Source organism: Cyanistes caeruleus, chromosome 4 (assembly GCF_971803275.1).
Source record: "Cyanistes caeruleus chromosome 4, bCyaCae1.hap1.1, whole genome shotgun sequence".
Lineage (NCBI taxonomy): Eukaryota > Metazoa > Chordata > Aves > Passeriformes > Paridae > Cyanistes > Cyanistes caeruleus.
In genome coordinates this window covers 56,612,436-56,756,614 of record NC_141704.1, presented here as the reverse complement: position 1 = coordinate 56,756,614, position 144,179 = coordinate 56,612,436, and the positions used below count along the sequence as shown (strand labels likewise).

The 144,179-nt window shown below is 39.7% G+C and overlaps 1 protein-coding gene and 1 long non-coding RNA gene across 2 annotated transcripts; both read left to right on the top strand.

Moving 5' to 3' along the window:
• The first annotated feature begins 55,490 nt into the window (after positions 1–55,490).
• On the top strand, positions 55,491–86,401 carry MTPN (myotrophin). The gene is made up of 4 exons (XM_086884895.1): positions 55,491–55,614; positions 77,281–77,394; positions 78,481–78,564; positions 83,137–86,401. Exons 1-4 carry the CDS (start codon positions 55,543–55,545, stop codon positions 83,221–83,223), a joined length of 357 nt encoding a protein of 118 aa, XP_086741021.1. The 5' UTR covers positions 55,491–55,542; the 3' UTR covers positions 83,224–86,401.
• Positions 86,402–97,242: 10,841 nt separating this feature from the next.
• On the top strand, positions 97,243–114,317 carry LOC111937472 (uncharacterized). The gene is made up of 4 exons (XR_002868647.2): positions 97,243–97,439; positions 113,334–113,427; positions 113,525–113,703; positions 114,178–114,317. It is a non-coding gene; the product is annotated as an uncharacterized LOC111937472 (long non-coding RNA).
• The last annotated feature ends 29,862 nt before the right edge of the window (positions 114,318–144,179 follow it).

The window sequence follows — 144,179 nt, the reverse complement described above, 5'->3', positions numbered from 1 at the left end:
AATGAAGAACAGTTGGGAGGGAAAATGCAACTATGCAATCTTTTTCCAGCTCCATCAAACAACCTTCCTCCAAAGCCTCTGAAGGAATAAGGACGTGGAGTGGCTATATTGAAAAAGAACAAGATGTTGGTATGGAGCAGAACTCCTGGCAACAGGAGCCTGTTCTCTCAGGAAGGGCTTGCTTTTCAAAACAAGTTCAAAAGTTAGCACACTTGCTTCCAGAGTAAGTACTTCCAGAATTTCTTTAATTTAAACGTGACAGGAGACATTTATCCTAGTCATTGCCAGTAAGAGGCAATGTGAAGTAAGCTGTATGGAATCTGCAGAGTCCAGCTCTGTACACAAGAGGTCCAGGGGCTTTTGTAAAAGGTGAGACCTTCCCAGCAAACACTCTCCCTGGAGGAGATGATCCTGGTACTGCCTACAGAACTACAGAATAGGGAAAAGACACCATTTCCAGCCTTTGCACAGAGAAAGTGGAAGATAGAAGCACATTTAAATCCATATGGGGACTATTCAGCCTTGCTAATTCCATCTGCTTATTGACTTAAATATGCCTGGTTTAATATGCATCTCTTGGGGAACTTTCATTACGTGAGTAGTTTTAGAAACCAGTGCAGCAATAACACAGGTGAGAGTGAAAAAAGTTTGTCATGACATCAGGGTGATAGGCAGAAATCTTGTGCAGTGCCCACATATGCTCAGGTCAGACTTAGCTACTACCATGAAACCTTCCTTTCATAACTTGTTTTAGAAATCCAGAGAGGGTAAAATTAATTAGGAAAACAGAGCTATTCAGAAGATGAAGGTCCCACCTATCAAAATAATGTGCATGTGTTCAGGACTTCCATGCCTAATTTCCCCCAAACAGCTGGAGAATACTCAACTGTTATTTTTAGATTTTGTGGATAGCCAAGGGAAAAATAGAAATGTACAGCTGGAACTCTGCATGTGTATCATTAACTAGAAAAGCTTGTTTTCAAACAATATTTGTGTGTCTTTCCCAGCTTCTCCTTCCATCATCTGTAATATCCTCCTTGGTCTTTTCTGTCTGCTGAAGAACTGGGTATTCTCCAGGAGCATTATCCCAGCAGGAACTAGTGCTCCTCGAGCAGTGTGAGTAGTTATCACAGGTGGTTGATTCTCTCTGGAGCCATGGTCAGCCAGGAATGCTATCCATCTTCCAGGGATTCTCAGCACTTCACAGGATGAGCTCTGAGCTGGAGAATTATAAAAGCCAATGCTGACTGCTAATGTCTTTCCTCATGAACAACACAGGGAGTAAAATGAAAGGTACAGCACCACACTGCAGTGAACACAGCATGTGTTTGCATCCAGATCTGAAGATATGGGGCAACCTTGAAATTGAAATAATCAAAAGAAAAAGGGAAAAAAAAAAAAGAAAAACATTTCCTTAAAATAGTCCCCAGTAAAGGCAAAGTACTTTTGTGCTAAAGCTGACCTTTGATACTGGGGAAAGACAGAGAAAGTGAGAAACAAGCCGGTATTGCCTTTTTGTGCAGAAATTATAGTACACAGATTGTCCCTGCCAGCATCACAGAAGGTGGGAGCATGGGGAAATGCTGGGAGAGCTGGCACTGGGGATTTCTTCTGCCTATTCATCTGGTCCTGCTCCCTCCAACCCTCTCTCTCCACATCTTGTCCACGCTGGGTAAATGAAGCCCATTTTTGCTTGTGGCAGGTGACACACTGAACATCAGTTCTCAATGATGTTTGTTGTGTCCAACCAAGTTCACAGACCACCAGAGAAATGCCTGGGGATGAGGCAGGTCCAGGAAGTCAGTTTGCAAGCTGTGGCCTGGGTCAAGAGAATCAGTGGACAGCAAGAGGCATGGCTGAGCCGGAGAGCAGGAATGTCCCCAGCATGGCTTGGACAGAAGCTAAAGGACCAGTCCCTGGGCCCATGGGCAGGTATGGAAGAGATCCCATGTGAGACTGATTAGGGCCATTAAGGCTTATTGTGCCCTCAAAGCTCCAACAGCCCAGAGGAAACACATGATTGATGAAGGAAAACCTGTTATCAAATTATTTTTGTCTACCTTGAAGAAATTCCAAAATAGCACCCAGCTATACTGTTGCCATCTAATCATGGAAAAGGTGCTAATTGTCAGCAGATAACGAGAAGGTAACACAAAGGCATTGTAGCAGATCTCTGAAGTGGCTGGGCAGTCAGCCTCTATCTGTGGTGAAAGATGTAAATTCAATATTCACGTCAAAGGATGCAGCCATGCACGCAGAGAGCTAAACAAGCATTGAGTACCTACTGACCACTCACATATTTCATGTCATGGGAAATTCCAGGATGGAGAGGAACGGTGGGAAGTGAGAGGGCTACATGCAAATGTAACCTGGGTCTTGTCTGAACCTGAATTCACAGCTGGCTTTGGCCATAAACATAATTATAAACATAATTTATAAAAGCATTCTAATTTATAATTATAAACTTAATTTATAAAAGCATTTCATCATCTAAGTATGCATGAATAAAATTTGCAGTGAGGCTTAATCATCTCCTTAAAAGTTAGAGATTATATTTGAGTGCCTTCATGTATTGAGATAGATTTAGAAGCCTCATGCATCTTCTCTGGGGCTTGGGTCACAGAGGCTGTAAAGCAGAGCTGATGATGATGTTTATCCTCTTCCTGACACACACCTCCCAGAGTCTCACTGCCTGCTTTCCATCATCAGGACCATCACTCACTGTATGTGTCTGTATATATACACTGTCATATATATATATATACACATATATATATAAAGGGGGTGGAGCTGATGTTGTAATTTGGCTGCTCTGGCAATAGAAACTGTAATATCATTACTCTTGCTTTTGGTACTTATATATGTATGTATATAATAATGTACTTATATATGTATAAAAATAATAACAATAAAAAATGCATTCTGCCACTTAATCTTACAGTGCCTTACATCTTCATTATACATATATGTGGGGAAGGAAAACAAACACTTCCACAAAGCGATGGCAGAAAGGATTTTGGGCAAGACATGCAGGGCAGATTCCTCCTGCTGCAATACAAATTGGGAAACCCTTGTTCCTTTGTTCTCTTGCAAACCAGAACAGGAGTCAGTTTAGAAGTGATGTCTTTGTTTCTGTTTCTGTTTTTTGCTTGAGGAGAAGGAAATACTGAGTTTCTCTGCAAGTCTGCTAGCATCTGGGGCCACCACAAGACCACAGGCGTGTTTAACCTGGTTTGAGCTGACCAGCCGTGCTCCAACCTGTCACACTCTAACAAGGATAAAGCAAAACTTGTAGCCTCAGCAGGAGATAACTTCAAGTTTTGTAGGTGTGGGCACTGCAGCCTAACAACACTTTGTTATAGATAACTCCCACAGAGGGAAGTGTCATATAAGGCGAATATTTTTGCAGCTTGTAGCAAGTGTATGTGATGGCTGTCACTTATATTGTACCAAAATTCCTCACCTGATATATTTCATATGAAATTTTTATGAAACATTTATTACTCAAAAACACCTCTCTGCAGCTGAACATAGGAACTGCAGGACTCCCACCAGAGTGTGCATCACAGAAAATGTGATGATACTTGGCAAGTCTCTCTTCCTTGGCCTGGAAAAGGCAGAGTCTGAAGTCTGGGAATAGTCTTGTACTGAAGTCCAGCAAGAGGCATCAGAACTCAGCACATAACCAAACCAAGATTCCTTAAAAAGCAATGAAAATACAGTTATATTAGGGGTCAGTAAACTTATTTGGAGGACTGCTAAATCCAAACCACAGCACACTGCTGCACAACCACTAAAAGCACCCGAGGCAGAGGGTCTGCAAGGGTGGTGTTTCACATTTGTATTTCAATTTACCCTTCACTGTACCCAAGGAAAAATAGAGGTCCTTTTGTGACCAGCTGAGCACAGCTCTTGCCAGCTGATGGGAAATGCACATGGAGGGATTTATGTGGCGGGGCTCTGGCCTGTGAATCATGAAAACCCAAGAGGATTAGTGCTTCAGACTGAGAAATGTGCACAGCAGTAGGTCTTGGCCCTGGATGGAAGAGTCCAGCAATTACTCACTCTTGCTGTTTTCTGGACACCACAAAAAGTAGGCAAAGCAGCAAACAAAAACCAAACAAATGAAACAAAATCAGAGACTCTTTATAAGAAAGTAGACGTGGCATAGAATTAATGTACTGCACTATAATACTCCTAGATCATAAATCTAAATGCCAGCTAAAGGGTACTGTTGTTCTGGATCAAAACAAAGTATATTTATCTAAAAGACACCAAGGCAGACTGATCCACTGTATTTGTGGTTGAGAAGCACATTTCCAGCCTCCAATTTAAATGGAATTGGAACCATTTAATCTGCTCTTTATACTGCTATCAGCCTGGGTTTCCAGGGGTATTTTCAGCAAACATTAGTTTTCAGACACAGACATATTTATGATTTATTTATATGGGACTGCATCAGAAAATATTTCGTTCAAAACAAGCCCTGGTGTCCATGGAAATTTTGTTTTCAGAATAATTACAAGATTTCAAGAGCCAGTTCATTTAAATGGCTAATTTGTATTAGACAAATCCAGCTTTGCATAATGTTAAGAGAACCATCTGAGTGGAAGTAAAATTACTCTTCATAGTAAAGAGCCATCAAGCTATCATTTCCATTTGCTAAAAAGTCATTTAAGTATTTTTTACACTGTTATGACCAGACAACATATCACATCTGGATTTTAGGAGATTTCACTGCATATAGGCCAAAAAAAATCAAAGTGGAAGAGTATTTTTTACATCATAAAAATATATCTACTTCTAGATATATTTCAGATAGAAATGTATTCTAGATAAGAGTAGTACACTCAGTACAGTCTCAGACATGGGGCACAAGCTGGATGCAGGATGGGTTTTAAAGTAATTTTTGTTTCCCTACAATAGCAGGCTTTGCACAGCGCTCAGCGTGGAAAGTGAGGGGTTGTGTCTTCTTTTGAGGAATGAGATACTGCACAGCATCTTTTTCTTCTTTTTCAATTCACACAGGTGAGAATGTGCTCTAATTTAGTGACTTAGGTGGAGATAGAAGAGCAGAAAACAATCATTGTAAACCTCATTAAGCAGGTCTGGTAGTCATGAAATATAAAACAAATGAAGAGGAAAATGTTGTTAAAATTGAAGAAATCAGAATCTTGTAGCTTCCTGTTTTTCCACCATTTTGCAAGGATCATCCCCCATCTGACTCAGATTCCACCTATTTATAATAACTACCACAGCCATAAAAACAAATTTTCAAACTCTTCTTTGTGTCTCCTTCACCACTCTAAGGTAATCCCTTTTAAAATCTTCTCAGTGTTCATCAGTTCTGATCAGAGAGGACAATGCTCAGGGATTGTGGAGGCCTCTTGCTCCATCCTCTTAGGAAAACCATCTTTTATAATGCCTAAATCTTCAGAAGTTTCAAAATACAGCAGAGCTCTGTAAATAGCAATAATAACCAGAATGGACTTAACTGTGGCTGAAAATGAGGTAATTTAATCAAATTTACAGAAAAGTATTTGGGTTGTGATTACATTTTTGATCTATTTGATGTAAATAAAACAACTGCTGAGGCCATACCAATTTTCCTAGACAGCTTTCTGCTGAGGGCACAAAGATTTTTCTCCAAAATTCTCCACACTACATGTATGTCCCTGAGCCTGGAGCATACATAAATTATAACAATAATCTATACTTATTTCACATTTTATTTAAAATATCTTATAATTAAATTATTTTTGAAGTCAATGTAATCTTAGTGGGAGAGAATAAAAATCTCTTATTAATTTTATTAGGAGGTGATTAAATATTTACCAAAATGCACTTCTGACAAAGCTAATTAGAAATGCTATTAAAAAAAACCTCAGATAGATACTTATGAAATATTAAAATGTCTGGAATAAAAGATTTAAAAACTGCATTTAAAAATTACTTTGATAAAAACAAGTGAAATTTTAAAATCAAAGTAAAAACCCCTGAATAATAAATGCATTTCTCATGATCCCTATACATTTGTGACCATTTTTCTGCCATAGCTTTACAATATTTTGCCTTTCATGATGCAGAAATTAGATATTTTCTGTGGAAAGTTTATAGCAGTTTTGTGTAGCCAGAATTTTCATAACTGATTCGAGCTGCATTTGCTCACGTGAAAGTTAAATTCAGATCACAGAAGTGCTCTCATGAAGCCACATCACTTTATTTACTATCACAGACATCTAACCATGGACTAAAGACATTTACTGAGCCAAAATCAAATTTTCTCATGTTTGCTGCCTCTCAAACATCTCTATGAGCATGAGTAGCTCCGTTTCAAAGCTGGATTGCTTGGGAAAAAAGCTCAAACACGAGCATCATCCCCACGCTCCTTCCTCTCCTTCCTCTCCCAGCAGCATCAGAGAAATATGATTGGTACTGAGGCTTCTGCATTCCCCAGCAGCAGGACCAAGTCAGTTTTGGGGTGGAAGCTGTTGATCTGTTGTGTTGTTTTAAGAACATTTAACTTACTATTTTCCTACACTGTTGAGAAATGACCCTTCTATGGGAACGACGTGTGCTCCAGGGTAGGGGAGTGGTGGAGCGCCATTCCCTGCTCCCCTTCCAGAGTGATACATCTTCATTCAAACATTTCCTGGTACTTTGCAAGAAGAGATGAAATTTTAATTGTCTCTGCTCCTGTTCAGTGCATTGTGCAGCTGAAGTCTCTTGCCTACAGGTGGTTGCATGAAGTCAACCTCATCATTCAGCAGTAAGGAAATGTGTCACACATCACATAAAAATTAGTCACTGAGATAAGAATGGGATGATTCTCTCAGATTCCTGGGTTATGAGTTAAAACAATCTTGTTTTGCAGCAATCTCAGAGTCCCTTCTACAGATGACTCCTTTTTGATGAGTGAGGAGCAGTCATGAAATTCCCTGATGTCACTTCAGACAAAATGGATTACTTTGCCTTTAGGCATTGTTGCGATATCTTTAAACAAGTGGTGTTTCATCTAAAGTCTTTGAAGAACAATGCTATCTAACCAAACTTTATAAAGTGCATGGAGGTGTCAGACATACCAGCAATCCTACGTGCACCCTTTCCTAAAGCTCAACTAACTCCAGGGAAGTGGGGAGAAAAGGTGAATAGTTTTGGAAAACAGCACAAAACATAGCCTGGCTACTTCAGACAACAAGAAGGGGAAAATATATTTGGTTTGTCCATTTGAAATCTGCCCTAACAACCATTTCATAGGGAGTTCCTTTGAAGATGACACTTGAAATTCAGCAAAGCTGCTTCCCTTTTTTCCCTTGCTCTCTTATGCATATGGCAGTGATATGCATCTTACAGCTCCCAGGAAATTTCTTCCACATTTGGTTAGAGACCTTGAAAAATCTCTCTATGCACAGATACGACCAAAACCTGTTAAAAGCACAGAGAGCCTGTCTGTTGCTACCTGGGTCGGCAGGGACAGAGCAGGGCTTTCTCTTCAGCATCTTCTCTTTCACAAGGGAGGGAGCTCCGTGGCAGTGTCTCAGGGAGACTGCAGGACCCAGAGCTGTTCTGAACTGTGGTTCAGCCCTCACTCCCTTTGCTTTACTTTTGTTTTCCTTGCCAAAGGTGCAGGAAGATGTGGGAAGTTGAGCCTCTGTGCCCAGGCTCCAGTCCTCCTGAGTGCAGGATGAATTCCTGTCTGGTCCTGTGTTTGACCTGGTGCTGGTCTGAGCACAGACTGGAGAGCAGAAATCCCTCCTTGGTGGTGCCCAGGTCTTACACAGCAGCAGGAGCACAGCAGAGAGGAAGCTTGAGGGGCAGAACAGGGCAGGGATGCAGAGAAACTGGGAAGAGATTGGGGCTGTAAACAGGAGGCAGCAGAAGAGGAGGAAGAATTGAACAGTGGGATGTGGAACTGCAGAAGAAAACTATAAACAGGAGATGAAAGAGAGGAGCAAGGGAGCAGCAGAGGTAGATGAGAGCAGAGTGGGAGTGGAGGAAGGCTGTAGATGGGTGGACTGAAGAATTTGCAGCCACTGGTGAATCCCATCCTGCACAACCTGGAGCTGAACTCCAATAGCTGTGAGAAAAAAGAAAATTTCACATATCATTTTTAATATCCTCTATTTTATAACTAAACAAGCATGGTACCTGGTTAATCCAAGAATGGTTCCTTACAGAAAATGAGTTACACAAGTGAACAGAGTGAAGATACTGCTTATGTGACAATTCTCAGCTGTGAGTATTGCAAAATCAGAGCCGATAAGAGAAAGAGGGGTATAAGTAAAGGAAAAAAAGGAATAAAAAGAAGATAGAAAACAATAGACTTAGTGGAACAGAAATGCTGTGAAGATAAGAAGTCAGAATGAAATTGGGAGATGAAAGAATAGAAGATAACAATGAAGGAAGGTGATAGAATAGCATTTCCCAAAATTTCTGAAAGCATCAGTGTGTTTTGTCTCATCTGTCTCTGTATGACTTCCAGTGGGTCCAGACACCTGGTAAAACATTTTTGGTGTTGTAATAGCAACAAGGATTTTCACTAATGAGTTTATTATTCATACAGGTATGTAACTGTACAAAAACAGTAGTAATGAGAGTAAAAATAATACAAATAAATAAATAAAATCTCAGGCATGGAAGACTCAAGCTGCTTGCCTGAAGGCCTGAAGAATGCACCTAGTTCAGCCCCAGAGTACTAAATCTGGTAATGTAAAATGAATTAATTACAGCAAGGGCTCCCAAGCCCTAATTTTGTCTCTAATGTCCAAGGCCACTGCCTAATCCTGCTCTGGGAGAGCAAACCCAATTCTCATTTCGTCCATATTCATACAGTGAGATGATTTCTGATGCAGAGCATTTGGCTTTAAAATAAGCCTTCAACATGCCTGGAAATCCCCTGTGAATATGAAACATGACCTCTTTGTGCCACAGTTGCCTTTCTTGAGCTTAAAGACCCACGATTTCTGAGCTGAGAAACATCATTTACACACTTGTGTGCTGCTGTCTTTAGCTTGAGCTGTGATGTGGTTTGCTCAGTAATAGAAAAAAACAGAAGCCAGGACCTTGGAGTGGTGATCAATAAGTGGATATCACCCTTTACTTCATGGTAGGGCACCCTGAAGGAATGGAAAGGTTTGGACTTGAATTTGTGCTCCTGGTCAAAACTATGCATGCAAATTCTTGAACTTCATTGAAATTGTAAAACAAACACTTGATTTTTTCCTAATGACAAAAACTCAGAACTTCAGTCTCACAACCAATTAAAATAACACAAGCAATGAAACAGAAATATGCTAATTGCACATCATAAAAGTGCCTGTCTCTAGATGAATTTTATGTTGCCTATTTCCTCTCTATAAAAATGTACATGCTTATCTCTTTTCACTAAGCACCAAATGAAAAATAAAATTTATGCTTATCTGGAAATAATAATATTAAAACTTGATGTCAGCTTTATTGGATGAAGATTTATTTATCTTTTTCATCTCAAGGGACATTTAAAGGAAAGGACATTCAAACAAGAATCAGTGAAGGCAAAAGGATCATTGATCAGCTAAGCTTGTCATGGGTCTCCAACCTTGATCCTAATATCTGTGTACCCTCCAGGCATTTGTATGTCTGGCAGCATAACAATATGACAAAGAATTGTCAAAGAATTTTGGTTTATTTTCACATTAGAAAAAATAGAGCAAATGCTTTCCTTTGAATTTTTTCAACATTTTTCAGCTGTTGAGGAGAGAGACATTATGAAAAAGGTGTCTGTACAAACATTATGCAAAAAGGAAAAGGAAACTCCCACCCTGTGTTTCACAGTCAATTCCAATTACTAAAATTAAAACCTAGACTATTGGTTTTGGCACTTTGTTTTTCCCTCTCCTCATAACTCTTTAATTTTGGTGAGCAGAACAACAACATTGTATATTAAGAACAGGCTCAAGGCCAAAGTTCCTGACTTTCCATATGTCTGAAACGCTGCTGGAGCTGGCTGTGGGTGATCTGTCAGGAACATCTGGGGGATGTCCTGGGGGACTTCCACGTACCTGTGACTCAGAACTGCCATGTAGCCATGAGTGAAACACACACCTTTCTTTTAGAAGTATTAGAACAGGGCTAGAATCATAATGCATTGACTGATACCTGCTGCTGTCTCTGCAACTGCGGTGAAAGATGACGACTCAAGGGAAAAAAAAATAAAAATAAAAAGCATAAACTTGTATTTTATACATATCATGGCATCAATACTTTAGAAGTACTGAATAAATTGCTCAGATGTATTGCTCCCGGGCTGAGTCAGGCTTTTAGCTAACTTGTTATAATTAAATCCTTTATTCCAAATGTTCAGCAAACCAATCCACTCTTGCTGAGGAGGGAAAGGCAGGGGTCTGTACTCACTCTCATTGTTGCAGCACCTAAGCCTAGGGGTATATCTTGCACTATTATTTACAGGTCTGTTTCTTTTGCCACTGTGATCTCCCAGTTCCAAACCAGCTGAATTTGGGAAACCCCACAACATGACTTCCTCACATTACTTACCAGAAACCCAGATATTTGGTGTAGAAATTCAAACTGATCAGTTGAGGAGTCTCCAGAACAGAGGATGACAGGAAAGCCAGGACAGAAAGGGCTCTGGAGAGCCCAAAGATGATGGAGGAATTCTTCAGATGAAGGTTAGGAATAAGGAGAAGGTAGGTAGGTGCTAGGTGAAGCTACACACCCAGCAATTTCCATCCAACATCCTTTCTACCTTCTCTTCTTGTAGAAGTTTCTTGCTCCTCCATACCTGAGATAAGCTTGCTTGCTGCTGCACACACCACTGAGGCCATGGCAGAAAATTAACAGTCTCTGATGCCAGCACAGGAACTAATTTAACTGTTATCACTGAGCATCTCAGCCCATTCTTCCCCCAATTTAAATCAGAGTGTTGCAGTCAGTTTGCTGAAATACAGATTATCAAAAGGCCTTTGTATGACTGAATCACACAGAAATACAGAGCAGCTGCCGTTGCCACTGCTGTAGGAACAGCACTTGCTAAAGCTCCCTGGAAAAGGCAAAAAATCAGAAATCTTTTTGTCCCCTCCATCCGTAAAATGGGGACAAAATTATATTGCACAAGAGATGGTGACAGGGAGGAAATCTCTACAAGAGCCCATATTAGTCTAATTCTGTCATTTTATCCATCAGAAGAATCTCCTCATAGAAGCTGCCAACTGGAAAGCTGTCACATGAGCCACAGCAGGCAACTGGCTGCCCAGAAGTGGCTTCTGTCCCTGCATGCAGGAATCCTCCTCTTCTGTGGCAGAGAAGGTCACACTTTGGGTTGGTTTCTGCACAGTTTCTGCACTTTCTACACAGTGCTGGTAAGCAGGTCATGTAAATAAGTGTTGTTTTTGTAGCATTTATTTCCTAGAAGTCCTGAAAAGGATGTGGTTATTTTCTGAAAACAGCCTAAAGGGGAGAGAACTGAATCCCTGGTCAACCTGCATAGTTTGCATTTCTAAGCCCTTGGGACAGACTGTGCAACCAGAGATGTGGAAACCCCAGCAATTCCTGGTGTCAGTCATCCCTGGCAGAGAGATCCAGCCAGTCAAGACAGTGACCTGCTGTTTTGGCTTCAGGACAAAACTGAGAGACAAAATGAAGTGTTTTAACTCTTATCTATTATGAAACCTGAAAAAAAAGGTACTATGAGTGAAACACTCAGTGCAGAAGATTACAGCTCTGTTTCTTTGAAAATCCAGCACAGCCTGCTCCTAAAACATCTGACCCTACAGTGCTTAAGAGGTGCTGGAATGTGTTTGTGAAACAGGAGGAAATCAGAAGGTCAAGACCAAAGTCAGACAGGTGGCACTGATGCGTTAACAAAAACATATATTGGCTATAATTCAAAATTTTATATTCAGTCATATTGGCCCTTAAATGACAACTTTAATTTCTTTAGCATGACAATATTATTTTCATAGATTTTTCAGTCAACTTTTTTTTAAAAAAATTTTTTACAAGTTATTAAGTACAGGGCTTTAAAAATAGCAAGAAGTATAAATTTTTAATAGCACTAAGCTGAATTTAAACTAATAAATCTGTTATTACTTATTGCCTTACTTTTATTTCCATGCAAAGGCCCCAATCCTGGATACCACCAGAGGTGTATTAAGGTAATCTGAGGTCTTAGATACAGCATCAGGCTGGATGTGATCCCACCTAACTCTGACCTCTCTGAGTTCAGCTGAGCCCATAGTCTTCTTTTCTAGATAGGTATTAAGTCATTGCCTTGAATTTAGAATCAAAACAACATCATCAATAAAAACAGGAGACAAAAAAAATCAATATTCACAATTATTAATATTAATTTAAAAATGAAACTTCTGACTGGACTTAACTGTGGACATTTATTTGATAGGTCTCCTTCAAAGGGATATCTCTGTGAACTAAAGAACTGGTAAAAGAGCCACAAGGAGGAGTAGGTAATTCATAAAAGCAGACAGGACTTGGGGCTTTTTAACAAGAACATGCATGACAGAAAACTCTATCCAAACCCAAAATATCTAACTTCACAGGCAAGAGTGATGTCAAACATTAACTTCTCACTGATGGGTCCTAATTTTGGAAATTAATTGCTGTCTTCAGTACAGGTATAAAATATGTAGATAAATGGTCCAGTGTCCCCCATTATTAGTCTCTCCAGTTTTTTTATTGTGAGTCTTCCAGTCAGCCAGCTGGTTTCTTTGCTCTTCAATGAATCCAGCAGGAATTTTACTTGCACCAGAAATTAAGAAACTAAACAGAAAGGAAGAAATCCATTGCCATAGGAAATAGCAAATACACTTGCTAAAACTTAAGACTGTAGCAAATACTTGACAGCTTAAAGAAATATTAAGGAAATTGTATCCTCCCTAGACAAGTGACTATTTTTAAACTAATACCAGTGTTCAGAACTGAACTAATATTCTCAAAAGTCAGACATACGTGGCACCTTGCCACTAATACACAGAGTGATCCTGCTGGTTTATACCTGTCTTCTCAAACAGTTCCTGAGATAATCTCCTGGTTATTTCACAATGCCAGGACGTGGAATGGCCAGTCCCAGAGCTGTGCTAAGCTGTCACTGTTGGACATGAAATGGTTCACACAGACACAGCTCAGTGTGTGATAGGAAAAAGAGAGAGATTTATTTTGTGGTTTCAGTATTTATAGATTCTCAACAATCACCAGGGACTGGATAGTCAGGTCACCACCTTCCCAACCACACTGGTTGTGAGAAATGTCCATCAAAAGACATTTCTTTAATGGAATATATAAACATCTATGTTTTTAGTTACTTTCCTGGGAAAGTGTTTAGAAACTATGAAAACAAGATCAGAAGGTTTAATTCTCAGGGTGACACTAAGCCACTGTTGCATCCATAGGTGCTCAGTTCCCCTCCTCTTCCCACTAATTCACAAATGACAAAAAACCCAGTGCAAGCAGCACTTATCTTATTTCATGCTTTAGTTTGTGTGAGAGGGGATTATTTTTCATTCTTGACCACTTAGCTGTTGATTCCACAACCCAGGACACGTGATCAGGACAAAGATTGCCATATAGGCATCTACACAAAAATCTTGAGTGATGAAAAAATACATGCTAAACACCCTAATGTGCATTAAAGGTAGTTATTTCAGGCCATCTGGAAAACACTCCCCTCATAACCCATCACAAATAGCCCCAGTCAATTAACCCATTCAATGTATTAAAGTGAACAAATACTGCCTATTGAATAGGAAGCATTATTCGGTCTGAATTCAGACTTTTGTTTTGTTTTGTTTGTGATTGGTTCTCAAGCTTCATTTTACTTGGGGGAATGTCATTAATATTTCAATGCCAGACTTAAGAATTTCTGCAAAGGGGTCTTTATCCCCACTTTTCTCCTTGCACTTTGTTGTGACTCCTCAGCATGTTAACCTGTCCTAAGATCAGAAGTACTTTTTTTTTTCCCTTTCTGTGTCCCAAAGACTTGAGTTTAATTTCTAGGTTCAGGTTTATGGAGCAATACCTATTCAATTCTGCTTGAGTTCTCATTCTGTACAGGCAAGTCCTTTTGTGCTTAAAATTCACACTTATTATGAAGAAATATTTCTGGAAAGCAAAAATAAAAAAGAACAATAAATGCACAGACAACTTTTATAGAGCTCTTCACAATGTGAATCTCCTGCTCTGGCTTTGCTCACAGGCTCTGAGAAATCTGGGTATTTTATTCCTTTATTCTTTCCCTTAACCTGCAATAAGTTAAAAAAGAAAATCACACTTTTCCTAAGGCATTGGTTAACAGGGCACACACCAGCAAAAGCAGGACTGAAATTTACTGCCTCTTTTAAGCCACCAGGAAATGTCAATACGTTTGGAGTCCCATAAAATTAAGGAAGTCTGTACACAGTGAGCCCACTTCTATACATAGCTCATTCACTCATCATCCACAGATGGCACATTTGAGATGACGAACACAGTAAAAACACTGAGCCACTGTGTTTATCTAAAACATGTATTTTTAATTACATACTACATTCCAGGTTTCTTCACAGCTTTCACAGTCAGGAAGGAATAATTTGTTTACACTTGACTAGAGCAAGTATTTCATTTGCCTGCTAATATGGGGCACACATTCCAAGATGGAGCTGAGGAATACAGCAGCAAAGATAAACAAATAGTAAAAAAAAACGTGCCAAAGCCTGCCAAGTATAATCATTGGGGCACATTTAACACAAACTACACTTGTGTGATAAAATCTATTTTCTTCATGAATATCAGAAGGGCCCTACATAAAAAGAAGAGTTTTTCCTTGTTAGATTTATAAGGCTGCTCTGCAATGATGTTTAGCTAAAGAGTATGGCCACTTGTCTCCTTGCCTCACAGCTATGCACTTTCCACTGTTTGCTTTTCTGTCACCACAATGGTGTCATAGACAGCAGAGGTTCTTCGAGTGTCAGCAGCAGATTGGCCCCACAGATAAATCACAACAGTCTTCCTGTGGCCTCTTAATCTACTAATGTCCCTCTTTTCTCTCTTTGAACTAGAACTCCAAATGCCACGTTTTCTACACATCCAGACACAAAAAGCTATAACCTTACAAAGCACCAACTGGAATACATTCAAACACTAAATGTGGAGAGGCAGCATTTCATGAGCAGTGGGACAGATAAAAACACGAATACATGCAGTCAGCCCCCACGTCTTTTGCAGCACTCCCATGTTCCCAAGCACAGCTTTCTTTTATAGCCTCTACTAGTCCTCTCCTGACTGGGAACTCTGTGTTTAAGGCTTGGCAAGCCAAAGATGCCCCAGTGAGTGGGCAAGGGGCAGAGTTCCTGCCTTTCTACTTATTACTACTGCTACATTATTACTGCTTGTAGCTGCCCCCTCAACCTGCTATCACAAGGATACTGGGAATCCGAGATCTTTCAGCTTCCTGAATTATAAAAAGAATGCAATAGCTTCAAAAACGACTGGGAGGAATGAAAGGTATGTGGGCAAGCAGGCTAGAAACCAACAAAATGTACATCCTTTGTAGACAATTGGTATTCAGATTTAAAAACCAACAATAAGACTAAGCACATACAATAACTCTCATCACAAACTGTTTTACAAATGAATAGGAGAGATCATTTCATACTCTTCCAAAGTGAAGCCTTTGGAACAAAGCTGCTATTCAATAAAGCACAGCAACATCACTAAATAGTCTTGGGGCAGGGAATGAAAAGGGATTTTGCAGGCAGCCCGATTCCCAGCAAGACACAAATTCGAATTCTGTACCAAACAGAATTTTATTTTTATTTTTTTTTAATGTAATGCAATGCAACAATACCACAAGGGCAGCTGACACTGGAGCTGGAGAGATGCACAGCCTCAGAGCCTGTCTTAAGACGTCCTTCCTTACATAAGTGATGATATCTTTTACTGACACTCCAGATGAAGATGTTGGGAATATCCACATGACCAACTATCAGCACTTTCAGTACAGAAGTATCTAAATTGGAAATGGATAATCTGTCCTGCTGATGCCAGTCCTTGGGCATAGATTGCTCCTTTCTCCCTGGCTTGACCTTCTCATGACACTGCAGGGTTTTTCCATACTCATTCACGCAGATTTCTTCTTTGTCCAAGTTGTCTGCCCAAATTGGCCATTTTCCTGTGAGAAAGCCTGTTTTCCTTTGTTTTATTTAAATAAATAAACATGAGGTGGTGGAAGCATACCAAGATGTGGGGGAGTGCACAGATATGAAAGAATGTGAGAGACTGCAAGGACTACTCGATTATACATTATGTGATGTGAAATAATGGGTGAGGAAAAGAAGAGAGGTTAAAAAAAAACAAACAAAAAAACCCCCTAAAATTAAAAAGTGCATGGGTTTGAAAGCTAGGAGAAATAATATACTTTGAGGATGAAAGTGCTAAATTTATTCATTAGTTTATGTCTTTAAGAATTTTTATAAAGTAGCATTTATGAAGGCACCATAAATTCCTCTCCTGGCCACAGAGGAACAGGACCGGGGAGTGATGTGGTGCTCAAAACCAGAGTTCCCTGCATTCCCAGGTGCCACACACTGGATTCACTGATCCTGAAAAAGGAGCTGAATTGATAATGGACACTTCTTGGAAGTGCCTACCCGAGCACTGACACAGTCCATGACTGCTCAAGCTGTTAGATCTGATGGATTATCAGCACAGGATGAGACAACTTACAGGACATCTTCTATTCTTCGGTGTTTTTTCAATGTGCTGCTACAAAAGTCTCTGCTGCTGGAGTTAAATACAATTTGTTTAAGAAATCCTGTCTTTAAACTGACAAAGTTTTACAAGTTGCACAGGCTCAGGGAGCCTGGAGATGTCATCACTCTGGTTTTAAAGTGTTTAGGTGACTGGTGCAAAAACGAGCCATTCAAAACCATAAAAAAAAAATTGGGTCCAGTTTGTGAGTTACATTCCCAGCCTTCTCAGATCCCAAAGACACTATGTGTGAATAATATTTGCTGCAAACAGAGATTCCAGGAAAGCATTCTCAGCCTTCCAAAGCAATTTTCCAGCCTCTGATTTCTGGTATAAAATCATTACATGTTTCTTCTTCTCAGCTAGGCAGTAATTTGAATGGAGTGTGCTTGCTGCAGGGAATTAATCAGAGGAGGTGGCTGAACGTCACCTCCAAGTCAACAGTCAAGACAGAGAGAATCAGTGGCATGGGTCAGTGAAGTGAGTAAGCCACAGCTGTGAGCCACAAGGACAGGAAAACATCTTCAAAGTTCTATAGTTACTTTTTAAAGGCCCAAAAAGAGATTTGGAAGGTCTCAAAATCCTGGCTTGTAGCCTAATGCCTACAGGCTCGTCATTCTCTGTGTTCAATCTCTGATTACTTTGCAGATGCTCTCAGGAGCAGAGATCTCTTCATCCCCTGTCTGGAGTAGCCTGGTGGCCTGAAATCTATTTCCTTTGACTTTTAATATTCACAGAAAAGATATTTAAGCACTTTATTCACAGTATACATGAAGACCTACATTATGGAAAATAATGAAAACAAACTATAAGTACTGGAAAAGCTTCTCTTTTGAGGAATTATACAAAAAATCATATAATTATTCTTTAGCTGCAGCCAAAGGAGCTAAACTGAAATTTCAAGAGTGCACATGAAATGGGCATTGCTTAAAATTATCTAACCTGTCAAACCAAAGCCATCAATGTGCCACACTCCCTACCCCAGGGATTGTGCCATATAACAAATCAAAGAGGATTTTGTTACAAATTTTCACCAGTCCCTTTAAAGTTTCTGTATTGAAATCAGTATAGATAGGCCAATGACATCAGTGGGACTGTCAGACCAACATCAATGCTTTGGAAAATCTTGCTGATGAGATGCACTTTAGGTAATTGAACTTCCTCATTTATAAATGTAATAAAAGAGTCTACATTTGCAGTTTCATCTGTAGAGAATTGTTTTTTACCACACTAAAAAGATTTTTTACAACCTTTCTCTCTCTGTTGAACTATTCATTTACTGTCCTTACAAAACATTATGTCATATATACACAGACTGCCTTTTCTTTCTGAAGTCTCCCATCTCTTGGTTGCTTAGTTTTGGATACATTTCTGAGATTACTAAACTGGATTTCCAATTCCATTGCCTTTAAACTAAAAGAAACACATGACAGCCTTGATCTCTTCTCTAATATAGGGGTGTCTTCACATGTTAACCACCAGTGCATTCAATTCCTATACTAAATGGCCCATTTCAAAAACTCCCTATCTTTGACTTTTCCTGTTTTATTTTCTGCTGCAATATAATCTATAGAGAGCTGGTAATACTGGCAAGATCTGTGAAATTGTTCCTTTGCAAATAACATAAACATCAAAAGGATTTGTAGTTCTGCTTAGCTAAACTATATTAAATTGCCATACAGTATGTCAAAACTATGCTCATGCCCTGGATTTGTTATGTCTCCTGTACATATTGGAAAGAATAATTTTTTCCTCTTTTTGTTTTACTTTTTGGAAGAACAGGGGAAGAATTTGTGTTATTTTCATAACACAGCCCAGAAAAGACACTGCCACTGCAGTTTAGTATAATCTTTCTGCCATCTGAGGATTTTTTTTAATCATTATGGGAGACTGAAGTTCACATATTGCTAGTAAAATCAATGTTAACATTCTTTTCAAACCACTGCACAGTGACTGATTCAGTCTCACATCCAATCTGGCTTTTTCTTCCAGCCCAATCTCTTGAAAACAGACTTTATATACTAGAATTATAACATATAATATTGTAATAAATATGCTAGAATTGTGTAACGTAAATTTGATCTAGAACATTTAGCTGGAAAAAAGAATAAGGGGAAACAAAATCATACCATAATCAGCATGGTGTTCAACAGATAGTTTTGATTTAAAAAGGAAGAAAAAAAATTACTTTTTTTTGAACATATTTCATTTCCCAAAGAAAATTCTCATTTTGATGAAGTTATTTTAAAATTTAAAAAAAAATCCCAAACAAACAAAAAATCTCAAACAACTTCACCTAGCCAAATAAGTAGTGGGGGAAAAAGGCTTAGAATTAAAATATTTTGGTTAACCAAAGTGATGTACAGCTTAATCCAAGAGAAATGATTTCAGAGACATTTTCACGATTTTCCAGGCAGTAGAGAGGGCAGTCATTAATCACACATCTCTCAGTGCTGGAGTCAAAGGCAAAGAAATTCTTTCAAGCCCAGGTTTAACACACACACCAGGGAGCACAGAGCAGCAGGAGCTCAGGCAGGACTGCAGAATCTGCTGGAATGGGGAGATGGATTCTGCAGCACACACTGAGCATCCTGGCAGTGCAGAGATCTCGTGGCTCTCAGAGCTGTGCTCCAAGGGAGCTGAACGAAACTTGAGTACAGGGGGATGATTTCCTCACCCTGCAGCAGTGCCTTGACAGCTACACAACAGCCTAAAGCCAGCCTAGGTACCCAGACTTGCCTGGATGTTCTTCCTCTGCTTGGGCTCTGAAGAGTCTTTCCTTCTTCCAGATAGCCTTTTATACCAAATTTCTTCCCTAGCTTCCCAACTTCCAGACTATTTTGTGTGGGTGTGGTTTTGGGTTTTTTTGGGTATTTTTTTCATGATTCCATTCACCACTATCTCATAAATTAGCAACAAACTACTTGTGTGAGAGACATAGCATATTTAGAGGGAGGGTCACAGCTTTGGGCACCTAAATTATTAAATTAGGGCACCAGGTGCCATCAGGGTGCTCTCTTACAGGTGCAGAGAGCAAGTGTTTTCTAGGAGATAATTCAGCACCTCTAGGTGAGGATCCCACCCCCAGGTACAGTGAGAGTTCAGAAAATGAAGCTGGGTGCTGAAAATGTAGTTTTTACTTCTTTGGGTATCTTAATAATTTTACTGCTTTGTTTTTTGGGTTTTTTGTGGTTTGTGGTGCTTTTTTTGTCTGTTTGGTTTGTTTTTTTGGGGTTTTTTTTTAATTTTTTTTGTTCCCTTTTTAAGGGTTTTGGTTTTCTGGGGTTTTTTGAGGTTTTTTATACCTAATAAAAGAGGACATCATAGTTTTATAGTTTTTACTTTGGGGAGGTTAATCTTGATGTACAACAGAGTGATTCTTATAGGAAAAGGACTATGGCTGCAAGCCTGATACAGCTCTCTGACACCACTACGACATGATCAGGTGCTGTTTCTGCAGAGGTGAAAAGGTGTAACTGAGGCAGTCAAACCACAGAATTCTACAGCATATTCCTAAATAATGAAATAAATCCAAGTTAAAGGGGCATTACTCTAGGAGCATTAGCCTGCAACATGTGGAATAAAACTTTGGTTAGAAATTTGGTGAGGAATAAAGTAGCATAAGATAGCAAATATTGTGTGACACTAAGATAAAGTAGGAAAATACATGCTCATGAGGTCCTTTGAATCTTTTTCCTCACAATCCTTATGAAAAAAAAACCATGAATCTTTTTTCTCACAATCCTTATGAAAAAAAAACATGACATTTTCTCAGATTGATTGCTGAACTTTTATGTCCTTGACTTAGTTATAATTAAACTATTTCAAAGCAATAGGGAGGGTTTTATCACTGTTGTGTCTTGTTTGAGTTCATTCTAATTATTACTAGAACATCTAACACCTAATTTTAATATTTTTGTAGTTGATATGATTGTCAGGTACATGTTGACATCTGTGTAATATAAACACACAATATGACTTTGATATGCTTCAGTGTAAACCTTGTCCTTTTCCTTACCTGTAAATCTTCCCAGAAAACTCTGAAAGAACATTCTTTTTGCTAGGATTAGTAAGAGCAGATCGCCAAAGCAGTCCAAAATTAAAACTGGCACAGATTATAGTGAATAATAGTGTGTGCCTGCCACTTGTACCTGTCAGGAATAAAAATGTGAGACTCCCATCACCAGTCTCTCCTAGGACATGCAAAGGCAGTGTTAGCTGCAGAGGAAGAGGCTGCAGTACAGGAGAACACTTTGGTGCTCTTCTTGTGACCACCCACTCACAGGTACCTTTGTTGATATGATAAATAAACACTGAACTCAAGAAACCAGATCCTCACAAGGGAAGCAAAAGCCTTTTTTAGTTCAGTTTGGTTTTTCAATTTTTGTTTTTTTAATTAAATTTTAATGCCCAGTTAAAATTGTATACACTTCTAGGAATCCTGGAGCCAATTACAAATTCATTGTCCTAAAATTTTGAAGCAGAAGAGGTGAATGAGCTTCAAACAGTTGTGAGTTATTCAGTTGTTTGCTCAAAGAACTCTAATATATGCACTTTATTAACTAGACGTAACACAACTTCATTTTTTTGGGTCATACTACCTTTCCTTCCTAGGTGCACCTGTTTGATAATGGAAGGTTCTCTGACATTCCAGTCCTCAGGTATGCAAACACTTTTTTGTATTGTGGGGTGGAAGCACCAATATACAGCAAATAATCAAACTACTGAAGCCCTGATGTTGCTGTGGAGTCATCAGGGTTTTATAGAAACCAGATCAAGCCACCAGCTGAAGAAGATATCAGACCTCTTTGAAGATTAAGACTATGGGGCTGTGGTGGGTTTTTTTTTTTTGTTTGTTGGTTTGGTTTTCTGTTTGGTTGGGGTTTTAATTGTTTTCTCCTAACTAATGAAAGCCCCGGAAGAAGCGTAGAATTGGTTTTCCTTCCCACTTAAATGTGTGCTCTCATTAAAGCCAAGAGTGATGCTGGGAAGTGGGGAATCCATTGGAGAATGGGATTTGCTTTGCAGATCCAAATACAGAACTGCATTCTCATTGCAAGGGATAACATTTAATGCCTCAAAATAAGCCACTTTGGTAACACAGGGAAATATTTCCAGGGAGACAGAGCTTTCTCTTGTGCCATTTTGCTCAATACCCAGTGATGCCAGTTTATACCAGAGCACAGCAGCAGTTTGTGGTCAATATCTGACAGTTAAATTTCTGTACAACAGTTGTTCACCATTTTGCTGCACTTTGTGCTGGGAAAAATCAGTGCAAAATATTTTCTCAAACCTCATTTTTCTCTTTTTATCTAAATCTTTAATTTGGCTTCCTGATAACTAGTAAGTTATGACAAATAAGTTACAGCATCATGATCTTCATGTACAGTATGACTGAAAAAGGCACTCACAATCTCTTGGGTTGTATATTTTAGAAGATCAATTTAAATGCAGATTTTTAAGTCTCCAGTTAAGCATCCATGAGGGATGTCTCTCACTTGATTAAAATACCAGTGGTGAAAATATTTTGGATTTAACATATTCTTCCACACACTGAACATAGTTAATAAGGACCCCCAGAGAGGATAAAGTTTAATGGATTAATTTTTTTTCAGGGAATTTTCAGGTAATGAAGTAATTCTCCAAGCAGGCTTATTTCAGTATAGAATAATCACAATGTACTTTCAAAGGAATTAACACATTACAGAGAATGCCTAAGTAATTTTTCCTTCTGTCATCCAAATTGATATTTACCTGCACAATAAATCTTGACCAAAAAGAGTTCCTGCTGATGGTGAAAAGCCAAAAATTGTAATTTACCACATTGCATTTTGACTGTGTTTCAGGCAGCCCTGAAACTGAAGTCTTTGCACGGATTAAGTGGAGATGTATTATTTGGCTGTATAAGTACAAATCCTCCTCTTTGACACTCTGTTCTGCAAACTGATTTGGAATAGTATTCTCTTTCACAAAATAATTTTATGAAGTTTAGACTCATAAAAGACCTAGGCCAGCCAGGTAACTCAACTGGATGAGATGGATCCTCCTGAAACTTAGGACAGCATCTTCCAGTCATGCCCTTGCTGCATTGAATGCATGCCTAAAACCCAAATTATATCAAACAATCCCAATAAGGCAAGTGCATGCTTAACTACTTCCAGATTTAAATGACAACGAATACCCACCCCCCAAAATAAAAAAAAAAAATAAAAATTTAAAAGAAGCTGGAGCCACATACAGCTTCATTTCAGGAAGCTGTATATCAATTACGAGATCCCAAGAAAAAACTCTTCAGCAAGACTGAAAATTTATCACTGCTGATTCTTGTTTTAGCCACTGCATTACTCTCTAAAATAACCTTGAAGCCAAATGCCTTTTATAGAGTGGGTTGTCTGATCTGATCTACAAAGCATGGAAAGAAGTTGAGCTAATGCGAGTTATATTTGTTTTGTTTTTAACCTAGTGAAGGGACACTGAAAATAACAATAGTCTCTCATAAGTGGGCTGACAGTGGGATTTTGCATGACAACTTGGGCATGTCAGAAGCTATACAGCTGTGTTTCACCGTAGGAAGGCTTCCTTCCCTTTCCATTTGGCCGTGCAGTCTCAGCCTTGCCCACTGAAGGACTACTGCCCTTGTACGCTGCAGGAACAAGGAGCAGCAGTGATGGATCCAGATCACCATGCAGAGCTAATTATTCAATCTGCTCCTCGCTTCAGAGAAATGAACTTAAGGCATTAAGATATGAGACAGATATCTCTTGACAGATATGGATGCATAACAATGTATGAGGAAGTATCACTCAGCATGATGATCAAAAGGGAAGGCATGTCAGCAGCCAAACATTCCTCCAGTCTTCCTGAGGCCAGAGGCAGTTCAGTGCAGACGGTGAGGGACATAATGAGACACTCTGAGAGGCTTACAGAGCTCCTCTTGATCTTTGGCTCCTTGAGTCCCTTTAAACACATTGTGTTTGCTCAGTCCAGCTCCCCAGTTCTTTATTTCTTTTTGCGCTGCAGATTTTGTTACAGTGCTACAGGTCTAGAATTAACACAAACCCTCCAGAATCATTAATGTTTCTTCAAACAAAGTTCCAGCAACCTCTGGACCACAGCAATGACTCTACCAGGCAGCCTCATCTTAGTCCTTCTGGGAATGAGTCATGTATCCAGCCTGGACTCTGTCTCCAGTGACTCAACAACAAGAGAATTCCTCCCTGACATTAATCATAGGACACCCAGCCCTCCCTTCCTCTATCTCTCTCTCTCTCTCTCTCTCTCTTATCTCTGCCCATCTGAGGCAGCTACCTAATACACTTAACCTCCTGCAGCTGTGGTAGAGAATATTCTGTTGGTTTATTTCTTTTTAAGTCCACTGAGTTACATCAGTCACTGAGGTTGATGATGACCAGAAATGTCATAAATACCACAAGAGTCAGGGCCACACTCAGCCATCTTTGTTCACATTTTACTACTTAAATATTTCTCTTTTCCAATCTCATCTGAATCATCTAATGATTTTAACTGAAATCACCAGGTACAGTGGATTTAGACCATTAGAAAGCCTTCAAGATGCAGTTACTATTCTTTGAAAACAGCAATGAGGGCTCCATGCAAGTATGAAATTGTGAAAACCAAAAAGAGGCAGTAGTTGTTTAATTGCACCACAAAGAATTATTTCACAGGGCAGCACGTTGTGTTTAAACTGTAATAATAGAAAAGTGTAAAAGTAAAGATTTTTTTTTTCCCCTCAGTTGCATCAATTCTAGCAGGTTTTCTTTATCAGTGATTGTGGGTGGGTGTGGTGGTTATTATTCTGAAACAAACAAGAGTCTCCACTTTATTCCCAGCCCAGAAATTCCTTAGTAACCCGTCAATATCAATGCTGTGTGTCTGTAGACAGCAGAATAATCCATAAACTCCATAATCAGAAAGAATAAATCTGACCAGATCACACTCCAAACTCTGTTTGAAAGTCTTTTTTGTATTGCCTGCAAGGTGGGAGACTGGATAGCAGAATGAATTATCCAGATGTTGGGAAAAAAAAAAATCATCAACACTCCTTACAGGAGAATCTGAATGCTACCCAATCTGCAGTGGTAAAAAAGACCAGGTAAGCAATCAGCCTTAGTTATAGAAAAAGTAACTTGCAACACCTCAACACCTTTTTCCAAACAGTCCCTGAACCACAGGAGACTTTTGAGTAATTTTTGAACAGTTCAAATTCTCAATTCTTTTGAAATTCAGGAATGATTTTATTGAGACCAACCACTTTTACAAGCAACATCCTCCTCTGAACTACAAGCATCCAAACTCTCCTCTCTGACCAAGGACTGAAGTCCTGCTGACTGAAATGAGTTCTACATGGCTTAAAGGATGAGCTGAAAAGGAGACACCCATTCTCCTTTTCTTTATTGTGTCTTTTTAATATTTTCTATTTCTGTAGGACTCGAGTTCTTAAATCAGGAGATATGCATGTATCTTGTATGTGTGGTTTCTGGGATTTCAAAGTTACTTTGTCACAGGAGCTTGCTGCCAAGGGCAAAGATGAAATGTGTGGCAAACACCGCGTTCCCAGCAGCCTTCTGGATTTTCCAGACAATGTGCCAAGTGCAGCAGCTCGTGAAAACTGACTTCTTAATGGTTTGAACTGCAATGAAGTCTTCAAGTTTCAAAACTCCCTGGAAAGGGGGATTGTAATACTTCTCTGAGATGCTCTTTTCCAACAGTTTTTAAAAGAAAGGCCTTTATAAAATCGCAAAAGTTATCTTCATTTTCATTGCCATTAACCAGCCATTTGTCCTTTCCTCAGAAAATGCTGAAAGTGCAGCTCCCAACAGTGCCAAAAAGGGGACCACAAATTAATTCAAGAAATATTTACTTTTCTAGGAAAATTCCAACAGTATGGATACCTTGGCTTCTTTAATCTTCTGCAATTTCTGATCATTCAGGCTGCAAACACAAGATTTGTTTCCCTGTGACATCAGTCACAATGATGAGGTGACCCAGCTGGAATTTAGATCTCGTACTATTTTTCCCCTGATATATTCATGAGCTCTGAACAACACATTTAGTTTCACATGTAGTAAGATGTAGGCATCTGGATTTGGCATAACTACTCCTTTCCAACATAATAATTTTTAAAAGCCCCTTCAACAGCCACTTAACTCAAGAATTACCTAAACTTTTATGCCTTTTACCTGAGGTGTCTGAAGAGCTTTTTATATCCTGCTTGCTTATTGCTCTTCCCTTGCACTTCAACTGTTTTTGAAGTGTTCCAGTGCCCCAGATCCTAGCAGTGCCCAGGGCCCATGTAATGGTTTAGCCCACAACAGAAGCAAAACGCCTCCCTTCCACCTTCCTTGGAATGAGAGGGATTTCTCTGCTGCTCCTAGTGTGACTAGTCCACATGTTCCTGGCTATCAAAGATGAGGTGACCTGATCCTATTGGTCCTTATCGCTTTTGAAAGTGTTCCAGACAGAATACTTGGGATTTGCTGGCATTTGAGAGCAAGCCAGTGACCCTGTGGCCTGTTAAGAGATCCTCAAGTGGAGCGATGAGAAAGAAGTACAAAGCAATCCTTTGAAAGCATTGGGGCATTACTCACCTTAATGATCTAATGGTCAAAAAGGCAGGCATCACAACTTTGAATTGACTTGGATTTCATTTATGGTAAGAAACAAGAATCACTGAAGCTGCTTGGATGGCTGTGGAATTTAGCAGAAATTCCAGCCAGAATCTCTGCCCTGGCTTCAGTCAATTTTCCACTATGTCCCTGATTAAATATTGTTACATCATGAAATAAGGCCACTTCAGAAATGCTAGACCATTTTGACTCTCTTCCACACACTTGCCTCGTTTTGTTTCCCAAAACCTGAAGAAGATTTAGAGTTTCCATGGACATCAAAAGCTTTCCTGCATTGCAACACATGCTATGATCTTGAGTGTCTACTCAAAGAGAACAATTGAGATAGGATGAGATCTCTGGAGATCATCCAGTCAAATCCTGATGCTCACCTACAGCATGCAGCCTGGACTCATGTCCAGACAGATTTTTAACAGCTCCACTGATGAGATTCTGAATCCTCTCTGGGAAGCTGAGTTTGACCATCCTCATGGTAAAAACACAGTTTCTTGCATTCAGATTGAATTTTCTGGATTTAAATTTCTGCTCATTGCCTGTTGTCCTTTCAAAGGGTGTTCCAGAGAAGAGTCTGGGGGCCTCCTCTTCTTCCCCTCCCATTAGATATTTATAGGCACTGAAAAGATCCTCCTGTGAACCTTCTTATCTCTGGGTTACTGACAGGTTAATGCATGTTCTGCTGACATACCAGGGAAAAATCTGTTTCTGGTTCATTTTCTGAGGACTTCAGACACTTCTCTGAACCCCAGGAAAGCTTTTTATGTGTTTGATAAGTAGGCTTAAAGAAAGCAACTGGCCTCAGTGGTATTTGTTAGTCTAGGAAACTCTCCAAGACCTTTGCTGGCACTTTGAATCTTGTTCTTGGTCAGCTCTTCTTTGAGACAAAGCTGAAACTGAAATGGCATATGGAGTCTGATAAACCTCTGTGTGTGTGTACTCTTATTTATATCCTCACAGTAAAAGTCTTCTAAGTTCATTAAAAAAAAAAAAAAATCCAAGTATTCCGTGAAATAAATGAAAAATAAAAGATGTCTTCTAGAAATATTTCACATGTCTCTCAACATGGTTAAGATGCTAGAATCACTAAGAAGCACTGAAAGAAGGGTATTCTGCTTTATTTTAACCATCAAGATCTGCTGGAGTGCTACAGAACAGATTGCAGATATCTAGAAAGGAAGTAAAGAAAATCTAACACATAGTTTTCTGAATTTGTGGCAAAATCAGTCACAGCAAGCACAGAATTTGATCCCACAGTTAAAGTGTTGCCCCAACATACAGTGTCATGGATCACTAGATCCACAAAAAATAAAATCTTCTCACTGACTTCATTTAGGATTGGGAATTATTAATTTTGTTGGGAAGTCCAGAACTGAAACAATAAAAAATATCATCTGCAACTGTTGAAAGAGAGAACAGAAAAACTCGTTCCAAAAGTCAAAAGGGAACTCATTACCTTTGTCCATACTGGGTACATTTGCTACTCAGAAGTTGGAAAATAGGTTCTTCAACTACAGTAAATTGCCTTCCACTCAGTTACAGAATATAATTTCAAAGTAATTGGACTGGAGCCCTGCTTTTGTTACCCACATGTGTGAGTCTCACCAGTTTTCTGCAATTGTCCTGTCTGTAGGGATGTGGTGTGGTCTCTCCTATTGCCCAAGGAGTCTGTAAACAACACAGGTTAATGATTTTACTCTTCAGGTAACTGAACACTTAGTTAAAGCCAAGGTTGTTCCTTACATTCCTATAAACAAACACTCAGTGAAAGCCAGGGCTAAATTTATTCCTCAGCAAAACTGCAAATGAGTTTCATTACAATTATAGCCTCAGCATCAGCATAGGTGGAAATCATGAGAGACCTTCATTGTGTTCCAGGGCATAGCCTCTGGGAACTGACATGGGAAAGGTTAAGTGACTAAGAACTGAGTGAATGGCAGGGCAGGTAGCAGATAGAAAAGGTTTCATTGAATGGCACTGTATTTTATTTTTTAACCAGCAGGGAGAACTACAAACGAAACAGCTGTGCTGTGAAATAAACACAAGCTGGTGAGCAGCAGAGTAGTAAAATAATGGCCATGGATCAAAATATTTTGTTTTCATAAAGGAGAAGCTTTTGTTGTTTTTATCCTTGTGTCAAGCCTTTTATGTAGAACATCTACTCATTAATTTCCAAACTTTTTTTGATTGAAAAGTCCCAAATATTCCAACACCATCAAAAAATTGAAACATTACGATAATATATAATTTGAGGGAAAAAAGTTCCAACTTAAACATCAGCAAAGCTGACAGCTTTTAAACATGTTTCAACAACAAAGAGAAAAGAAAATCAGTTCCAGTATACCCACTAGCTACAGAAGATAAACACAAAACAATCATGCCAATCAACAGTTCAGTCTGTTTTCATCATGTAAAGGATAATTATGAACACTGGAGAGTTTAGAACAAGAGCAAATAAACTCAAAACATCTGAAGTTTTTCTACTCTGTGAAAGTGAAAGAAGAGTATATAGAAGTGCCCTTGAGTTTTGGTTTGGTTTTTTTTTACTTAAATTCTTACAACACTCTCACTCCCCTGCTCCTCTATTTCTTTTTTTTTTCCCATTTAATTTTTTTGCATCCTATGCCCATCCCCAGGTACCACACACTAACTGCTCTGTTGCTGTCCTCTGATCACACTCGTCTTTTCTGGAGTATGTCCAAGAAACTGCTTCCACTGACTAATACAGGAGTGACTCACTCACTGCTCCTCTTCACAAGAGCTGTCAGGGTGAAAATATGTATATACAAGGCAAACAGAGAGAGCAGTGATGCTTCTCCTAACTCATCAAGAAAATAATCCATCAGTTTCCTTTAATTATGGAAAAACATGGATTATTTCAGCCCCTGTTCTCAGCAAGGTCCAGATCTGTGGCAGGGGATGGAATTGTGAGAAAACCCAGCATCAGGAAGGGACAAGAAGCATCCAGAGTTCTGACTTTAATTAAAGCAAAGCTCAAGCTGAACATGTCTTTAAGGGCTTTTGTATAATTTGGGACTGAAAGATGATGATAGATGCATTAAATATGTGCTTTGATAGAAACTCTTCATAGAGATAAGATCATCTTTTAATTAAGTGTAGCTAATTAAAGCAAACAGCAGGGTTTACCTCATTTGCTGCACTGAGGGAAAAACAACCAAAGCACTGTCACACTAAGGCTGTACAACAATATACAGATCTCAGGTCAGCTGCTCCAACATTTTTCCAGACATATTCATAATTTGATGTCTGTGTGTAACTCGTGGGGATGAGGTTTGGAGGGAAGGGGGGGAAGGCAGTCAGCATTAAACAAAGAGGAAATCGGTTGTGCCACAAAATCACTTGTGACATGTCCTTTTCCTGTGGGAAAAGAAAAAGTGACAAATGCTGCAGTACTGGTCAACACTGTTTCATCTACTAAACCACAGATCATTTTATCATCTCCTCAGAGAATCAGACATTTGTATCAATCTGATGTTACCACAAAAAAAAATTGGAAACATGTAGAAAGAAAAAGAAATGTATTGGCAGAAAGTAAGCACAAAAAGCTCCAAAATTAAATACTGAGGGGCTTAATCCCTCTGCCTCCATTGCAGTTGTGTCAGATGTGCATGATAAACACTCCTCAGCTCACTGAGATATGTTGACATCCATGGAGGAATGTCAAGTCCTAAGTTAATAGAATGGCTGTGTCATGAAAACACCCCAAAACAAAATGAAAATGGAAATGAATCATTCTGTTTACATCAAAGGAAGGCAGGGAAGAACTCAAAGTATCCCACCAGACAACAAACTAGAAAAAAAGTGAAAACTGAATTAGTATTAGGTCCAGTGATTGAATAAGCAATTTTTTTCTTCCTTAGGATTTCCCATGGAAACAAATCTTATTGCAAGGACAAAAATTGATAAAGTCTTGTTTCTACTGGATTTATGCCTCTTTGTTGATTGACTTTTTAACTGAATTATAGCAACATTTCCTTTTATCTCCATATATAACTGGATTATGAGGCTGAGGTAACATGTTTTGCCTTCTCTTCCTGCTCCAACTGTCCTCCAGCAAAGTAGGGACAAAAACCTCAATTTCTTTGTCTACTTAAACATCTCAAGTATTAAGCTAAAGTAATCCCTTTCCCCTACAGTATCACCCACTACCTGCATACATATGAGCAGTTACAGCCAAGGGAATAGAAATTTATCTGGGACAATGTTACAAGTGTTTATAAATAAATGTTTCTTTTCTTTACAGGCCATTCTTCAGCAGATCTAGCAGAACAGAATGGCTTTTGAAACCTCTTTTTCTGGAAAACTTTTAGGAGGTGATATCACACTCTGCTTGAGTGATTCCCTAAGCTTTGTTTCCACCAAAACTAGTATAAAAATACTGACTGCATAAAAAGATGTGATGGAATAATGCAAGTGCACAAAGGAAAAAGAAAAAAAAGCTAAACCAGGTTTTCTTTGGCTTTTGAATCTTAGAAGTTTTCACAGCCTTAACATTTAGTTTAAGTAATTATGAATACTTAGAATGTATATAATCATATATTTTTAACAGAATATAATCATATTTTTAAGTGTATATACTTATGTATACACATCCATACATATATATATATGTATACAAGGCAATGCAGTTTATGTATTTATACACATTCAGTTATACACCACTGAATGATAATATCTGGCTTTATTATTATTTATGCAGCTGGAAAAATTGTTATTCAAGCATATTAATTTCCAGCTATGATCTATAACGTTTCTTCAGGAAAAACAACGGTGAAAAAAAAAAAAATCAACTTCATCTTTGCTCCTGTCACCTGCTCTGACAGAAGTACTGTTAATTGCAAACTGGGATTCCACTATTAAGATTTCAATAATTGTCATTTCACTCTGGAAGTAATAAATCTTCTTTGTAAAAGCAGCTTAAATGACAATTGTTCATCTTTACATATAGCAAAGATAATCTGCATGACATGAAGTGGTGTTTTAGTGTAGTCAAAAAGCCTTCTGCAGACATCTTTTCTTCTTTAACCTAGTGAGGAAAACACCAGTAGGTGACTTTAAGGATGAACATTCATTATTGAAGTGGTTTAGGTGCAAGCTGCACTGCTCAGACATTTACAAAGATAAAACCATCTTTGCTCTGGAGAATATGCAATTATCAGTCTTAAATGGAATTGATGAAAAGGCCCTGATGGATATTGGACCAGGATGCATAAGCAGGAAAGGGCAGATCTGGGCTTGAAGTTTCATGCGTCTATCAGAATACACAGCAGCTAATTAATATTGTGAAAGAAAACTGGAAAAAGCAGGATTTTTCACTGCTTACTAACCTGGACTATCTTCTTTTGTGCTTAACTGGCTGGTAATTTTTTTCTTCCCATGTTGAAATGGTCAGATAAAATACAGTTTCCAAGCATCTGAAAGAAAAGCCAAGCAAATAAAATCACTGAACTGCCTGGGGAGTTTACATGAAGATATCTAAATTTAGACAGTTTTTACTGCTTTACCTAACAAAACAGGTAGAATCCCATGTACCACTGTTCAAGATCATTTTTCAGGGCTTCAGTGCAAGTAACATACACAAAGTTTCACTTTCTCCCAGGTAAATTTTCTCAGTAGTGCTGTGAGTGAATGTCTTCAGCTCAGAAATTCAATTCTACCTCTGTGAGGTGTTTTTAGTCCTTTCAGGGGTCAGAGGTAGGAAAGTGGAGAAAGGCAAATAAAATCAATAAATTGGATCAAATTTCTGCAGACTACCTATGCAATGCAAGGCAGAATTTGTCCTGATTACTTGTAGTGACTTCTAGTATTTCCCATAAGAAAGCAAATTCCAAACTTTAGATTTTATTTTAATCTCAGTACAGCATAAAGAAAATACCCTATAAATCAGATAACTGTTTATTGTTATAAATGACAACTTTTATAATCTTATAGTGGATCTGTGAGTATTAAAGTATTAATTTTTTTCTTAATTTGAAGGAGATATCTTGTTCTATTTTTGATGAGGTGCATTCAAATGAACATAAAACAAGGTTATGTAGTTGAAGTGACAAGACTAATAAATTTTAAGAGCCATTTCCTTCAGCACAATGCAATTCTGACTGTACTGTAGGTTCTGGAGAAAAAAAATAAAAACAAATCTGTAAAGCAGACCAGCTCTGAGTAGGATGAATAGGCAGGTGTCTCAAAATCTCTTTTATCCATTTTATACTTCTAAGTAAAAAATGCTGACAAATGTCATCAGTAGAATTTCTTACAGCCTTAATCCAGGAGAAACATCTTTAGTTTCAGGCTCCAGTTAAACTCATCTTTTCAATTAACCACAGGTGCAGTGAGATTCAGGCTTGCATTTAAAGTAATCCATATGCTTGTTTTGTCCAAATGTATTAAGACTATAATTTCACAGGAAAATGGAAAGACCCTTATTAATTCAATGGAGCTTAGATTAAGAGACTGGAGACCCAGAGGGCATTTAGGCACCAAAACAGGAAATTATATTAGAATAGAATAGAATGGAATAGAATGGAATGGAATGGAATTAGAATAGAATAGAATGGAATGGAATGGAATGGAATGGAATGGAATGGAATGGAATGGAATTAGAACAGAACAGAACAGAACAGAACAGAACAGAACAGAACAGAATAGAATAGAATAGAATAGAATAGAATAGAATAGAATAGAATAGAATAGAATAGAATAGAATAGAATAGAATAGGTTGAGCACCTGTAATATTTCACTGGTCTAGGTCTTTAAAATCTAAGTAATATCTGCCCAAAAAAATTAAATTCCCCAAAATTAGTACCCCATAATTCCCCACAATTAGCACCCCAAACCATTGTTAAATCAATCTTGGGGGTATCTGTTATGCATTTTAAGATACCATGTAGACAAACCAAAGCTGATAAGGCTGAATGTTTAACTCATTAATTTTTATATTTTTTTATTGTTTGTTTCTAAGTATATGTAACAAATCAGACACATCCATCATTAATTACTGTGTTCAAAGCTTTTCCCTGAATGATAAAGAGTTAAAATTAGTTTCTAGTTGCCCTTTTCCATTACATTTTTATTAGAAATTACCACCATGTGCACAATGATTTATACACGTCTGTCTTTCCTGCAAATGAAGTAATACTCAAGAACATATTGTCCCTGAGAAAGGAGAAAAATAAAACAAAAATTCTGCAGATTAATATACAGCAGCATTTCTGATGCTGAAGCTAAAGGGATGCTGTTCAGTTGATTAGGCCACAAAATTGATTTACCTTTAAAGATGTTTCATATTATAGCTCTTTACTTCCAGACTCCCAAATGTGATTCTTTTGAAAATCAGTCTTCATTGACAAATGTTTTTGACAAAGCAATAACAAATGAGGCAGAGAATGGCTCCAAGGGGTGTGCTTACTGCTGCCTTCTCAGGACACCCAAAGGCACTCTTAAGACCTGCCTCATTGTCTTTGCTGACAGTAAATGTGCAGCCCAACTCCCTACTGCAGCATGGAAAGCATCTTCCAGAGCACTCAGGATCCATATTTAAAGCCATGATTGTTGCTTTAGTGCAGCTTGTGGAAACATAAAATCCTGCCAAGCATTTCTGCTCAGGCCAACAACGAGGTACCCGTTTGCATGGCAAGGTCCACGTGCTTCCTGGGACCTCTTTTTAAATATACAGCAGATTTAACCAAGCAATTTATGAGGACTAATAAAAGTGAAAAAAAAAAATATTCAAGGGCATGAATGACAACTGTATATCTCATTCCCATTTAATTTCTGTAGAAATTAGGCATTTAAATGACATCTGAGGCTCTGAAAAGTTCCACCTGCTAATTTTAAAGCACAGGATGGTAGAATGTTACAATAAATTAGAAAGCATGTCATTCTGAACAAAAGACATCTTTGGACTACGAATCTGCTGCAGGCTCATCAAAGACAAATGTCACTGGAAATGCATTCATTAAGTTAGTGTATATATATTAATTCCTTTGTGGTTTAAAAGCTGTGGCTTCTGCTGATTGTTAAAAAAGTTAAGAAATTTATCCCCTAAAGCCATAGAGAAAAAACATTAGACAGTGACTTCATGTGCATTAAGGCATAAAGGGGCATAATTTCAGCTTCTAGCTAAGACATCTGGACCTTTTAAGAGTTTCTACAGTAGGCAGTTGCATTTTGGGACACAGCAAAGATTTTCCCCATGATCACAGGCTTTCTTACCTCACCTCATTTTCCTCATAAAGCAGGGCCAACTTAGCCCTCTATGAGGGTTAGCATGTTACACCTAAATGTACTCTCTTTGCATCATCTGATGTGTTTTGCTAAAATCACAGGACAGCATGTTGAATTTTATCCACTTGTTGTAAGAACTGGAATATTTGTACACATGGAAACCTCGGTGGAAGCTAAAATGGCAGCTGGGATCCAGTTCATCTCAGCACTTACAAACCTGCACTTTGCTTGCTTTAAAAATGAAATCAATTGTAAAAGTTGAAGTTTTATACATAATAATATTGCAGGCAAAAACTAAGCTCCAGAGAATAATAGAGCTGAAATAGAATAGAGCAAAATCTGGAACATGACTTTTAAACTCAAAGGTGCTGTGCTTAGTTTTCAGGATATAATATTTTAGAAGAATTAGTGTGACATTACACAGACATGATCTGATTTTCTCTGGCTCCATGGAAAGAAGAGAGGATAAGTGCAGTTGCTTTTGTGCTGAATTTTCTAGCAGCTGTGTTAAGTCAAACTGCTGAGGCCATGTGTTTTAAACCCTACACAAAATCATGGTCCTGAAAAGGTATGGCAGGAGTGGCTTCCCATCCAGCCTTGCACTTCTGCAGGCAGTAAGAAAAATGCAGGCTTTGTACACAACCTGGGGACATGATTCTTTCTGGTGGAAAGCTGGCTCCTGATCTGAAAGATTTGCAAGTGATCAAATGGTCAATAGTGCAGAACTCGGACTTCACAAATTAGTGACAGAAAAAGGTTTTGTAGGAGTACATGTATGTTTTGCTACAAATGCAAGGCAATGAATATAGGGAAAGAATAACCTGAACCACGGCTGCAGGATACCAAAATCCAAACTGACACACAACTCTCTAAAAAAATCCCAGAAACAATTGAGACCATCAGTTCATTATGAAACTTTAAAAAAAAAAAAAAAAAGTTTGACATCATTTGGAAAAGTACTGAGAACAAGACAAAGGACATTAGTTTGTTACTGTTAGAACCTTTCTTTGTCCATATCTTGAGTCCTGTGATAGGTTCTGATCTCTGTGACTCAAGAAGGATGTAGTAGAGTTAGAGAAGATATAGAGGAAGGTAGCTAAGATGATCATAGTGATGGAGAAGCTGCTTCATGAGAAGATGCTAAAAAGGACAGGAGTCCTCAACAGGGTGCTGGAAGGTGAGATAAAGATTTACAAAATAATTAAAGCAGTGGATAAAGTGAATAAAGAACTGTTATTCACTGTACCATGATACAGGAACTAGAGGTTACCTATCAAAACTATCCAGAAATCAATTTAAAAGCCCTCCAAGAGTGGTGATTCAAACACTTCCCTGCACAAACTTTTCCACTGCTTGATAAGCTACACTGAAGGAACTGAAAAGAACTCCTTATACACAGTCATAGCAGCAATATTGCAGGTTACCATGGGAATATTGTCCACATGTTAGTTACTGCAGACAGAGTGAAGTATCACTGTGCCTTATAGGAACTGACTGATTAAAACTGATTTGGGGCTTTTGGAATGCATGCAGAAAAGCTACACAACCTCTCAAGAGGAGACAGGAGGTACTCTGCCAAGAATGTGGCAGACAAGCTGTTAGTTTCAAGCATCCCAGCTCCAGCAGATAGCAATCAGCTTCCTAACTAAATCAGCTGTAATGTGTTTTAAAGCACTTCAGAAGAAGGAATGGAAGGTCAATTACCAGAATTGATGCCAAGCTGACAGGCAGAGTCAGTGGAGGGAATGTAAGGATAATCAGCCTTCTTGGATCCAGGAAACACTAAGACATGGGGAAAAGGGCACACGCATTTTGGGTTTACTGATTTTGTGATATACCTTTCTTGAAAACATTTTATTCTAAGAAAATACTAGATGGCTTTTAGAAGATAAATTGATCACTTTATGAGTTACTGTGGCAGGATCCTTCATTGCTGAGAAACTCTCAGGAGAGGAAAGGATAGACCAGATTTGAGGGTAGGAGATGAACCAGGTCCTGTGCAGAAAGAGGTGATGGTGAGAAGCCAAAAGCAGTAGAATGGGGAAGGCTGAACTCTCCCTGAATTGAAGGTGGCTAAGTGTGCCTTTCAGCTGGCACAGCTGACAGGCAGGCTTGGAATATAAGGTGTGTTGCTAATTAATTAACTTTACCCACAACTCTGACTGTTAAAATGAGTGGTTTGTGTTCCTACCCATGAGGACTGCAGAGAACACAGGCATGGCAGCTGGTAAGAAAAAGGGATAGACACCCATCTTACACATGGAGAATGCAAACATGGGATGATAAAAGACTTGTCTGAAATAGCAAAAGTGTCTCAGACACAACTAAAGGCTGATCCCTCTATTTGTGAATGCTCATCTGAATCCTCAAGTCCAGGACCTCTTTCCCACTTGCAGTAATACTGTCTTATTAGGCAGGTGCATACCCAGCTGGAAAAGTTAATACATTGCATTAGAATGACTCCATATAATCAATCAGCTGCAAGGGAGCATCTGGCAAAATAATCTCCTTGCTTTCCCCTCCTTCTGCTCCTCTTCTTGTTTCTCTAGCTGGTAATTTCCTCCTTTGGATGAAATATCTTACAGAAAAAGTTTCCAAAAGGCCTTCCATGCTTTGCTCAGCCATGACATGCACACATGTCATGTTACCACAAGTACTAAACAAAAGAGTGGAAGAAAAATATACCAATGTTCATTGATAGTTGTAATGAAATTCACCTCAGTAATATATGTGCCTGTTCTTGTTTTTGTGTTACAGGAGGATTTTAGCCAGACTTTACTGACATGGAGGAGAGTGTGTGTGTGTGTGTGTGTGTGTGTGTGTGTGTGTGTGTGTGTGTGTAAAGCAGGGAGAAAAGAGTGGGACTGACAGACAGAAAAGATATCTTCAAAGCAGGAAAATGAAATATAACCTACCAGGTAGATGGATGGGATACCCAGAAGCTCAAATCAGCCTTCTCTCAACAATTGTGCCAATCATCTCTCTGCTAGATTTCCCATGGTTTCCCTTCAGTTTTCTTCATATACATACAACATTCATATTTAGTCTATTTAGCATAAAAAAGCAAGTGATGGAGGAGAATTTTTGGGGAAAATCCCAAAGTTCAAGGCCCAGTAAGTGTCCCCATCACATTTCGAATGAGAAAATGGAGGCAAAAGAGCATCTTGAAGAATCTAAAAAAGATTCATAAAGCATAAATTGTCAACTTTGAATGACCAATTACAAGACAGTCTGTATTTAAAGCACTGCTGTTAATCACAAGCTTGAAAGATAGAACTTTAAAAATGCACTTATCTAAAAATGAATACTAAGAAGCTGCAATTTGCTCATAGATATTTCATGATCTAAGAAAAACTCATCAGATAAATTTTTTGCTGTGAATTATTCACTTGGGTTTCAAATTGCTACATGTCCAAGTAAATACAATGAAAACCTATGACTCCTTGTCATTGGATTTGTTCTTTGGGAGCTGCATTACACTCACTCCTCAGCAAAACAGGCTTTGTGTGACAGCAACATAACATTAACAAAAGGATTCTCTTGCCTTTTCCTCCAGATTTTAAATTAGCTTCCAACATATTCATATTATAACTCTACCTTTCCCATACAGACCCTGATGAAGCAGAAGATTTCAACTTCCTTGCCTGCAGTTAAGCACGGCTAAAGAAAGATCTTTAAAACCAGGAGAAAGAATGTTTGGTGAAGGGTACACTTCTCTTCCCTGCTGAATTGGCACACTAACATGTTTTGTAGCTGATCTGAACTTTACATTCCAAAGGCAAATATTTCTGTCAGTTAACCTGATCACAGCTGAGGTCTGACAAAGGCCATGTTATTGCTGCCCTTTAAGCTGCAGCAGCTTAAGAGCCCACCAAAGTGCAGTCCTTTCTCCTCACAGAAAAACCACTGGGCATTGCATAAAGAAATGGTTGAGTAAGGAGCTTTCAAAAAAGTATCACAGGCAATCAAAACAAAAGACTATAGAAAATAACCTTTTGCTACTGCAAAATAGTTGTAGAGAATCAGTTACCAAAAAAATAAAAAATAAAAAAAATACTACAATATATTTACTCAAAAAACTTATGTCAACAATTTGAATCTTTTTTCCTATTAGAGCCATCCAGAAACACATAGCTTATTGCTTGCAGTGTAAGAAACCTGGCTTCCCCTCCTGCCTGTTATATATGAATACATCCACACAAGGCAGTATTTTTCCCCTCCCAGCTCTGTCTATTACAATCAATAATGAACCTATATTTCATTGCCATATCCTTGCCAATCTCCTTCAGCATCTTTGAAAAGGGATTATTTCAGTTGCAGAGTGCTTATAATAGTACTTATATTTTTGTTTTGTCCTGCTTCAGTCAGTAGTCTTGAGATGGATGACTCAAACATAAAGCAGCTACCATAAAAGTCCAGCTGATGCACTGTAAATCTGCACACCTAACTGTGATTAATAGAGAGAGGTGTTTCAGACAGTGATCATATGAGGGATGTTGGTGTGGAGGAAGAAAAAGAGATCCAAAAAACCATAGTGAAGAATAAATTGTCCTGACAAAAATGGCAATATATATATATATAAAAATGTTAACTATCTGCATAAGATAAATGGTGGGCCAACAGCAGAGAATGTCATTTGCCATAGTGAAAAACAATCCTTTCCTACCAGGGAGCAAAACAACAGTGTCTTTGGCTGAAACAAAAGTGCCTGAAAGCATTACTTTTTTGGACTGTTTCCCCAGTTAAGTACCTTATTTACTTTTCATGCCCCTCTACCTCCTGACAGGGAGGCTGAGGGAATAACAGCACTTAGGGAGTGCTCTCTTAAACTGTCAGGTGCAAGTCTCTGGATGCATCAAGAAGTATGAAGGGCCTGCATATGGAATCTTCTCATGTTCTTTGATCCCCAGCTGCAGAAAAGACTCCCATAGGTACATGAGCCTTTGGTTCAGGTCATACAGACATTTTCAGAAGCCCTGAGATAGATCATTCAATAAGCAAAGCAGCAAGCATGTAAGTTTGTCTTCTGTTTGAGAAATTCAGCCCCAGATGAAACCAAATGTCATGGATCAATTCAAGTTTAAGAAAAAAGTGACTTAGGGTGGTTTCTAAAGGTCTGAAGAAGAGGTTGAATGAGTGACCTCCACATGCCAACGAAAAGAGTGCTGGACTATTTTAATGGTTGTCTGCCCAGAGGAAAGTGACACAGTGCTTACGTCTCACATGTCTTCTCATGTATATCCATACAATGAAAAAAAGAAAGTTATAACTACTCCAGAGCACGCAGATATCCTTTCAGAAAGTTACCAAATAGCACTTCAGCAAAATATGTAATGGTAAGTTAGAGAAGCTACCATGAAACTAGATAACTTTTCAAATCCATTTATCGAAGTAGTTACATTTCTCATTTCAGGGCAAGTGACAGATAATAAATATAGATCAAAGGAAGCCTGTCAGTACATAAAAAGTTGTATTAAATGAAAAATTGATTCACAAAATAGCATTATATATTTTATAGCCTCTTCAAAGCTCTTATTTTAAAACTGAGCTTTTTTTTCTACACTGAACTTTAACAGCTATCATATCACATAGCCATAACCCTTGGGGGAAAAATCATGGATTAAAGATCTATAGTGACTAGAGACGGTTCCAATCACAGTCCAGAAGTAGGATGTGAATCCTTTTAGATTCCAAGGACATCTAAAATGAGATTTCAGTTGGAAAACACAAACAAATGCTTTAGTTAAGAAAATTCATGCTGGAAATCAGATTCAGAAAATGCCTTCAGCCATTCTGCTGGGCACACACAGACATTTTAGATTTATTTTTCTGAGGTACAAAACAACAATGCATCTTCCCATCAGATGAGGCATTCCTGGAGCTTCAGATCATGTGGCTGGGAAAAGCCACGGCCCTGGGCTTTGGATGCAGATTGTGCCACTTGGCAGGGCCATCTTTTACTCCAGGTCTGACTGGTAACCAGTTCTTTGGCAGCAACCAGGTGTCCCTGTTTCTTCTCCATTTTGTGATCTCAGCCCATGGGCACAGAGGTGATCTCCTTCACAGCTGCCCTTGGCAGGTTTAGCAGGAGAAAATGCCAGAGACAAGCCCTGTCAAAGAGAGAAAAAATCCCTTGCTGTGGGGAGGAGTGAAGTGTAGGACCATATTTACAGGAAAATGGGCATGTACTAAATGAACCAGCCTAATCTTCTGGAACTAAAGAATGAGGTCATCTTTGTAGATAAAAGAGCTGATGTTGCAAGAAGAAAGAAGAAGCAGAAAAGTTGCTGACAAAGAGGTGTCAAACCAAGTAAAATGACACTTATAGCATCTACCAATTAAATTAAAAAAAGAAGTGTGTGCTTGCCTCATGGACAAAGCAGAGCAACCAACCAAGAGATACGTGGACAAAGCAGAACAACCAACTAAACAATGCATGACTGCATAGACCAAGATAAGAAGTAAATACAAACAAATGTTTAAAACCACAATAAATGGCTTTTGCTTGATGCACATTGAATTGTGCAGAATCCTTTATCTTCTCTCCTCAGTGAAGGAGAAGCTGGATGGACAAAGCTCACGCTGAGTGGCCAAGACTTGACAGATGTGTGGATGCAGCCACCACTGCTGATCTTGGGACAAAATAAACACTGGTGCCAATGACCTTCACACACAGCCTGCTTGTCTGTCCTCTGCAATCCACCAGAAGTGACAGTGACAGCACAAGTCATTTTCACCTTCCCCAGCTGGTTCTAGCCAACCTGGCTCCCTCCTGCACAACAGTTTTCTTTTTGAACCTGACAGCAAATATGGATTTTCTAGAGAGTTGAAGTCTAAAATGTAGCCATCATTGCAGACTTTATAATGTACCTTGTCATTTCTGGCTATTTGATCCCTTCCATTCCTATAGTAAGAATGAAATGTTACCTTGAAATCTCAGAAGCTGAAGGAGGTATGTTGCATCCCCTAATGTCTTAGGGATGTTCTACTGTAAAATTTGTACACAGTTTGATTGAAAGATAACACTATTTTAATAGAATTTTTTAAATGGCAAGTGTCACTTTTTCACTTAATTTTTCAGGAGAATTCAATCCTTGGACATATTACTGAGAAAATTTTAAATGTTCCATCCATTCCAAACCATATGCTTAAAGTTTTGTTAGAGTTTGTTTGCAATGTAATTCTAGCTTCTGATCTGGAAACAACAAATATTAAAACTGTTGAAAACAGCATGAAAATTCTATAGGTTGCCAGATCTAAAGTGTTTTACAAAAAAACATCATTTCTACAGATTCTCCTGCATCTGAAAGACCTAGTCAGGAAAATATGTTTTAGACATATAGATGAATTAAGCAAAGCCAAGAAACAGGAGAAAATGTGCATGTATAGGTAAGGAAAATCACAATTTGCTTCCTGTAATGTAATGCCATGAGAAAAACAGGGAAAGAAATGCCAGTCCTTTGGGGTTAGTTACTCAGTCAAAAGTAGTAGTGCTGGCAAAACACTGCATAAAACAATGTTAATTTGTCTGTGGTCTCTGCTGAGGTTTGCAGGTTTGAAGAGAAGCTACAGCAATGAGAGTTTTTAATATACCTTTTTCTCTCTTCTAATATCTCATCTAAACCTGCCCTCTTTCACTTTAAAGCCACTACATGCCCTTGTAAAAAGGGCCTCTCCAGCTCTCTCGTAAGCTCCCTTTGGGCACTGGAAGGTGCTCTAAGGTCTCCCTGAAGCCTTCTCTTCTCCAGGCTGAACAATCCCAGCTCTCTCAGTCTGTTTTCACAGCAGAGGCACTCCAGCCCTCTGAGCACCTCCATGGTCTCCTTCCACTGGAACAAGCAGGCAGGTCCCATGTGGTGTCATCACTGCTATCACCTGCCTTCCTGGCCTTGCCTTTAACTAAAAGTGCAGCAAGAAGTCCTCATGAGAGCATCCTGTAGGAACAGAGGGGCTTTTTTTCTTGTAAGGAAATTATATAAGAGCTTGAATGACCAAAAGGGAGAGCTTCTCTCTCTCCTGTTCTGCTCTGTGCAGCGCTGTGGGAAAATCTAGCCAGGTTCCATCAGATGCTCCACAAACACAGAGTGACCAGAATCTGAAGGGACATTAGATTCACTGGCCATCTATACTCTTATTACTATTCTGTCTTATTAAAGCAGTTCTCTTATGAAGACATTTGTTTTTCCTGTTGAGGTTCAGACAAGATCCTGCACCATCCCTCTCCTCTCTCACCTCTCCACCCCCATGCAGAACAGCTTCCAGATGAACACAGTCTGATATCATCTCATTTAAAAGGGCACAAAAGCACTATGCCACTCCCCAAAAATATCTCCAAGCATTTCTCACAGTGACGACTCCTCCAAAATTAACACTCTAACATTGCATTGAGGATGGGAGCTTGAGCTAACTGCCACCTCCATCCACTCTGACAGGGAGGCGATGCAGAATCTGTCTATTTGAAGAAGGCACAGGCAGTTTACTGACAGGATAACAGAACAAAGCTTCCACCTGCATCCCATTACAGGTGCTGTGCTGACATCTATAACTTAATTCTTTCTGCTTCCTTCAATTGGAATTGCTCTTTTAAGAACAGCAGTAAAATATATATGACTCCCAAATAAAAGGCATTGTATCATTTTAGATACATAATGAATCATGGACAGGGAATACTATGTTTCATATGATGTTCATTAGTAAAATAAGCAATCCTTTCAAAACATCAGTGCAGATTAAATCCAGTTCTCAGCTTCTTAGAAAGTAAACCTCAATACCACCAAACCCAACAGTTGGGATCACTGCTAGCCAGCAAAGCTAAAGCTGGGTTTACCCTTTTCCTGTATATAATTTTTTTAATTAGAGCAGCTGTGAATGGTGATTTTAATTAAGGCTGACTGCTCATTATTCCAATTCTTCTTAATTTTGCTAAATTTTAGGCACTGGTTAATAATCGTAAAGAGGACAATAATATGCCTGGTACACCCTAATTTAGAGGTGCTTGACCTTGCATTTTTAATCTACTCTCATTAATAATGATTTTGAGCAGGTAAAGCCAACTTATGATGGTCAAAGCTCTGCACAGCTACTTCAATTACACAACTGCCTGATTCAGAAAGTCTTGACAGAATATGTTTAATATTACTAGCCCAAGGCTATAAAAGTAGCTAATATCAGAATTGCCAATAGATTACAGAAGTTTTATGCCTATAATGTCATGATTCATCCACTAATTTTTTTATTAAATAGTTTTCATTCAGATCCTATTCTTGTGATGCTGACTTTGAACATTAGTTACCCTTTTGATGTCAGATGGTTATGGAGTAAAACTGCCCTAACTGTAGGCAAATGGAACAGTTATTCATTGATGATAGTGTAAAAAATTACAGAGAACATTCAGCTCAGCTCCAAACCTGCAGTTTACTAAGGTAATGCTTCAAATACCATGGCTTGTTCATCAACTATGAGAGGTTCAATAACAGAAAATTAAATTCAAAATTTAATATATTAAAGAACTAGTTAGGTATAACAGGGACAGGCTCCAGAGAAAAGGAAAAAAAATCTGTTTACTGTTACTCAGAGTACATTCCCATATTTTCTCCTATTTTCTCTCCCTACTTGCATAGGAAACTTATTTCCCTCTCAGATGTTCAGACTATGATGCGCTGGGATTTTACACCATTACACAGTCTGGTGGATCTATCAACCAGAAACCTCTTCCAAATGCAGGAAGGCTTCTCCTACCAATTTTAATATCTGCAATACAGACAGGAAACATTAATACCAGGCTAAAAGAAATCAGTAATGTCAACATTTCTAAGCTGAACTGCTTATGTTAAAATCATTACCAAGAGAAATTGGTGTAGGCACTGACACTGACCATTCTAATACCACATTCATTCTTCTGGGAGAAAAACCTATATATAGGGATCATTTTTTTAGAATTAGGTACATACTGAAAAGCAAAACTGTTTTTCTATTAGCATGGCAAATGTGGCCAGCAAGATTCTGGATGGAAAAGTGCAGCAGCATCTGGGAATTTGCAGAGCTGAGCTGCTGAGATACGAGTGACTGGAACAGCAGTGTGAATACCTGCCCATTCCTTCCTCAGGTGACTTGGCTATGAACATGTCTGTTCTGGTGAATATGAATTATTTATGCTTCATCCATAGTTTGTTATAGCAATTAAGTAACTGTGTTAAGTAAGCAGAGGGTTATGAAAGGTCTAAATTCACAGAAAAGGAACATGACTAATCCTCACAGGAAAACCAGGTTTGATGACATCAGACTGATTGTGCACCCACTGAAACAGGATTAAAGCAAGCAGAAATCTGCATGCAGATTCAACCTGCAGAAATATGTTCTAACACGTCTCTGCATAATCTGCATGCACATGCATGCAAACAGACAGGCTAACCTGCAAAGAGATCAGACCTACAACTACAGTGATAGCTTCATGTGATTTTAGATCAGACCTACAACTACAGTGATAGCTTCATGTGATTTTACAAGCAATAGAGATAACCTTTGAGTATCCAGGCACTGGATATCACTGGATATCACTGGATATCACACTGGTGTGTGATAAATATGGACATAACACACTGAGAGTACACACATCCTTACATAGATTCAGAAGGTCACTCCTCTATAACATTAGGTCAGGATAGCTTCTATTTGGTGTCCAACCTTTCTATCTCTGCTAGATCAAGCCATCCTAAACCCATGAAAAACTTATCCATAGATGTTAAAGCACTTTATAAAAAGATGGATAGGTATTACTTCAGCTCACAGATGTGTAGAAGGTAGGCCTAAATTCATGCAGAGGGCTTCAAGTCTTTAATCACATGCAACTAGTCATGCAACCCTTCATGCAACAACCCTAACTGAGAAAGAGTCATAGAATCATAAAATCATTTTGGTTGGAAAACAGCTCTAAAAACTTATAGTTCAGCAATTAATACTGCAAAGTCCTACTACTTAACCATGTTCTTAAGTGCCACATTTACATGTCTTTGACATACCTCCAGGGATGGTGATTCTACCACTCCCCTGGACAGCCCATTCCAATGCTTGTCAACCCTTTCAGTAGGGAAATTTTTCCTAATATCTAACCTAAACCATCCTGGCACAACTTGAGCCTATTTCCTCTTCTCCTATTGCTTGTTTCCTTGGGAGAAGAGACCAACCCACACCTTGCTATATACCTTTCAGGTGGTTATAGAGAGTGGTAAGGTCTCCCCATGGCCTCCTTTTCTCCAGGCTGAACACCCCCAGCTCCCTCAGTGGCTCCTCACAGGACTTGTGCTCCAGCCCCTGCTTTTCTCTGGACACACTCCAGCACCTCCATGTATTTCTTGTAGTGAAGGGCCCAAAACTGGGCACAGCGCTGGAGGTGTGGCCTCAGCATCAGTTCCGTGCCCCTGTGATGTGCCAGCATCCTGGCTGATAGCTGCCGGGATGCCTTTGGCACGCTCCTGAAATCCCGCTTGGCTTCTCTGTGTGCTGCACTCTCTGCACGCAGGAGATTCATTTCGGCAAGAAACCACTAGAGGTCAGGCAGGATATAATCATGGCCACAATGAGAAGGGAGACTGCTCAGAGTGCCTTTAGCAAGAGCAACGAGGGACCAGAGTGACACTCACAGTAAAAAAAAAAAAAAAAAAAAAAAATAATTGGCTACTTTTCATGTCAGGAAGCAAAACTCTGCTCTTGAAAACTGATATTTTCAAGACACATCACATGCACTGGTATGAAATTATCAGAGAGGAAATAGTTTTATTAGATAGAATACAGGTGTGCAGCTAAATATGGACATTCTATATAAATAGAAGTTGCTCACAGTAAACACAGTTGCTGAACAAACACTCAGGAAGTGCTCAAATCTACCCAAACTTCACTGTATCTTCAGCTGTCACCTGAAACAGGTTTTCCATATTGCTTTCGTTATACAAAGGTGTATCTGGGGAGGACAATATGTAGAAAATATGTAGAAATAATACAATTCTACATTCTACAATATGTAGAAAAGCACTCTTTTTTTCTCTCTTCTGAATGAGAAATGCAGTCCCAGTCTTAGAATACATGTACAATATCATACTGAAATGAGCCCAATTGCTCAGCAGCTGCTTCCCTGAATCTCCCACTCAGTTGTCACTGCTCTGGTGATCTCCTCAGGGATCTATTCCTTCAGTGGAAATGGAAGAGTCAAGCTCATGGCCTCACAGGTGACCACTCCCTGCCACAAAACCTGCGGCACCACTCAGTGGGACAGCTGATCTGCAGCTGCCACGGCCTCCTTTAGCCTCATAGGTTTTCCTGCCCACAGGAAAAGTACCACTTCTGACAAAATATCCCTCCCCTCTGATACAGACACTCATATTCCCTGCATCCTCTACTGTAAGGGCTGTAAGGTCAAAGGCTAGGTGGAATTTTTCTACTTCAGAGTATGATTCAGAGGATTTCCTCAAACAACCATGTTTCTTTTTCCCCTGTGCCACTTCACTGCTTGGTTCACTCATCATCCTGCCTGATTTGCAGCTGAGTGCTCTTACAGCACTTCTATATTTCCTGAAGCTTATTTCCCAGGAAGCACTTAAAATAATTCCACCAACACTGACATTAAAGTAGGCTGAGTTATCAAAAAGAAGGCTACAATAGCTTTGGTTTGTTTACTCTCTTGCAAATAGCCATATTTATTTTAACAGCTACCATACCCTCAGGGAACAGAAGAAATGATTGAAAACTCAGTAACATTTACTAAGCTTCACACCTAACTGTATCTCCTACATTCCTGATTCAGTATAGATCTGTAAATCTATATTTAGTGATACCTGTCTCTGATAGCTCTGTCAAAAATAGCACATCCAGCAGAAATATCATTTATTTTAAGTTAGGTGAAATCTGTATAGGTACTTGCCATCTACTAGACTGTGAGATAGCTGTCTGAAGTGTGAAAGTCCTTAATAGTATTAAACAAAAACAGAAACACAAAAATTTATACCTACTTGCCACAATACTATGGGAAATAAAAAAGGGAAAACATGCAAACATATGTTACTCATTAAAACAGAATCTGCTGATCTTTTAATACTTACTGATTTCTGTCAGCTCATGTCATCTTTAACAGATATTAAAAGTAAGTCCTATGTCTTCTTCTTGGCTGCTTCAGTGCCAGAACTGACATTACACAAAGCTGGAAAAGCTGGGAACCCTTCTGTTCGAATTTATATCTGAATAGACAGACAAAAATTAATGTCTAATTGCTGCCTGTAACAGTGTAAACTTCTTTCTGAAACAAGTTTTCTGGCTCATAGTGACTTCATTTGCTTCTTAGCACTATGAACAGGGTCTACAGAGGCAAACTGAAACACGTTACTGAAGACTGCTCTGGTTTCTGTGTCCCCATACATTATATGTATGTGGCATCACTGTTTTAATACTCCTAAACCATATTCATAGCCAAAATGCATGTATACTTCAGTTTCCTTAGATTAAAATAAAAAAGCACCCCTCAGAGAAAAGCCCAAACAAACAAACAAAAAACCCCAACCACATGAAAGAAGGACAATTGTTCATCAGTTTCCATGGAGCAGAGGGACAAGGAAATACACAGACATAGGAAAAGTCATTGTTTTTCTCTTCTTTGTGTTTCACCTCCACTGCAAGTCCTGAATTTCACATTGCATAGCTGCTGGAAATGGGAGAGTAACACCCAGTGGATGGATAGAGAATTAAATCCCACATCTCTGTGCATAGGCTGTATTGTTAGCATGTACATAATGTAATCTGCAATTGCCTTTCAGATGGGATCTGTGAGAAAACAGTGTAAATACCCAATCAGGCACCATCAGTGATTCTGCAAGACAAGGAAAACCATGCCAGAAAGAGGGAACAGATATGGATGAGGCATGCACAGCATGTGTTGGTTTATCCAGAGAGGCTGTATTAACACATTGCTCCTATACTCAATCCCCTCTGGCAGAGACAGAGTAGATGGCTTCACAAGAATAGTGACAGAGCTCCTGAGCATATTGACTGGATGGAGAAAAGCATGAATAAAAACTGGCTCTGCCAATTCATGGGGGATGAGCACAAAGCTTTATTTTCTATAGCTGCAGAAATATTCTGGGCACAGGATACTCCCTCTCCTTTTTCAAGTTGAGACTTTTTAACCTCATTAATCTGCTAAGGAAATAATCAGAAGTACCTATTAGCACATGGCTGTTAACTGAAAGTACAAATAAACCGTGAGAGTAAGGAGGGGCTACCATAGCCAGCCTTGTCCATTCCTAAGGGTACTGCAGGCACTTTGGGAGGCATGAGATAGCACAGTGCAGAGGCACCTGAGCTGGCTCCACTGCTCCAGCCAGGCATCGCCTAGGACGAGAAAGAGCAGTGCAGATGTTTTTGTGCAAAGGGCACATGGTGATGGAGAGCTGCAGTCTGTTCACAGTGGTGATGGCTGTACCCTGTCACTGTGCCCATGCCTACAAACAGCAGCTGTGCTTCTGGAGTGTGCCGTACACACAACAGGAGCAACCTGACAGAACACACTGAGCATTACTCAGCTCTTCTCTTGAGACACTCCTGCAGTATTCCCACATACTGTGCTGGAATAGTGAATGTTACAGGTTTGCTGGGGCCTTCAGTAACTGCGCTATTAAGATGAAAGATAAAATTTTAAGCCATTCAATTTAGAATTGCATTTAGTCCTTCCACTGCCTGCTAGGACCGTGGAGAATGCAGCAAAAACATTCCTTGGGAGAATAGAAGGGGCAATATTGCAAAACAACATTGCTCCAGACCGCACTGTACTGAAGATCCACTCCAAACTGAGAGCAAAATGTTTCATAATCCATACAACCAATGTAGCAAGATGAAATAAACACCCATTCAAGGAAGATATTCCCTTCTGCAAAAGAAAGCACAAACTCTTACATAAATAGATTATGATAAGAGCATCACCACAGTTCTGCTTCTGCTAATATAAAGGGATAGCCCATGTATTAAATAGGAAATGGACAAGAGAAAGAGCAAAATATGGAAAGATCGAAGGTGAGGGAGGGAAGGAAGGGAAGGAAGGGAGGGGAGGGAGGGAAGGGAGGGGAGGGGAGCGGACGGAGGCAGGCAGGAAGGCAAGCAGGCAGGCAGGAAGGCAGGCAGGAAGGCAGGCAGGAAGGAAGGCAGGCAGGCAGGCAGGCAGGCAGGAAGGCAGGCAGGAAGGCAGGAAGGCAGGCAGGCAGGAAGGCAGGCAGGAAGGCAGGAAGGCAGGCAGGAAGGCAGGAAGGAAGGCAGGAAGGAAGGCAGGAAGGAAGGCAGGCAGGAAGGCAGGAAGGCAGGAAGGCAGGAAGGCAGGCAGGAAGGCAGGAAGGCAGGAAGGCAGGAAGGCAGGAAGGCAGGAAGGCAGGGAGGCAGGAAGGCAGGGAGGCAGGGAGGCAGGGAGGCAGGGAGGGAGGCAGGGAGGGAGGGAGGGAGGGAGGGAGGAAGGAAGGAAGGAAGGAAGGAAGGAAGGAAGGAAGGAAGGAAGGAAGGAAGGAAGGAAGGAAGGAAGGAAGGAAGGAAGGAAGGAAGGAAGGAAGGAAGGAAGGAAGGAAGGAAGGAAGGAAGGAAGGAAGGAAGGAAGGAAGGAAGGAAGGAAGGAAGGAAGGAAGGTTGGTTTATATAACCTGTTTGATTTTTACAGAAAGCAGCAACTGGAGAAATGACTGAAGTATGAATGACATAAGAATATGGTTAGTTCCTGTGAAATAAGAGCATTTTCATTAATGTAGAAAACAACTTTTTCAGTGCTGTACTACAAAAAAGAATTTGTAGTGTGGCTATGGTCTTTCTTTAATCTGTTTCTGAACATTTTTTTTTTTTTTAAACAAAGAGTCTCAAAAAACAGGATATGTTCCAATTTGTGAATAAATCTACTTGTCAATGAAGTATCCTAACTCATTTTTCTTTTAAAATTCTTCTCCAAAGGGAAGTAATAACAACCATAACTGATTCCTTACACTTGCATATTCTGCATATCAGAATATGATTTCCAGGAAAAAACATATCAATATTTGCAATATTTTTTACTGCTATAACATTCTTCATCTGAGATTCTCAAGGCTTGCCACAATTGTAGAAAAGTATTGGATTATGGATGGGAAAATGAAGGCATAGAAAATGATCATTGGGACAACGAAGTCTCACTGTGCCACTGTGTGACTGTTTTTGCTTGTTTGTTAAATACCACAGGTGAGTAAGGCAAAACCCAAGAAAAGAAGGAATTTGCTGTCCTTGCCCTTATAAGGAGATACTTGGCTTATACACATATATATATTCAATATATTTCTCAAAGTAATAGACTACATAAATTAGCACATAAATACTCAACTGAATGAAGGGGTTTGTGTGGTTTGGGGGAATTTTTAAAATATTTTAGTTGGTTGGCAAATTTTAGGATTGGTTTGGTTTGGCTTTATTTGTCTTCTGATGCTTATAGGACAACCAGTATAGCTGCGACCCACCTACACAAAGCCAGGACCATACTGCTCTGAAAATGTACATGTCAGGGTGCAACCCCCAGTGGTCCCCATTTGATTATGATACTGAGTAGACTATGAGCATAAATTTTTCATCACTGTTTTCAAATGCTCAGAAATTAAATCCCCTGTGTATAATCTGTATGATTAATTTGGACATTCTGAACTTGCAAACTGTTGGCTTGATTAAAGCAGATTTATTCCATATCTTGTAATAGAAACCTCTGTGTTTTCTAGAACAATGATAGCTTACAGTATACATGCACACTATACACACAGTAGAGTTTCAGACAGTGCTTTATACACCTAAAATATGAAACTCTTTCAAAAATAGCAGGATTTGGAAGCCAGCAGTCAATGTTTCTCCCACTTGCATAATCTTGCCACCATGAAAAAAGGGGCTTCAGGAAATTCCTATAAAGGGTAAGAAAACCCTAACACATGATGAAGTACGTAGTCCATGCTGGAAAATTGCAGATCTAAGAAGCAAGAGATCCTGAGGCAGCTTCCTTAAAACTTTTTGCTATTTTCCTGCTTGTTTGTCCTGCTTCTGGTTTTACCCAACATCTCCAGTTCTTCTTTCACCCAACATATAAATTAGACATATTTATGCTCACTTTCCAAATGCAACTTTCACACAGGCACCTTTTCTGAATTAACCTAACACTACAAGCGTAAGTGTATTTTTTTTTTCTAAATGGCTATTTCTAAATAGATATTCTATTTATTTAGCCATTTCTAAATGGCTATCATTTCCAGAAAAACCAGAATTTTGATATCCAATTCTTCCATAAAGAGCTGGGAATTTTCAGTTTTCTAAGTGCTTGTAAAATTCTAGAAAGTCACAATATTACTCTAGGCAGCTGAGAAAATGCAATACTAATACTAATACTAATACTAATACTAATGCTAATAATTTATTTTCATTTAGCTAAAAAATCACATTGGTATCACTTTTAGAGTCAGTTGTTTATTTCATTAACAATGAGTACTGTGAGGGAAATGATGTTGTCACATTTCCTCTTCATTAGTACCAGCCCCTAATGCATCCAACTCTTATTTGCTTACTAGGAGAAGATTTCTCCTTTGTCAGCACTGCAAAGCCTGAGCTGCTGTGGGAAAAAAAAACCAACAGAAAAACCCCTGCAACCTATTCAGCCTCTGTCCCCATCAGCAAAGCTTTGGGCAAAGTTCTTCTCACTTCCAGTGTGGCACAATTAAATACCCTGATGCTTAACCCTTCACTGCAAAGGTTTTCTTGAAGGCAATTCCAGCATCCAAAGGAAAATCAGGACACCCTTTTTACTCATCCCTTGTGAAGCCACAGATGGAGTACTGCTGGAACTTCCCAGGGTAAAAAAGACAGGGACATATTGGATTGAGTCCATGGGAAGATAACCAAGATGATAAGCTGACTTAAACAATTGACATATGACAAAAAGCTCAAATGAATTGGCTTGTTCAGCCCTGAGATGACAAGGCTAAGGTAGCGAGATCTTACTGCTATCTTCACCTATCTCATGAGAATACAAAGAGAAGATAGAGCCAAACATTCTTGAAGGGGTACGTACAGGATATAAAGTAGCAAATAAAAAGTGACAGCAGTGAAACTTTGATTAGAAAGAAGGACTTTCTGCTTGTTTTGTGAAAGCAGTCAAACATCAGAATTAACTGCCAGAAAATGTTGTGGTTTCATCACACTTTGAGATATTCATAACTTGACTGGTTGCCCTGAGCAGCGTCATCCAAATTAGCCCTGCTTTGATCAGGAATTAGATCAGGTATAACCTCTAGAGGTCCCTTCCAATCTAAATTATTCATTGTTTCTAGAATTTTATAACTTTGATTTAAAGAAATAACAGATTATCAAAAGTTAATTCCTTGAACTTCCATTTCGTATGACCTGCTCCTGAACAGAGAGATAAGGTTATAGAAATAAAAGTTAACTTGTCTTATGTGAAGTTTGCTTTAGTCATGAAGAATAGAATAATGTAACAGTGACATACATGCACACTCTTGTAAATAAAAGAAGGTATTTAGATGTGAAATAATCAATGAAAACTATAATAATGAAAGAAAGGAAACCTACAGCCAAAAGGAGATTTGTACTCTGTGTAAACAAGTCCAGCCTGCTTACGTAGTTAGCAGGTGAAACTTCTAAACCATTATTCACCTTCTGATTTGGCTGAGAGTATTTGTCAACACTGAATCATTCCTTGGCTCAGTTTTCAGAGTCAGCCCCTTGTTTAGAAATTGCTAATTGTATTTACTACATAGTGTCCAAGGAAAAGGCATTTCCACAGAATGACACCCTTCCTCAGCACCACAGGCTGGCCCCCAGGTGACTTTCCGAGGTCCAGCCTCATTGGGATTCATGAGCAAGTACCAAAGAACTGGCAGTGTCTGTCTTTGCTTCCCCTCCTGCTTCAAGTCCAACAATGAATACAGTCAATAATTTTTGGGTTTCCCTGTCTGCACACCTTGCTTGACCTTGGGAAAGAACAAAATAACTCTTCTTTCCTTTTCCTTTCCAATCTATCCTCCTTCAGTATAAATACAACAAACTCATAAACAGAAAGAAAATCAATTGTCCAATTTACACCTGTCACTCCCAGATCTCTTGTGTTAGTCCCATAACTTTTTCTAGACTGCTATATATCACCTTTATTATTTTCTCCTCAATAGACTGAGTCCTATATGATGGTACTTTATATTATTGCTTGGCTGTTGTCTGAACTAACAGCTGCTGTGTCTGAATTGTTCAGGATTACACAAAGGGAATATAGCAAGTAGGAGATCAAATTTGTGTTTTTAAATAAAACCTGCAACGGAACCAATATGTATTCAAGTCTCTTGGATTTTTATGTTGTGTTTGTTCTTTGGGTTTTGTTGGTTTGTTTTTTTTTTTATTTAGATAGCTGAATTAATTAGATTATCTTTTATTCTAGACTGTTGTGTACTGTATGATTTATACCTTATAGAATACCAACAGTGTATACTGCAGCAATGAATTCCAATTTATTTATTGAAACAGATTGGGACACTTTAGCAATAATATAGGACTTCCAAACAGAATTTAGCCAATAAGCAGAAAGTTGTATTTTATCTCAAAGGGAATAACTGGACTAGAAAAGGCAGAGTTTGTTGATCTAGCAGTCTTCCTACACTTTAACTCATTGTCATAGGATGATAGGTTCACAGAATCATAGACTGGTTTGGGAAGGACCTTAAAGATGTATGTAGCTCCAAGCCCTGTGCCATGACCGGGGACAATTTACATTAGACCACCACATTGCTTCAAGCCCCGTCCAGTTTGATCTTGACACTTCTAGGGGTGGGGCATCTGTTAACTTCCTTGGGCAACCTGTTCCGGTGCCTCACGAGCCTCACAGGAAGGAAATTCTTCCTAATCTGTGCATTTTCATAGTGCCTCCAGTCACCTGGAGGTGTTCAAGCCTGGATGAGGCACTCGGTGCCGTGATGTGGCAGGTATGGTGGCGCTGGGTCACAGGTCAGACTGGATGAGCTCAGATGATCCCAGATTTGGTTTTCCAACCAAATTATTCTGTGATTCAGACTGGCTGCAGTCACTGCAGAGCAGCTCCAGCTCCAAGGGTGTTTGAGATGCTGTTTGCCATGGGGGATTAGGAAGAGCGGCTGCCTGCTGGCAGACAAGCCTGAGTCACACAACAGGCTGCATGCTCCATACGCAAAACATGTGGCTTTGGGAAGCAGATGCAACCGCTGAGTGCCAACATATTAATTAACCACCACGTCCTTTCTTTCATGTCTCCCCGCTGCTGCTTTGGAAGCATTATGATAATTATCCGCAGCTCAGAGCCTCGGGGTTTGCAGAACAGCTATTCAGACACGTGGTTCCCTCAACGGGAGCAGACTCCTAGGCCGGACCCCGCGTCCCGGCCGTGTCCGGCTGAGCTCGGTGGCGGGTCCGCCATAGGCCGCGTCTCCATGGCAACCGCGGGGCCCGGGCGGGGCGGCGGAGCTCAGGGCGCATGCGCAGCCCTCCCTTTCCCCCCGCGGTACCTGGGGAACGCGGGGACGCCGGCGGCGCGCGCATGCGCCTCGCGCCCCGTGTGCCGCCGTCCCGCGTGGGCGTCGCGGGGGCCGGGCACTGGGGCCGGACACGGGAACCGGAAGCGGAAGCGCGGCCGCGCGCGAGTGAAGCCGCTCCTCGCCCCGGCGGGACCGCCCGCGCTGCCTCGTGCCCGGCCCCGCCCCGCGCTGCCCGCGCGCCTTCCCGCGCTGCCCCGAGCCCGGCCCCGCCCCGCCCCGCCCGGCAGCCGGGGAGGGGCTCCCGCCGCCCGCGCCGCCGCCCGCGCTCCCGGCAGCTGCCGCCGGCCCCTCGGCGCCTCGCCCGCCCGCGTTCCCCCGCCCGGCGGCCGCGATGTCCGACAAGGAGTTCATGTGGGCCCTGAAAAACGGAGACTTGGATGAGGTGAAGGACTACGTGGCCAAGGTAGGAGGAGGCGGCGGGGCGAGGCGGCGCCGCGGGCGGAGGAGGGAGGGAGGGAGGGATGTGCGCGCAGCCCCCGGGATGGGGCCGGGGCGGCGGAGCCGCGGCCTGGGCGAGCACCGCCGCTCGCTGAGCTCCGTGCGGAGCTGAGGGCCCCCGCCCCCTCTCGGGGCCTCTCGCTCCCTCGGCTTCCTCCTTCCCTCCTGCCCCCGGCCGCCCCTCGAGCGTGCCGCTGGAGTTATTCCGTGTCACTACGTGAAACTTCATGGGCTGACAGCCAAGATCCCGGTCCTGCCTCGCTCATCTTGTGTGGATTTGTGGCTTCGCTCTGGTTATCCTTCCACTCTGTGCCTCAGGGCTTATCCTTAATAGGATGATGCTGAGCTACCGGGTGTGCTGAGGCTTCCTTCATTAACCTTCTGGGAAGTGTGGTGATACCTGGTTAGGGCGAGTGCTGCGGGCACGGCAGACACCTGTGTGTGATGGCTGAGCAGTCCTCAGGTACATGGCAGGATTTGAAAGCTGCATCCTGTCCTCATTTGCCTTCTGTCGTCACTGAGGTTTGGTGGGAAAAGTACATAAGGGCAACATTCTGCTTCGGTGAATCCTTACTGTTCAGGAATATTGTCTGGGAACTGTTACATCAGAGCAGAGGTGTACATCTAATTTACCTGTAATTATTTAGATCTCCGAACAAGTTAATGATTGTCTTTGAGAGCTTGACACGTGCTGACACAACTTGCCATAATGATTTAAGTTCGTTCCACTCCAGTTGTCAACTTTCAAACTTGTAGCGCTCCTGGCAAATAGAAAAGTGTGCAAGTACTTCCAGCTGCTTTAGTACAAAGTCCAACAGCTTAGCCTGAATAGTCTTCTCTTGACTGTTCCAGCTAAGCTTCTGGACTTTGCATCAAAGTGGCTGTGCACTCACATGCTCTGCCTATAAAGTTCTAGAGGAAATAACTGGGAATAATGTAATTATCCCACTTCGGCTGTTTGCTAAAGGTCGTGTACCTGTGTCTGTGTAATAAAGTTGAGTAATACATTGGTATGTCTAATATCTTCTCAGATTTAGGGACTTGCAGAGTGTGTCAGCAGCATATTTGGATTTTCTCTACAGCTTTTGAAGGATTTCCATGTCTAGAAAATTCACTGCACACTAGTAATTAATGGTTCCTTGTGTATGTTTAGCTGAGGCAAAGCTTTAAAGCTTTGGCAGTAGCTGTCTTGGTTCAGTTTATATGTACGAGTTCACCACAGTACTAAGAGAAAGGTTTTTTTTTGTATTCCCGTTCTTCCTGAGTGGCACTGCAACTCATGTAGCAAATGGATTTATGTGATCACTCTCCATCTACTTCAGTGCTGTGTCTGATACTTGGTTCCATCTGCTGCTGAAAGAGGCTTGAGCCAGCCTGGATGCTGCTGTAGTAAAGAGCTGAAGGCTATCATCTAACTGCACTAATGAGGCAGAAATCCTTAAAAGAGAGATCCTCACTGGGGTTAGATGATTAGTGTAAAAGGAGTCTGCAATCCTTAAGCACTCTTACATTGCAGAACTGCTTCTGATGTAGAAATTTAATAAACTCTGGGTGTTTTCTGTTGATTTGTGACCTAATCTTATTCACACTTTTCTCCCACTTGCAAGTATGCATTGTGACTTCAGCTGTTAAACAATCTACAAGAAGTCAAATGCTTTCAGTCCTTTTTGTTTCCTTGACAGACTGTGGGCTAGTAAACTCTTAGGCTGGGTTCCTGTAGAAAAAAAAGCTTATATAAGCAAGTTTTGACTGATCCTTATCCTTCCTAGGGGTTTGTAAATTTTTTTTGTCTTTTTTTTTGTAAGTTTTACAGAGGTGCAGGTAGGTGTGTTTGGGAAGGTAAATGAAGCAGAGGGGGTGCCTTCAGGGAAGAAAAAAGTAGAAGAGTGAGTTTATGTTTTACTGTACAACAGGAAATATATGTTGAGGAGGGGCAAAAGAACTGCCATAAATCATCTGCATGTAGGAGAAGCCTCAGCTGGAACTTCACATTCTCAGTTCTGAGATTAATGAAATATGTGAAGGCAAATCATGCTTTGGTAGTTACAGTTCTCAGGAAAGTATCTGTCCTGTGCTGCATGTTCTTTCTGGCTTTCTTCCTTATCAGTTATGTGGCTTCTGCTCCCTGCTGCTTTCCTGCCCTAAGTATGATTTAATGCTCAGGAATTTTACTTACATAAACTTTGCAGTGGCAGAAATTTCCTCTCCCTGCAATGGGGGAGGCAGTCATATATCTTACAGTCTGCATCTTCTTAAAATTCTTCCGTGTCCGTCTTCCTGAAACTTTTGTTTCCCAACTTCTCATTTGTTTTGTTTCTTGTTCTAGTCTTATTTCCTCATTATTTGTTTGGAAACAATACAGCCTTTAACAATAATCTTGCAGTTTTGCCCCTAATTACCACATGAAGGATTTGACCTCTGATTTTGTTTCATAGCTGAACGGCAGTGCTTGAAATGCTAACTAGGTAACCCTGGGTAATTTAAAAATAATAATAAATGGATGTTATCAGTAGGACTGTAGGAGTTGCACTCTCTTAATCAGACAGGACTTTTCTTCACTTGTGTGTAATAAGCTATAGAGGTTGTGTCTTTGGAATCATAAGTATCTCTTTTTTATTTTTTTTAATCTGAGGTTTGGCTAGTAAGTACCAAGAAGAAGGAGAATGTTTCAGCCCCTTCAACAGTTCCTGGACAAAGAAAGGATACAGAAACATAAGCAAGGGTCTCCATTTGAGTTATGTGTTTTTCTGCATAGGGATCTTGCATTCTCCTGAAGGTACTTTCTTCAGGAAAAAACTCTTCATAGAAAGAGTAGTTCTGAGGGGTGGCAATGAAACAGGCAGTGCTAAGTGATACTGCTTTGTTGCTTAGCAAAAGAGATCTCAACGTTGCCAGTCTGCATTTGGAAGATACTGGTGGCTTCTATTTCATGAAAATACGAAAGATTATTTTTATAGTTTGAATAATCTTTAAGACTTCTTTCTGGTTTTTTGAGAGACATCATATTAGCATCTACATTTCTCAACTTGCAACACTGTCAACTTTTTCTTTATAGTAAATGTAAATTTCTCATGAAATACTGTATCTAGTGTTATGCCAGCATTTAAGTACAATGCTATTTTTATGATAACTAGATTAAAAAGTACTTTCTACTGTTTGCTTTCTTTGATGTTTTTCTTTTTAACATAGCCAGCATATGTTGGCTTGAGAGATGCCTACAGGAATCCAAGGGATTGAAGGAATTCTGCACTCTTCCCACGTACATCCACTCAAATTTTTCAAATTCCTCAAGAAAGCAGAAACTTCCATGGGAACAGCTGAATCAAATGTGCAGTTTAATGGGTGAGGAGGACCCACGCAGCTGAAAGAGATTTATCTCCCTCAAGGTAGGGAGTGGGTTAAAAGGTACTAGTTAGAAGAAAAGCAAGTTATATTAAGCCTACAGATTTTCTTAACATTATGGTGTTTGCTCTTTTTCCTTTCCTTTAGCCTTCCTCCCCAGTGGAATTAGATAAACTGTGCAGTTGCTTAGAGAGGACTTCTCTATCAGCATGTGCACATAGCATTTCCAGTCAACAGTAGATTTCTGAGGCCAAGTACAATTTTTTTATTCACTAGGCATAAAGTTATTTTGCAAGATAAACTTAGATTTGTAGGAGAGGCTTCAATAACTGTTTCTTCTGAAGTAGTTTCATCTCCCACAGCTTAACTGAGAATTCCCCACTTTCATGAGCTGCTTTAATCCCTTACATCGTTTCCTAAACCTACCACTGCTTACAGTTAAGTTTGGTAAATCAACTAACCTAATACCATAAGAAGATAGGACAGGCAACCAAACTGGAAGCAGCAGATTTTTACTGCTCAGAGGACTGGGAGGTTGAGGTGATGGTAGGCTGTGAAATGGAGGTTTCTAAAAAGTTGCCTAGTAGGCATTTCTGGTGTGGAGTCCTATTTGTTTCTTTAAATAATGAAGCAAACAAAACCAAATTCCTGGAGGACCTCCAATAACTCATCTAGACAGCAGCGACCACCTGTGTGTTCTTGACAAAACTGTGGTGCTGCAGTCTTGCAGTTCTTTAGGATGTAGTGAAGTTTGAATACACATCTTGAGAAATGCATAAAACTTGACTGCTGCTAAACTTACTACAGAGGCTAAAATAAAATAAAAAAAATATTTAGAAGTACCTTTTTGAAATAGAAGCAGCAGTCAGGGGTATAGTTCAGTGTTGTGAAAAAGAGGTGTATATATCTGCAATAAGAAAGATTAACATGGAGTAATAATTAACTTATAATTCTTGGGGGTAACCTCTGCTCTTTTCAGTGTCCATTCCAATGACTTCTACACCTTCAGTTACAAACTAAATGAAAATTAGTATTTAAATGGTTGCTATATATGAGTGGAGTGCTTGATTTACAGATAAAGCATACCATGGATACATTGAAATTCCCCTTGTCTCATCATGCTGAAGTGCATATTATTATTGTGGCTGCATTGATACCTGAATTGCCTCTGGTCAGGTAACAGTTTTCCTGCTCCTGAGTGACAGCCTGGGAGCCTGTCTGGATTACAGTGCAGGGCAGCTATACTCACTGGTTTGTCCAGGAGCATATGGCTAGTCCTGACCTGGGAGCTGCTGGACTGAGCTTATTCCCTGTGGGGCCTCTTGGATATCTCTGTATTGTAACTCCCCTGTGTTATGCCAGCACTTTTATTGTATGGGTTTGTCTTTATCTGCAGATTCTAGGAGTTCTGTTGTTTTACACTTGATTACTGTTGAGTCTGCTGAGGTGTGATTGATAAAAATAATTTCTGTTTTACCGCATGGTTCTAATTGAAGTTGATGTTCAATTCACATTTTGCAGATTTGAACATGATGACCTAAATCCTTCTTTTATGGAACAAGAGAATTGTTTGCTGCTATAACCTGCTGTTAGCAGGTTCCATATTCATGGAGTTACTCTTAACCAGAATCCCAGGAACGTACTAGAAAAACTTTCAGAAAAACACAGAACAACTGCCACTTCTTAGTAGTGTGTACAATAAAATCAGTGAGGTTGTTGAAAACCATCTCTTCAGGATGGCTAATTAATTTCCCCAGTCTGATCCAAGAGAGTCTGAGGACATGTGGCAAGGAATTATTCAGAGATATTAATTAGTTTGTTCAGCAGTTCCTAAGTAGTTTATAGGAGCAGCATGGAGTAACGAACTTGCCTGCAAACCTGGTATTGCAGGGGAATGTGTGACTCACTGACTGAATGAACATCCCAGGGTTCTCAAATCTCTCCTTTCTTCTTTGTGAAGATATAGATAGAACTGATTCTTCAGCCATTTCAATTTGAAATGTAAATAGAGCTCATTCCAGCTGTAATCATTTGAATGATCATGAATCTGGAGCTGCTAAATGTAATATTTTCTTTGAGATATTGATGTCAGGCCATGGTGATTTTGTTCACTGAGTTTGCTTCTCTGCTCTGAAAATTTTGGTGGCTTTAGCATATTGCCTAAGTGATTCATAATTGACCTTTCTATGCCTAAAAAACCCAAGTTAAGTACTTCCTTGCTTGAGTGTCTGAGCTGTTCTTACTGTGCTGACTTGTCCTGTGCCTAATGGGTGTTTGCTGCATAGAGAGAGTTACTGAGACCAGATTGTAATAAAACATTTTTTTCAATTTTTTCTTTTTTGCTGATATACTAATGTATTCCATTCCCTGAATTGAAAGCAAATTTTATCTCTTAAATATATCCCGTTTTGTCCAAGTTTGTGGTATATAGCATATTCATTCCTAAGTATGACCGTCAAAGTTGGGAACAGATTATGAATAACAAGCAGAGAATTCAGTGGTGTGAGGAAAATATTTACTTCTACTACTGTTGTTCTTTCTCCCATCACTTATTCTAACTGCAGTTTTCCCTCTTGCATCAGTTTTATCTTTAATAAATCCTTGTTTTTAAGCCTAGCTCAGTTAATTTGACTTCAACAAGAAGACAAGAGATGAGCTAAGCTTTCCAAAACTCCAGGAGAACAGTTCTGCAGTGGTATGGATCTGTATCCATTTGGAATAATATGCAGAAAGTTGTGTTAGATGTGAAGATCATGCAGTGAATGTTGACTTTGGTATCACGGCATTGGTGACTCATGCAGGCCACATAGGTATAAAATACTGAATTAGTGGATCTTGCAGCAGTGTCAAAATGCATAAATAAGGATTCCTTTGAGTAGTTCTCAATAGAGCAAACAACTTCTGTGTTTTTTCTGAAGGACCATAGCCAGAGCTGGTAAGATATCAGGACTTGAAGGTCAAATATTCTACCTAAATTCATTGAGAGCACTGTGGACTCAGGGTTCTTATGTCCAAGACTTTTTATGTCTGATCAAAGGTCAGAAGAGAAAATTTATGAAAGATGCAGAAAACCAGGAGATGTTTGATTGTATTGCTGAAGTCATGGGAATACAGTTTTATGTGAAGCAGCAGTTGAGTTTAGCATGTTTTTTATGGCTTTATGTTTATGCTTGTTTGAACTTCTGAATGTGTCCACACAGAAGTTTAAGCAAAGTTGCTTCTTTCTACCTTATTTTCCCACTTCTGAAGTTGAAGGTTTGTGCTACATTATTCCTAATTTTTTGTTCCCTTCATAGCAAAATGAATGTTGAATTGCCCAATACAATTCTGTAGAAAGAAGCAGTTGTCATTTCCATAGACAGGTCTATGGCTAGGACAGAAGCATGAGCTGGAATTAATAAGTGCCAATAACTGACCAGTTGGTTATACAACACTTGTTTTTCTTACAAATTGCAGTTTCAGCAGTTTTGAACAATTAGATGTTTTTCCGCTTTAGCTCATTATGAGGAGGGATAGGTACAAATCTGCACAGTTAATATTAAAGTGAGTTTAAAACCTTTATTGAATGCTGGGTAGCAGATTAACTTCTTTTTATAGTATATTGGTGTTAGATCCTATGTTGATTGTGACCGGTGATGGCAAATTCTACAATTACAGGCCACAGATGGGAAGGATACTTTAAATTAAATGGTTAAGGTGCTGCTATTTTGACTTGGAATGCAGTCAGTACTAGTAAGTCCTATTGAACAAGCTATAATTCTTGTCCTAATTCTCTATTTGATTGGAATGTACTTGAGTGTGTTGTGTGGGGTTTTTTGTTGTGGTTTTTCGTTTGTTGTTTTGGTTTTTTTTAATCTTTTTAATAAAGACTAGGGTAGCAAATAATCTGTTTTCCCAAAAGCAAATGAAATCCTGATGAGGGAGAGGAGGAAGGGAAAGAAAAATACGGTCCTGGAAACTCATAATGCACATGAATATGGCTTTGAAGTAGTTTGGGGGACTTGGGATTTGGTGCTTTTAGCACTTTGCCCATTTTTACAGTCTTAGTATTTCTTGCGCAGTATAATTCTGTAGCTCAGTTCAGATACATTGGCTGCCAAGGGCACTGCATTTCTTCAAAGAAGTAATTTTTGTGTCTTTCCTGCTGCACCAGGAGTTAGAAAATGGTCTGAAGTTTCCCTTTGCTTGCAGACATTGCTGCCTTCCTCAGTGGTTACGGGGCGGAAGGGAAATGGTGAAATCCTTTTGTCAGCCTTCAGCTATGCTTTGGAAATCAAAGAGAGTAATTGCTTGCAGTGGCTAATAAGCTGAGCAAACCAGACCATCACTAGATTGGTGTTCTAGAGACTGCCTGTCACACTTCCAGCCGAAGTTCAGAGAGTGTTCTGAGTCAGTTTATACAACAGAATTGTGCACTCAGAGTTCCTGATGAGCTAAAATCAATTTGTAATAATTATTGCTGAATGACTCCAGTCATTTATGAACTTGCTTTTTAACACACTTGTGACCTATAAATTAGTGATTAGCTTCAAGCAGGAAAGATGAGCTGTTAGGCCATTTGAGACAATACAGAGAGAGAGCTGTCCATAGAACAGCTACCATCAGCATCTCTCATTTAAACTGATTTGTTAATGACACTATGAAAGCAAATACCATAGGTAATAAATGTTTTAAATGTATTTTTCTGTTTGTTCAAAAATACTCCAGTGCTTGATTCAGGTAATTCAATTGAAAGTAGAAAATTTCCTTAAATAAGGAAGAGGTCAGGAGAGTTCCTGTGAGGTGAGATCTGCGTTTCTCTATATGCCCTGTGTTAAAAAAAACCCAAACAAACTCACAGCAAAAACCACAGAATCCTTTCACTCAAGTGAGGTGTTTTTGAGAATCTTTATTTCTTGGATTGCTGACTCCTCAATAATTTCAGTAATGCTGTTAACTGTTTCTTGGCTAAAGTCATGGCTATTTAGCATGGTTTAAAAAACTTGAATTTGGTTTGTGATAAAAACAGTAATTGTCTGATATTTAAATTTATCTTGGGCATAATGACCATAAATATAATTACTTTGAAAATAGGTTCCTCTAATTAAAGTGTAACATGAAATACAGTCTTTAGTTCCATCCCTGTAACATGTTAGAAGACTGTATTTACTAAAGCATTTTCAACAGTAATTCCTGGAAATCTGGAGAAAATAGCTTAACTTCTGTAGGTGGATTATTTCAAACTTAGAAGTGCAATACCATATTGGTAAGTTTTAATGAAAGTATTGCAGTGAAGGTGAGTACTCCAAGTGTGTATAATTGGTTTAGGGAGCCATTCTGTAGATGTTTATGCATATGTTTTTAAGTATATAGTGCTTAGGAAGCGGCAGTTTTTATGGATGTAAACATAGCTTTTCTGATCTAGTTTTTTTACTTCCATGTTTTGTTTTTGCATGATTCCAATCACCAACTGTTTCATCATGTCAAAAAAACTCTGCATTAAGGCACAAAACTTCTAGAACTTATTGATGCTGCTTTTGACATTTCATATCTTTTTATGCATTGCTGAATGAAGAAAATGTAAATTCAGTGTTCACATGAAAATAATGCCTGTTAATCTTATAAGAAAACCTACTTAGAAGCTAAGCTTCATTGCATTGAATTTCACAGAACACTTGATTTTGCCTTGGACATATCTTTAGTTCAGATTCTGGAGAAGTAATTCCTGTTTATAGTGCTAAGCCCCAATTAAAACACTTAAATTCTGGGGGTTTTTAACCATACCAATAATCTTGGGAGATACATTCACCTTCCTCGTTATTCTCTCATATCTACCTGATACAGTACAACCTGAGGTTTGAGAATTCACATTTATTACTGTTGTGGGGGTGTTTTAATTATTGTGTCTTTAGATCATGCAGAGAATTCAAAACATCAAGCTGGCATCTACTGAAACTGAAACCCAGTAGCTGGTGCCGTGTGTTTGTCTCAGAGGAAAACACCCACTTCCTGTTCATTCCTTGGACAAACATGTACTGAGCAGTTTAATACAGAACTTGATGTGGGCTTCTTCCAGAAACTGAAAGTGTTTTAGTTGGGAGTTAACAAAATACAGAATGCATGGTAATGTCTGGGATCCTTTGTTCTATTGCTTAACTTTTGGAGCAATTTCTGACATGTTAAGCTTGAGAAAAAGAATTCCTTTTTGCAGGAACAGGTGGTGTTTTGTATATTTTTCTGTATTGTCATCTGTTGTCAGTTTGCTGATGGTCTAGTACTGAATTACTGAGGCAAAATTATTGCTCTGATTCCTGTTTTATGTATGGTTGATGGCTTCTGTTTAGCAATCATCTGGCACCCATGTGAGCTGGAATATCTTCTGGTTAGTGTCTTAGTAATATTTTAGGAATATCTTCTGCTACCCTTAGAGTGGGTATAATCCAAATTACATCATCCAAAATGCAGTGGGAAAACACAAAGTCTGGCCCAATCACTTCTGGAATAAAAAAATTCAACCCTTTCAGGCCAGCTCAGTGTTGCCTATGAAAATGGACACTGCACTATGTTCAATAGATGCAGTGCTTAACACATCTCTTTAGATAGGTTTATGTCAACTTAAGGTATAAAGTCATTAGATTGATCTACAGTTCTTCAGAATTAATGGTTAAAGGCTTTTATTGATGTTTGTGCCCCCTGTATCAGGGCTGACAGGTGAGTCCTGATCATGTAGCTGAAGCATTTTAACTTTAATTTTGAATTCTGACAATCTTTCTAAGCAGAGACAGCTTGGAAAGTGTCTTATCATTGGCTGTTTCAGTTGATGGTCCAGAATATTTCATGCACTAACATTCATCGGGTAAAGAGGTGATCTGAACAGAGGGTAATGATCCCTTGGCCTGCAACAGTTTGTTCTGTCAGAGCTGGTTGCTGCCATTACTCTGAGCTGTTGCCTGAGAAACAAACTTATAAATGGAAATTCATAGGAGCTGAGAGGAACTGCAAACTGGGCCTGTTTCATCACTTGCTAGTGCAAGTAGTGAGTGGGTTACATTATTTCTCACTCAAGTCTTGCACAGATTAAGGATTTTGGGAAGGGGAGAACAACTCTTTTCAATAACACATGTGTTTGGCACATCTTTGAAGCTGGGATTGTAGCAGGACCTTCTAGAAGCTGTAGCTGGGAAACAGTTGGTTCATTACTGTTCTACAGAACAACTCATGTATCAGGTTTGTTTGTCTCCCAAAATGCTGATACAACTGAAGCACAGATGGCTCAGTAGTTCAGTTTATTTAGCAGTTGTTTCTGGAATTGTATTCGTTTGACTGAGACAAAGGACTTCAGATTGCATTTGATTATGGTGGATAAGCTTGTTTACCACCAACAAAACCTGAAAAGTATGCTCGTTAAGCACCTTTTCGTTGGCTTAAGCCAGAGTAAGTGTAGCAGTGCTTTAAAAGCTTTTCAGAGTACTTTAGATACCATATCAAGACAGGCAAAATTCATCATCAGGTTCATAATTCATTTTCTTAACTTTTATAGACCAAGGATTGGTGTTATTATTAGCAATTAAGGCTTCTCCTAAAGAAGAGAATTGCAAAGTAGATACCCATTTTTTTACATGGACATCTACATCTCTCTGCTCTGGTTGTAGAAATTGCTGCAAAATGAGAGAGCTGGAGAGACACACACTATTCTCAGAACTGAAACTCCTTTTTGATAAACTGATGAGGGTCTTCTATGGGGAATGTTGTGCTGAATTATTTTGAGTAGCCTTTTTTTTCATATTTTTAAAAGCAGATTCTCTGTTGGCTATTGCAGGCTAAACTAATAGGAAATACTAGAAGTGAATCCAGAAAAAAACCCAAAAATTTGATATTCATGTTTGCAGCCTCTTTCATAGGGGTTTAACTTGCTGTATTCAAGTTCCCTTCTCAACATGTGTTAACTTGGATTTGGTTTTTGATCGCTATTTCTACAGGATTTCTTGTGGATGTTTTTTCTATTTCTGTTTGTTGCCGTAAGATGTGGTAAGGGGGAGGTGTAAAGTCAGCTTGTCCCATATATTTCCCAAAGCATACAGGGTAGAAGGAAGACATCTGGGAGAAAATTCCATTTTGCTTCAAGTTATAAAATTTAGAGGACAGGGAATAAAACTGCCAGAAGAGTTGAGAAGATGTTATTGAATATCTCTGAGAGTAAACACGGAAATAATCGTTAGGAAGGCTTAGCTAATTCAGTCACTCTCTGCTGTTAAACAAAAACCAGCAAACTTCCAGATTGTCTGAAATTCTCCAAGTGGACAGTGGTTATCCCACAATAAATTTAGGTCATTTGCTTCACTTGTCTGCAGACAACTATAGTCCGCTCAGGCTACGGTTGGAAAGGTCCTGGAATGGCTGGAATATGCTGAACCACTGAGCAGCAACAGCAGTTGTCTCTGTGCAGGCTGAATGAGGCTGGGTTAAACTGATTTTTTTGGGTTGACTGAAAGTAAGTAATTTTTGAAAATAAGGGGATTCGCATGAAAATTTGGATCTGGCACAGAATTTTTGCAGTTGCCATTGGAAACTGCCTACTTGAGTTGATAACCTCGGCTCTGGCAGGATCTTATAGCAAGTTTGAAGAAATCAGCTTCAAAATCATAAATAATTCACAGCTTACAACATTAATCTTTTTACTTCCCTTTCTGCTCTTTGGGCTTAACCTAGACTTTGAGTTACTAGTTATTTTACCAGGTTCCACTCTTGCTCTTGGTTTGAATATCAGTGACTATTAGTGAAACGTGGTCATTTTTCTTGTGAATCAGAAGATAGAGACAAGAAAACTTGAGACTCAATAAACATGCTGAGCAGAAATGATAAAATACTATTGCTTCTTCTTAGACCTCCTGCACTGTTTTAGTAGTTTTTTCAATAAAACAGGTTGAGTGGAAAAATGAAATTTCTTTCTATGATGCCTCAGTGATAGCAGACCTGTGTCAAGTGTTTTTATCCATTTATAGGGAAAAGAAATATAGAAGCTGAAGTGATACCTTGCACTGACTTGTTTTGAGCTGGCCATTTGAATTGTTCTTGCACTTCATTAAAACAAATGGGAATGTGAAACAGCACCCTGGACTAGCATTATGATAAAATACACAAAAGCTGACAAAAATTATTTCCTTGTCTAAAGTATTGGACTGGTGGTTCAGTTACCTTCAGATTTGTATTAAGGAGGATAATGTGAGGGTCTGTCTGCTGGATCAATGTACAGCTGTTCCAGATCCTGTCATAGATGCAAATATTTAAGCTCTCTACCCAGCAGAAACTGCTTCAGGCTGGTGCTCATTTCAGTTACCATAATGAAATATTTAAAGGAAATTTTATAACCAGCTTGGAAGAAGAAATTAATTTATTTTCTCATATAGTCAAAGGTGTTTAGAGTAGTGCTAATTTTACACTTGAAAACAATAAATATTTTTTTTGGAAACACCATAAAATGGATTCAGTAATTCATACCTAATGTCTTTTCCTATTGGTAATCTCCAGGGACCTGTGAAAGTGGATTTTGGTTGGCTAAATCAGTTTGTCTTGGCAAGAATGAAAACTACTTCATCAAAGTCAGTGCTGCTTTTTAGACTCTGAGACTTCTGTGGGGTGGGGGCAAAAGTTGAACTCCAGCACGACTCAGAAGACCGGATGGAATGTTGTGGGATCGCTGAAGGGCAGACAGGGTGGCTGTTTTTGTGCTGCAAGCTGCCTTGCTTGACCTGTTATTCTACAATGCTGTCAGAGTTCTTCAACATATTTTATAAAAATACATCTCTTGGGTTTGTAGGTGTTTTTCATTCCAGGTTGGCAGTGTGTGAATCAGTGCTTTAGGTGAGAGCAAGGTTTACAGAACGGAATCCATACAGAACAGCTCCAGGGGCAGACTGAGGAGTAGGAACTCCAAAGGCACTCTTTCCAGTTCAGGTCATATGGGAAATCCAGTGCTCTGCACAGAAGCCCAAGGATTGTTTCGATAGTGATAAAATTCCAGTAGTAACAATACTGGGGTAGTAGCAGTTGAATTTTCATTGGTGAAACTCAGCCTACTGTGTTAGCTTTTTGTGTTTGAGCTCACAATACTCAGTTCTAATTCTTCTGAGGCCTTCAAAGTTAATTGAAAAACAGAGCATTTGAGGTTCCAGTTCTGTGCTTGAACAGCTGATTAGTGGAAGAATTCAGAAGAGGAAAGCTATGTAAAGTTCTGTTTCTATGATGAAAGGTCAGAATGCCCTTTTTTGTGTTATTTCATAGAATCATAGAATGGTTTGGGTTGGAAAGAGCTTAAAAGGAGCAGGGAGCTCCGACCTCCCTGCCGTGGACACAGACACCTTCCACTAGACCAGGTTGCTCAGAGCTCTATCCTCCTTGGCCCTGAAAACTTCCAGGGAGCTGGGCAACCTGTTCTGGTGCCTCACCACCCTCTCAGTAAAGAATTTCTTCCTAATAGCTCAACTAAATGTTTCCCAGAGCTGAAGACAGCACTCCAGGTGAGTGAAGAGGGGTAGAATTGACCTGCTGGCCCCATGGCTTTGGGTCCAGTCCATGGTACATTTGGCTTTCAGGGCTGCAAGCACCGTTTGCTGAGACGTGTCAAAGCTTCTCATCCAGCAACATCCCCAAATCCTTCTCCCCAGGGCAGCTGTCAATCCATTCTCTGCCCAGACTGTACCTCTGCTTAGCTGTACTTGTGCTGTTTGAGTACAAACAACATGTTACTGCAACCTTTCTAAAGGGAAGAAGCTCAAGATACTTCAGGGGCCTTTCTTTAGAACTTGGAACTCTCTAACATGAGAGTAGGAGAAATGCTAAGTGTTTTTCAATTCTGCAGCTTGTATCCCTGGTCACATGTTTTGAGGAATCTATAACAAATACTCAGAGTCACTGAGGTAAGTTAAGAAGGGGGAAAGCAAAACTAGTTACTAGTTAAGAAGAGGAAAGCAAAATGGTCCACTGGAAGGAATCTAGAAACGTACAAATATGCAGAGACAGAGGAGGTATGACAGCTGAAATTGAGTTGAAATTAATTAGGAATCTAGAAGGCATAGAAAGATCTGTACCAATTGCTTTATGGAGCAAAGGACTTGTCGAAAAAAATACGAAAGCCTTTCTACCTCTGTTTCTATTGGTAGGTGAAGGATGTACAAGTTGATGCTGTTAGAATTGCAGTAGCTTGTTTTTTTGAGTTTTGTTGTTAATTTTTTGGGCTCTTTTCCTTTTAGGAAGATTAAGGGAGGATTTTATATTTAGCTTTCTGTACAAAGGGCAAGATACAGAGAAGTTTGCTTAGCTGTGCACAGTGAAAGTATGAGACAACAGTTCTAGTTGAAATGCAAGAAATTCTGATTAGATGTTAGAGAAAAAATACTTCTTTATGAGGATGATCAAACCCTGGGAAGGGCTTATGCCTGGAGAACTTTTGTAATCTTCAATTCCTGAAGATCTGTAAAACTCAGCTGAGCAGCCTGATCTGATTGGACCTGCTTTGAGCAAATGTTGGACTGTATAACCTCCAGAGTTCTTTTTCAGCCTTAAATAGTCTGTAATGGCATGAGTCACTAGACTGACAAGCTTGTAGAATTAAACTCTCCTTATATTTTTAGATTATTAGTCAGATTTCAGGAAGTGTGGTATTTGACTTTTCTCTCATTACCACCAGTGTTTATGACCCATGGATTAGCTGTGTAAAAAACATCATCTTGTTTCTACTGTTTGAGTAAGGACTGAAGTTTGTGCTTGGCTTACAATATTTTTCAGCTCATAGTTACTTTAGAAATTGTAGAATGATTGTGTATAGAAAATGGGTGGTTTTTTCAATTGTTTCTGCTGCATTTTTTAGGGATTCTCCATCAAGGTGTTTACATCTTCAGTTGCTAGAGAGGTAACTTTTGGTTAGATGATCCCCAGAGCTGACATGTGGCAGCAGGAGACACTTGAAAACTCTGAACCTATAACTGAAACAAACACAGGTTAAGAAGTAAAGTGCTTTGGCTCAATACAGCCATTTTGAGAATTTAAGTAGAGTGGCAAAAATAATGTATTTTAATCTTCAGCGTACTTACCTGGTGTTTGTGGATTTTGGATGGTTTGGGCAAGTGGGCTTGTGGTTTTTTATAAAGTCTTCCCAGTGATGAAGGAATCTGGAGAAAGCTGTAGTGGAGAATTACTGAGGGGGTGTGAGCAGACTCAAACTCTGAGAAAATGAAATAGTCTGTTTGGGGAAGATTAAGACATAACCAGTTCATCCATGCCCCCCACATACCCACTGTGGAAGTGCAAGATTTATTTTCTAAACTGTTTGAGTATATGCCTAGTAATTTTTTTCTACAGGTGTGATTTATCCAAGAGCTTGCTCTTCCTTCAGAAGTCTAAGGAGTATATTGTTCTTAAGTGATTTCAAAGCTCACTTTATGTATGTTCTACTTCAAATAATATAACTTAACATTTCGGGCACTTAGTTTGATTCAAAAACTAAAACTTACTTACATTGAAGGGAAAGATTTAATTTAGTGGATAGCAGCATAATTTCTGTTATGGCAAAACATTTATTGAGATTTTATCCAAAGCCACAAATTACAGCTTACTTCTGCCATCTTACTTAATCTCTTTGAATTTTTAAAAACAAATAATACAACCAGCATAAACAAAGCCTGTGGGGAAAATAGTAAATATGAAGTTTTTGGAAGTAGGATTTTCAATATGCAGCAAAATAGTCAAAATATCTCATCTATAGGACTTAAACTTTTCTTTATAGTAAGAGGGTTTTTTACTCTTCCTCTTTTCCACTGAGATAGCAGTGATTAAGTTGTTGCTATATTTAATATGTCAAAGTTATCTAATACACTGTAGGGGTGGCCATCCCTTGTATGCAAAGAGATGGAAGTAATGCAACAGACTGTACAGTGAGTTATTTTCTTTCCTAGAATAATGAAGACAAGACAGTAGCTCCTGCAAGATGCTTCCCTGCACTCTAAGGACATCTGACTGCATGGAATCTGATTTCCTTAATTAAAACTGAAATGAAAGGAATGCATAAAAAGGGGAGATGCAGTTATTTTTGCATGACAGGATAAGTACAGATGGGGATATGGAGTTGTTTCTAAATCTGAAAGAGCATTTTAATGCCACAACTATTGCAGGCACTGCTCTACTAATACAGTTAACCTATGCAATAGGATTTAATGAGGCTGCAATTGTCAGTTTCTATTCCTGTGGTAGAACTGCAGTGTAAATCCCAGCTACTAATTTCTGGTGTGGTCAGGTGCCAAGTCATGGAACAGATGAAGGAAATGATCAAATAAATTCTCACACTGATTAATTTCCTCACTGGATTCATCATTCAGTGACTAATTCTGGTGCAGGGGTGGGAAGGGTCAAACTTTGGCTGGAAGCAGCAGAGCTGTTCCTGCCACGCAGGAGAAAAGTTGGTGCTGAAGTGAAGCTGTGACATTTGTAGCCTGGCGTAATGTTCTAGAACAACACTACTGACAAACCACAGTGCTCACGTGAACACCTGGCTCAGGTTTGGTTTCAGTTCCTGTGCCACTGCAAAATAAGCCTCTTCTTGAGGCACCTGGAGTGTGCTGTAGGAGTGCTACAGTGGTGCTAGATGAGGTTAAACTTGAGTTTAGCTCATTTGGCTTTAGGTGTTGATGCTTCTGAAACTGGCAGGTGCTAGGAAAAGAGGGAGTTAGCAGATAAAGGGAGACCAAGGCAGGCATAAGATACAGCCTTGTGTAATACAGGCTACAGAAAGGCAGGGGCTATTGAAGGATGGAGTCAGTTTGGTATGGTTAAATAAGCTCTCTGGAAAATAATGAGCTTTAGAAGTTGTACTTTATGACTAAACTTGTTCATCCAATATTTACATGGAGCTGATGTCATAACGTGCATTAAGGACAAAGTCAGCAAAGTCTGGTTCATTCTTTTAACAAGGGCTGCAAAATAAAAAGGAATTAAATTTGGCACAGTTTGAGGGCAGCTGTTGAGGTGCAGATCCTTCCAGATTACTCTGGGACATCCATCAGGTTGCTTGTCAGGATATCCACTCTAAGCTCAGGAAGAAAGAGGGGCAGCATAAAAATTGGAATTGGGTGTTGAGTACCCAAGAAGAACACAGGCACTTTCCAAGGGTATGCAGGAATGGAACTAAAAAAGCCAAAGCCTTGAGCTAAACTGGAAAAGGACATGAGATATAACAAGGGATTTTGTGTAGGTATATTGCCAAAAGAAGGTAAAGCAAGGAAAATGTGTGAGAGAGAGGGTAGTGAAAGAATTAAGTTCAAGAGTAACTACTTTTGACAGTATTCACTTAAGAAATTAGTCAGAACAGATCTTTTTATGGATTAAATTGCTCCATTACAGAAAGTGGGTGACAGTTGCATTCATAAGACGATATAACAAATCCTACTCTTAGTTACTTAAAAAGCAAAGTTCTCAAAGGTATTTTGAAGTGAGTTTCCAGTTTTTATTTTCCTGCCCTTCAGTAAAAGGTTGATAGCCACATCTCAGCTGGCATTGATACTTAAAGACTTTGTAATTGAATGTTCTGTTAGCTATCCTATGTGACTTTTTGAAATAGGCTATATAAGTTTTCTTTTATGTTGTCTTGTTTAGTAATTGGAGATTCACAGAGGCTTTTCTTTACCCATAATCAGATTTTAATAGAGGGGATTAAAGCAGATACCTGGGAACTTCTGTTTCTGATGTTTCATGGGTTGAACAGGTTTTTAATGTTACTGCATAGCTGGTGCCCTGGGTCTTTGATCTGAAAAGAAAAATGTTACTAATGTGGATTATGCCAGACTTAGCCTCAAATGGGTGACTGAGTAAACTCAATGTATTCTGGAAGGTCATTAAAGAGGTGATCATGTCCTTTTCTTTTGCATGGGCAAATTTTTGAAGCTGTGCACAAATACTTGCACCATTGTTAGTGAATTTGTGGGTCTGCTCTAGAAATTGAACATAAATCTTCTTTCAGAAGAAGCATGACCTTTGAAGCTGTGTTTTATTTTGAGGGTTATAGGATTACTTGATCCTGGAATAATTGTATCTCTTGCAAATACATGGGTTAACCTCCTTGCTGATCTGTTAGACTCTAGAAGATGGCCAAAGGAAAAAACTTTGAAGAATCCTTCTGTCACTTTGGGTCTAGTGCACAGAAGATTTTACTCCTGTGGGTATAAATGAAAAATTATGCTCCATTTTGTCAGTTCATGTGGATTCTGACCATGTGCCTCTGCAGGGGATGGTGATTTTTAGTGTAAACCTTCAGCAGCTTAGTTTCAGCCCACCATAACTTTGCCATCTCAGAGTTCTGTATTGAGAATGGTCACTGCATAAAACTGCTGATACCCAAATTCATAGTATTCATTATGGCATGTTTGGCTGGTATTATCCAAAACCACAATAAATCTGGAAAACTTCATGTAGAGATAACATTTTTCTTTGTATCTTTATTTGTGTGCTGTTTGCTGTACCAACCTATGGCAGGGCTTGAGAGACCACTTTGTCTCATTGTGTTGGCATCAGTAACCACACCTTCACCAGAGGTGTTCCATTTATGAGGTGGGGGCTCAAGTCTTCATCTTATGCTTAAAGATTTAGTTCCAACCCTCCTGCATGGACAGGGGCACCTTGCACTAGACCCCATCCAACCTGGCTCAGAGCAGGGGGGGTTGGGACTTGATATTTAAAGCAACTTCAGTATGTACTCCTGTACTGTGTAATGTACACATTATAAAATATATCCCAAAAATGGAAATTAAAGATTGAACTTCAGATGAAATAGACACTATTTTTACATTTTATTAATGGTGCAATATAGATTTTCCTTTCACACCTCAGTGGATTGTCTTGCACACCTCTCTGAGTTTTCACACCTCACTTTGGAAACCACTGCTTGTCCTACAGAGAGATGCCCTTGGCAATATAAATAGATCTAAAGCCCAGAGAAAAATTATCTCTGAAGAGTCCTGCAAGTATATATGTTAATGGTTGCATTTGAAATAAGTGGTTTTGCCAGAGTTTGATCCCTGTGTATTAAATATATTGGCTTACCTTCCCTTCCTATTTCTATATATCTTGGACTGGCAGTAGGAAAGGCCAGGTAAAGCTTTATAACATTCAGTGGTCTGTTTTACCATGGCTTTTCACACCTATGAAACAGCTGGATATTTGACTCTGTTTATTGCAGAATATAAGAGTACTTTTTTTTAATTTTTGTAATTTACCTGATGTCTTTGTTCTGTTAATTCAGACTAAAATGTTCTGATGTTTAACTTGGAATGTTATTGATATGTGTTCTCAGTGCCAGTATTCAATACTATGTTATCTGTGTTTGTGACAGCTTTATTTGCAGACCTTTTACTAGATACTCCCCTATAAATAAGTTTTCATCATCTTTATGGGGATCTTAAAAGAGTAGGAGATCTGGTGGGGTTTTTCTTCCTTCTGAAAGCATTGTCCAGCAGGAATTTATTCCACAGCCAGCTTAGGAGAGAACAGAGGACCTTTGTTTTATTCTTTAAAAACAAAGAAAAATTCCTATAGTATAAGTCAGTGAGCCAAATAATATAAGTTTAAGGAAGTGAGATCTTTGCTGGACTGTCCTAATCTTGAGAAGTAGTGACTCTAACTTTCCTTTTGACTGTGAGCTTTGTGGCTTGACTGTGTGCTGTCCCAGGACTTAGCTTGCCTGCCCTTCTCCCATGCTCCTTTTCTTGCCATGTCTTGGCATGTGCCAGACTTTACAAGGGTTGTTGTAGACTGTTTTGGGTTGGTTATTATGTGGCTTTCATGTGGTTGGCTTCTCAAACCTGTGCACCCAATCCCTAATGTATCAGCAAACATGAGGGGTTATGTAAATGCCAGTTGTTTTAAAATTGATGGGAAGAGTCTGTGTGCAAATAAAAGTATGGGTAGAGTTTAATGTTCAGCATAAGTAGATGCTGTTTCTTTATATGCTTTCCCAGACTATTTATGTGCTATTAGCCTACTTTGATCTGTGTGATTTTTTTTTTTTTTTTTTTTTTTTTTATTGGAACTTAATTGTCAATGAAATTCAGCAAATGAGAAGCTACATCACAATACTATCTTCTACAAGGGTATATGATGAATAATTGAATATCCTATTGAGAAGAGAGGAGAATAACAAGGTCATCTTGTTATTTGACTAGTAGTGTAAAACTCTGATTATATAGAACATCAAAAGCAGAGTAAGATTTCCTTCTGGCAATCTTCTCTTCCATTCTTAGAAGGGAAGTAATGTCTGGAAGATAAATGTCAATCCCTCTCTTCTGTGTACTTGCTAGAAATTTGGGACAGGAGTGAGGGAACTGAGTGAGAGAAGTATGAATATGAAATATGAATATAGAGAAGTATGAAATTCTCCTGATTGTTTTTCTGTGGAGATACAGGGCTTGGAGTATGATGCTAAATGTAGCCACTTCCTAAAATACTAAGATCCTTTGCACGTGGGAACAAGAAGTCACTTACAACACAGCTTGTCTCTAGTTGATTTCTAGTAACTTCTTGTCACTAATGAAGGGCAGTAAATCAGTTTATCCTTGGTTGCACAACCCAAGGTGAAGAAACAAAGCTGATTAGGTACTCAGTAAATTAAATTTTGTTTACGCCTTAAGAGGTGTCTCAATCCACTCATACAGGAGGAATTAGAGTACAACTTCCTGTGGCCTGATTTCGGTTGACTCTTCAGACTTGTTTATATCATGTGGAATTGGCAAGTACTATTTATAAAGCAGTGTGGACAGTTTCATAATTGGGTTGTAAATTATGGATAGCCTGGACTCACTTGCTGGTAGTTATGATGCTGACTTGCTTCTATGCAGCTGGTTTGTCATTATGCAAAACTTCCGTATTCATAGAAGCAGATAAAGGAACTAAGCCAGATAACTATGATCCTAGCTATGGGGCAAGAGAAGCAAAATTAGCCAAGGGGTGCATTTCATACAAGTTCTAATGATTTTTTTTTATTGATTTGGTTTGTTTGTTTGTTTTTTTAAATCATGAGTAACCTAGTGCACTTGGTACTTGTTACACCTGAGATGCAATATGGAACAAGACATCGAGGTTGTCCTACAGTCATAAAAGCAGATGTGAGGGAATAAAAATCGAGTAACTTATTTTTCATTTTTCTTGGGCAGTGACTGAAATATTTGGGTAGAACATTCTTTAGCATGTTCAAAGGTGTTGGATTTCTTTCAAGCTATCCCTTGTGTGTTAGCTCAAAAATTTTGCTCATTAGATTATGTTTATATTGAAGGGTGAAGATGTCAACCGGACACTTGAAGGTGGGAGGAAGCCTCTTCACTATGCAGCAGACTGTGGACAGCTTGAGATCCTGGAATTTCTGCTCTTGAAAGGAGCTGACATTAATGTATGTATTAATGTAATTGCAAACAGGTCTTAAAGTCTTCCCACACACACCAAAGGGATTGGTGTAAGTGCCTAAATAGGCACTGAAATATATAAATCAAACTAAACAATTGGATGCATTTAAGAATATTTGAGAGGCGGGATTCTAGAGGTTAGAATCTTACAAATTATGTTTATTAAATGTTTTAATTCTCTTGGGACACACTGGAAAAAGTTGCTTGTAGCTATAAAAAGTTAAAATTTAATTTGACCGCAATTAGAAAAATTATTCCAGTAATCACATCATAAGGTTTGCAATGCATATTTACATTTATTGGAAGGGGTTTAAGAAGACATCCTCAGCCAGGGCAGGATCAGCTGTTTAAATTTTCTTCTTTTAATTCTTTCTGGTTTAAGTCATTTTGCTGTAGCTTGACAGGCATGGCTTCTTGTTTTGAAAAGACTTGACTGAGCTATATCAGCTCTCCAGAAATTAAGCTCCTAAATACTTTAACCATACACCCCAAATGTTGTTCCTTAGTGCTTGTCCAAAAGTTAACATGTAAGACATCTTAGCTTTAGTTCCTAACAAAAATGCTTAGATTTTCTTCCTGGATGTCTGGAAACATTATCTCTTCCTTGGGAATTTTCCTAGCTGGGGAAGAGTTAAAAATAGCATTTCAGTTGCTCCCTTTCTTATTCTTTCCAGGGCTGTAGTTTAGAGAGAAGACAGCCAAAACCATGTTTCATCCAGAATTGTTTTATAAAGTAATGTTGGCTGTGTACTGGAGAATTAGGGGTAGCATTTTTAAATTGGGCAAAATTTGTCACCTGAAACTGCACAATTTCCATCACTGGCCTAAAATTATGGACAGTTTATCTAGCTTTGGGATACCTAGAAGTCTTGTGGAAGAAATATCTTGCTACTACCTATTTTTTAAATGATAACTTTTTAAAAAGGGAGAGAAAAAATCCAGTAGAATGTATTTCTGGCTAATATTCTTAAATTTTTGCTTCCTCTGCCGTTGATTAAAGATAATTAAAAAGTTGTGTGAAACCCTATAATGCTGTGTGAAATTGTCCTTCAAGTAATTGTCTCAACTTACAGGCTCCAGACAAACACAATATCACACCACTCCTATCAGCAGTCTATGAGGGCCACGTTTCCTGTGTGAAATTGCTTCTGTCAAAGGTAAGATGGGAGTGTTTTGAACAAGTCATCCATTAGCAAAGCACATTACTGTGATATTTTTTTTTTCAGTAAGATTATGATGCTCTAGATCATATGTTGAGAACATCAAATAAATGCCATTTATGTTGCTAAAACAGAGAGGGTACTCTGATCGTGGTGCAAGACAGCTGAAGGACAAAGTTGCAGGACTTCTGTGCTGTAGCAAAAGTAAGAGTGGCCATAAGACTATTGTGGGTTCTAGCTAGAGAGCAGAACTGCTAATCAGTAAGGGGGGAAAAAAAAAATGAATTCCTTCAGTGGATTTGGCTTTGGCAGCTGTTTAAGTGTTTCATGTGATGGAATCTCTGCTGTGAAGTTGCTCAGAGGTGTGGTTTCCCTCAACTTTTGCCAGATGACTGAGAACCCATCTGGGTTGGCAGAGGGAGAGGAAATAAAAGTAGGAAGCCAAGCTTTCCCTGTCCTATAGCTTTGTAAATTTTGTCCTAGGGAGAATAAACTTAATCTGATTCTGTTTGCACTTTGGTTTTTATTACAAAGGTGATCAATTTTACAAAGCCTGTAGTTAATTCAATCCATCTTTTGTCTCCAATGATATGCACTCCTACTTGATTACATTTACATCATTTGTCCAAAGGATTTCTTGCTGTGTAATACTTTCATATGCCACTTCCAGGGTAAAGTTTTCCTTAACTGCTTTAATGCTGCATGAATTTCACTTAACTTCTTTGATCTTGTCTGATATTATGCATTTTTGCAAACAAATGCAGTGACTTTTAGTTTAGAATTCAAATGGTGTATACTTGCTTAAGTTTATTGTGAGGATTGATCCTTCATTTAGGATCATCAAAAAATGAGGTATCCTTTATCCCATGTTGATTTATTTTTATTTCTGGTTTGGAGGTTTTTTCCATCTTAGGTAAGTTATGTGATAAATATAAAATAATATATTACATATATGTAATACCTATATATAATAATAAATATATAGGTAGGTCAAATAATAAATTACTTTCGTATTTCTTCATGCAGAGTTAAATGTTGGTTGTTTCCATTTACATGGGCTAGCTGATGAAATGTTTATAAACTGGAAGTTGGCTTATCAGCTCTGTTTGAGGCAGGGCTTCTAACACATTTATTTTATGGCCCTTGTTTAAACTTCAGTTTAAACATGTCACACCATGTTTGTGCCATAGTCCTTGGCATGTTCTTTGGTAGCAGATACCTGGAATCCAGATTCAGCCCTTACTGAAATATCTAAAAATTCCTGACTGTTTAATATTCTTCCCAGTTACTAAGCCAACATTCTCCATTGCTTTTTATGCATCTCCCCTGCTGTGGGGATGTTTGTAAACCTTTTATGTGAGACTCGAGAGAGGGAAGAGAAGGAGGAATATTTCAAGAAATGTTTCAAACATTGATCCGTGTTTTTCTTTAATAATCTGGTATTTGGTTTGTAATGTAAAAAGTTGTGGTTTTTTAGCTTCAGAGTAACCAAGGTGTTAAAATAGACAATTAGCAGTTTGAAAGCTTCAGATGGAGGGCGAGAGTTGTTGCATAGAATGCGACAAACTTCATCCTTTTGTTCAACTTCCAAAATAGTTCTGCTTTTGTGTTACAAGAAATATCCTGTTAAGCTGGGCACCCTTTTTCTTCTTAATGTGGCAAAAAGAAGAGCTGTGAGTGTGAATGACATCTGTTCACTCATTCCTGGTTGCTGTACTGGGGGTTTCAGAGGTGCGCACGTCTGTCCCCCATTCAGAAGTGCTGGCAGATCTGTTGCCCATGAATTCATCCGTGTACTTTTTGAACAAGAAGACATCTGCCTCTGTTATGTCACCTGGCAACTCTTTTTTAGCAGTTTGCTGCTTGCTGTGTAAAGCAATCTTCTCCCACTTTAAGTGCCCCCAGTTCTGGTTACACAGTTTGATGGGGGCTCAGCTCCCATCATGGGTTCTGGGTTTGTTGCTTTGGGTTTTTTCCAGAACTGCAGCTGGAGCAAAGTAGTTCCTGTGTGGCTCTCAGAGCTTGTTTAACATTTGTGCTTTGCCTGGTGGCTTAAGTGGGCAAACATTCTTGTTTGTTATTACCCTGCAAAGGGGAGAGAGGGTTTATATTTGTGTATGTGTATTTTCAGACTAGAACATAATACAAATATTAGTAACTTTTTACTTTAGGGAAGTAGAGAATACTGTGGAATTGTTGTACTTTTATGAGTTTTTTTATTAAAGTTGCTTCCAGGCAGTGTTGTACTTCTGCAAATTAAAGTCCTCTTGATCTGACCTTTATTGTTTCCTTCTCTTTTTATTGAATGTAGGCAGGAATCTTTCTCTCTAGCTAATGGGCCATTTTCTAAATTTATTGGTACTGAGTTTAATAAATGGTGTCCTCCTTAAGTAGTTATGACCCTCTTATCCTACATTCAGTAAAGCTGTTTTAGAAACCCAGGTCTTGCATGTCAATAGCTTTACTGAAGTATTTTTCTGAGGGGGGAGAGCAGTCCTGTGTTAAAATTAAAACCTCTCTTTATACTTCAAAGGTACCTCAGCTAACTGTTATCTTTGGTACCCTAAATGCTGGTACACTGGTGAACAGCTTCGTGAATTGAAGTTCTTTCTAAATTGTCAGATCACTTACTGCATAGTTCCATTTTTCTTCAAGATTTTCTGAGCTTAATATCAAGGAACAGCTTTGAAGGTTTCTTGATTTCAACATAGACTAATCTGAGTGCTATCCAAGCAATAAAAATAACCAACATCTGCAGAAGGAGCTATTTGTACTCCTAGTTGCCTTTCTTTTCCCTGGACAACTAAGACTGTAAATGTTGAATACCTGCTAAATCTCTCAAGGGTATTTTTAGGGGGGAAATAAATGTTCTACAAGCAATGTTCCCATGCTTTGAGCACAAGTGTGTGTTTTCAGTAACCAAATTGTCACTTGTTGGGAACAGGCTAATTCAGCTCATGTTCATATCCCAAAGAACTGCAACATCCTTGGGCCAAGGAAAAAAGGAGAGAGAAAATACTACAATTGCTCCTGTAACTGGAGTGAACTCAATGCATCTCTTGCATTGAGAGTCTCTAGGGGCCACAAGGAAGATGAGCAGCTCCAAGCGGATCAGTTTGGCCAGTGGACCTCAAGACTGGCAGTGCTGTGTTAAAAACCACTGCAAACCATCATTTTTGAGTGACAGGTTGAGTACATGCAAGTAAAGAGTGTACAAGTTTCAGAGGGAAATATCCTACACTGTGAAAAGTAGTATTGGTGGCACATGGCAGTGGTATCAGATCCAGTTGATTAGAAAAGTTGAAGGAAGTGAGAGTTGTCTCAGGAGCAGACATGGTATTACGTTTGGAAGTTCAGTGAGGCTTTGTGTGTTTAATCAGTAAAGAAGCTATGGAAGTTCTAGGTCCATTATGTTCTTAAACTATTCAGTCTCCTTAATAGTAACTCACAATCTTCCTTGTAATTGAGAAGGGATTTGTACTTATTCTATGGAGAGCTTATGCATAAACCGAAGACAACCTTCTGCAGTGCACACTGTTGACAAAATGTGTTTGGACCCAAAGTGGTTTTCCTCTCATTTGATATAGCAAACACACATATTTTCAATCAAGATTTCAAATCAAGATTTGCCTATCATCTTGCAGAGTTGCTCTGAAATAAGTCCTGTGATCCCTAATAACTTTTGTCCCCTTATTTAGCTACCCTATTTACAGTTTAGTCTGTGTTTTCCCTTTCATGAATATGATTACACAGTGCTCAAAGCAAACATAACTTGTTAATCACCGTTTCCCTTCTTTTGTTCTCCTCCTATAAATCTGGCACTGTGCTTGTGCTTACTTGAAGCAGTTTATTCTAATTCTTTGATTTATCCAGTTGGTGCATTATCCTCCAATTTATCCAGTAGGTACATTATCCTTCATTTTCCTGTTGCCTCCCTTGTTCTCTTTTGTTGCCTTTTAGGTGTGCTCATAACTTTCAAAACAAACCTGAGCAGTTTTGGACTTGGAATGATTCTGTGGTGCTTTTCTGATGTATCAATAGGGGCTTTTTTTTCAGAATGGAAAAGAAGCACAGTCCTTATTGAATGCTGCCATTTTATGATATAGACTGGATATAGTATGATTTGTTAGTAAATCAGCTCTTCCAGGTATTATCAGTCTAATTTAGCATGTGAGAGTTTCTTGCACCACAGAATTTGTAGAAGTGTGTAACACTGCATTTTTGCTTCTGTGAGAGTAGTAGTTGCTGGAAACAAAAAATCAAAAGATTAAACAAAAAACCAAAAAGATGAACACTGATAATTTGTTGGACTTGCAACTTGCTGTGTAACAAAAATTACGTGGCTTTTTTCCTTATTTTTAAATGACAAAGCTGGAAACTCAGATTAGCTGCATGCTGAAAAGTTCTGTACGTAAGTCGTGTCTGGTTGGTTTCTGAATGAAAACAAGGCACTGCACTAAAAAGCTGTATGTAATCAATATAATTATGCAAGGTATGTGAATTTAGATGCACTTTGTACTGATGCAGCCTGGCTTTATGAATTGACAGTCCTTCTCGTTGTCTTTCCAGGGTGCTGACAAGACTGTGAAAGGCCCAGACGGACTAACTGCCTTTGAAGCCACTGACAACCAGGCAATCAAGACTCTTCTTCAGTGACGGATGGACTGATACCTTAAATGTCTCTCCTGTGGCCTCACACTGCTGCCTGTCTGTCACTCTTTGCATCTTCCAGCTTCTTCAGCTAAATACTTTGGGGGGAGGGAAATTCTTTGAGTCAGACTAGTTAGGGGCTTGTATCGAAGATAATTTGGTTGGAGAGGGTTGAAAACTATTATGAGCAGTGTCCCTCTAGGACTTCTTTCCAGTGCACAATCTCTTCCCATTTCTAGTGAAAATGGAAGGAGGAAGACAGACCATGCTGAATTTTTGGCTTGTAAGCCTCCTAGATTAGTACTAAGATTTTTTAGATAGGTGGAAGTACTTCCTTTAGATGGAAGTACTGTGCTATGTACCTGAAATTAATTGTGAAGGAGACAGTAGTCCCATGCTCTTAGTGTCTGCCATAATCTGAAGTGTAGTAATGTAGGTGGCTGGGTTGCTCTTCTCTCTTCTCTCTCCTCTCTCAGTGGGTAGCTTTATTCTTCTTCTGCCTGAAGCTTCTGTTGCAGTTTTGAGGACTTTTGATACTAGTTATTGGAGCTGTTCTTTATATTGACTAATTGGATGTCACACTAATGTTTTCTGATTCTTGAGCAAACCGAGAAAGACCGGTTGAGGCATGGTGGTGTCACACTCCATAATATCTGCCAAGGTACTTCTGGGTGCTTGAATTTGAAGTTTTTCTATCCCATATTTGTTCTGGTCCAAGACAGGCATTTTAAGTAACTGGTTTTGAGAGAGAGGTCAAAATTTCACTGTAGTTTTTTTCCAAAAGGAATGTAAGATGAAATTTCTTTACTCACCACATGAGCATAAAATTCCTAGACACGTGTGAAAGCTCCATGCTGTTTAGTACACAAGGATAATCAAGGCAAATGTGGAAAATGAACAGTAGTTATTTAGACATTCATATCAGGTGAACATTGTTGCTAAACTTTCTGGTAAACATGGGACCTTTTTAAGTTCAGATGTAGAAGCGGGAAGATGTACAAGCAGAAGTCTTAACTTGCTCAAACTACTACAGAATTTTTTAATTGTGCATATCTTCAAATCAGTGTTTCATTGTCAAATGGATGAACCTCTTAAATTCCATTAAGGCATGGGGCTTGTTCTGGAAGTTGCCAGTGTGATCATACCACATTAACCATTGACTTTTAGGTAAGATTTACAATCCCAGTAAGCATGACAGTCTTGATTATTCATGGGGCGGTGTTTAATGATGTTCTGGGCACTCCTGTCACATCTTGTGGTCCTCAGGAATGTCTGAGCTTCTGACTTTCATCCTGAAAATTTTCATTAGTCTCTTGATTCACCTGAAACTGAATAACAGGTTCTATACCACAAACTATACATCTTCCTCTCTTTTGGAATACCGATTTCAAACTTTCTGGTGACAAATGCAATACAGCAAAACAAATGTATATAACGTCTCATGCTGAATTCTTAAACAAAAGTAGCTGATATTATTTTGATATCACTGTTGAAATTGAGAGAATATATAGAAGTAGACTGGTGACTACCACTTGTATTTAATGGAGACTTAGTTTTACTTGAATAATGTTGCATATTAGGATTGAATGTCTCGGCTATGAAAAGCATTGCATTTAGACTGTAAAATGAGAGCAGGAACCAATTTACATCTTCACCTACCATAAGAAAAGCAATGGAGAAAACAATCAACTCTGGCCATAAACTTGTACAGAGCAATTACTCTTTTTCTTAGAGATGGGTGGCAAGGAAGAGCAGAAGGGTTGGAAATCAGTGATAAATCAATTGGTGAACTGCTGATAAAAGAACAAGAATATTTGGTGAAGAGTGCTTTTAATAACTATTTATAAGAGGACTCTTTAATCTTATCTCTGATCAGTGCTGGATTGTCATGTCATTGTAATAGTGTGAACACAGACTATAGGTTTAACTCTTTATTCAGCTATGAAAGTAACAATCTTTGGCATCAATTTGCCTCCATATTATGCTATTAAATACTTAGCTATTCAGATACTAGTCTAGAAAACTGCAAAAACTGTTTTTACGTGGAGAACTTGATTATTCAAGTTTTTTGTGTTGACTAGTGTCAAGTTGTCTGGCCAATAGCGGTTTTGTATTTTTGTTGGTTTTTTTTTTTCTTCTGTATTCTTTCCCGCCCTTCCCTTTAACTCTCATTTAAGTGAGCAAAGAAACATCATCTTTGTACTAACTCTTCTGGAGATTCACTGAGGCAATTTTGCCTCCCTTTTTCTACAATTATGGGGACACCTTATTTTTTCTTACTTCACCCTGTTGGGGGAAAAAAGAAGCAAACAGACTTCAGTGAGTCAAGTGTTAATTTGGCTGTAATATATACCCAAGCTGCCTTTTGAGATAGTTAAAAAAGATGGCATTTAATGTTTGGCTTATAAAGAAGAAATACTTTTCTGCTTTTTGCACTACATAACAGATGTTTAATCATTTTGCCCAGGATTTAAAAGGAAAAAAAAAAAAGGTAAAAATAAAAGCTTATGCATTTGTAATTGCCTAGAGACTGGGCTTGTTCATTTGTTTCTTTCTTGTTAGCTATTTTGTGCAAAAAATAATGGGTGGCTTCCTCTATCTTTGAGTAGGTCCTAACTAGATAAGAATACCAAACTGTAAATTATTTTTCATTCTATAAACAGAATTTAAATACTTTGTCAGACTGGAATTGCATATACTTGGAAATCCACTCTGTTCTTAAAACTTTTCCTTTGAAATTTGTGCTGAATAAGTTATAAACTTAAGTATGTTTTGGATTTTGTACCCTCTGCTCCCTTTTTCTTACAGGGAGCAAATGAGAAAAGGAGTACAATAGCTAAATGGAACTGAACATAACATTGATTATTTGTAGAAGAGGCTGTCAAGAATAGAGTGTCCTAGGTCAAGCAATTGCAGTGTTGCATGCAAAATTTCAAAATGAACTTGTCTTAATTATATTTTGTAAATGGATAAACAATCATCTTTCTACGCAGTGACAGAAGAAAAATTAGTGCTCTGTGCATTTTGATATTTGACTTTCTCTTTTCACCATTGTTAACTGTTTTGACACAGTTGGGTTCATCATTATCATGGTTCATAGGCATCAGAATGCTAAATGATACTGTATTTTTAAGTTTGTGTTGCAAGAATGAATGGAATAAACTTGAATTGTGCTATATGAGAATTTGGAGTTTCATTTCCCTTTCTTGCTGCCATGTTTTATTAACCTCAGGCTACAACTTTTTATTTGCCTGGAAGGCATCTGAGTTCCAGCTCACATGTGCAGTGATTAAACTGTTTAGCTGCTTATAAGACTGAAATGTGGAATGGAAGCTGCTTTGAAAACTAAATATGTAATGTTCTTTGTGGTTGTTTTAGGGGGTTTTAAAATACATCCATTTAAAGGGGGTTTTGATTATTTTTGTGGTCTTGTAGTCTTCTCTTCCTGCTTAAATGGTAATTCATGAATATCTTCTATTCATGTTACAGAGACAATCTGTAGAGAGAGGAATGTTTCTCTTATTACCTCTGAGGACTGAAGCAATTTGCTTTCTCCTTTACTTCATCAAAGAAACTGAAAACAGTTATTAACAAAAATTGCAGCTGAAGTATAAATAAAATTATATAGAAATGTTTATTCATTATTCTTGTGACATCTTTACAGTGACTTTGTCAGAACTTCCTTTTATAACTTTGCTTGTCAGTAGAGATTTGAATCTAATTGCCTGAAGTGTTTGATATGATTTATTTTAAAATAGACCCTTGAAAAGTACAGGAAGATGTGTCAAAGTAGAAGAACTATAAATATCAAAAAAAAAGATTAAAAATAAATTAAATTTTTCTGGTTTTCTCTGCTAAACTTTGAAAAGTTTACAGAACTTCTCTTGCTGTATGCACAACCTTTCAGTCAAATACTGGAGAGGGCAAGTGTGTGTTCATTATAAATGCCAGAGCAGTTCCAATGGTGTAATGGCCAGTGGCAACTGATGGATGTGAGCTTCAGTTCCTGTGTTCATATTACTGATTCTTTGTTTTGTGTTTTTGGTGTGATTTTGGGGGTTTCTTTAATGGGCAGTTTTTCTGTGGGAGGAAGTATTCTCCGTTCAAAATACAGATTTCTTTCACTCACATTCCTCAGTGACTGGCAAACCAAATTCATCTCTGCAGGTAAGGAGTATCTAACATTTATGTATCTTTTGAAAGAGAGTGGTTTGCCAGGTCCATTCCAAAAGGATGTTGGCCCAAGAAAAGAATTTTTTCAATTGCACCTCTTGATTGCTTCTCTCAGTTTGGAGAAAACTATACTCTTCAGAGTTCTCCTCAAAATATTTGTGTTTCACTCATGATATCTGGGAACAGCTTTCAACTCCAAGCTATGCCAGACTTCTTAGATGAGTGTTTGAAAAGCACTTGGTTTCATGCAGTGCCTTCAGAGTCTTCACACCCATGCAATTTTTGTCTGCTTGGGAAGTGAATGAACATTTTTTCCTAGGATCAAGGCTCCCACCTTAGCCATCAAAACAGTGTTTTTGAATTTTAAACTTGGACGTGTTGCATTTAAATACCATTGCTTGCTATTGTGATCTAGTGTTGTTTCGGAGAGCACATCTTTTAAATTAAATTAATTAATTAAATCAATAATTAATTAATAAATTATTTAAATTCTTTTAAATAGAAATCCCTGGAGTCTCTTGAGTCTTCACTCTTGAAGTGGTGTTTGGGGAGCACCTGGGTGCACCTCGCTGTTCTCCCACATCCTGAATGGCTCTGGGTTGGGTGCACTGCAGGCTGCCACAGAACACAGGATTCTTCTGTGCTTTTCGGTCAGTTCTTGTTTACTGCATCATTTTGGAACATTTCAAAATGAAGAACAGAGGCTTTCATGCACTGAGGTTCATCTCATGGCCATTCAAGTTAAGAGGCAGGACAGTGTGCCAACACCACAACAGACTGCATGTCTCGGTCCATTTATCAAAATTCATTCAAGGAAAATTGTCTCAAGCTGAACATAGATTTGAAGGGTCCAAAACTCAATCTCAAAAATAGTTTCTTGGCAAATGAGCTAAATTTTGGTGCTTATATTAAGTAATTTACCTCTGAAAGCTTTCTATGTGTTTCTTATTATTTTTCCTCTCAATTAAAGTAATTCCTCATTTGGAAGAACATTCAGTTGGTTCAACTTAAGCTTTTGTCTCAAAGTTAAAATAAGATCTAGTTTGGATTCATGTTTTAACTTTGTGTTGTCTGAAAAGTGTTTGGAGGTGGGAAGTCTTGAAGAGTATGTAACTCTTCACAGAAGTTAATTATGCTTCCTCTCACCTTTTGAAATACACTTTTAATTAAGATTTGTAGCCTTTTATTTGAATAGCAGCATCTTGTGACCATGTCAAGCCACCTTTTTTTTCTTTCATTATTCTTTTTATTTATTCTTGTATTTTTTACAATGGAAAGCGAACAGATCTGTTTGATTGCCACAGAATATCTTGGTTGGTTGTTTGGTTATTGGCAATGTTTCAGTGCAGCCACCAAACCAGATCTATGGCAAATAAATTTTAATTTTGCATTCCAGAAGTCTTTCCCAAAGTTTATTCTTGTTACTTATAAATATTTTGGTGGGCTTTGTCCTGCAACACTACTTTTGAAGGTTTTTTTTCATCTCTCTTTTGCATAAAGCAATAACTTTACCTTTTACAATAGAAATTTATCTTCAATATTTTGGCAAAAAGAAAAAAAAAGTTTAGTCTGTATTTGTGTGTGTCTTGTGTTCTATAAGAGATTTGTGCTGAAGGATACCACACATCTACACTTTTGACAAATTACTGTGGAAAGCCAGTGGAGCACCTCATACCAATATCTGCATGTAGATAATTTTGGAACAGTTTTTGAGATACTGGTGAGATGCCACTAGAACTGGGATCAGTACAACAGCAGCAGACTTTTATTTTTTCTTCGTTGTGACTATGCATAAACTTCACTTATCAACTTCTTCTCTTTTGTCCACTAAAGATGCAAGCTGATAGAGGATTATCTCTCAGGTCTTGATGCACCTTAAGGAGTTCATTAGTACAATTTGCAGTCAATGTCAGTAATGTTCTCAGAAACACAGAAGAGCACATTTAGAGAGAGAGATGAGACAGACAGAGGAAGCACACACAAATTTCTAGTGTCAGAGACTTCAAACATAAGAACAAGACCTAAAATTATAAATTAAGGAAATTGCTGAGGATAGCTATACATTCAAATATTTGTAAAGCCATATTAAACAGTAACTTGAAAGAAAATAGATCCAGCCTACAGCAACGAGGCTGCATAACCTTTACATCTAATAAGGAGGTGCTTCTGAGGCTGTCTACTCACTATGAAAAGTATAAAGAAGTGTACATTCTTTCTTTAGGCTTTAAGAAAAAAATAAATAACTGGCAGTTACTTAACAGATAGTTGCTTTGGGGAAAAAAGAATTCCCTTGTTCCTAATTTACAGAGCTCAGAGGCTGAGATTGTACATCTCTCTCAACCTCACATCTACCAGTAAAACAATTTCAGAGAGTGAAATGTGCTATAAATTACCACCCAAACATCCCTGAATGGTTTCAAAACATCACGTTCTGTCAAAAGCAATTGTTCTCCATGTGCCAGAGCTGGCCTGTGACACCTTTTGCCTGCCCCTCCTGAATGCACAGCTTCCAAAAGCTGTGCTTTACCCCTGCCACTGTTTTCCCTTTTTACCAGGCACCTTGAGAGTAGGTGGAGAGCTTTTAGTAGATGTTTTTAGAAAAAAAATTCCATATTAGGCTATCTGTCATCTATAACAGGAAAGAACGAAAACCACAGGAGGAAGGACTAGGAGAAATTAAGTAAATTAAAGGTTTTCTCCATCTTGCCTCCTTTCTCCTACAGGCATATTCTTTAAATCTTATAGTAGTTTGTACCTTTTTTTAAAGGTCAGATGCTTTATTTCCTCACTGCTTTTTTTTTTTTTTTTTTTTTTTTTTTCACATTTTGGGGCTCGGTAGTTGCAGGTTTGGAATATCATAATTTACTTTCTCCTTGTTTGTTTCTTTGGGAGGGTTTGGTTTGGTTTTGGGATTTTTTTCCTGAGAGCTTCTAGGAGATAAAGTGGTTGCAAAATACTGTAATGTCAGTGGTGCCACGGAGATCCTTGGTGCTAACCATGGATTAACCTGAAAGTAACCCTGAAGTAACATGGATGTGACAGACGTGATTTAATTTGCCTGTTGTTTGAGTTCTTGAGGCCCTTTTGACTGCCTCTCTCCTAATTTCTAGTGAAAGGTGTCCCTGCCCATGGCAGGGGGTTGGAAGACCTTGAAGGTCCCTTCCAACCCATGTTGTTCTATGGCAATGCAACAGGTTGCTAAGAATAATGTAAATTACTGTATCTTGTTCCAACCTTTGCAGCAAGATAATTTTCTGAAACCTGCAAGGTACTGAATTTCTCATACTGAGCTGCTGATGGTTCATGCATCATACTGCTGGCTGAAATAGAAGACATCCCATGTTGCTCTCCTGCAGGGCTTCATGCTGTAGTTGGCCTTGTGATTCCTAATGTCCATGTCAGTTGTGATAACAGCATAATTCAGAATACATCTGGGGAAGTACACACCTCAGAGATTGGGCATTTTTGGTAGAAGGATGACTCGGAAACAGACATTTTTGATTAAAGATCAGGATTTAAAAGACCATCTGCAGTGCAGAAGAATAAAAAGACAAACATAGGAGCCCAAGAGGAGCTGGAATTGGACTTTGCAGGATTTTAAAATACTGCACCAATGAACAAGGCAGGCAAGTGAAGGATAAAAAATAAGATCCCATAGTGACTGAGTAGTTTTTCACAGAGCAGTTTCTATTTCAGGCTGATTTCTTCACAGTTTCTATTGGAGACTAAATGCTTCTCAGTAACAATTATAAGCCAAGTTTATAAAAATCTGGAGGGCAGTACATGTTGAGGTAAGGCAAAGAAAGGTGTGTTGCATTCAGGTTTTGTGTTCCATAAACTCCATTTCCCTGAGCACCTGGTAATTTAATGAAAAAGGTATTTTTTGTGCATCTGTGGGATACAATCTAATTAATTAAAATTGTTGGGTTTTGTTACAAATGTTTGGAGTTTAAGTGTTTGGTAATATTTGTGTGTGTTCATGCTGAACATGTGTTTTATTGCCTTCCTGCTTCAAAATGATAGATGAAACATGTTCTCTGTGAATTGGGTTTTATTACTTTTAGTGTTTTAATTTTTTTTTTCAGGAAGATCTTGGGTGTCCCTAGCTCCTCAGCCATTTGGACTGGAAAATGCTGTTTTTATTGCACTGGAGTTTTGCTGTGAAGCAGAGGCCCATGTCAATGCAGAGCTGCCTGCTGCACACACAAGCCCTTTTCACTCTGGAGAGCTGTGACACATTGTGGACCTCCAAATGCACTGGTGACTGGGAAAACCCATCAATAATTTTATGGCCATGTAGGCAGAAAGATGTTACCCTTTAAAAAAAAGTTTCTAACCAGATTGTTGTTTTTTTTAACTAGTGATAGCATACCAAAGTGAGGAAACACTGATTTGAAAGAGCTTCCATGAGTTTGACCTGTCTGGTGAAAACTTCCTGCAGATAAAAAATGTATCCTGCTGGAATGTCTCCCAGATAAATGTTCAGACCTTTGCCAGGTAGTAGATACATGTGCTAGGATGTACCTATGGGTGGGTCACACCTCAGTGATTTTCTGAGGATTTGGAATGTTTGTTCACAGGTTCTGTGTCCCACTGTTAAAAAGCCTTTGGCCAAAACTCCCAGTGTAAAGCTCTGTCACTCTAGCCAGCAGTCCCATTAAGAAATCACTGTGGGTGCACACTGAGAGTTTCTTTCTAAATTTTATTTAATGTAAGTGCAGCAGTGATAAAGGCAAATATCTAGTCAGGGATTCAACTTCGTAAAGTATTTGACTAAGAGGAAATACAGAACTTGCCTTGCACAGGCTTTGAAATTATACTGTATCTATTTATTGACAGGTTAATAGTACAAGATGACATTTTTTTAGTATTTTATCAGCAGTTGGGATTCTTTTTCAAGGTTTCTTTTGTCATAATGAGGAGTTCAGTCAGATTTTTCCCTTGTATTCAAAAATTCATCTACCTGTAATGTTAGATGAGTTCATTATTCTGTGTCTTCCAGCTCTTTCAAAGCTGGGAGTTATGTTGTGTATGTTCTTTGATTAAAATAATCCCTTGTTGCCTGAGGAAAACTTCTGTATGTGTAAACAGGCAGAGTAACATCTAGCACTGAAGTAGATTTTTTTTTTTTCCTTTTAATTACTGTTCTTTCATTTTAGGAAGAAAGAGGGAGGGTAATTCATCTTACTCATGGACCATCGATCACCAGGTAGTAAGAGGCAGGAATTTCCCTGATTCCTGGACTTTGATAAAATTTTGTGGTTAAAAATTGGTGCTTTATGTCTTTGGCAGGGTCAGTATAAGAATAAGAACTGCTGAAGTTTTTGTAACAGCTGAATGCTACGTAGACAGATCACATCAGACATCATTGTTATCACAATTGGTACCTACCATATGAGAATTTCCTCTTGAGAATCAAAGAATTTAGGGCTATTTAATCCAAACACTTTCTTTGTAATGAGGAATTAAATGGTTGTTCTTGGGTTTGAGAGGCAGCTGGTAAGAAATATGAAAAGCTGGCATGAAAATAACCTTGGTATTCTGCCACTTCCTTTCCAAATGCAAAACAAACAAACAACCTCCTACCCTTCCCTCTAAAAAAAAACCCAACTACAAAAAAAAAAGAGAAAAAGGAAAGCAACCAACCAACCAACAGAAACAACAGAAAAAATGACTTTGTGTTTCTGCCTGAGAAATTGCCACATACTCGAGTTCTTACTGGTGTTTTGATACATATGCCAGTACTGGTAGCATCTTACAACTGGTTTCCCCAAGGTTGTGTGACTGCACTAGAGAAATATGAGATACTGAGCCTCAAAGGTTCGTGTATTAGCAATCTGCTCTATTTTCCACCATGTCAGGAGGCAAATGTTTCTGTGTGGTGGTGTTTTCATTGATATCCAGGCCAAGTGTCTACAGGAGACCAGCTCTTCTCAAAAACTTCGATCTTTTCTACTTCTGTGAGATGTAGTGCTTCCCTCACTTGAGAAAAAGGAGGGGGAAATATTAGGGAGGGTGTTAAATAGTTTCACTGTTTTAATCTGCAGCGTTCAGCTCGTGCAAAGATAAAGCTGAACTTTGAGTGTTGTTCCTGCAACAAGTTATTTTTGCAGCAAAGGAATTCAGACTCATACAAGAAGTATGTAGAGAGAGGAAAAAAGAGAATTTTGTTTATTTCTGGTTCTCCAACATATAAATAAACTCAGGCCCCAGAAAATCTGTGCCTCCCTCAGTTTCACAGTAATTTAGCAAGTCCGCCCTTGAAAAGATTTGGTTTGACCTTGCCAGTTACTATTTCCCTCTGGAAAGATATGATCAAAAGGAGGAAATGCTCCTGCGTTTAAGCACCATTAACCTGTGCAGTGCAGCTGCCCAGGGTATTGCTGCCAATTTGAGCAACTCTGAATTTTTCCTGCTTTCATGTCAAGAAATAATACTTGGCTGGAAAAAAAAAAATGGTTAAAATAAAGTTTGGTTTAAATAAAGTGGTAAAAAAGTGGAGCCAGTGGTGGGAGGACTTTTTGATAAACACAAAACAAGAAGTGTGCAGGGTCATGTGCAATTCATGTGGCTGTGCTGTCAAAGCAGCTGGGTCCAAACCTTTGCTCTCTTTTGGATTATGAATTGATGAGTTTTGGAGGAAATTGCATTGGAAGGTGATGCTACAGAAAACATTTCTAGAGGTAACACTTAAGAGGGGTTAATGTTATTAGGCAAACCGGAAAATGATCAGGTAACATAGTAAAGAGGAAAATAATGTGGAGTATGAATTGCAAAAATTTGGTCAAAAAATACAAATGGCAAAATTATTCTTGCAGCCGAAGCTGTCTTTGTGGCTGGGACAAGAGAAAGTGTTTTAACCCTCCAAGAAAGGAAAACAATGAGTGTCTGTTGCAATGCATTCTCTAATAAATTTCATGTTTACACAGTCCAATAGTTTCTGCTGCAGAGGGCTTTGACTCAGTATAGTGAGAAAAAAGTTGATGAAGTTCAGGGGACTTTTTGTGCTGCAGTCTGGGATAGAGCAAAATAAATGAGCCCAAACTTGAGATATTAATTATAATATTTTCAAATTACTTAATTGTACTTTTTCATTTAGCTTTCTTCTTTTATTGTAGTCACAATTTTAAATACATGGAAGTTTAATTAGTGAATGTTGCAGCTTTGAAGTTCTTTGGCTCAATATTTGCTTCTTAAATGGTAAATATATATTAAATAATATATTTAATCTTGAACCATAAAAGCACTATGTTCTGCTGAGTTGAAAGAGCATTGTGAAATATGGTCTTGCAAAATGCACAGGAAAGCAGTTGTAATGTTTCTTCCTGAAACAGGCAAGCACAGCAGCCCTTCTAAAAAGCAAAAGCGTATTTAAAATAGGCAGAGTATATGAGCGAACAATAATTACCGAGCGCTACTTTCCACAGGCTTTCCACACTTTCAGACTGTCTTCTTTTTGAGAATGACCACGTTCTATTAATTTATATACAGCTGGCTTGAAGTTGTGAAACTTCCCTCTGCTTTGATTATACAGAAAAGTTTGAGAACCACTCAGCCAAGCCAGTAATCCTTAATACAGAAATAACAAAGATAAATGCGTATTTCAGCAAAATGAACAAGCACTAAACTCTTTCCATTCTGGAATAAGCAATCCCGCTGGAGGCTGGGATGTACAAATCTATCTGGCTGAAGGTGAGCTAATCCACTGTGACAAAGCTGGGGGTTCTCCTGTCCTTGAGGCTGCTCCCTGCTCACACCTCGCAGTGGCAGGAGTGCCTGTGTGGGGTGGCTGCAAATGACTTCATTTTTCACAGCTGTCACCTCTAGGGTCGCTTTAAGCTCTGCTAAACACCGACTTTAGTCTCTGGTCTTGCTGGCCTTGGTTGAGGAGCTTTGATAAACCACACTGAAGGGAGAGGAAAATCCATGTAAAGGGTAACATATCGGGGTCTGGTGTGAAGGATCCTTGTGCAGCAGGTGTGAGGTACAGCGGCATGAGCCGTCCTGGCTTCTACAAATGTGTTTCTGTCCTTGCAGCAGTGGTGGGAGAATTCCAGATCTCCACAGAAGGACACGGTGGACAGAAAGACACCGTGGGCAGCCAGGAGGATATTGCTGTTCAGTGCTTTCCCCTGCTGAGAAGAATGATGTTTAAATGATTAAGTGGCCGTCTCTGGATTCAGGAGAGCCGATATCCTTGTTATTTTGTTTGATCTTCAGGCAATGCATTTGTGCTGCAGTTTGATGAAACAGTTAAAGTAAAATGTGCTGCTGAAAAAGCAGAATTGCCTCCCCCACCATCGTGATTTGAGACCCAACCTCTTTTCCTGCATTAGCACTACTTTCTCACCTGGTCCTGAAGAGAGCTGAAACAGCAGAAAATGTGGCCTAACAGCAACAGCAAAATTATGATAGCCCTGAGACAATATTTTAACTGCTGTTAGGGAGAAGAAGCAAATTTTCCTTTCTTAATTTATCATAGTGGCAAAAATTGTAGCTGTCTGTGGATTCATTACATCTGTCACATTCCCCAGGTCTTTGCTCTGTCTTTCCAAAGTTTCTTGTAATCCTTAGTGGCCACAAGAATCTAGAATAATCAAGGGGACATAGTCACCTTGCTGTTCACCTTTCCTTTCAATTCATTAATTTGTGGGTTGAATGTCCTCAGTCCAGTACGGAGGCTGGTCCCTAGGTCACTCCAGTATTAACCTCTGTCAACAGTGAGAAATGGCTGCTGACATCCAATCCTTTCTGTCTCCAGTTTCAAACTGTGCCACAACTTTTATCCGTGCTGACTGCCAGATTTCTTCAATAGCTTCTTGTGAAGGGAGATGTTTTCGTCAAAAGTCTTTGGAAAACTTAAACATTTTCTGTCTAGAAATTTCTCTATTTAAAATCCATTGGCTACCAGGGGTGAGGGGCAATAGAGAAGAAGTGATATGAACAATTATTTTACAAAGTGTATTTCCTTAGCAATCATTAATTATGCTGTAACTTTACAGTCCCTGGGCGCTCTGGCCTCTTGGCGTCAATGGGAGCAAGAGAATGTGAGCGTCCCAAACATGTAAATGGTCAGGCAATTAAAAGTTCTCCTTTTCCCCAAAGTCCTTGTGAAGCATCCTGCTCTGTAAACTGCTCTTTACAAGGGTAAACATGTGCTTAGGGGAGCAATCGATTCCTTTCCTGAATGAATTAATTGGTTCCCTGCCCCTGCCTCTTGTAGCGAACAACAAATTACCAGCGGCTCTTAAGGCAACTTCAATGCACGACTTCATCTCCATCTAAACTAAGGCTGGACAGATCATTAATTTTGCAGGCCCTGGAATGGAGTGAACTTGTATCTCTGCAGTATATTCCAGAAATGCTTTGCAGCTGAAAATCCAAGGTTTCCAGCAGGCTGAAACTTCAAACGAGCCATCAGACTGTCTTGTGTTTCAATTACTTATCATCAGCCTGTGAATGCAGGACACAGTCCTTTGGAATTTGAAGGAATGCTTTGAATGGAAATGCATGAACTTTGCTAGAGTTGCTCACTACAATGATAGTGTGGGCAAACGGCTGAAAAATAAAATTAGTAATGCCTGGTTCTTACGCACCATTTGCATGTGGGAGGTTTGACAGAGGAAGCAGATACTTGGAGATAAAAGCACCATGGTCAAGGACAGAAATAGAAGGAAAATTCACAGTCTCCAAATTCTCAGTCAAGTTCCTCTGGGGCTTGCTGCTACTAAATCTATTTAGGGCCTTACAGTGGTGTCCAGAAGTCCTGGCCAAATACTGGTGTCTCCGTTCTGCGATACAACGCACACAGGTAAACAGCTTATAGCAAGCTGATGTTTGACATCAGCTGCCACTTCAAATAGTTCTGAGAGATCAAAAGTCCTCCACTTCAGTAGGATAAACTCTGAGTGCTCTTCGTGCAGAGGAAAGCAGCAAGAATGATCAAAGGTCCTGAAAACAGGCAATAACAGACCTTCTGATATGTAAAACACTCTTGCAAAGAGGAAGGGAAGCTGTCTTTCTCCAGGACTGTGGCAGATGAGATAAAAGTGAGTATAAATGACAGTGAGGAAACTGGTATCAAGAAATAGTGAATTTCTGAAACATTTCTGAGAAAATCTATGGAGTCTCCATCACTAAATGCTTTTAATAACAGATACGAAGGATTTTCTTTTTTATTTTTTAAGGAGATGTTCGTGTAAACCTTTGCAACAATGTGCTTTTTCCAAACTCCTCCCAGGCCAGAAATTTTGTGAGGTTTCATCTTGAGGGGTCGATATATTTTTAATGCAGCTAAATATACTTTTTAAAAAAGCATTAAAATAGATGCCAGACAAAAAAAAAAAACATGCAAGGGATGCATATTTATGCAATTTATATGGATTATGATATCTTAAAATCGTATTGAGAAGGATAAGTTCAGCTGCCTTTCTGGGCTTTTTAAAGGTTGCCTTTGGATTAGGTATGCTCTGAAACTGAGTAATTCAGTGTACTTTATAGATACTTTCAGATGTTTTCAGATGTTGTGCTTGTTGAAGGCAACCTCTGTGTAGACCTTATGGAAAAAGAAAAGTGAAAAAGGCTTGGAATTCTAAAAAGAAAATTATAAATCTTGAAGATGGGGTTGGTTTTTCTTCTTCTTTCTTCCAAAGATACATCCCCCTACAGCTGTTTGTATTGATTGTAAAACTGACTACTCTGCAGAATCCTACTGAGTCACTGTGACAGCTCAGTCTATGAAAAACAGACTGCAAACCACCTGAAAAATATTTCAAAAATGGCCCTGAGAGCCATGTTGGTGGTTGAACAGTGTTAAAAACACAAAGCTGTTCAATTGATCAAAGTTCAGTTCTGATGCCTTACATAGGCCCAGGCTGTATGTGGTGTAATTAATTAATTTCATAATGAAATACTTTGTGTGTGTGTGTGTGTTCACACTGGCTGTATTAGTTCTCTAGTGTGAAAACAGCTTCTAGCAGTAAAGTTTATTTCCATTCCCACTCAGATAGGATGTCTGCCATCACTGGCCTCTCTTCATTCATGACATATTTAGCTGGATCCCCAGTGCTAAGGTCGTGCTTCCCTTGTTGCACAGATCTACATGTCTAGACAGGATATTTTTTGGGTTTTTTTTTTATTTGGCTTTAGTTTCCTTCATGATGCAGCATTTGCTGATGAATGGATCTTTATTTCCAGGAAAATGGGATTTATGAAAAACAAACCATTTGCCAACTTGCTTTGGAGATTTCCCCCATTCATTTTAGTTAATGAAAATTATAAAAATTCTGCTGCTTCTCCAGCAGAGATTCCTCTGCAGAGTAACACTTCTGGCCATGCTTCACAGCTCTATATAACTCCAGCAGATACAAATAAGATATATCAAGAAATGTGTGTGTTAAAAGGCCCCATTAATTTGAAATAACATGGCCTGGAGTATTGTTTTACCCCTTAATAAACATATTTGGGGTTATAAAAGCCTTTTTATTTTCTGCTATGAGGCAACTATCCTCTGAGTTTTGAAAAATATTTCAGGATCATTTATCTTCTATTATTCATTTGTGCTTAAGGTACAAATCTGATGTTATTATTGCTTTATTATTAGTAACAAATAAAGGAAAGCACTGTGGTCTGCACACAAACTTTGAGCTTTTCAAGTGTGTGACCAGCTGATCATTTTAGCTGCAGGCCATGTCTACGTCACCAGGACCACTCGTGTGCTATGCCAGAAAAATGCTTTTTTTGTGGAGTGAACACAGCATGAGTAGGAAAACCATACTTCCCATCAGTCCAGACATCACCCTGAGCAAAAAAACAACAAACACACAAAACCAGCAAAAGGTCTGGCATGGCAAGATCTGCTTCATCTGCTTCAGTGGCCAAATATGTCCACAGATATCACATCCCTCCTGGATACAAAGCTCCATCTGCATGGGTTGTAGTTTAAACTTTCTCGTGGAGGTTGGACTAGATCTCCCAAGGCTCCATAGAACCATGCCATAATTCAGATTATATGTTGCATTTTGCATGAGTGTTAATATTTCATTCAGTTATAGTTTGAATTTGTACACACGGAAAAGAAGTATTTCCTAAGATTTTTCCTCAGTATCCTTCTCTTTCTTCTGAAACTGTAGGATGGTATTCAAGAATTCAGGTTTTCAAGTGAAGTGCTGGCTAAAATCAGATATTTAAAGAACAACCTTGCTAGAGCTGACAAGCAATCCTTTGCAAATCCTTTGCACCATTGCAAGTCTCAGTCAGTCAGACATACACTTCCAGGTTTGATCCAGGTTGTCCATTTTACAGGTGAAACAACCCTAACAAAGAGTTTAAAAAGCACTTTGCAACTGCCCATGGGCAGTTTTTATCAGGTGCAGCCTGTTTTTATAGCTCAGCCATGGAATGGGGCTTTGGCAAACCACAGGGGCCTGACTGGCAGCAGCCCCCTGCCTGGTCCTGCAGAGTGAGCAGAGGTTTGTCTGAGGGCTTGTACAGTTTCTTCCCAAAGGTCTCATTGCAGCTCAGCACCTGGGACAGGCATGGCAGTGTTGTGGTGGGGGTCTGTGCAGCCTCTTCCACCAGGCAGAAGTGGGTGAGGCCTGCTTCAGGTAGCTGGGAGAAGCCTCATGATGGAAATCCTGGTCCTCACAGCAGACTTTGACAGCCCCAGGGTCTACAGGAAACACATCTGAGGCAATATAAAAACCTGCAAAGCAGCCCTTCTTACAAATAAACACCATAACCTCAAAGGACCCCAAGACACAAAAGCATGTCAGCCATAAAAGTGGTTTCCTTGGGCCAGTCCTACATTATTAGGGAGAAAACGACAAGCTGTAAGTAATCAGAAAGGTGATTTCAACTGTACTTGCAACGAAATATCAGTTAATTCTAAAGTTTCCATGCTATTTTTAAAAGCATTCCATGCTTTTTCTTCTCTACTTACTAGGTTTTTATTAAGTTACATGAGACAAATAATTATGGCTCTAAGAATATCTGGAAGTGGGATATAAAGCTTTGACTCTGCTGGGCTTTTAACTGTACCTAAATTTGAGGATCTTCTCACCTTGCTTGTCAGCTGATAATACATGGAACACTTGTTTCAACACCTAACAGCATCACTGCTATAACATATTCCTTCCTAGAAAAATGATCTGCTGTACTCTGCTCACCTGTGACAACTGCAATCTCTTGATGTGATAAAATGCAGGATTTTCATGTACACGTTCCATGCCACACATGGTTTGATCTGAATCATCAGTGAACAATCTCAATCATCCAGCTCTCAGTGTCATTTTTAGTACAGATTTTGTCATTCAGGGGCTGACAAAGGAGATGAAGATCGATCATCAGAGAAAGGAAAAGGAATGAAAAAGAGAAAAATGGGAAAGCTGTTTCCCACAACCTGGGAAAAATGGTTATGAGGCTCTAGATGTCCACATAGAGCCTTCAGTGAGCTAAGAGCATTTTGATCTTCAACAGCAAATGTGTGAGTCTGTGGTTGATCTGGGTAAGAGAATGTTTATTTCCAGTACTCTTGGTTTGGCTTCTCAACAACTTATTTCATCATTTATTGAACCTATCCATCATGGCCTCATAATGAATAGTTAATGCTGAGATATTAAATGTCTTCAGGCTCTGAAGCTCTGTTTCAGCTATTGTGAGATTTTCCCTTTTCATTTTTAGAGAGCTCTCTTAAAAATACACAGAGAAAGGTTCAAAGGTACTGCAGGCACCTTTTTTATCCCAGGTTTTTTGCTTCCTGTTGACTTGGACACTTTCAGTTTGCCTTTGCAAAAGGCCTCTGGGGGGGCACTAGAAGACACCAGATACACTGAAACTGAAGAAGGGACCTCCTATACCTCAAGGATAAAAAGTTCCCTTGGTTAATTGGCTTTAGGGAAAGGTGAACTTTCCTGCCTGCTAAAATGGCCATTTTTGATATAGCTAAGATAAAAAGAAACAAGTGGGGAGGAGGAGAAGCCTTGAGGAAACGTTAAAAAACCTCATGGATTTAGGATTTCTTGCACCTTAGAAAGATGCAATATTGGGAGAAGATGTTTGTTTTGTTATTTATTTCCCTAACTATGAGGGAATTAATTTATTTTTTTAAAAAAATCTGTAGATTACAGAAATGGTTCTTGGCTACTTCCCAAAATGTCTGAGTGTTCTCATACCCAGCATGAGCAAAATAAGGAAAACAAAAGCTGGCTTCAAGATCTTATTTCTGCAAGTCTGTTACATCACAGACTTGTGGAACAGAACCTGCGGGGTCTGTTAATTACCTTCAGAATTAATCACAGAATACTCTGAGCTGGAAGGGACACACAAGGCTCATCAAAGTCCAACTCTGGCCCTGCATGGGGCAGCCACAAGAATCACACCATGTGATTTCACATTTAAAACTACTCATGTGTTAATCTGCAGAGGATTTTGTAATTTTTGGAGTGCCATGTATTCTTTATTATTCCTTATGCTTTTCTTTATTATTCATTATTCCATGCAAGGTGAATCCTTTTCCAAAAGTTTCACCACTGCCATGGTTGGAGTAGCATGCCTGAAAATGAGCAAACCTTATAAAGTTTAGAAATTTCATTTGGAAACTACCAAGAGTTCCCAAAAGCTGAATCTGACTTTGATCTTCAACTAAACTTAGTGAGAAGAGTGTTGCATGCTAAGCTTTGGTTTCCAAGTATTTTTGGTGTGGCTAGAAATAGTGTAGCTTATTTTGTATATATTTCAGCACTCCTTATTTCAGCCAATTCTATCAATAAGCACCAGTGGATCAAACACTTATGGCAAAAAATAATTAAAAAGTAACCAGTTTCATTTTGCTGTCTCCTTGCTTTGCATCTCGGATTAGTGGATCAAATTCCTTTGCAGGGCATTGTCATTTGTCATTGTCATCAGCTGCAATATTAAATATTTGAGAATGACTTGAAAGCCAGTTTCAAACCATTCTGGGTAACCTGACTGTCCTTATCTGTGAGTCACACCTAGGAGCTTTGTGTTACATCACGAAAGACTGAAATGGAAAGAGACAGAGATTTTGATGATGAAACCTCAAAATAGTCTTCTTTAGGGCCCCAATAATTCTGCCCCTTCTCCTGCCCCAGGCTGACTGGTCCTACTCCCTTCTTTGGTGCTTGTATGACAGATTGAGGAGAAGACTGTAAAGCTGCAGATGATCTGAGCCTGTGAAGACTTCTGATTTTAGAGGATGATGCCAAGCAACTCTACTGGCTCCTGATGGCCAGCACCAGGGCTGTTGGAAAGGAGTGGGTTGTGCTGTGTGACTCTGGGTGACACCTCCAAAGCAGATCATGTAAAGCCTCTGTGCAGGTGCACAATGAATTATTCAAGTGCTGCTACTGAAGTGGTGGCAAGCTAAGCACGGGTTAGAAACAGCACTTGGATTCATCAAAAAGGCATCACATTTAGATATTCAATCAGAGATCCTAAAGGAACATTGTCAACTGGTTCAAAAATTAGGAAAGAGAAAGTGCAACTTGGATTAAGCTTCCTATTGCATTAATTTGAAGTGTTGCCTAAATTCTGCATCTGCAGCATTAAAAGAGCTAACATCTCTCTAACACAAAATCCTACATTAGGTCCTACAACCACAGACACATGATCTAGTTCAGGGTTGTGGGGTTTTGACCCTTGTTTTTTAACTCATTTTATTTTGCAACAGACTCTTATTTGCAAACAAGACAGGCCTCATGGCAGGAAAGGCCTTCCCTCGGGCAGTGCCTTTGAGCAGCACCATTTATTTCTCTAGGGGAGGTTTTGTGTGAACAGAGCACTTTTCAAAGACACAGAGCCTCAGGCAGCAGCTCCTTTTGGTCACGCTCCAGTGTCACACTTTCCATGGCTCTGTGGGTGACAGGAGGTGTGAAACCCCAGGTGAATATGTGATGATAAGGGACAGAGGGTGCTCTGCTGTGCTTTCTGTGTTTGATGTCTGGGGCTAACACACTGCCTGCTGGAGAGCTCCAGTCACTTCACTGTGACTCAGAGGCCAGGGAAGTGAATCTCGTTATAGACCTAACCTGCAGATGAATACAAACCTTATCTTCCATCATAAATGACATCTGTGAAATGCAGCTTGGCTTCCTAAGAGAAGGAACACTCCAGCTCAGTACTAATTCAGCAGTTCCATCCTTTCCAGTGACACGGTGATCAAGTGCTTGTTCTCCTTCTCCTGTGGATGTAGCACATCTCCCTCGAGCAGGGAAGCACTTTAGTCTAATGTGTGGCTTTAATTTTCCCATCATTCTTCCTGCTCTCTAGAATATGTGTCTGAGCTATGGGAAAGAAATGTAAATTTTTCCAGGAGGCTGTGGCTGGGAGCAGTGATTGAGAAGCAGAGAGCTGTAAAGAGCTCTCTGTAGCAGTAATTGCTTCATGTCCTGTTCAAGCTATTCTTTATGATCTTCTGTGACATGTAAGAATTATTTCTGTGTTATGACGTCAGGGGCTGCGTGCAACATGCAAACCCCTCTTTCTCCTGATTCAGAATCTGCCTCTGGTGGTGCTGGAAGATTTTATGCACTCTCTGGAATTAGTGGGGATTGGATCAACCTATGACTACCCCTTTTCCTGCAGGATAGGTGGTTTCTCCCTGATATAGATTTGGAAGGTTATGAGTCACATTCGCTTGTTATTTTCTTCAGAAAATTTTAATTTTTTTATTCTTCTTTTAGAGAATGCCAAGCAAGAATTTCTTTTCCATGTAAATAAAAAAACCCCAAACAAACGTGATCTTGCTAGATATGACCATTCATAGGAAAGTATAGATCAGTTAAAAAGCATAGAAAAGCACAGTTCTGCAGGTTCTTTTATAAAGACCAGGGAGAGCTGCTTCTAAGCTTGCTTCACTATTACTCACTAGAGTTTGCAGAGGCTTGCAGAGGGCAGCCTGACTTTCTGAAAGCCTGTCAAAATTGCCTTACATAGGGGAGTGGTGCCCTTTAAGAGGAAAAAAAAAACGTGTCCTCAGCCTTAGAACTGAAGCATGCAGGTGGGGTTTCCTTTGTGGCCACATATCTCGTTTTCTTGATCTAAAAATAACAAGCGACAGCGGATTTTGTTGTAGTTGCCAGCTTATTCTCAAGTTCAGGTAATTTGCTTCTGCTTCACAAGTGATGGGACACCTTGAACTGGATCACCTGGCATCTGTCTTGCAAACACATTCTCCCTCGGGGCTGGAAAGCTAAGCAGAAAGGGAAAACAAGGGTTAATTAGAAAAGAAAGGATAATTATCTGGTTGGTGGAGGTTTTTCGTTGTTGTTGTTTATTTTTTTATTTTTTATGTTGCAACCTTCACTGACCTATAGCTACCGCTAGTTCATTTCCCATTCTGCACTGGTACCTCTGTGCATTTGAAATGCCTTTTCCCACTGTGTCTCAGCTTAAATAAAACCCTGGGGATTCTTCAGCCTTTAATGAAAATTACAAAAGCCTTTGCATATCGTGCAATTACCTCTCCCTTTGTTTTCCTACAAAATGGATTCAGCAGAATTCCCGTGGGACACCAGAATTAGAATGTCAATATCACGACATCTCTCTGCAGAGTCATGTTGGGATTGCAGCATTCTGATTCAAGGTTATGTGTTTTCGGGTGCAAACCACTTGGAAATGAGCAATTTGCACCGGCACCCTCAGGGCACTGAGTAAGTTTTTCATTCCTGTCCTGCCTGCAGGGTCTGCCACAGGCCTCAAAACAATTTGGGGTTAGGGTGAGAGGTTTTTGAGGAGTTTGCCCCTCCAAAGCCCTGCCCACTACTGCTGCTTCCCAGAGTCCTGTCACATTAAGACTCCCTCTACTGCTCCAGTAGCTTCACATGGAAACAAATTTTCTTTCTCTTGCTGCTCAGCTTTAAGCATTGGAGCCCTAGCAGTGACATCCTGATTTTCAACACATTTCAGCATATGCATCTTCACTATGCTTTTCTTGACATACATACAGTGTATAAAGAATGAACCTCTTCTATGAAAAAAGAAAGTACAGATAGACGTGCATATATATATATATATATATATATATATATATATATGCACATATATTCAAAAACACAGAGCATTCTGAAAAATTTCCTAGGTCCTTGATATAATGGTGTTTTGAAGGTTAAATGTTCCAGTTAAAGTCTGTCTCATCTGACTTGTACATAAGTCAGAAACATGTCTGTGTTGTTCAGCTTGCCTACCAGGAAAAAAAAAAATGCAGTATTTGAAGGCTCTGATCCTGTTTATGCAATCTGCCAGGGTAAATTGTGCTCTTCTGATAAAAGGCTGGTGAAACTAAACAACCAGGACCAGAGAACAGCAACACCCAGGATCTGGTGAGGGAACAGTTTGCACAAAGCAGTGCTTCATCATTCAGATCTCCATCACTAAGCCACAACTCTGCAGGGAGATCAGAACAAGCTTGGGAATTGCCACATCCGTAGCATTGCTTCAGAATAAAACCACAGACTAACTGAAAAAAACCTCAGCTCCCATTTATCTTTGAAATTGTTACACTAAATATCATAACAAGACTTTCTCTTAGCAGGGTTGTACTCCACCCTCTTCTTAGGAGGATTGTGCTCCACCCCTTCTCAGCTCATATGGAAACATTAGTTCTGTCTCTGATGTGAAATTTGTATGTAGCAGATCTTATTTTCTTTTTTCCTTCCTTGGTGCACTCTGTTGTTTTTGGAGAACATTTTACCCATCCCTTCAAACCATAACTTTCAGAAAAGCTTGGCAGTAACTGATGACATTGCAGGGTTTGCTGCTGATGAGCCAAGTAAATAGCTTTGGGTTGTGTGAACTCCTGGATGACATGATGCTCTCTTGTCTTTGCAATAGATAATAAAAGGAGCTTGAGGAAGCTTGTAGCTGGATCAGGCTGCCTATTTGGCTCACCCACCTCTCCTCCTTCTGCCTCAGCTTCCTCATCTGTGAATTGGGAGTAAGGATGCTGACTTCATTACAGTGCCTTAAAGAAAAGAATTACAGAGAGCTACTGAGCTCACCAAGGCCTGTGCAAGAAGTGTGGGCACCTGCTTCAGAGGGCTGCTCTGGGACCATCAAAAAGCTGATTTTTTTTGTTCTCCAGTTTTCTGGGCCTAGATCTGCATGTCCTCAGTAGCTCTCAGTTGCTGTTTATCTGCTTGTCCATTCTTCTTCCTCCCTTCCCTGCTCAGAGCTCATGAAGATGAAAGTTCTCTTGTTCCTAAACATGTTTTCTCCCCTGCTTTGGTATTAACAGCTTCAGAGGATCCTCAGCCTCAGCAACATCCCCCTGGATGCTGCTGGACTTGCTGCAGCTAAAGGGCACCAGAGCATTCAGTTCAACACGTGCACTGATGTGTTACAGCAGCTCCTGGGGGCTCATCTGGAGGCACAGGGACTGTGGCTGTGGCCAGACATGGTGCATCAGCACCTCCAAGTTTACAGCCTAATCAGGCAAACAAGACCCACGATAAAAGAACAGCCAGCAGACATCCCCAGCTAGCAGATGACACACAGCAAAATAAAATGATTTGTTAAGGACAGGGCTGGGCCTTATCTTGCTGCACCTCTCAGGTGAGAGCTGGGTATGTACAGACAGAAGGCAATGTACCCTTGTTCTGGGTGAACAGACACTTTGGATTTTAAAGCGGTTTTACTCATTCTACCACCCCTCCCTTTTGGTCTATTTGCCTCCTTCATTCTTTCCTTTTTCTTTTTTTCTTTTTTTTTTTTTTTTTCAGGCCTGCTCCACACTGTCCCTGGCATTCTCTGTCCCTCTCTCCATCCTGGCCCCCAGGTGAAGTCTGTCATCAGCCAGCCCTCACTTCCCTCACAGAAGTGCTTGCAGGTAGCTGGTGCCAATTCCTCTTTTCTCCAGTAATAATGGATTCCCTGGGACACTCTCTGCCTTAGCTGTCATTTTGGCCTTGAACAGAATAACATGACTGTGCTAGTAGCTGGAAACAACAGCTACTTGCTCAGGTCTTTCTGCCTCCTCTCTGTGCCTGTTTACAATTCCACCTGCTCTGCCCTGCCTTGCCTGCAGTAATCTGATCATTCAGCAGCTTCCCAGCCCTGGGTCCCAGGGGCTGCACAATTATGGAGAGAGAAACAGCCCTAGACTAGGGAGATACAGCCTAGGGGTTTGGACAGTGCTATTGAGTAATCCATCAAGAGCAGCATCCCTGTGGAAAACAAGCCATCAGCAATATGGGAGGTGTGACCTTCCCCTCTGAGCTCCAGAGCAGCCTAGGGCCCAGCTCTGAATGCTAATGGCTTTGGGTAGGGCTCCTTGTCCTCCATCTGTGCTCTGCAGTGCAAGAAGAAATCTGCTTCCATGGGAAAACACTTCCAGCAAGGTCCATAGGGGTGTTTGCACTGTCTGTGTAACTCCTTGTGCAGTTTAGAGCTACTGAAGGTTTCCACCAGAAGCTCTGTAGCCTGGAAACCTCCTGTGTGCACAGAGCAGCAGCTGCTGCGGTCTCGTGGTGCTGTGCAGTGTCACTGCCTGCTCCTGCTGTGGCCAGGCGCCCTTGGGCACCACAGCACTCGTGGTGGTGAGCCACGTCTCCGAGGCAGCTTCTGAACCACAGCTGCCCAGGTTTCTGTTTTAGTCACAAAAGAAAGAGAGAATTTTGTTAAAACTCTGCTCCTGCAAAGGCTGTGAGGGGAAGAACTTGGTCTCTCGTGCTTTTTCTAGAAGTGCATCTCTGCAGGATACCGCTGCTGCTAAACTCCCATGACTCTTCTCTTACCCCATGCATCTCCTCTCCCACAAATCCCATACTTTTGTGGCAGTCCCCATGTCCAATGCAACATAAGGTGTGTGTGGCACAGATGTCCAGTGACCCTTCCTGTAGCATCTGAGTCCTGGGCTTTAAAGGATACATTGGCTTTCCATTCCATACCACTCAAAAGTATCCCAGTAGATTCCCCAAACCTTAACTCAACTAGGTTTTTGCTCTTAATAGATTTGCCCTGCTTTAATGACCCAAAACAGCCTTGTTAGCTAGAAGAAAGAACTTCTTTTTTTCCTTCAACTTTCAAAGAGTTATGTGGGCCTGCAAGTCTTCAAAGCCTATGGTCTGTGGTCCAAGAGCTAAAAACAGACACACATTTCACCACCAGATGGATGAAAACTTAAGGCTCATCTTGCTCCTCTTTTTCCTTCAGCAGTACAAAAAAAGAGTCACTTTTAAAAGGGTTTATCAGTTGGAATTTTTCTCTGCCTGTAACTGGGAAGAAGCTAAGAAACCATGGCAAGATCACAGATTTAGACTAGCTACAGGATTCGCAGTCCTGAGAAGTGCTGGCATGACTGAGTGACGTATCACTCAAATATGTAAATAAGTTTCCCATGGGGAGCTCTCAGACTGCCTCAGAGGAAGAGTTTTGCTTAAATAAGCACAGAGCAGCTTTGTTGTTGCAACTTTGTGGAGCCTATCCCTTCGGGCTGCTAGTCCCAAAAGCTGTGCAAGTCCTGGCCAGGCTCACTGAAGAGCAAGCAGATGTGTTCAGCTACAGGCACTGCCTTCTCCAGTCCTGCCAGGGCTCCTCTCCCAGCCCTGCTGCTGCCCTTTACTAATAATAGACCACTTGTATTTTTTTTTCAGGGAAGGAACATAGTAGATGTGGGTTGTGCACAGTGAGGGTGATTCTGAAATGCATTTTTTTGTGGGACTAAATTAAAATGATTCAGCTTTTGGCTTGCTTTGAAATTAGTGCAGTCATGCTATGACAGTTGTGGATCCTTTTCTTACCAAAAATACAATGTGAGTTGTCCCTTAAAATGATGGCAATTCCTGCTTCTCTGGAGCAGCCTCCTTCCTGACACAGAGCACCAGAATTGTTTTGCCATTATTTTGGACAACCCTTCCACTTAACCCCATGTCTTTAAAGCAGGGATTTGGAGATCTTCTGTGACACCATGAAGAACTAATTTAAAGCACAGAACACAACATTTCAGATAAATTATTCTCAGAATAAATTATTTTCAGGATCTTTTAGAAGAAGACATAGTTCAAGAGATCCAGGGAAAATAGTCACGAAATGGAATGAAAAGGAGGAGGAGGAGGTGTGGGCATAAGAACAGCAGAAAAGGCACAACCAGGAGAGAGGGAACAGAAACTGGATTAAATCAGGATATAAAAGCTTATAAATCTCTTTATTTTAAGGTACAAAAAATACCAAGTCCTAAAATATGATCTTTTCCTGGCAATGGCCACGCTGTTAAGAAGTTTGTCTTTTGGAGCAAAAAGGGTGGGTGTGCTCAGGGATATTTTTCCAGCCTTGTGCTTGCGACCTCTTTTCTTCTGTGTCTGTTTCAAGCAAGTCCTATTGCAAGCCACTCCTGGGCACAGAAATCACTTAGGAAAATAGAAGTAGACTTTACTTGAGACAGCAAAAACAGAGCAAGTTTTGCATGCAGATGGCCTTGTCTGGAATCTGACTGGCTTACAACACATCAGCATGGCTGTGCATTTCTCTGAGTCACTGTGACAAGAGCTGAGAATGGATGGCTGGCTGTTTTACTGCAGCTTTTGAAAGCAGCTGTCAGAGATTAGGACTATGTTGGAAATCCAGGTTTTAGAGTCTACCTTCAGAAGGTGCTTGACATTAGCAAGTGGCTTTTGCTACTCTGATGTTTCCTTCAAAGATGACAGAGGTTAAAGGAAAATGAGTCATAAAGGAGAACTGAGTTTGGTTTCTTGTCGCATTGTCCTTGTCTAGGGAAGTGTTTTTCAGTGGTTTGTCAGACCCAGCTTCATAGCATGCATTCCAACAGTGAGAAAGGGCAAACAGGCAAATTAATTTTGATTGTGTTTTTACTAATTATTTACTTCTCTACTTTTTAGTTTCCTTCAGATGTTTTTGTTCCCCTTGCTGGCTTTCTAGTGTCCTGGGTTTACTTTCTGATCTCAGTTGTCAGGCTTCCTGCCCCAGTGGGAAACCATTCAGCCAGCATGGTAAATGTTGTGTGGCTGCTGTTATAGAAGAATTTAAATGACTGGTGCTAGCATTAATCACTGTATTCCTGAATCAGTTTTGTAGTGTCTGGAGAAGGGAGAAAAATCATGTTTGTATGACAAACTGCCATTACCCTACTGACACCCAAAAAGTTACTTTGCTTAGCACTGACTGGGGCCTCTCATTTCATTTAAGAATGCATTTCCCTTCTGAAATTCATGTCTGCTTTATACTAAGTGTAACTATTCTTTCTGTCTAACTTGGCTCACTGAATCCAGTAATAGATGAGGGACCAAAACTCTAAAAGATGTGTCCCTTAAACATTTTCATTGCAAAGTGAAAATTTGATGTGTCCATCAGTGGTTATTCTCTTTCCCTTGTTCTATTCAGTCTTGGTACAAGACCTTTCCCAGACCTCATTTTTTGTACAATTTAATTGTGTTGTAACTTTTTATAGCAGAAAAATATAGAACAATATTTTCAGAGAAGCAAGATCTCTAGGGAGAGACAACAAACATTCTTTACTAGCCTTGCTGATATATTTGGAAAAATCAGATATTCTGCCAGGTTCTGAGACTCTGTAGGTGACTCAGTGCTTTGAAAATGTTTTATATCTGCTCTGATAAATGATGTTAGCTCTGCTCCACGCTTCACTTTCTCTGGCCACCAAAGCTACAATGCTACTGTCAAAAACCACGCAGAAGATCATTCTTTCAACACAGCCTTCCACAGGCCATTAAAAAAAGTTATTATTGTATGTCTTAAGATGCTGGGAGTGAAGAAGAAATGGGTTTTATATCAATGGGCAACACTTTCTCTGCAGCTCTTGTCTGGTGTTGGCCTTTGATCACTGCTGCTTCACATCAGCTGTGATTATCTCAGTGCTGAAGCCAGGCTGAATCCTCCTACTCACTTCTGGATATTCCCCCTGCTCCCCACACAACCTACCATCAGACCAACAGCTTCTACTCTGTTTAGAAACATATTTCATAACTGTCAGCTTCTGGTACCAGCTTTTATAGACATGCAAAATAGCTTTCCTTCCCCCAGCACCCATATGCTGAACTACCAGATTACAAAAATGCCCTTTTTTAAAGTTCGAATTTGTGAAGTCTCATTAAATTGAGAATTAACTACAAAGTGAGATTTCAAACAGCTGCCTCTCTTAAGCAGTGCTACATGACTAGGAAACCTGTTTTCTTTGGCAAGACTTTTTAAAAGCTGGGTTTACCCTTGCTAGTGTATGGTTGTGAATCTCAGACCTAAAATTTACTTTTTAGTTACATTTAGTTCAATTCCCAAATGGACTTTCAGGGGAATCTTTCAGCCAAAGTTCTGCACCTTGGATCATACACCTCCTGACATACTGAAGGGAAACAGAAATGAGGGGAGGAAACAGAAGCTGGAGCGAGGCAGCAGTTTGTCCAGGGTCAAAGGGAAGGTGGGAGGCAGAGCAGAGCTGCACCATCTCAGCTCTAGGATGTGCACCAGGTGCTGTTCCTGAGCTCCCTCCCTTCCCTCCCTCATGTTTCGTGGCAGCAATTTGTCATGGCTTCACAAGCTGCCTGCCTGGGCTCCCGCAGGCTGTTTGAAAAGCAGAATACAGGATCATGTGTTTTTCTCACTATAAACTAGATGAATAGAATTTGTGCTTGGGTTTGTATTTATTCATGACCATTCTTCCAGGATGAGATAATATATTAAATGCAAATGTTTATATTAATGCACTCCCATAGTTCCACTTAGGCCAAGAAGGTGAAGCATGTTTAACCAATCTGTTAACTGCCTGTGGCTATTTTCCTAAGGGTTACCACAGTGGATTGTAATTCTCATTTAAATTCCAGCATCTTCCCACCTAGGACAGGCTGGTGTCCTGGCTTCAGTGGCCTCCTGTTCTCACAAAAAATCAAGCAGTGCATATAGGCCTGGCTATATTTGCACTTAACAAACAGACCTGCTGCTGGAAGAGAGGTGTGGCACAACTTAAAATGGTTTGGACCAGTTCTGTGCCAGGCAATTCCAGCAAGAATTTGCATAAAGCTTCTAGGTGTTTTGATCAGTACGGTTATAGTGATTCCAGAGGGAAAAAAAGGGTACAAAAGAAAATTCCCACACAAGAACAACTGTAAGAAAAGCCATATTTGTATTGTGGGCCAAACTGGATTGTCTTTTAAATGTTGATTACCAGCAGATGAACTAGCACACCTGCTAAATGTTTCATTTTTATTTGGGGAACAGGCACTCAAAAGTCTCGGTGTTGGATATGTTCACATTTCTTGTGCTTCTTTAGCCATGCACATAGCCCCCTGAGCTTCACTGTCTATCACAGCAGTGCAGGACGCCTTATTCTTAGAAAAATGAACAGAGACTCTTTATTTCTTGGGCTTTCTTCAATTTAAACATTCCAGTTTATGCAGTTTTTTTGCTGCATTTGTATGTCTTGAAGGAAGAGCAGGTAACGTCTGTGAATGACATATGCTGACCTGGTCTTCATCCCAAGCTGAGGATCTTTTTGAGTGATTGGCTCCCATCTTTCCAAATTTGGATTTGGTACATCAAGGCAGAGACATAAAGGCTGTCTCCAGGTAGAGTCATCTCAGGCTGTAAGATTTCAGAACCTAAAAGGGTTTCATCTCCGAGTGCTCCTTGGATGCCATTTTGCGGTAGCTTTATTAAAGTGTGACTCAGAGCCTGTAATTAATCCCTAAAGCATTTCATTCTTTGACAAGTTTTGCAACACATGGGACTTCACAATAATGATGAAATCACTTCCAAAATGCCTGTATGAGTTCAGCTATCATTTCTGCTGGGAATATAGCAACATGTTTATTTCTGTGCTCAGAAAAAGAAAAATCCAATAAGGACGGATGTATTCCACCTAAAACCAAGGAACAAATTGTGAGAGTCAAAAATACCTGTGCATATATATAAAGTTTATAATAGCCTTCTGTAGTTGAATTTCCTCATGATTTGTTAAACAGGGAGAAGTGCTGGGAGAACTTAATGATGACTTAATGGGAGAAGGCTATCGAATTTCTGGGTCATTGTTCACAGAATTATCTACACTGTTTGAAGGTAACTATCCATATTGCTTTCCAAGACTGATTCATTGAGTGTAATTATTTCAGTGCAGGATTAGAATAAAGATTAATTTTGGTAATTTGCTGTCCAGGGCCAGGAGCAGATGCTTAGAAATGAGCACCAGCTTATGATTTCATAATACAGCTTAAGCCAAGATAAAAGCTCGCTGCTGCCAAGAGGGAAAGGTCCTGCCCTTCTTTTCGGCTTCTGCACCCCCAGCTCCCGGCTCCATCAAGCCCAGTGTGTTGCTGGTGCTCCTCCAGACACACAGTAAGCCAATTCACTGCAGTGGCAGAAAGGTCACTTAAATAATAACAAAAAGAAGTGCTTTTGTCTGTGGTGAGCTGCGCTGGCTTGCCTCCTGATCCGTCAGGTCGCAGCGCCAGACGGAGGGGTCACGCACTTGGGATCAGTGGATGTGGGAGGAAAGAGCAGGGAAGGCTGGGTAGGAATGAAGGAAAGAACTAACAAGGAGGAGCTCAAGGGGAGTAAGGCTTCCAAGTTGTGTCAGCAGTGAGACATTTATTTGGCTAAACCTTCTATTTTTGCCCGCTTGACACCTACTGGAAAATCTAGTTGGTCTTCCCAGAGCAGCATGTTCAGTGGGTGGAAGAGCTCCGTCCTGAATGAAAAGATCTCATTTACAATTTATGAAAAAGTCTGTATGGGGGCTGTGGGGGGTTGCTTTAGTTTTTCCACAGTCATTGTTCTTGAGTTTTATTTACCATTTCATTGCTTGGTCAGTTCTGCAGCAGTTCACGGTAGCCAGAGCTGAAGGCCACACATGATCTCAGTATCCAGAAATTGTTGTTTCATCTGGAAACTCCATTATGTGACTTTTTAGCCTGTTTCATGTAAGTTATTGATATGTTAAAGAATAAAGATCCCAGCTGAACTGAACCTGGGGCACCATAACTGCCTTTCCAATGTGTTTAATTAGTTCTCTTTCCTAATTCTTAAGCCATTATCAGTCCTTGAGGAAATCCTTCCTTCCAAACTGACAGAGCTGAAGAGCTTTCAATAAGGAGCACCGTTGCCACCTTTTTTGGAAGATGGCAAACTCATCGCTTGAGCATTGATTGTGTCCATGTGATGGATGACATGGATGTCTTTGCTGGACAAAATGAATGGGGATGCATAGATCATATAGATAATATTTATTATTTATTCTCTTCTCTGGTGGGGAACTTTCTCCTGTGATTTCCACCTCCAGTGGGAGGGAGCCCTTGTTTAAGATTGGTGCCCTGGTGCCACCTTTCATTCTGCTAGCACTTTGTGCTAAGCTACAGATCACATATCATGGCAGCTCCATAGCTGAAGTGCTTTAATCTTCTGAATAAAAATCATCTCATCTGGGTAGTTTTTCACTGGTTCAGTTTCTCAATTTGCTCCAAGTCATCCAGTATTGATTTATTAAGCTGAGGCAGTACTTCCTGGTGAAGGATGTCTCCATTGTAGGAAATTCATGGATACTTTTAGGGCCATTAGATGCTTCTGAAAATCTCTGAGGTTCTTTTGTGGCTTAGCAATATGTCCTGTTATGAACATTAAATACACAGTCACTCTGGGGTGTTTGCTGTGTCCCACCCCTGACAGGCACAAGGCAGGGCCCTGTGTCTTTTATTTTTTTTTTTTTTTCATGTATTCTATAAAAATAAGTTGAAGCTTTATTTTGTCCTCTAATGTTCTGAGGTTTGTTATACACTTTGTGTTTTCAACTGTTGTTTTTCATAGAATCATCATAGAATCACAGAATGGTGTAGGCTGGAAGGCATCTTAAAGATCATCTAGTTCCAACCTGTCACCACGTTTTTTTGTTCTTTTTTTTTCCCCTGAACTACAAAATATAACACAATATAGACAGAAGTTTAATATAATGGCATCATTTTTTTTTTTTTTTTTAATTAAGAGTTCCCTTTATGGAATGGTTATGAGACAGTTCACAATATGACCATTAGATTACCTACTTAGCAATATATTGATTTTTTTAAGTTCTTCTGAAATTTGGACCCCAAATGCTTATGTAGATTTACAACAAGGCTACATGACTTGAAAAGTGATGAACATATAACAACTTCTATTGCCTTTCAGCCTTTCTACTGTAACTCAAAGCCCTTTTCTTGTACTTTAACAGACAGAAACTCTTTTGTTTTACCCATTTCTGAAAGCAGAACAGGAACTATTTCATTACTCCCTCTAGCCTAGGTCAGGTGCTGTGAGTGGTCAGCTATCCAGATATTCAGCATGCCAAGGAAAGTAGGGCTTATTCCTTGGACAGCCAACTTCAGGGCAAGGAGACTTGTGCCCTTTGGCTTTGAGCTGCTGTTCCTGAGGCTGGTAGGCACCTTCCTTCTTAGGTTGATGCTGGGTACCCAGAGTCACAGGCAACCTCTCAGCATCAGTCATTTTGTTCTGATAAAGCTAAACTGGAATGTCACTTTGATTTGTTAGTTAATCAGCATTTCTCTCTTTTTTTTTTTTTTTGGAACTTCTTTGAGCTTTGGCTCATACTGACTTGTAGAAACTGCTTACTCACTCATTTGTCTCTTAGATTTCTTCCAGTCAGGAGCATAATGAATATCAGCCAGTGCCATTGTGACAGCATTGCAAATATCTCCAAATTGCCAAACTGCTATAGATTAGGATTTCATGGTGGAAACCAGAATCTGATGAGAATAGCACTCTAACTGTGGGAATGGCTGGTCATTGGAATGATTTATCTGTTGATTGGAGTGGATACCCTGTAAATCAGATATATTAAAATCAAAGGCACAGAGATTTTTTTAAGGATTTTTGAAGCATGTTTCAGCTTCATCAAAAACTGTTACAGAGGAGAGAGATGGTAGGAATCAGATTACATATAATATATTTATTTATATATTTATTTTTTCTTAAAACTATATAAATTCTACCTCTTAGACTAGAAGTGTTTTTCTGAATTGTTTACCAGTTTACATTTGTATCATCTTTTTTTACATAATAATAATAATAATAATAATAATAATAATAATAATAATAATAATAATAACAATAACAATAATAATAATATTATAATAAATAAAGAAAAGTTTTTGGCTTTTGTTTCTGGAGGGCAGAAAAAATCCACACTTCAAGTCACAGTCAGCATTCCCTCTTTTTTCATCTCCTTTTGGTCACCACAGAGGACAGACATATACCCCTGCTGTTCCCTAGGCACGTGCTGAGCTTGGAAATTCCACATCTCATAGCTGTCTCTAGAGGGAAATCTCATATTCCAAAGTCTGCAGTGGAAAGGACTGGATTTTTACTGTGTTGGGTATTTTTAATATCTAGCTGGATTGGTAGAAAGGGTAGCAAAGCAAACAAGATTAGTATGAACCTCGAGGTGGAAATAACTCATCCAGCAGACCGAACATCTTTGCTGTTGGAGTTTTCTTCCTCTTCAGGCCTGTTTCTGTTGAAGCCAAAGATGCTCAAATCCAAGTGCTCAGACAATTTTACAAATGAATCTATGGCTCATTCTGTGATGCACTGAAGGAAATGCTAGTTCCTGTTCAATTCCTAGGAAAAAGTACACACTGCCTCACATTGCCTGCCGTCACAATTGGTTGTCACCCTTACCTTTGATCTCTCCCAACCCACTCAACTCCTGCTGTTCTGTGGAAAGCTTTGCTTTCATACTGAAAAGTGATCTGTGTAAGTGTTTACTTGAACAAGATGCTGCTGTTGTACTTGTTCTGTGTCCCTCATACTGTTATAAATAAGTCCTTTTCTGTTAATTCTGTGATTCCACAGATCAGCTCTTTGCCTTCCAGAGCAAGGCAGCTCCTGGAAGGCAGCACACAGCATGGCAAACACCACCTTGATGAATTGGTTTGATTGTAGCTCAAGCAAAGTTCTTATCAGGCTTCCATAAAGAATTGTGGTTTTCACTGGTTACCATCACTTGATTGCTCTAATTGAGATTATAGCCCTAAAACTTTACTGTTTCAACCAAGTTTTCCTGCTCAGAAATCAAGATGTAATCACCACGTTCAGCGCTAAAGAACGTGTTGACTTCCTTATCCTTTTAGGCCAGGAGACTAATCACAGGATGAGTCAGCTGAAAGTTCCAGTGGCAAGGAATGCTTTTTTCACATGAATAAGAAATGAGGAAGTGTATGTGTTCATGCACGTTTTCAAGCAGGTGGTTTCCAGCAGCCTCGGTCTCTAACCAGCTGTTTTCTCTGTTCCCTTCTCGCGGCTTCGGCAGCAAACATGTTATTCGGAAGATTAAGATTTTGATGAGGGAAAATGGAAAGTCCCCAAACCATTATTTTCCTGCAGCCTGCATGGCTGGCTGGGAACCATAAGATGTGCCTACTCGACAGCTTAGTGGGAAGAGGTAGAGCCAGCCAATTTATTTTCCTCTGACAGCTGAAAACCTCCAGTTTCTCTCCCTTTCCTGACTCCTTTGTCTCTACTTCTGATTGCACAGGTCACTGCAAACTAGTTCCAACAAGCTGCAAACAGCTGTGCTGTTAATTACTTTATTGGCCATAAAAGATCCCAACAGGTAACAATTTTTGCTTGATTTCCCATCTCCTCATGTTCCTCCTTAGCTCTGCAGTGGGAATCAGCAACTTTCCCAATGCAAGAGGTGGATGCTTAAAATAATAGTGGATGTCATTGCAAAAGAATATTTGAAGGGAAACAAAGTGCACTGTTCTCAGACATGCTTTGGTACTTCTTTTTGAATTACAGCCTGCAGGAAGGCATTGCTTCATCTGTTGCCTCTGCAAAGCACCACAGTCACAGGGTGGGATCACTCTCCCCCTTGGAATTGTCTGGTTTGTGTTGATTATTTTCTTCTGTCCCCTTTTATAAAGCCACATTTTATAGGATTTTACGGTTATAAAATCAAATATTATAGGTTTGTTATAGGGAGAAATTAATGAATTATAGAAGATATATACGATATAAAAGCAGGTATAAACCGAGATTATTACTCTAAGGCATTCATTCATTTGAATGGTTCTCATAAAGTACAGTAATGTCAGAGATTGCACTAAAAACACCTTCATTTCGTGGTTAACCCAAACACCACCTTAATTTTCTCTCCAGTTCTAATATTTAGGTGAAAAATCTTGTTTTATTGAACAAATACATCTTTCCCAGTAAGGGTGGCTACCCTTTGGACTCCAGGTGGAAGATATACAGAAAACAGAAAACAACAAGGACTTAATTCTCCAATATTGTTCCTATGAATCCCCTACATTTATTAGTAAATAACTGAGACTATTTTTAAAGAAAATATCTTTCCAAACAAGAAAAAAAGGACCATTGAGGAACCCATCAGACCCTTCTAGTGTCTCCATGCCCTGCTGAAACAGAGTTAAAATTTTCCAGAAGTGATAAAAGGGAAATGAAATTATGTTTCCTGACAATGAGTGGGGTTTCTTAACAAGACTGTTTAAATTTAACTTTGATTGCACTGAGAAAGATGATGATAAAGCTTCCAGCATAATGCATTGGTAATAATTGCAGATAAAAGTACAGCAAAACATAAGAATAAATTGTCTGGTTGTTGTGGTCTGCCTGTTACTGGTGGCTTTTAATAATACATTAGAGTTAGATAAACATCTGTCATTTTGGGGCAGTCCAGTAGATCCTGCCTTAGGGCAGATGAATAAACTGGTTATTAGACTGAGGTCCCTCACAGCCCTAATTTTCTGTGATTGCTCACCATCCCAAAGAAAAGGTTTCTGCTCTTGTCACCCAGGCCATGAATGATCAAAGTCCTTGGTGCTGTCCTGGATGTCTGGAGCCTTGTTATGTGCCCAGACAAGGAGTGGGACAGTGGGCAGGTGAATATTCCCTCTGCCTTGCTGGTTGTACTGGCTGACAGTTTTACCCCAACAAAACCTCCCCAGTCCTGCCCACAGCAGTGCTGTGAGCCTGGGCTGTGGTGTGGAGGGAGCTGGGATGGCAGGAATTCTGTGGGACACCTGTAGAAGCAATTTCACAATGTTTGTTCTGTGGAAGACAGCCACAGACTTGGGAGAATACACCTGCAAGTGTTGCATCCTGCTGCAATGCTTATTTATCTGGCTGGCAACTCTGAAGTGTTCAGAGATTCAAGTTATGTTTTGAATTCATTTTCAGGGAGAAAGCCAGAAAGCCCAAGAAAATCTATTCCTTTCCTGTTTAAAAAACTCCATAGTCTGTGGAATGTAAAACCACTGGAAAGGAAAAAAAAATAAATCCTTTAAGCAAGTTACATTTTCATAGGATGTTATTTTTTCTTCTATTTTAAATTTACTGATTTTTTTTTATTTATTTATACATGCTGGATAGGCCTACCAAAAGATTCTTAAGCACATGAAATGTTTTACCTAATTTCTGAAATGAAAATGGATAGATGGCGTTAGCTGCTGATAAAGAACATCTCACTTAAGGTTAATTTATATTGTTTTTGTCATCCTAATAAAATGCTTGGCACGTGCTTTAAAGCTTGTACTGGAAGTCAAACTCAGTGTAAGTGTAGCAGTAATGGAAAATTATGTTACCTAAAACTTTACATGACAAAGTCTGCAGCTGGATGGACTCAAACTAGAAACTTTTTCATGAGATCCTTTTAAATGGAGCTTATTTGTGAAAGTGGAATCAAATGAAAATTCATCTTAAAAGTAGTGACTTTCTTTAGTCTTTAAAATAAAATTGTAAAGTCCAGGATGATTTGCCACACAAATAAACTAGATTAGCAAATATTGTATTGATTCCTTACATTTACATTTGCATTTACATTTACATGGGGCTATTCATCTGGAAAAACAGCATCCTGTACTGATTTACATCTTATTCTCTTTGCATATGTACCAAATTCCTAAAATAAATAGCAGACCAAATGCTTCTTACCACTGCAGAAAAGGATTAGAAAAGCAAAGAACTGCCAGGAAAAAAGTCATAGATACATGGATTTATCAATGGAAATGTTTCCTTAGGACTAACTGAGACCAGACAAAGTAGGTTTTGGAGAGCTGAAAGTTGCTAAATGACCTCTGTCCTGACGGGCTCCCAGGTAAATAAAACTTGTCTTAAAGCTTGTCTAGGAGTGATCACCCAAGGGTTATGAAAACCACAGGTACAGCTTCCAGTCCCAGTGGGCCTATTTTCAGGAACAGGAAGACTTCAGAGACAAAACATTCCTCAGCATTGGTTTTGGGTTTACTGTAAAAGAATGCTACCAGACTGTCAGAGAAAGGATATTAAGGTATGTTGGCTGATGTGTATTTCCTGCTGCTGTGGGTGAACCAACCACAACCACAACCTCTGTGCCGGCTTCTTTTTCTGCCTTACAGATGCAGTCTCTGAAACCAGACGTTTCTAGACTAGAAAAACGAGGAAATGGTTGATGTTTGAAGTCTCTCTCTGCTCTGCTTCCCTTTCACTTTGCCATGCTGGTAACTGCACACTTTGGAGAGAGCATGTGACCTGCCAAAGAAAGCAGGGAGTTATCTGGTATCAGTGCTGAGATAGCACCTCTAGGGGCATGAGGAGTGCAATCAACAAAAAAATCGGGATGGAGTGGATAAGCTTTCTCTCTTTAAACCTCATTTTACTACCTGCTTTAGCAAACACTGAACTTAAATACGAAATAACTCCTTGAAACTTTTGGCAGCAGAGCTGTCTAGGTAAGAAAGCTTTCCAGAGAGTGCAAATGAGATTCCAGGTGCAGTAAAACACAGGAGCTGGCAGCCTCTGGCCCTCAGAGGAGAATGACTTAAAATCAGTGCATGAGTCATGGAGACAGGCAGATACAAATACTCATGTTAGCTCTGAGAGAGATCAGCATTCCCATCAGGGCACCACCCTGCTACGTCTTGTACGCGTTCTCAGCTCAAAGCAGACAAAGAAGTCATTTGGGAAAAATGAACCTGAAGAATTACAAAACTTCAGTATAGGAAACTCAGCGTTACACTGTTAATTTACTGATTTACTTTCAAAGATACTGCTCCAAAGTTTGGCTTTAGCTTTAAATATGCTGTGTCTTTTTAAAAGCAGGAATTCTAAGTTAATGTAATTGCAATCTTGTGAAGGGTTGCACATCCTTTCCCAGACAGCTGAGTGTAGAAAGCCATTCAGGACAAGAATTTCTTGCTCTTTTTCTGTTGTTCTCTGAAAGGAAGTCTTTTGACTTCTCAGAGTGAAGCCCAATGTTCCTGCCAAGGTAGAGAGCAGAGAGAAGGAATGGTGGAAGCCTGATGGGAGTATTCTGTGAATTTGTCTCATTGTTTCTGCAATCTGCATGTACCTTTGACTTTGTGACCTTCCAAAAGTAGAAATTTCTACAATGCAGTATGAAGTTCTTCTTTTTTTGTGTTGCCAAGAGAAAGAAATTCCTTTTAGGCCTTATAGTAATGTTCATGCAGCTTTCCTGTTCACAGCTGTTGTTTAATAACAGATGGAATCAGCCATTTGCACTTGGCCAGTGGTGAACAGTGACTCATTCTACCTGGTTACCTGAGTTATGTGTCTGAACAGCTGAATTATACACTCAGGGAAGACAAACTGATGTAAAGTGCAACAGTAAAGCCCCAGGCAGGGGAAAAGAGTAAAGAAATTGCTAAAACAGAAGGAATTATTTCTCCAGAGTTTTAGTTCCCAGATTCTTTTGTCTGATTCTGGTTTCCAAACTTCTCAGAAGTTGTTCTGTTATTCCTGCTTGTGTCACATCACTTGTGCCTAGAGCTGGTCAAACAGGCTTTGACTGTCATCAGAAGCAGCCAGATGCTCCCACCTCTGCTCTGTTTGCAGCTTCCAAGGAGCACAGGGAAATGGTCCAGGCTAAAATCATAACCTTAACAGCAGTCCTGGCACATACCTTCTAGATTTATGGGAACCAGCACTTCATGAATGTGAGTAGCACTCAATATCTTTCCTTCCTTCACCACTTGGGACACATGACTACTTTTTCCTGTTTAATGGAAGGGACTCACACCAGCAGCTCCTCTGTCAGAGGTGTGGTGGCTACATTAGAGTAGCCACCATGGTGTCACCAGGGCTGTAGATTTACCTGGAAGAAGTGACTGTCTCGGGTCACTGAAATATCTATTTGCCATTTAACAGTTAATACATGGTATTCACTCTCACATGTATGGCTTGTGAGATATTGCAGCCCTGCTACATCAGATTAAGGATTCCATAAGGAATACTTTGGAGTTTATCCTCTGGGACTTGTTCTCAGCACTTTACAATTGCTTAGGTAAAACTGTACAAATAAATAATGAGTTACACATGGAACTTGAACTACGATCTTGTCTTGCTCTCTTCAATTTTCTCTTTTCTTTTTGTTTTTCACATTTCTAGAACCTACAGACAGAAAATGAGATCTCTTTCAAGAAAAGCAGAATGCTGCCTCTCTTTTCCAATTTCTCTGCTCTTCAGGGGAAATGACCTGACACTGCAATCAGTCAATACCTAACAAAAGTAAGGTGCAGTAACATGACAGCAATGGTTTCCTGTGCTGTGCAATTTGCTAATAAATCCATTGAGTACCAGGCAGATTATCTTAGATAGGCTGGCTTCCATGCCCACTCTTCCTGTATATCATATTTGCCCTAAAAATATTGTGCTGAGATTTATACAGCTGATCATGAGAAATGAGCTTGACTTTTGCAGGCTCAGTTATTGCTGATATTTCCCACTCCTCATCCTCCTTTATAAACTTTATTTCTTTAAGGGATCTTGTTCACTTTTCACACTCCTCAAAAAAAGTGTGTCTATTTCCTGAATGAAATAACCAGGGCTTACCTCCCTGGTAATGGCAAAATCAAATTAAACAAAAAGAAGCCTGACTTCTAGCTATTGTTTTAAAGGAGGCTTTCTCTGTACCACTGAATATGCTATTCATGAGAGGTAGTAGAGAAGTGGCAGTCAAAATCCACAGCATCCTTAAGAATCCTTGACTGCAGTTAAACTCCAGGAAAAGTTTCTCTTTGACTTCCTCTGAACCAATAATCTTCCATTCTCATCAATGTTCATTTGTCTTTGCTGAACTATCTGTAAAGAGAGGTGAATTTTCCAGACTTACCTCAGCCTGAGCCATGTAGAAGTTACTGTCTCTTTGAAATATGTTCTGACAGACATGAATTCTAATCAGGCAGAGATGATTTTTCATTCATTGAAGACTTGAACCAAAAAGCAAGAGGTGACAAAACTCAATCCTGCTAATCTTCTTTCCTCACTTTGCTAAACTTAATCAGCAATTGCTGGCACTGACCTTTCTTTCCTTGACATCAAGAAAAGGATGCTCCTACTGAATTAATCACTTCCAGCCTGATGAGGAGGCCTACACTTCGAGTCAAGTGTAGGATGCAGATAAGGACATGCATTCCCTCTAATGATCAAACACAGGTGACCTCCTTGACACCATTTGTGAGGTGGACAAAACCCAGCAACCAAAATGCTGAAGCAGAAATAAAGTGATTGTTACACTTGTGCAGATCTTTCCCTTCACCTCAAGGAAAGGGGAAAAAAACTTTGCAGATGGAAACAGAATGAAATTACATTCTGGATTATGTGACTTCATTTTGTCAGGCACTTTTTCAAGCCTAAATGGCACGTGGGCTTTTTGGCAAATTAGCTAATACAGGACTTGTCCCTGTTGTGTTTGATATGATGAATCCAGAAGAGCAATGTACACTAACGTGTCACACATTGGCCACACAAAGCCTTCCTGATCTGCAATGAGGAACTGCTGGTGATGGAAAAAACTCTTGTGATACAGTTTCAAGACATTCTTATATAAGCTTATAATCAGAATTAGTCTTACTTTCTGAGAAAGATATTTAGAACAACCTATAAAACCTGGAATTCTGACATACTCCTTTATTCATGAGATTCATTCTGAAGTAAGCATGAAGGTATCTCATTGCTCCTGCCCTGTATGACCACAAGACTTTGTGATTAGGGAAGTAACAAGGGCAGAAAAGAGAGCTGAAACACCTCTGAAATATGTGTGCAATCAAAAGGGAACAAAATGTCCCTTTAAAGATGGAAATGAAGACACTGGAATAGTGTCTCTTTTAGGTGGTAACCTGGAGAAATAATATTTTTTGCATGAAGTTGTATGTGAGTCCAGCACAGATGTTCTCTCCATATTCACCCTCCACAAAAGATATAAAACCAAGCTGAATCAGGAGGTTTAACTGTATTGACTGTTAGTGGGTTTGTTTTTCTCCTTAAAATTGATTTCTGTAAACAAAATGTTGGCATTCTGACTTCATTGTGACAGGAGATCTAAATAAAGACTTGTTGCAGGAAAGAAACCAAACTGAGAAGACAGCAAGTCAAGACACATTATTATTTGCATTAGTAATAGTATTATTAGCATTATTCTAGCAGTTAGAAAGCATGGTCCATTAAACTCCCATTTTTTTTCTTTGGTAGGTATTATTGCCATGATCCAGGAAAAGTCTTCCTGAAAAGTACTTTTTGTAATCATTTCACCTGGGGAAACAAGGCTGCCACTAACTGCAGGAATGATGTTTATGGATGCATCACGGTTCTGTCAGGTCCAGACATCTTCTGTGGGATCTCATTTAAGTTGTTTACAGCATAGACACTTATGTCTGGCTCTTTATCTAACCACCCAGAGAGGTCAAGGGAGAGAAAAAGACACTGACTAATTCATTTAAACTCAAGGGGACACTTAAGGAGATCAAGACTATCTGCTCACTAAAAATGTCAGATTCTGTCCATGAAAAGAGTCCAGGGGGAATACCTGGCAGACATTTAGACTTAAGCAAAATTAATCTCACCCCTCCCTTCAGCAGGTGTTGCATAAATTAATAGATCACAGACACAGGAATAACCAGATCATGTCCCCCATATGCCTCCAAAAATGCTTTTGTGACAAAACAGTGAAAATGCTATTCCATTGTTCCAGTAGCTCTCTGCTTCTTCCACCAAGAAGGCCCCATCTGCTGATGCAGCCATGAAACAGCTGCAGAGGGGAGATCAGCATTGCTGGGTGTTTGCTGGCTGCTGTGTTCTCTGTTTGTGGCAAACACCAAACGGAGCACAGAAGCCCAACACGCTTTTTTGTCTTGCAGTCAAACTGTGAAATGGTCCCATCATCTGGGCTGTGGCCAACACTGCTTCTCGTGTCAGGTATCCAGGGAAGAAATCAGTCAAGCCTGCAATTTCTGTCTTTATTCCCACCCTCTCAGACTGAGCCAGGCATTTTAAATTCATCACTCTCCTTAACCCCCTTTCCTGCTCTGCTTGTGTTCCACCCCCCCCATATAAATATATATATATATATATATATATATATAATATATATATATATATGTTCTTTGTCAAGCATAGCAATCTGAGTGTCATTACCATAGAAATTATATCAAAAACTGTATAAAAAAGACATTTCCTTTACCCTCTCCTTGCAATTATGGTCCAGCTGCTTCAACAGACAAAAGAATATAATTCCTCCCACACATCATTACTATTGGAAAGATTAAAACATTCCGGCTATCATAAAGAAAAATAGCAACACACACAGAGAGAATGTAATAACCATCCAATACAAATTCCAGGACATGGCCCTTCCTTGTTAAGAAATGTCTCAGGATGCTGCTTTCCTCCCTCTGCCCAGGCAGCCCTGGAGGTGCTGAAGAAAGGGGAAGGAAAGGCAAAAAGATGTAATTAAAAACCAGCCAAACAAACAGCATCAGGGAAAGCTCTCTGCCTGCAATCTGCTTGTAGCCCAGGAAAATCAATCAATCAATCAATCAATCAATCAATCAGTCAATCTCTAAATTGATTTTCAAAACAAGAGAAGAGTCTGGGAAGGGTAAATAATTAAATGTCTGAGCCATTCTTCAGTCCAGCTGTGCCTGTGTTATTGCACATAAGAATATATTATGATTTGCACTGAGAAGTGCTAATTTATTATGCCAGAAAATGCGTTGGACAGCTTCATCACACAGACAAGAGTTTTATGCCTACTTTTTGTGAGGCAAGTTTTAAGAGAAGCCTATTACTTTCTGTACTTTGGATGAAAACACATTTAGGCTGTTTTTTCCCAACTTGGGTCTTATTTGATAGGTTCTATTTCCTAATTGTAGCATTTCACTGCCCATAAAATTGTACTCAGGGAAGAGCTGTTACAAACATTGCATGGCAACAATCCCTGGATTGTTCAGCGCTCGGTACAGCGTGGTCGCTTTCTTGATTGAGGTCTCAGTGCTCTATTACCACACAAATTGTGTTAGAATGAGAATAGGAAACGGGAAAAGTGTTTCTCATTGATTATGAAGTTGAAGCTGTTTTATAAGCAACGTGGGATAGTTTACCTTGTGACTCATGCAGCTATACAATTCAATAACACCTATCTTATCCATAACGCTACAGTCGAGTCACGCCGAGGCTGCCGCATCTTTGTGTGCATCCACATTGCAGTGGAAGCACTCATTTGCTAAAATAACCCTAGGTGTGTCATCCAGAGCCATGTCCTTGGCAATCTCGTGTTACTGCTGAAAGCTCTGAGTCCCTTCTGGCCGTCTTTGATTTCGCGCTGCGTGTCCCTCGATTCCAGGGAGGCTGCTGGCAAACCAGCTCTGGCTGCACTGCCCCGACACCCCAGGCTGCACAGGGGGCTCTTCAGGTCTGCATACCTCACCTTTGCTGGCCCAGGTGGAAGCCACACAGGCCCCACTTGCTGGGAATTCTGTGGTGTCCCTTTTTCTCTTCTCCGCTTCTTCAAAGCAGTGAGACAATGTAGAGATGGAAATTTTCTTGTGACCTCATTTGGATATCAAGGGCAGCCCTCGTATCCTCAGGGAATAGACAAGTATGTGGGCTGAGTATGCTGCTTGACACAATTTGTCTTAACAAAAACACTTGGCTTGTAAAAGTAAACACGTGTGAGAAACTGTGCCACCTGTAATTCCATCACTCCTCTGGCCCTATTAAACATTTTATTAATAAAAAATTGTCTCCCATTACCACATCTACATAAAAAACTACCTCGTTTTTATAGCTTATGCTACTGTCCCAGTGTAGTCACAAAAGCTGCTGTATCAGGAAAGCCAGCTCTCCCTGTCTTGGGATAGACCAGGCCAAGCTGGGCTGGGCTGGAAGGGAAGTCACCAGCGAACTTGATTGAGTTTGTAGTTTCTTTTGACTTGGAGCTTCGGGGGCTTCTATTTTCAGCATGTTGGTAACTTGACACCTTTTTCTGTATTTAGAATGGTTTTGGGGAATGAAGATGAGACACAAAGCTGAAGTTGGAGGCTTGGTTCCTCTGAATAACCATCAGATTTGCTTATTCACTTGTGATTGCAGTCTCTTATTGTGGGTGAGGTTTTTTATATGAGAAAGGATGTGATTTAAATTTTATATCCCAGGGTAAATAGCAATTACTTCAGAGACAATAACCTCACAAAGCTGTGTTTTCATCACTCTGCAAGTGTAATTATACCAGACTGATATGAGAAACAGGCACAAGAACTGGGTCATTCCAAATTTAAGGTGATTGTTCCTCACCAAAATGGTGAAAAACAACACTGATTATGATAAAAGATGTTCAATATTCGTGCTTGCAGAGTAGGGAAAAATATTTTCCAAGGAGCTGATTCTGGGACAATAATAATTTTTCCATCAATAATGCTTTGAATAATACTTCTCTACAGTTCTTTGTGTTAAAGTTGTTTAAACATTTTAACTTATATTTCTATATGAAAATTTCTTTGCTTTTAAAATACAGCTTGCACATTAACTCTCCTGGGCCTAAGGAGAATGACAACAATAATACAGTGATTTATTTCTCAGCTCGGGTACCAGCCCACACATTCATTTCAAAATGAAATGTTTTTCCTTTATTTTTTTTAAATATAAAATGGTCATATTTGAGCAGCCAGAAAAACTCCATTAGGTAAGACTACACTGTGTAAAGGAGGTCAAAAGAGCCCATATACCAGAGAACTCTGTGCTTTAAAAGCTCCACTGCTCCTACTGCAGTTCTACCTTATGCAACCAAATACCAGTTACATGAAAAATTGTGATAACGTTGCAAAAGCCGCCAGAGCTCTGAGATGAGCTTTTGTACCAGTAACAATGAACAACACTGACAATGAGCAACACTTTTTTTCCTGTTAGAGAAAAAAAAGAGCAACTCAGCACAGCTAACTTTGGAGAGAACAAGCTGCCACTGTGCTCATCTTGTAGCAATTTAAAGGTGCTTATGAGTTCACTCTGCCCTGCTCTAGGAACACATAGGAAAGAAGTTTCTGATCCTTGTTTCTTAGGGTCTCCCTGATTTTGTTCCACCTAGAAGACAGAGGGCAGACGTGGTCTGAAAGGTCACCAACAGCAGAGTAATAACCTGTAGAGGGATGGTGAAGTTTTGTTATGAAGAAATCTCAGCATATCAGCAAGTGGTTCACTGCTAAATTGATGTAGTTTTACCTTCAGCCTCTGCAAGAGCTGAGAGCAGGGCAGGATGTCATCAGCATGCCTAACTCCTGGAGTGGCTGCTTGTCACCTGGAATCCTTTTGTCTGTTTAACTCTATAGACTTTGAGTCAAAGACTTTCAAGTTACTCCCCAGACTCTCCCTCCAGATTTCCCTCCACCAATGTCCATATGAAAGGTTTTCTCTGCCTTTCTTTTTCCCTTTCCTTTCCTGCTGTCCCACTGCTCTGACATGCATTTGGTTGGACCCTGAGCCCCGCTACAAACTTGAGGTGATAATTAAAAATATAAGCGAAAGAAGCTTTACAATAACAGAGCTTTGAACTCCTTTTAAAAACTGTTTGACATTCGGAGGCCTCCCATTGTGTATCTAACTCACAGGATAAATTCTGAAGAAATACAGAGGCTTCATCCCAGGAGAACCACCCAGAGCATTCCAGCACAGAGCCTCACTGCATGCACACAGCTCTCTGGATTTTTCTGCAGCAGACTCTGGGTTTGTGTACTGCAGAGCAGGATTGCTGGACTGAAATGTCTGACTGAGATATGAATTAGCATCTCCTGACTACTTGACTGCAAGGAGCAGGTATTGCAGTGAAATATCACTTTGGTCTTCACGGTCTTCGCCCTCTGTACTAGAGGGAGCTTACTTAACCAGGCTTGGAAATGGCAATTGCAATAAGGCAGTGCTCTTTCACCTCCCAAAAGTAAGAAAGAGAGAAAGAAAGGGTTGTGTTTTTGTTTTCCCTTCTAACTTAAGGCAAATTTCTGAAATTACCATAATGCCTTGGATATGCTGGGCTGCATATAATTGTTCTCAATTCTACTGCCTTTAAGTAACTGTGCCTAGGTCTGTGGCTCATCTGTTGTACCTTTTTTAGGAGCCTTACTGGAATCTGTGGCACAATTCATATATACATCAGCCTATTCACAATTTTCTCTGTTTCTCAGTACTGCTAGTTTCATCTTTTGTTATATTGATACAGTAATGATTGTTGTGGTTCAAAGTCCTGTGGACTCTTTCTTTTCTGTCAGTCAGTCAATTTTTTAGGTAGGACAGTAGCAGAGATTAAAATCAAATTATATTTAAAGCTCACTGACAGAGCCAGGCTGTATCCTATCTCCTTTTGGAAGCAGAAGCATAAAGGTTATGCAACAGAATACTCCAGAAACGCACAGAAAATGTCTTCCTTTGCTTTTTAGTCCTTTTGTGTGATTTATTCTCTCTTTCCAGAAGATTAATAACCTAAGTAGACACCCAAAAAATCTCAGCTCCATGACATGGGATGCTCTTCATCTACAGCAACTGAGACCTCAGTGAAGCTATTCATTCTCACTTGTGGCTTTGTAGAGAGGCTTCACTCTCAGAGTCAGAAATCCTTGTCCCTGTGAACAGCAGCATGTCAGGTAACTCACATTTGATCTTCCCACTGTTACTTTGCTGCAGGCCCTCAGCCCAGCCTGCTCCTCTGCTGCTACTCCCTTGGCAGGTCACAGGTTTGGCTCCACCAGCACAGAGCTGCACCTTACTGTCGGGCCAAGATGGTCTGCTCTGAGGAATCATTTCACAGCACTCTTATGCAATTTCCAGTCATTGAAAGGATGAAAAATAACTTCAAACCACGGCAGACTTTTTTTTTTGGTTTTCCAAAAGTAGACCACCTAGCAAATTTTCCGGTAGGAGTGTTTCTAGTCTCAACAGAGGCTGCCTCCAGCACCCGAGAGCATCGAGAGCACCCGCCTGTTCTCAATGTCTGGGTTTGCAAAAAGCTTTCTGGGAAGCAGGTCAGAAACTGCCAAAATAACCCATGCCTTCCAAAATCATACAGCAAGCTGTACATGCTAGAGAGCAATCAGGTCACTGGCTGGTGGCAGATGGGCTCCCAAATTACTGAACCCACAGTGACTGCTGTTTTATGTGGTGCTCCCAGGCACTGTGCTTGCTTCCTGCTCTCTTCCCTCAGATTTCCTTCCCTGGAGGCTGCTGCTAACTCTGAAGGAGCAAATGTCTTGTGTGCAGGAACAACAGGCTTGTTTCCTGGAAACTGTGTCCATGCTGAAGATAAGACTCCACTTAATGCTTTTGCCAGATCCTGAGTGTCTTCAAGATTGTTATTGTCCTTGTATAATCCATATCTTTGCTGATTACATCAAGGATATATTGCATTTAGAATAGAGATTAAAATCTCTGATTTGGCACAAGAAGAGGTGGGAGCTGAACAAGCATATAATAAGCAATGAGGAGTCAGGAATTTCCCTTGGGACTGAGTGCTCAGTTCTAAGAATATCCTTGAAAATTCAGACTTTCAGTTCCAGGTTATACATCTCCAAGAACGTGCAAGTGCTGCCTGTCAAGAGTACAGAGCCAGGAGAAACCCTGTTTTCCCTCCTATCCTATTACTCAGGACAGGGTTAGTCATAACTGCCCAAAATAAATGTAACTTTATAACATAAGGCCTTCACTATGCCTTGCCATCCATCTCTCTGGATTATTTAATTATTTCCTTTTCTACCTTACTTGCCCTTCTTTCAGTTTACTGATTTTAAAGGAGTGTCTAGGGCTACACGTTCATGTAAATTAAAAGAAAATAGAAACATTTCAGGCTCTTCTCTTATGCTTTCAAGTGGATTAGGTAATCCACAATTATCAAATTTAAAACAATTTTCAGAAGCAAAAATCCTTACCAAGACAAGAAAACCCCAGTTAAACTCAAACACTGCATATTATCTCTTGTTAACGTCACCATGAATAATCTTTAACCGTATTGGCAGAGGAAAGTAAATGATAAAAGCCCTCATCAAAGGACCAGGAGACAAAAAATAAAGTCCTGGAGGTTAAACCTTGACTTTTCAAGAAGGATGTCAAAGGCAAACTGCAGTAGGTGGTCTCTTTGCTCTTTTGAGTGCTCTGCAAGGGAGCACAATACCTGACTTTAATTCCATTTCAAAACAAACAAACAAAAAAATATTGTTATTTCTCTGGAATTGAAATGGCATTTCCTTTATCACAGGAAATACAAGAACATATTTATTTTTATATGCAGTTTTTATGCTCAAAATTACCATGACAAAAAAATATGTATATTTTATCTTTGTTAGCAATGAAACTTAAAAGGTGTTATTGGACACAGAACTGACATGAGTTTCACAAATGAGAAATTTGCACACAGGACATTGATGGATTTTCCTATCCCACCTTACAGCAGCAGAGAGAGATAAATTGCTGCATTGTGTTGGATATTTCTAATATTAAAAAGCAGAAAGAGCAATAATTTCAAAGCCCAGAGCAACTTTGCCTTTTTCAGCACATGAGATATTCTCCCTTTCATAAGATTTTCACCACAGTTTCTGTAATATTGCTGAAGTTTCCCTGCTGGGACAGTACACACCTGGATTATCACTGGGGCTGAGGTCTAGATTATTACATTAGGGATATGTCAATGCACAGGATTTGCTGCTACACCAACCCCTTTTTTATATTCTTTTTTTTTAATGATTTGGTTCTTGAAAGTTAACTTGAAAAAAACTTGACCAAACAAAAAACCAACAGCTAGAGTACATTCTCAAATATGTAAATTTAATTTAGTTCCACCACAATCATAGTTAGAGCAGCTCTGAGAGAGAGCATCTGATGGGAACAATAAGAATCTGTATGTTAATGCACATTCCTCAGTCTACAGAGGGACAGAGAAATCAGAAATGTGTACTCTTTAAAGGTAAAATCCACAGAGAGAAGCATTACCATTTACATTACTGAGGTGCCCTTTAGTTGAGATCCAAATTTGTTTTCCTGAATTGCAATCTTTAGGCAATCTATTCTCTCTGCAGGTAGGAAAGTGCTGTTCTGTATGCCCAATATAATGTTGTTTTGTTATTAATATTCACAACAATCTCAAAAAGGGATTCACTGTTATTATTACACACAGTTTGGGTCTTCGTCCTCTCAAAGTTGGAGTCACACTGGAAAAACTGAGATGGCACCTGGGTGGTTTGTTTTACTCAGTATCCAAATGCCAAATAATAAACTTCAGGTGATATCAACTTTAGGCAGCTCAGTGGAGCCCAACTGGCTTTTGCAAAAGGCTATTGAAGCTTCATATCAACCCATTTTCCTTCCAGATAAACATAATGTTAATAATAACTAGCAGCTATCAGTGATGGAACACAGTGCTCTAAACCTGGATCGATATTTCAGTGCTGCAGCGACTTTGGGGTTGGCTCTGGGGTGGCAGTGTGGAACCAGAGCTCTTCCCAGGGTTTCTGTGCTGTCACATGGCCACCCCTCCACTACATCCACTCATCTTTTGCCACAGCACTGCCCAAGTGAGCCTACATGTAATTTGTCTGAGTGAATGGTGCCTGCTCTTGAAAAATCAGATAAAATGAGGTTATCCAGTGAGGTCTTCCCAGTTGTAAAATGAAGTCATTAATTTAGTCACCACATTAAATGATGTTTTGCACTCTCTGAAATCAAATTTCTTACCATTTTCTGTCTCAAATATATTTAATTTAGTATGCTGGATGCTCTACCAAGTTCACAATGCCAATGCATCATTCATGCTCCACCAGCTTCACTTGGGACTCCTTTATTTTCCCAGCTTGGCAAAGTCTAGTTGTTTCACTAAGTGCCTTTCTAGTTGCTTCATTAAGTGACTTTCAGATCTCAGCATGGACCTAATTCTCCACCCTGCAAGCTGGCCTGAGGTCAAGAAGCTGATCACTCTCTGTGTTTAAGCATTTTGTCTCTAAAGTTCTATCTACAAAGAGATTTCCTCACTCTGTTATTAAAAGCAGCACGGAGATCTGGAGGTTGGCTCCCACCAGCTGCAGGGAAATTAGCGGGTCCAGTGTCACACATCTAAGGGATGGCTGCAGGAATTGGAGCCCTTTCATCCAACTGCACTGTGGGATGGAACCCTATAACTCTGTGCTTGGGATCCCTGAGTTGATATCACATGAAGTTCATTATTTGGCATTTGGATACTGAGTGAAACAAAACAAAAAACAAAAATCTTACCCTTCCCCACCCTAAAAAAAGCAGCCTTGCTCAGGAGGAAGCTTGCTTGTGCTCGAGACACAGGAAACAAAACCTTGCTATTCACATTCATTCTTTTATCTCTCCATGACTTGAATCCATTTAAATCCCAAGTGATTAGAATGAAGAAGAGCAGGAAGGAAAAAGACTGTTTAAGGTGACTGAAAAAATTATCAAGCCCCAACAACAACTCATAAAGTCTGTCTTAGAGATGGCATCTTATCCTCTCCACAGCCACTGCTCTTCTGCGGAGCTTGCTGGGAAAGATCATGTAGTAGCAGAAAGGTAATTAAAGCCTTGCAACAGAGGACTGGAGCAAAGAGAGACATGGAGTTACTCAGGTAGTTTTAGTTCTCCAAATATTAAGACTGAAATACCAACAGGAAAAGTCCATAAACCCCTGGGAAAATAGAAGTAGTGAGATAGAAGATGACATTTTAGCAAGAGCAAGGGTTAGAGTGTTCTGTGGAGCAATCAGTGAAGGACAAAACTTTCCATTGGCAGACTTGGGAGGGTGAGGAAGGGATGTTGCATCCCTCTCAGGCTGCTCAATCATTATCATTCACTTCAAACAAATATTTAGGGAGTTGTTTAGTGGTGGCATATAAGTACCAGAGAGTATGAAAACCTGAACTGTCCCCATCATCTTGTCATGTGGCATTGTGCACAATGAGCTGGTTCCTTGGATGCTGTCTTCCAGATTTGTCCTTCAGTCGTGAAGGCCTGGAACAGCAAAGCTCTCTTACTTTTACAAAGCTCTTTTAATTCCTTCCCTTGGTTTGGTTCAAAAGGTCCTTTTTTCTATCTCATTCACACACTGGTTCTCTTTGCCTATGGACAGGCGAGACTGTGAATCACAATTTCCATTCCAGAGGAACTGCTGGGATTTTATCATTTTCTAAAATAAAGTGCTGGAAAGCTTACATATTTTGTTTTAACATTTTTGACTGCAATGAACAATATTGATGTTCCCAAATTAGAATGTTTTTCTTGCTGAACTCAGTTGGAGTTTTATTTGAAGTCTATTGAAGATGAGCATACCTCTGCCAGTGGTGCTGCAGGCTCCTGGCTTGCCACTTGCTTTGGGCTGAAGCTGCAGTGACCTAGGGGAAGTTCAGGGTGGGATAAAGGAATCTGGCCTGTAATGGAGCATGAGAAATAAGTCATGTGAATTCTGACATAATAGGATTTGAAGGGTTCAAGTAGAACATATTTCTGAATAGATGATTATGTCCTGCAGCCATTTCTTCTGGGAGAAGGGATGTACTGGCATGACAGAGGCACAGGAACGAGACATTCCTACCCCGGGAGGAGCAGTGCTGAGCCTCTAACACTGAAACTTGAGGCAGCAGGTCAGCATGTGTTTTGTTCCAAAAACAATCCACAGCAAACTTTAAGGAAGTGAAGACAAGTCCATGGTGTACAAGAATAAAACAAGCATCAATCCTGAGCCTGCTTTTCAGTGCCTGTTATTAGGTCTGAGGGGAAAAGAAACAACTTGCAGACAACAGGAGAGCAGCTGATTAGCTGCCTGCTTCTCCCAGGCCCTTCTCCTCCAGCTCCTGAACAAATTGACTCAACACACTTAGGCACTGGGTAGGGTACCGAAATATTAACTCCCTCTTTCTATCGCCTCCCTAAAATAATTCCCTCTCACTTGATGTAAATGACTATTTTTACAGGGAAAATCATTCTTTATTGAGACTAAAGGAGGGGAAAAGTGGAATAAACTGTTAGTTTATTAATAAGTGTGAGTAGAGGGGTAGGGAGATGTAGCAGCTCACTCTCTTGAGTACTGATGCTACTGCAGGGTCCTCTATTTTCTGTGACAGGGCTACCCAGTGTGTGTGGCTTTGGTTAACAACTTGTCCAAAAAAGGGTCAAAGACCCAGTATCCTATGAAAAATTCTATTTTTCTCCCATTCCAAATGGAAGAACAGTGTCTGAGATTTCTTATAGACATTTTCATGCCACTAACACAATGCTGTGGGAAGCCTACCTTGTCATGGCAGAGACATAGGTCCTCTTAGGACTTGAAGAAGAAGCAATGAGAGGAGAACAAGAAGATGAGAGAGAAAGCAAAATTCTCCAAGACAACTAGCTGGGGTAAATCAACTAATTCTGAACAAAATAAAGCACTTCTCTTCTGCAGAGCGTGTCAATTCCTTGTATTACTGTCAGAGCAGAAAGCATTCCATGTTTTAGCATGCACTGTTCATAAGAAAATTGTGCCATCTTGTGGGAAAATGTAGAAAATATCAAATGACACCTTCATATACATCATGCAAGATGAAAGGCAGGTGCTTCCATCATCAGATATTTGAGGGAATATTCAGGATCACCCAGGCTATGTAGGTCACCATGCAAAGGGAAGTCCCTAGCCTGAGCACTGAAGGACCAAAACCTTCAAAATACAAGTTCAGCTTTCTGACCTAAACATTTATGTGGGCTTTGTTGTTCCAAGACTTGGAAGACAAACATAACTAAGTGAATTATTACTGAAAACTGCCAGTCTGGCAGATTTTTCCCAGCCAGTTGTGAACTTCCACAGTGGGCTAATTCCTACCCAAAATAAATCAGCATAGGCCAGCTAACTCATACCATCCTAATTTGGAACATTTTAAGAAAAGAATATGTAGGTTGATCAGAAGACACATAAATGAAAATTAAGGGAAAAGAAGACTATCAGAATAGGCAGAAGAAAAGTTGTATCATCAGAGCATCAGTCTCTGTGATTCTTGGCAAAGAGCAATCCCACAAGACTTCGTATCCAAGAGGATCCTGTTATATTAGCAGTAAAAAATAAAACCTAGATAATAGCAACAAATGTCTTGGCCAGAGTTCAAACGCTCCACAGCAAATCCTTGGATTATTTATATAGTTCGGAACAGTGATGCTTTCCAAATATTCATTTGGACATGAATATTACTGGGCTGCTGTTGCTCAGGAATCCTGCTGCTAGAGGCATCAGGAGGCAGAAGAGATGAGAGAAAAGGGACTTGAATCTGTGGGGCCAGGGCATAGAGGCAGAGAAAAAGGTGGGGAAAGCAGCCCACTATCTTAGAAAAGAATAGGCAGTACAAATCTGTGGCAGAGGAGGGCTGTCCTGTATCCTTCTTTCTCCACTGTCTGGAGTGCTTTCCCACTGTTGGAGCCTGGCCCTGGAGATGTGGAGGGAGCTCAAAGGCACCCCTTAGCCCCTCTATTCACAGCTGGCTCAATAATTGTAGCACACTGCTTCTAAAAGGTTAATGAGATCTGAACAGCTCAAGCTGCTCAAGCTTCACAGCTGGGCTTACCCTTTGACAGGAAAAAGCATCAGATGTGTCTTATTAGCTGCACTGCTTTCCCACAGCCATTTAAATAAGGGAAAGTATGGAAGAAAATTCTTGAATGCAGAAGGAGAAAACGAACAAGAACGCAGGACAAGATGCATTGCCATCAAATCATATTTGGGACACACATGCTTTAAATATAAAAACAACTGAGAGATTCTAGACAGTGGAAGGAAAAAGGATATTAAAAAATGAAAATAAAAGTCTGTCGGAAGTCTTAATAAGCAACAAAAAAAGGAAGTCTGAAAACTTACTCTTTTTTGCTGCTTGGAAATCCTCCCTTTGTATTAATAGTTCCTTGAGATATAAGGGAGGGTTCAATGGCAGGGAGAAAATTTTAAGTGTGGTTTGTTATTTTTGGATTACTAATAAGGCCAGCACAAAGTAAGGAGAAGGTCAAGCATCAAAACAAAAAGAAAGTTTACATGACATGTCCAAAATATTGACAGAACCTATTTTAAGTGAGAGTCCATGGAGTAGGGCAAGACTCAAGGCACTGAACTTTAAACTAAGGTGGAGCTACAGTGCATTCTGTTCCCTGGAAGTCAGTATAGAGGGAGGGGCTCCAGAGAGAAAAGTACAGGATTTCTTGTCAATGTTTGAAGTTTGGCAGATTGATTCAGGACTTTGCTGTGGCCATATTGCCATTGGGGATGTTTGGTGCAGGACACCAGACTTACCTGTGCTGGTTTGGGCTGGGGTAAGAGTTAATGCTCTTCACAGTAGCTGGTATGGGGCTGTGGTTTGTGCTGGAAACAGTGCTGATAACTCAGGGATGTTTGGATTATTGCTGAGCAGAACTTGCACAGAGTCAAGGTCTTTCTGCCACTCTCATCACCCCAACCAGCAACTGGGCTGGGGGTGCACAAGGAGCTGGGAGGGGACACAGCCAGGACAGCACATCCCAATTGGCCAAAGGGATGCCTCAGGCCAAATGCTGTCATGCTGAGCATATCAACTAGGGGGAAGCAGAAGGAAGAGCAGGGATGTTCACCTCTACTCTTTCAATTCCCTCCCCCAGCCCACCCAGGGAAACGAGCAGTTGTGTGGTACTTAGTTGCTGGCTGGGCTTAAACGGTGGCATGATGTCTGGTCCAAAGTAAAAGTGCAAGTGGTATGTTTGTGTCCTCAGCAATGTATCCTTCCCCCTATTGATCCATCCTGCTTGTGCCAAACTGTGTTTGCTGGGGCAGCACTCCATGAAGGGAGCCTGGACAGAGTGCTAAGTAGCCACTATAATATTGTCTGTCCCCAGGCTGACTCTGACAGAGAGAGCTCTGAAGGTTTTGGGAGTTTTTGCAGAGCCTCTCCTTTGCCTGGGGTTGCTAGGAAGGGCAGAGGATGACAAAAATCAATCACGCTGTCCTCTCAATTTGATCCAAGCTGTTGTCCAGCACCCTGCCTTGTGGCACGCAGGATTAGCCACTGGCATGCAGAAAAAGCAGAGCCAGCCTTGGCAACAAGGCTCTTGGCACCTGCAGCCTTAACACTCAGGGCAAACACGAAGGCTGCTGGTTTTGCTGGTGCAGGAGGATGTCAGCCTGTAGCAGCACCAAGTCCTTTGCAGCAAAGTGCAGCAGGGATTTTTCAAAGCAGACAGAACAGAAAATGAGCCACAAAGCTGGGATCTGATACTGAGACGAAAGAGAGCGAGACAGAGAGAGAATTAGAAAGGAGTCAGCTTCAGCACCATGCTGCAGCAGGCTCTTTTGCATGTGAAGATGGATTATATAAACCTGTCCTCAACACATCATGCATTGGTGAGTTTCACTTAGGAAGGCTCAGGCTTTTAACTTCATTAATTGGGGCTTCCTCTGATGACAGCATCAACTCTGCTGAAGGAAATAGGAATGTATTTGAATAAAGACCTAATCAGGCCAGTAGCAACTACATATTCCCACTGCTGAATGGCCTCTTTGTCAATTCAGCACAGATGTTTGATTGTATCCTGGTTGCTTGGCTTCCTTTTTATGCACAGCCTAACTAGTGTGATTTTAAAAAATTGCAATAACATTCCTCCATATTTGCTTTAAATTCCTCCCTACTGCTTTTGAATTTTCTGAAACTATAACTACACGTGGGTTTTGACTAAGGAACATTTTTAATTCCTATAGTGTCTGACTACAACAGGATATTGTGATCACTCAGCGAGCTTGGGGAGCCCATGACAAGTGCTGGGGAACAGACATAAAGGTCTCTGGAGGAAAAAGAATATTTACAGGTTGAGAAACCACAATTCATCCCTTAGCATAAGCTGTCATGGGCCACTAGTTGATGTTCACTGGCTACATCATGTACCTCTCGCTCTTTGTTTCTCCTGGCAATAGACATTCTACTGGCCCCTTTCCCAGTCTGAGCTATTCAACCTGAGACACTGCCAAACCACCAAATTTGATCCAATTTTAATCTCCCAAAGCCTGGTGTAGGGTTTTACTCTCACATCTTGTTATAAGGTTTCTTCTCGTAACAAAATCACTCCTTTCAAATATTCAGAATATACAAATTGTTGCTGTCAAATCCACATATTGCATTATTTCAATTGTTTTTCTTTAGTTTTTCAGTCTACCCCATAAAGAATTGGCCTATAAATCCACTGATACTTACCTCTTCTGACTTTCAGCTGGATTTATTGCCTCATTTCCTGCTGAGTTTTGAAAACCTCCAGCCATATGATTTTTAACAGGCTCACTTCTAAGGCAGACCATCTCTTCTCCCTGCCCTATCTCTCTAGGAAAACTGGCCTCTACTCTTCCTAGTGACAAGTTCTGCTTGAATACCAAGGTATATATACACCACAATACCAGAAACCAAGCTGTTTAAAAAACCAAATGAAAGAAAACAAGAAAAACCCCAGCTGCAGCTATTTCACATGGGATGGGCTGTTTTCCCCCTTGCACAGCCCTGCACTGAGGTAGAGGAGAGAAGGTACAGCCTCATAGCCCATGGTCACAGCATGGAGGAGCCAATGAAGGTCCCAGAAAGTGGCTAAAGGTATTTTACTGATCTCCCTCTCCAGTAACCACCAGCAGATGAAGAAGTTATCATATGGTTTAAAACCAGACCATTGAGGTTTTAAATCCAAACTCCAAAACCCTGACTGGCAATTTTTTCATAATTTTTACTCTCTTCCAGAAAGGAAAAGTAGGTGACCTTATTTCAGCTCGTAGAAGTTTTCACCAAGCCCAGCACATTGTGTAAGAGATCTTCTCCCTGTTCTGCACTGGTGATGGTATCTGCTTTCTGAAGCTGGATCCAGTTGGTGCTAGGTTGTGTTAGTGATGAATTGCACAGGCACTTTTCAGTCTGTGTCCTTTAAACCACATCATTTTTAAGAAGTAGACCACAGAATTTTTCTTGGCTGGAGTTTCCCAGACTGTCTTGAGAATTCAGTCTTGCCAGATATTGTTATCCTGATCAGCGAAACTTTTCACTTATTTCCCTCTGCAAAGCAAGCAAGATCAGGCTGGTGTATTTCCAAAGACTGAATGTTATGTAGGATTTGTGCTGAAAAAATCTGTGCTGGATTTATGTGTCACATGAACACTTCCATGATTCCACATATGCACATTTAAACCTTTGTGCTGTGCTGTTCCCCAGACATCTGCAGACTCCATAGATAATAGTGTTTCCTTTATGTTCTCTCATCAAGAGATATACTCCATACTAATTTTCTTGTCTGCCAATTAGACCTTTTAAAATTTGGATCCATTTCTTCCACACGGTCGTTCTTTGAGCAGAAAATGGGTGCACAGAAGTGCTGTAGTTGTTCCCCTATATGCCCCTAGGGTGATTAAAGCTGATGGTAGAACACTCTCCCTCTTTGTCTCAGCATTCAGTGAAAATAGATGCCCTCAAGTTTCGCTTTTATCTTTCCATGGCCCTTGTTCCCCTCACAAGCCATAATAAAAATTATTTTGCTTATGCAGAGATGACATTATATCTTCTGACCCTAAAGCAAGTCTCCTGAACTTATAAATGTTCCTTTTCACATGTGCAATCTCCCAGTTTCAGCTGCAATGCCAATGCACTGGGTGATCAAAGACTGAGACAGTCACAAGTTGTGCAATATATGACAATAAGAGTATTGAAACTGTTTATGCTGCTTCAGGCTGAACTTTTATTTAGATATCTAAACATCCATGGGAAGGCCAAAAATAATTTTTGAAAGGCCTTCTCTTGTTTAGGAACAAGAACACAGGATTTTAAAGGTCTAAGACTGTTAAAGGACATAGAAGTGTAAAGTGAAATTTAGATAAGTACCTAAATTTCTTCAGGTCTTACAGCCTGATAATCTGCTGCTGCTTTGAAGAAATTCCAGCAGTTTCCCAGCACAAAGTTGTTAAGGTACATCCTGTACCTGGAGGTTTGGTGGGTTTTCTGATGTAGGTGTGATTTGGCTTGGACTCACTGAACTATCCCAGGATTAGAGAAAGGTGGCAAACATTATTCCCCCACTGAGTTAAAGGGGTAAAGTGAATCAACTGAGGGAAAAAAAAAAAAGGATTTCCTGACTGAATCTTTTGGGTTACTTTAGAAAAGAATAGTATCTCATCAAATTTGCCTTAGGACCTGTGTGAAAATATAAGCCTTCACTTAGAAGAGACAAGTCTTCAGTTCCCAGCTCCAGGACTGGGTCTTTTTAGCAGGTTAAACTCGTTATTCCCATCCTTTGGTATTTGGCTGAGTGAGCCAGAACGAGGTTTTTGTGCCTGCCTGAGAGGAAGGACACATGCCATCACTCTGCCTGTGTCACTGCACTGCCTGGGACATGATGGGATTTTAAACCCAGTCCCTCAGTAAATGCTCATATGCAATAAACCTGACTCTTCCCAGAAGTGTTTCTTTTTGACATGCATTCAAAAAATATTCAAGTCCTCATTTTGAGGGTTTATTTATGACACAATGAAGAGTATCTTTATTGGGTTTACAATTAATTATATATTGGTTTTCTATTTAGTTCCTGAGGGGCTGTAGTTTTTTATTTTGTCATGACTTAGTGTCACTGAGCAACTGCTATTGTTGGAAACCTTATTAAAAGTATTTTCATATCTTTCTGCCTTTATTTATTACAATACTATTTGGAGTAGTTAATAAGCCAATACCTACTTACTGCTAAGGGCTGCTTTTCATTGTTGCTTTTTGAACTGTGGCCAGGTTAGTAATTCACATTTAACATCCATTCTCTGGTGTCCTGATCTCAGAAGGCAGGGAGAGCGAGAAACACCTGCCTCAGAGAGCCCAGACATTTCATATTATTTGCAGGCTAACACAGACTTGGCAATGAGCTCTAGCAGCAGTAAGGGGAAGCCGGGATGGTTTTTGGTAAGCAAGGAGCAAGAGCTTGTTATCACTGAGCATTCACAAGGCAAGCTGCTGAGAAATGTGTGTGGGTTGAGGATTTTTTGGTTCTTTGTTTTTAAGAGGAAGCAGATGTAAAGTTCAACCATTTATTTCCAGCCTAATCCATGCCTGGCAGAGGGGTTTCAGTTTCCTTGCCTGTTTTATTGCCCTGCCCAATGAAACCTTACTGTTGCTGCTGTTCCTGGGAGAAGGGGGGACAGTCACCCTACGTGCTTCCCTGGCAGGGTGGAGCTGCTGTCCTGCAATGGTAGCTGGCACCAAGCGTGGCACCTTCAGAACGAGGAGCTCTTGGGACAGCAATCCTTGGAGGTGGCACATCAAATCCTGTTAACGCTGTTTCGTGAGGAGCAGAGTGAGCTGGGGTCTTCTCTGCTGGTGCTGCAGTTTAGACCAGCACTTTTGTGCTGCAAGTGGGAAGGATGCTTTTGTGATCATGTGAAGTCCCAGCGGTAGGAAGGGAAAATGTGACAAAGAATAATCCTCTGCTAAGGAGCTTGCAATTTAAATACAAGCCCATTGTTTCAGGATTTAAAGAGATTAGTGCCCTGCAACCTGGACACTGGGCAGGCTGACCTTGGCCTGCATGGTCACCCTTCCCAGCCATCACCTCACTTAAGTGACCTTGTGTGCAGGGGAGGGACCACAGCTGGTTTTTGCTGAGAGGTCTGTGCACTGCAGTCCTTGTACTATCAGCTCAAGGAGTTCCACACTGAGCAGTGTATTTCCCTTCCCTCCAACAGCACTGAGATTTTTCAGAAGGAAAGTGGCTCCCCAGACCCTATCCTTAGCTGAAACTCCAGGCCTTGCAATTTGCTGCTTTTTGGAGAGCACAGCTGCTTCAGGCTGCCTTTGGGTCACAACAGATCACTGCATCATCTGTGCTCTCCACACCCTCTCCAGAAGATTCCCCAGCTTCAGGGCTTTTTTTGAGGACTGATCTGAGTACTTGCAGAGCAGATGTCTAGCTGGAGTGTGGTACCTGAAAACAGACTATCATCCTGCAATTAATTATCCACACACACTGATGCAGCCAAGTTGCTTCCAGGGAACTTTTCCATAGTGCCATATTTTTCCAGCTTATTCCTTTCTCATCCCCCATTAAGGCACATTCTCTTTTTCAGACTTTTATAACCTTATCAGCCAAAACTGCTGCACAGTATTAAAAATTGTCATACTCAGGTTATTCCATGTTTATCATCATAAAAGTAGATATATTTCCCTTCATAAATAAAACACATCACTCTGTTGACTACTGCTATTATCAAGTTTAGAGGGTGGCTGTGCTTAAGTAAGAATTTCTGTCACTCATGGTATCCCAGAAACTATTAGTATATAAAACATCAAGTACCATTTCCATATAAAGCTTAAAAGTATTGTTTTCTGGATGTGAGAAGAAGAATATTTTTCTGTTCCAGCATTTTTTTACTCAGACACTGGGCTTTTAGGGTTTGTTTACTCTGTAACAGGTGGAGCCAGTGATCTGTAGTTACCTGCTCAGGAAATTACTTAGCCTGAGTTGGGGTGATCACCCAGGAATATGCAGCAAGAAAAATAACAGTGCTTCAATTAAACAGTGCTTAG

What these genes read in the sequence shown, in the direction of transcription:
- MTPN (XM_086884895.1), top strand. Translation starts at nt 55,543, where the DNA reads ATGTCCGACAAGGAGTTCATGTGGGCCCTGAAAAACGGAGACTTGGAT. An exon ending in TGAAGGACTACGTGGCCAAG is followed by an intron (nt 55,615 to 77,280) that starts GTAGGAGGAGGC and finishes TTTATATTGAAG; the next exon opens with GGTGAAGATGTCAACCGGAC. An exon ending in TGAAATTGCTTCTGTCAAAG is followed by an intron (nt 78,565 to 83,136) that starts GTAAGATGGGAG and finishes TTGTCTTTCCAG; the next exon opens with GGTGCTGACAAGACTGTGAA.